General features: G+C 41.6%; 11 protein-coding genes and 1 pseudogene across 23 annotated transcripts in view; 7 read left to right on the top strand and 5 right to left on the bottom strand.

The window, feature by feature from the left end:
* LOC110509981 (adenylosuccinate synthetase isozyme 2) overlaps window positions 1-4,017 on the top strand; it is an 11,447-nt gene extending 7,430 nt beyond the window's left edge. The window contains exons 9-14 of the mRNA XM_036967799.1: window positions 1,192-1,318; window positions 1,419-1,573; window positions 1,738-1,862; window positions 2,038-2,135; window positions 2,262-2,411; window positions 2,518-4,017. Of these exons, the coding sequence (XP_036823694.1) occupies window positions 1,192-1,318; window positions 1,419-1,573; window positions 1,738-1,862; window positions 2,038-2,135; window positions 2,262-2,411; window positions 2,518-2,570 (708 nt within the window). The 3' untranslated portion in view covers window positions 2,571-4,017. The remainder of the gene's footprint in view (window positions 1-1,191; window positions 1,319-1,418; window positions 1,574-1,737; window positions 1,863-2,037; window positions 2,136-2,261; window positions 2,412-2,517) is intronic.
* A 658-nt stretch (window positions 4,018-4,675) lies between these two features.
* On the top strand, window positions 4,676-12,821 carry LOC110509980 (syntaxin-5). 2 transcript variants are annotated; one of them, XM_021591235.2, is made up of 11 exons: window positions 4,676-4,818; window positions 7,375-7,609; window positions 9,438-9,508; window positions 9,649-9,704; window positions 9,784-9,854; window positions 10,009-10,125; window positions 10,239-10,295; window positions 10,436-10,517; window positions 10,649-10,749; window positions 10,975-11,096; window positions 11,295-12,821. In XM_021591235.2, the coding sequence occupies exons 2-11, from the start codon at window positions 7,394-7,396 to the stop codon at window positions 11,452-11,454; spliced, it is 1,053 nt and encodes a 350-aa protein (XP_021446910.2). In that variant the 5' UTR covers window positions 4,676-4,818; window positions 7,375-7,393; the 3' UTR covers window positions 11,455-12,821. The 2 variants fall into 2 exon arrangements, with proteins under 2 accessions (XP_021446910.2, XP_021446909.2); XM_021591234.2 differs by having other exon boundaries at window positions 7,372-7,609; window positions 11,295-12,817.
* Window positions 12,822-19,969: 7,148 nt separating this feature from the next.
* Window positions 19,970-34,413, top strand: LOC110509976 (potassium channel subfamily K member 4). 2 transcript variants are annotated; one of them, XM_021591229.2, is made up of 9 exons: window positions 19,973-20,195; window positions 21,957-22,083; window positions 25,764-26,028; window positions 29,928-30,045; window positions 30,142-30,302; window positions 30,419-30,605; window positions 32,445-32,587; window positions 32,788-33,420; window positions 33,528-34,413. In XM_021591229.2, exons 3-8 carry the CDS (start codon window positions 25,840-25,842, stop codon window positions 33,403-33,405), a joined length of 1,416 nt encoding a protein of 471 aa, XP_021446904.1. In that variant the 5' UTR covers window positions 19,973-20,195; window positions 21,957-22,083; window positions 25,764-25,839; the 3' UTR covers window positions 33,406-33,420; window positions 33,528-34,413. The 2 variants fall into 2 exon arrangements, with proteins under 2 accessions (XP_036823929.1, XP_021446904.1); XM_036968034.1 differs by having other exon boundaries at window positions 19,970-20,195; window positions 32,788-34,413.
* Window positions 34,414-37,632: 3,219 nt separating this feature from the next.
* LOC110509406 lies at window positions 37,633-38,525 on the bottom strand (annotated as a pseudogene).
* Window positions 38,526-44,961: 6,436 nt separating this feature from the next.
* Window positions 44,962-57,336, top strand: LOC110509977 (steroid hormone receptor ERR1). Of its 4 annotated transcripts, XM_036968314.1 has the most exons (9): window positions 44,964-45,459; window positions 45,568-45,626; window positions 47,760-47,883; window positions 51,407-51,790; window positions 51,986-52,102; window positions 52,314-52,427; window positions 52,665-52,832; window positions 53,063-53,332; window positions 53,911-57,336. In XM_036968314.1, the coding sequence occupies exons 4-9, from the start codon at window positions 51,412-51,414 to the stop codon at window positions 54,162-54,164; spliced, it is 1,302 nt and encodes a 433-aa protein (XP_036824209.1). In that variant the 5' UTR covers window positions 44,964-45,459; window positions 45,568-45,626; window positions 47,760-47,883; window positions 51,407-51,411; the 3' UTR covers window positions 54,165-57,336. The 4 variants fall into 4 exon arrangements, with proteins under 4 accessions (XP_021446906.1, XP_036824209.1, XP_021446905.1 ...); XM_021591231.2 differs by lacking the exon at window positions 45,568-45,626 and having other exon boundaries at window positions 44,962-45,459; window positions 47,842-47,883; XM_021591230.2 differs by lacking the exon at window positions 45,568-45,626.
* A 722-nt stretch (window positions 57,337-58,058) lies between these two features.
* Window positions 58,059-63,157, top strand: LOC110509978 (mannose-P-dolichol utilization defect 1 protein). 2 transcript variants are annotated; one of them, XM_036968315.1, is made up of 8 exons: window positions 58,059-58,272; window positions 58,593-58,658; window positions 58,847-58,979; window positions 59,131-59,216; window positions 59,480-59,598; window positions 61,960-62,070; window positions 62,262-62,339; window positions 62,674-63,157. In XM_036968315.1, exons 1-8 carry the CDS (start codon window positions 58,158-58,160, stop codon window positions 62,812-62,814), a joined length of 849 nt encoding a protein of 282 aa, XP_036824210.1. In that variant the 5' UTR covers window positions 58,059-58,157; the 3' UTR covers window positions 62,815-63,157. The 2 variants fall into 2 exon arrangements, with proteins under 2 accessions (XP_036824210.1, XP_021446908.2); XM_021591233.2 differs by having other exon boundaries at window positions 58,135-58,272; window positions 62,262-63,157.
* Window positions 63,158-66,954: 3,797 nt separating this feature from the next.
* Window positions 66,955-79,958, top strand: LOC110509975 (peroxiredoxin-5, mitochondrial). Its single transcript, XM_021591228.2, has 6 exons — window positions 66,955-67,285; window positions 72,187-72,321; window positions 72,807-72,938; window positions 78,750-78,788; window positions 79,245-79,309; window positions 79,423-79,958. Exons 1-6 carry the CDS (start codon window positions 67,193-67,195, stop codon window positions 79,529-79,531), a joined length of 573 nt encoding a protein of 190 aa, XP_021446903.2. The 5' UTR covers window positions 66,955-67,192; the 3' UTR covers window positions 79,532-79,958.
* Window positions 79,959-80,362: 404 nt separating this feature from the next.
* Window positions 80,363-100,518, bottom strand: LOC110509974 (nuclear RNA export factor 1). Its single transcript, XM_021591227.2, has 21 exons — window positions 100,287-100,518; window positions 94,075-94,300; window positions 93,832-93,976; window positions 93,649-93,732; window positions 93,290-93,394; window positions 92,892-92,972; window positions 92,587-92,656; window positions 92,383-92,471; window positions 92,187-92,294; window positions 91,868-91,977; window positions 86,238-86,274; window positions 86,018-86,089; window positions 85,856-85,911; window positions 84,642-84,749; window positions 81,810-81,868; window positions 81,532-81,647; window positions 81,404-81,446; window positions 81,213-81,285; window positions 80,915-81,097; window positions 80,713-80,773; window positions 80,363-80,538 (listed from the first exon to the last, which is right to left on the bottom strand). The coding sequence occupies exons 1-21, from the start codon at window positions 100,315-100,317 to the stop codon at window positions 80,500-80,502; spliced, it is 1,896 nt and encodes a 631-aa protein (XP_021446902.1). The 5' UTR covers window positions 100,318-100,518; the 3' UTR covers window positions 80,363-80,499.
* A 2,697-nt stretch (window positions 100,519-103,215) lies between these two features.
* On the bottom strand, window positions 103,216-111,632 carry LOC110509973 (seipin). 7 transcript variants are annotated; one of them, XM_021591223.2, is made up of 11 exons: window positions 111,361-111,628; window positions 110,201-110,768; window positions 109,852-109,933; window positions 109,556-109,699; window positions 108,895-109,029; window positions 108,355-108,452; window positions 108,053-108,182; window positions 107,837-107,909; window positions 107,675-107,755; window positions 104,555-104,623; window positions 103,216-104,415 (listed from the first exon to the last, which is right to left on the bottom strand). In XM_021591223.2, exons 2-11 carry the CDS (start codon window positions 110,407-110,409, stop codon window positions 104,231-104,233), a joined length of 1,206 nt encoding a protein of 401 aa, XP_021446898.2. In that variant the 5' UTR covers window positions 110,410-110,768; window positions 111,361-111,628; the 3' UTR covers window positions 103,216-104,230. The 7 variants fall into 7 exon arrangements, with proteins under 7 accessions (XP_021446898.2, XP_021446896.2, XP_036823600.1 ...); XM_021591221.2 differs by having other exon boundaries at window positions 108,047-108,182; window positions 111,361-111,570; XM_036967705.1 differs by having other exon boundaries at window positions 108,047-108,182; window positions 110,201-110,370; window positions 111,361-111,568.
* A 755-nt stretch (window positions 111,633-112,387) lies between these two features.
* On the top strand, window positions 112,388-115,575 carry LOC110509971 (guanine nucleotide-binding protein G(I)/G(S)/G(O) subunit gamma-3). The gene is made up of 3 exons (XM_021591220.2): window positions 112,388-112,635; window positions 114,285-114,384; window positions 114,501-115,575. The coding sequence occupies exons 2-3, from the start codon at window positions 114,286-114,288 to the stop codon at window positions 114,627-114,629; spliced, it is 228 nt and encodes a 75-aa protein (XP_021446895.1). The 5' UTR covers window positions 112,388-112,635; window position 114,285; the 3' UTR covers window positions 114,630-115,575.
* A 490-nt stretch (window positions 115,576-116,065) lies between these two features.
* LOC110509970 (barrier-to-autointegration factor) lies at window positions 116,066-125,784 on the bottom strand. The gene is made up of 3 exons (XM_021591219.2): window positions 125,647-125,784; window positions 117,416-117,587; window positions 116,066-117,205 (listed from the first exon to the last, which is right to left on the bottom strand). Exons 2-3 carry the CDS (start codon window positions 117,539-117,541, stop codon window positions 117,059-117,061), a joined length of 273 nt encoding a protein of 90 aa, XP_021446894.1. The 5' UTR covers window positions 117,542-117,587; window positions 125,647-125,784; the 3' UTR covers window positions 116,066-117,058.
* Window positions 125,785-132,830: 7,046 nt separating this feature from the next.
* On the bottom strand, window positions 132,831-139,734 carry LOC110509969 (U4/U6.U5 tri-snRNP-associated protein 1). The gene is made up of 20 exons (XM_021591218.2): window positions 139,070-139,734; window positions 138,585-138,639; window positions 138,444-138,499; window positions 138,189-138,315; window positions 137,981-138,083; window positions 137,771-137,848; window positions 137,439-137,538; window positions 137,164-137,309; window positions 136,786-136,992; window positions 136,454-136,563; window positions 136,236-136,372; window positions 135,999-136,123; window positions 135,642-135,806; window positions 135,329-135,439; window positions 135,038-135,125; window positions 134,808-134,898; window positions 134,464-134,599; window positions 134,235-134,324; window positions 133,853-133,974; window positions 132,831-133,071 (listed from the first exon to the last, which is right to left on the bottom strand). Exons 1-20 carry the CDS (start codon window positions 139,341-139,343, stop codon window positions 133,053-133,055), a joined length of 2,340 nt encoding a protein of 779 aa, XP_021446893.1. The 5' UTR covers window positions 139,344-139,734; the 3' UTR covers window positions 132,831-133,052.
* Between the last annotated feature and the right edge of the window lie 527 nt (window positions 139,735-140,261).

The raw sequence follows: 140,261 nt of genomic DNA, 5'->3' as shown, positions 1-140,261 counted from the left end.
AGATTGCGTCGTCTGTGGATTGGTTTAGGCGGTATGCAAATTGGTGTGGGTCTAGGGTTTCTGGGATGATGGTGTTGATGTGAGCCATGACCAGCCTTTCAGAGCACTTCATGGTGACCGACGTGAGTTCTACGGGGCGGTAGTCATTTCGGCAGGTTACCTTTGCATTCTTGGTGACATGGACTATGGTGGTCTGCTTGAAACATGTAGGTTTTTAGCTTTGGTCAGGGAGATAGTTGCTGTGAGTACACACCCTGGTAATGCATAAAATGAATATAGCTTGTGTGGTTGGCTCGCGTCACTGGGAAGCTTGCGGCTAGGTTTCCCTTTGTATGCCATAATAGTTTGCAAGCCCTGCCACATCTGGCGAGCGTCAGCCGGTGTAGTAGGATTCAATCTTAGTCCTCTATTGACGGTTTGCCTGTTTGATGGTTTGTATGAGGGCATAGCAGGATTTATTTTAAGTGTCTGGATAAGTGTCCCGCTCCTTGAAAGCGGCAACTTTAGCTCGGTACGGATGTTGCCTGTAAATCCATTACTTCTGGTTGGGATATGTCGTCCCCACAGTGACAGTAAGTACATCGTCGATGCACTTATTGATGAAGCCAGTGACTGTGGTATACTCCTCAATGCCATTGGATGAATCCCGGAACATATTCCAGTCTGCTAGTAAAACAGTCCTGTAGCGTCCGTGTCATCTGACCACTTTCGTATTGAGTTAGTCGCTGGTACTTCCTACCTTTGCTTGTTAGCAGGAATCAGGAGGATATAATTATGGTCAGATTTGCCAAATGGAGGGAGAGCTTTATGCATCTGTGTGTGGAGTAAACGTGGTCTAGAGTTATTATTTGTTTAATGTTTGTGACACGTGATATGCTGGTAGAAGTTAGGTCAAACAGATTTAAGTTTGCCTGCGGATGAAGTCCCTGACCATTTGGAGCGCCGCTTCTGGATGAGTATTTTCTTGTCTGCTTCTGGTTAGGGATGCTAGTCCACTTATCTCTTGTTTGTGCCCAATGAATGTGATCCTGTTCTCTCTACAGGCAATTTCTGTCTCAATTGAGCTGATTCCATGCAGAACAGCTCTTGTTAGTCTTTCAAGGGGAGCTAGAAAACGTAAGATACTGAGATGTTTCTCTATGTAGGTAGGTGGTTACTGATTTTTTATTTTTTTTTCTCCCTCTTTTCCAGGTGTATGCTGAGAGGTTGCGGCCCCTTGTCACCGATGGGGTGTACTTCATGCACAAGGCCCTCACTGGTCCCAGTAAGAAGATTCTGGTGGAGGGAGCCAATGCAGCCCTCTTGGATATTGACTTTGGTGAGAACAGAAGGGTTTGAGGGGGGGTAAATTATTATGCTATTTAGTGATGGCCATTGGAATATAATTTGAAGGAAATCAAACAATTTGTATTTTTCAGGCACCTACCCATTTGTGACATCCTCTAACTGCACTGCTGGGGGGGTGTGCACTGGCCTGGGTGTGCCCCCGTCCTATGTGGGGAGAGTGTATGGTGTGGTCAAGGCCTACACCACCCGGGTGGGTGTTGGAGCTTTCCCCACTGAGCAGGACAATGTGAGTGGATAGTGTTTGTGTTTTGCAGAATTGTCTTAAGTCATACAGTATGAATTTCTAGGGGTGTAAACTTACTGTCTAGGAACCGTCTCTTCTAGTACTTAATATTTACATTCAGTTTATAGTGAATCCCAGATCTGACTGCTGTGTTGATTGTGGTCCAGGAGATTGGCAACTTGTTGCAGTCCAGAGGGAGGGAGTTTGGTGTGACGACGGGCCGGCGGCGCCGCTGTGGCTGGCTTGACTTGATCCTTGTCAGATATGCCCACATGGTCAACGGCTTCACTGCGTAAGGCTCGGTCTCGCCTCCTGCTTGTCCTTCTTTCTGGATGTGTTCCATACTGTATGCATTGTAATTATTAGATCACCGTGTTCAGTCTGTTGTACTTGTGCATGCCTCCGCTATGTTCAGTTGCTGTCTATTTATTGCATAACTGTTTGACACCACTGTTTCTCTCCGACAGCATTGCTCTGACCAAGCTTGACGTCCTCGACACGCTGCCAGAGATCAAAGTGGGTGTGTCCTACACTGTAGATGACGAATCCCTTCCCAGTTTTCCTGGTAAGTTTCTCCCTGTCTAGGGGTACTTATTTTATACAGTTGCTCTGTTCACTTTACCCTTACACATTTGATTTGGCTTGCCCTGCATGCTGACTCCCATCTTATTCCCTGTCTTTCCCTCTGTAGCCAATATGGACATGCTGATGCGGGTGTCAGTGAAGTACGAGACGCTACCTGGATGGTGCTGCAGCACTGAGGATGTGCGGTGCTTTGAGGAGCTGCCCCCTCAGGCACAGAGCTACATCCGCTTCATCGAGGACTTCTTGCAAGTGCCAGGTTAGTCAAGAAACAAGTATTTATGGTGATTATGCAGCCTTACTGAAAACCAACCTTGTTTTGATAATTGATGATATATTCACCATGAATTTGATTTTATTTGCAGTGAAATGGGTTGGAGTTGGGAAATCCAGAGAAAGCATGATCAAGCTGTTCTGATCAGTTTGGGAACTGATATCTTTTGGTTTTCTTGCCATTACATCAGCTGATTGGGAGAAGAATGATGTTGATGAATACTTGGATGACCATAAACCTTGGGCTAAATTCCCAAAGTCTGTTCTGCAGAAAAGCAAAAACTTCACCAGCAACGTTATTAGTGAAATGTATAACCTGCATTCTATAGCTTTCTTTTCTTCTGATGTGACAAGACAATATATTGACCATTATGTTCATCCTCTGTGTGTAATGGACAGACAGGTATTAAATCTTAAACAACTGTGGTAACCATACCAGGCTTTCATCAACCATTTCATTGAAGTAGTAATGTTTTTACAACTGTTTGGGTTGTTTTGTTTGCTTTCTTTTAAAACAAGATTTTAAAATTACTTCACCTTGCAGTTATTTTTTACATTATCTTTGCTTAAGGGTTGCGATACTAGGCTAATGTTTTTAAGGAGGCCTCATAATTAGGTCTTTGGATGAGCTGGCCTGTTGTACGAAGGAATTATTGTCAGGATTTTAGATTCTAAAGGGATGCTGTCTGAATGCCTTGATTTTCTATTGACCATTAAAACTTCTTCAGGATTGGTGGGTCCCCTGCGGGACGGTTGAGCTAACGTAGGCTAATGCGATTAGCATGAGGTTGTAAGTAACAAACATTTCCCAGGACATAGACATATCTGATATTGGCAGAAAGCTTAAATTCTTGTTAATCTAACTGCACTGTCCAATTTACAGTAGCTATTTCAGTGAAAGAATACCATGCTATTGTCTGAGGCGATTGCACAGTTTTGAACATAGTTATTAATAAACATATTAGGCACATTTGGGCAGTCTTGATATAAAATTTTGAACAGAAATGCAATGGTTCATTGAATCAGACTAAAACTTTGCACATACACTGCCATCTAGTGGCCAATATCCAGATTACACCTGGGCTGGTTAAATTATGGCCTTTCTCTTGCATCTTCAAAGATGATGGTACAGAAAAATACAGTATATAAAATATATTGTATTTTACCAGCTCTAATGTGTTTTTCTCCTACATTCCTTTCACATTTCCACAAACTTCTATGTTTCCTTTCAAATGGTACCAAGAAAATGCATATCCTTGCTACAGGCAGTTAGATTTGGGTATGTCATTTTAGGCGAAAATAGAAAAAAAGGGGGCTGATCCTTAACCTCTTTTAAGATCAAGAACTTGTGATTGCACACAAACACACCTGCTGATGTTTAGAACCTGGGTGGAACTCAACTTTTAATGTATATACAAACTACAAATGTTTTCCATTTCTTTCGGTGTAATGAAGTAAACAATATGCTTCTACTCCCCTACAATTATCAATAAAATTCTAAGTGTCATTGCTGTTTTGTTGATTATTATCATGTGCATATTCTTCTCTGGAGTATTTGGTCTGCTGTCCAATAAAAGCGGTAATTTCCCTTCCCTCTTTGTCAATGGCCCTGTTCAAGAGGATCATAAGCGTAATGTTGTTCATAAATTGACTGACTTATTGATCAAATTATGAGCAGCTATTTATGATTCAAGGTTCTTTGTAGGTCAGTCGGCAGTTGTCTGCAATGTGGAACAAGTCCATTTTCAAGACTAGCCGTGTTCTTGACCATCAAATCCATGATGCATTGTGGGTAAATGGTGACTGACTGAGCGACAAATCTGTTGTAGCTTGAAACACAAGCATTTCGCGACACCCGCAATAACATCTGTTAAATGTGTATGTGATCAATAAAATGTGAATACAATAAGTAGTTATTTATGATGCAATGTGATTTGTAGACCAGTCAATTGGCTGTTGCCTGCAATGTCGAACAAGCCTTATTTCGGCCCCTTTTTCTCTGGTGTTAATCACCTCTTCGACCTGTGACCAGTCTATACACAGACAACATCACACTGACATTTCACACAAATGAGCCGAGCCATTCAAGCTGCAAAGGTCCTGGTTACATCCATTTGATAATGTGAAAAAAATATCCAAACTAGTACAGAATTATTTGATCACATGTATGATTTTAGGTTGAATTCTCATAAGGGCTATAATCTGTTCTCTATTTGGGATCTACAGCAAAGACATGCATGATGAATGGACTGGTCTGAATTTGTCCAACTGGGCACCCTTACAACGTAATGCGCTAAACTAGACGTATACGTGGCGCTGACGTCAGCGTTTAGCGGAAGGACCAGTTCCTTCGTAGGCAGTGGAGTGATCAAATAAAGATTATTTATTTACCGGTAAGAGATTGTTGGTATTTGAAACTTGATTATGTCTCGAAAAGATATCCTGATAACACTTGCTTAGTCATGTATCTACTCTGTTTTTGTCGTGCCAATATTTTATAGCTAACGTTAAGCTTATTCAGCTTTGGAAGACAGAACGCTAGCTACTAATAGCAGCAGGCTTGTTATGACTATTGGGCGTATTCGTTTTGCATGGCCCGATTGCCTCGGGTGTGCGGGTTGGAACATTTTAAACCATTCCATTGGTCCTTAAGTGAAATCTACACCCATCCTGGGCACCGGGTCATGTGAAATGAACTAGCCCATTTGCCGTTCACTCATCATCCACAAAACCTTTCAATTTTCTGTTAGTGCTAGCGTGTTACCTATATTCTCCTACATATGTATAACACTATTTATCAATATTGATGCCGTTTGTCCGATATAATATACTGTAACGACCCTGGGTTTATAAGCGCGGATATCGACTCTACCAGTTGAGCATACTTTTGGTGCACATTCGATAGCGCGCTGGACTTCGGGCTAGAAGGTCGAGGGTTCGCGCTCCCTGCTTGTTTCATTACAATACTTTACTGGATTCTGAGAGTAGCCTGGGCTATTTTGGACTGTTTGGCCAATCACTGAAGCTGGAGACTCATATCTCCCTCACTAGATTTAAGCACCAGCTGTCAGAGCAGCTCACAGATCACTGCACCTGTGCATAGCCCATCTGCTCATTCCCATACAGTTATTTATTATTACACATTAGCACCCGTCCCGCATCATTACTCTGGACGGTTCCGACTTAGAATATGTGGACAACTACAAATACCTAGGTGTCTGATTAGACTGAGAACTCTCCTTCCAGACTCACATGAAGCATCTCCAATCCAAAATTAAATCTAGAATCGGCTTCCTATTTCGTAACAAAGCCTCCTTCACTCATGCTGCCAAACATACCCTCGTAAAACTGACTATCCTACTGATCCTTGACTTCGGTGATGTCATTTACAAAATAGCCTCCAACACTCTACTCAGCAAATTGGATGCAGAAGAAGATGTGCATCTGTTTTGTCACCAAAGCCCCATATACCACCCATCACTGTGACCTGTATGCTCTAGTCGGCTGGCCCTCGCTACATATTCGTCGCCAGACCCACTGGCTCCAGGTCATCTAGAAGTCTTTGCTAGGTAAAGCCACGCCTTTTCTCAGCTCACTGGTCACAATAGCAGCACCCACCCATAGCACGCGCTCCAGCAGGTATCCCCAAAACCAATTCCTCCTGGTTAGGGATGCTAGTCCACTTATCTCTTGTTTGTGCCCAATGAATGTGATCCTGTTCTCTCTACAGTTCTCTGCTGCCAATGACTGGAACGAATTGCAAAAATCACTGAAGCTGGAGACTCATATCTCCCTCACTAACTTTAAGCACCAGCTGTCAGAGCAGCTCACAGGTCACTGCACCTGTGCATAGCCTATCTGTAAATAGCCCATCCAACTACCTCATCCCCATACTGTTATTTATTATTATTATTTTTTAGCTCCTTTGCACCCCAGTATCTCTACTTGCACATTCTTCTTCTGCACATCTATCACTCCAGTGTTTAATTGCTCAATTGTAATTATTTTGCCACTTTGGCCTATTTTTTTGCCTTATCTTACCTAATTTGCACACACTGTATATAGACTTTTTCTATTGTGTTATTGACTGTATGTTTGTTTATTCCATGTGTAACTTTGTTGTTGTTTGTGTCGCACTGCTTTGCTTTATCTTGGCCAGGTTGCAGTTGTAGATGAGAACTTGTTCTCAACTATCCTACCTGGTTAAATAAAGGTTAAATAACATTTTTACTAACAATCAAACACGTGCAAGGCATTCAGTGGATAAACAGCTAGTACCTCAACCAGTATAGGTTTGTTGGATTGTTCATTTTGCAATCCTGGGTTTTGTATATTTTTTAAGCAAGCACACTTTTCTTGACCAGAAGATTCTTGGTTGAGTTGTGAGTAAACCCCTTGATTGTAGTGATTGAATTTAGCTATGGGTCATTCAAGCTATTAGCATGTTTACAATCGGGCACATTATGTAACAGTACATTATGCTTTTTCTGGGAATCAGGATTTGGTGGTAGCTAAGAAAAAACGGTTTTACCTAACAGTTATTTACCCCAAACATTGGTTATCACATTTTTCATCGACTACTTATCTTTTAGTAAAAAAGAGAACACAAAGAAAAGTCTAGAAGTTGAGAAAAGTCTAGTAGACTAGTCTATCAGTGTATTGATTGCTACTCTCAAACCCAGAAAGTTCTTGAAGAGGATGTGTCTCTTTTGCTTTCTTTGCAGAGTGTCTGTATACATTCACACCAGTTGGTCTGTGGGCTTATTCTATCCTCAAGAACTCAAGTGAAACAATCTCCTTGTTGTCTGCCTAGTAGCTACTGTCTCATTTCAGACCCAGGGCTTTCCGGGACAGTTTTTGAGGAGCTTGTCATGTTGAGTACACAAGTGTTTTTGATGGATCTTTAAGATTATTCGTATTGAAATCTGACTCAGTTTTTCCTCCAGCAGGTGATGTGCCTGAGCATCCATGAACACGCGTCGTCGCCACGGTCCTAGGAACAGCCAGGAAGGGGTGTACCTAGGGCCTGCCCAGACCCAGTCACCGCTGATCCAGTTGCAGGACCCACAACTCACAGCCCCCAGTCCACTCCCACCTGCTCCACTGGTGGACATAAGCAACATGTCGGGCAGGGACCGCACCAATGAGTTCCAGTCAGTCTGCAGGTCACTACAGGGGAGACAGGTGAGCAACATGGAGAGACCGTATGTCTTTTAATAATAACATGTATGTTCTCAATTAGTATTAACTAGCTTTACCAAAATAGATGTGACAGATTAGCACCATAGAGAGATGTTTATTTATTATTGTTATGTACAGTTCCACTCAAAAGTTTGGACATAACTACTCTTTCCAGGGTTTTTCTTTATTTTTACAATTTTCTGCTTTGTAGAATAATAGTGAAGACATCAAAACTATGAAATAACACACATGGAATTTTGTAGTAACCAAAAAAGTGTTAAACAAATCAAAATATATTTGAGATTTGTCAAAGTAGCCAGCCTTTGCCTTGATGACAGCATTGTACACTCTTGGCATTCTCTCAACCAGCTTCATGAGGTATAGTCACCTGGAATGCATTTCAATTAACAGGTGTGCCTTGTTAAAAGTTAATTTGTAGAATTTCTTTCCTTCTTAATGTGTTTGAGCCAATCAGTTGTGTTGTGACAGGGTAGGGGGGTATACAGAAGATAGCCCTATTTGGTAAAATACCAAGTCCATATTATGACAAGAACAGGTCAAATAAGCAAAGAGAAATGACAGTCCATCATTACTTTAAGACATGAAGGTCAGTTAATCTGGAAAATGTCAAGTATTTTGAAAGTTTCTTAAAGTGCAGTCGCAAAAACTATCAAGTGCTATGATGAAACTGGCTCTCATGAGGACCGCCACAGGAAAGGAAGACCCAGAGTTACCTTTGCTGCAGAGAATAAGTTCATTAGAGTTACCAGCCTCAGAAATTGCAGCCCAAATATATGCTTCACAGAGTTCAAGTAACAGACACGTCTCAACATCAACTGTTCAGAGGAGACTGCATAAATCAGGCCTTCATGGTCCAATTGTGGCAAAGAAATCACTAGTAAAGGACACCAATAATAAGAATAGTCTTGCTTGGGCCAAGAAACTTGAGCAATGGATGTTAGACCGGTGGAAATCTGTCCTTTGGTCCGATGAGTCCAAATTTGAGTTTTTTAGTTCCAACCGCCTCGTCTTTGTGAGACGCAGATTAGGTGAACGGATGCTCTCCGCATGTGTGGTTCCTACCGTGAAGCATGGAGGAGGCGGTGTGATGGTGTGCTTTGCTGGTGACACTGTCTGTGATCTATTTAGAATTCAAGGCACACTTAACCAGCATGGCTACTGCAGCATTCTGCAGCGATATGCCATCCCGTCTGGTTTGTGCTTAGTGGGACTATCATTTGTTTTTCAACAGGACAATGATCCAACACACCTCCAGGCTGTGTAAGGGCTATTTTACCAAGAAGGAGAGTGATGGAGTGTTGCATCAGATGACCTGGCCTCCAAAATCATCCATCCTCAAACAAATTGAGATGGTTTGTGATGAGTTTTACTTCACAGCAGAGTGAAGGAATAGCAGCCAACAAGTGTTCAGCATATGTGGGAACTCCTTCAAGACTGTTGGAAAACTATTCCAGGTGAAGCTGGTTGAGAGAATGCCAAGAGTGTGCAAAGCTATCATCCAGGCTAAGGGTGGCTACTTTGAAGAATTTAAAATATTTGTTTTAACACTTTTTTTGTGAACAACATGATTCCATATGTGTTATTTCATAGTTTTGATGTCTTCACTATTATTCTACAGTGTATAAAATAGTACAAATAAAGAAATCCCCTTGATAGATAGGTGTGTCCAAACTTTTGACTGGTACTGTATGTTTTGAACGAGCACCAACTGTCGAATCATAACATTCAGGCACACCAAAATAGTTGTGCTTGACATTTGCACACTGATCAATGTTGGTTGATTGTTCCTTATTCTTCCTGTTTTCTTCAGAATGCGGTCCAGTCCAGCAAGCCAGCCCTCAGTGCAGTCAGACAGCGCAGTGACTTTACACTCATGGCAAAGTTAGGAGCATTACACTGTGTTATTAACATGTTATTGAATGAGAATAGGAGATGATTTTGAGAACAGATACATTTTATGTATAGCCTTCTATTGGTATCCCTATACTCAGCTGTTCGTTATGTTTCTTTGTATTTAACAGGAGGATTGGGAAGGACTTGAGTAACACTTTCGCCAAACTGGAAAAACTCACAATACGTAAGGAAGCAACTCTTTTAGTTTTTGCGTCCACAATGTGGCTGTGCATCTGGAACTCACTGACTCTTATCTTGTCTAGTTGCCAAAAGGAAATCTCTTTTTGATGACAAAGCTGTGGAGATTGAGGAGTTAACCTACATTGTTAAACAGGTGAGGAGATATGTATAGTAGATTTAGCTGCTATACTTTGTTGTTACTCTACAGAGTTTATACGTACAGGATGCTGTTCAGGAACACTTTATTAGATGCCCGTTGGGATGTGAAAGTAAAAGCAAGTTGTCTGTTTTTTCTTTTCTTTGTCCAGGACATAAACAGTCTGAATAAACAGATAGCACAGCTGCAGGGTCTTGTGCGCTCCAGACAGAGTCAGAATGGCAAACACCTACAGACACATTCCAACACCATCGTTGTCTCCCTCCAGGTAACTTCCAGGCTCTGACATTCTGATATGTCCATTGGTTTTATCCAATGAAGAATAGTGCATGTCACTTTTCCATGTAGCGTTCATTTTATAACAGCCCTTTTCTGTTCTAGTCCAAACTGGCATCAATGTCAAACGACTTCAAGTCGGTGCTGGAGGTCAGGACAGAGGTAAGACAGACACACATCTTTCACAGTAAATATTTTGACCAGACTAGTTTTGATTGGATGTTCCATGTATATTTGTTGATTTATAAACCGTTTTATACAGATTTTCTTCTCAACTCCCCCACACTCTTTTCCCTCTGCAGAACCTCAAAGAGCAGAAGAGTAGAAGAGATCAATTTTCTCAAGCCCCAGCATCCTCCTCCCATCTACATGCCAGCAACTTCGGTGAGAAACTATTATCAGCTCCACAGTACAAAACAAGCACTAAACAGTACAATCTGACCTCTCTCTCTCTCTCTCTCTCTCTCTCTCTCTCTCTCTCTCTCTCTCTCTCTCTCTCTCTCTCTCTCTCTCAGGTAACTCATTGTTAATGCAGGACGACTCTAAAAGGACAGCTGAAGTCTCTATAGACATGGACTGCCGTGCCAGCCAACAGCTGCAGCTTGTCAATGAACAGGTATTACCTCCAATCCTCTTGATGATGAGAAGCATTATAATGATTGTGACAATAACAGTGAAATAACAATTAAAACACACTTTGACGCAGTGTCCTCTTTCGATACAAATGCTTTTATTGACTGAGACTTGTTTCTGGAGTCATGTGTCAATCAATAATACTGTTTGTTGCTTAATAATTTGCATTCATTCTAAGTGGTGTCACTCTTATGGTGTGTTTGTATAGGACTCGTACATCCAGAGCCGTTCAGACACCATGCAGAACATAGAGACCACCATCGTAGAGCTGGGCTCCATCTTCCAGCAGCTGGCCCACATGGTGAAGGAGCAGGAGGAGACAGTGCAGAGGTGAGGGAGAGATGAAGAGAGAGCCAGAGATGATCAAGCCACTAGTTAAGATGCTTTTCCCCTGATATAACATTGTTGTTCTGATGTTTTGTTGAGCTTGCATATCCAGCAATGATCAGACAGGGCATGCAGTGGTAAGCCGGTTAATGAAACCTCTGACACTCATTGACCTCCCATTTCCCATCCTCTTTCCTGCAGAATTGATGCCAATGTGGAGGACACCCAGCTCAACGTGGACATGGCACACTCCGAGATCCTCAAGTACTTTCAGTCTGTTTCATCCAACCGCTGGCTCATGGTCAAAATCTTCCTCGTCCTCATAGTCTTCTTCATCGTCTTTGTGGTCTTCTTTGCTTGAGGAGCAGGGGGGCACTTGGCTAAGGATGAGAGATGGAGGGATTGTGCTGGAGGAGAGCAGTTTCTCCTTTATGTTTCATACTTTCTCTCCTTGTGGTTTAAAGAAAATACCACTACTAACACACAATTCTGCATATGCTAAGATGTGGTTATGTTGATAATGAATAGCTGTATGGTAGAAAGAAGTTGAAAAATATGATTATTCTTATTACCATCCATTAAATGGAGTAAATAGATGAAATCTATGATGCACGATAGAAGACTATTGCAGTTGGATTGAAACTATCTTCTGTTGTCTTCATGCGTTCTTTCTGTAATTTGTAGAAAACATTCCTACTTCTTGAAGGACAGGGTCAATCCAAAGAGAAATTGAGTCGGAATAGGAAACTGGTAGATTCATTTGGCCTTAAAAGACCTGTATGCTGAATCTCTGAGGGTCGTTACTCCTCACAATGCACCTCACTGCCAGCAGTAATACCTCCGTTAGGATGTTAGGGCTGATTGACAAGGCCATGTGAATGACCTCTGACCTTCAATCTCTTCTTTGATGGTTAGGAAAGCTGATAGGAAATGTTTGGCCACTCTTAACCTAAACTGTACATGCATTGTGTTCCACAATGATATCATGCACATGAAAGGACATCCATCATGACAGTCAACTTGCCGTGGTTGACCTGAGATAGATGAATGTACTGTGTAAGTGAAGCATTGCCAGTACTTCTGGTGCTTTTATTTTCTCTAGTCAGATACTGAACTGTATGTGCACAACTGCTTTGCCTTTTACAGCTACCATAGAATATCTTTGAATTAAGATACATTATTTTCAATAAACTGGTATTTAAATGATGTTCAATCAGAGTCTGCACATAACACCAAATGAGTGGTGTTTTACAGACAGATGTTCTACATTTTCACCCCCTGCCTCCCCCTAATACCCCCCCCCACACACACACACACACACACACATACACACACTTCATAAATGTTCAATGTTCACACATTTTTTGGGGACTAAATCTCTGTTTTATCTATGTCTCGGAGGTATCTGTAAAGGTAAATTTAATTGTAATTCAAATTTGTTATGTCTCTCCTTTTTGTTCAAGAGAATGACTTGGAGACACCAAAAATATATTCAAATATACAAACTCATCTGCTAAGCTAATATTCTGGAACCCAGAAATATTGGAATGGGCTTTTTTTTAAAACTGTTTCACACATTTGCTCTTCTCTGTCTCTGGATATCTTGGAGGAAGTATTGTAGGTCACTGCTAATTTTATTGATACCCCTAATTTCTGTATTTTATCATAAGCTTTTGTTGTAGAAACTGCAAATGTGTAAGCAAAAATTAAAAATAATTTTAAAAGTTTTGTTTTTCATTGTCAACAGGAATGTGTTTGTTTTAGTGTAGTCACCACCATAACACTGACACATAGGTTTATTGTTATCAAGTTTAGGGTTCATTCTAAATTAGTCAAACAGTTTGTTTGCATTCTTTGGAAGCTGAACAGTTTATTTACATAGCCTTGTTTTTCAGAATAATGAAATCTTCCATTAAGAAACAGAACATATACAGTGTCTTCAGGAAGTATTCATACCCCTTGACTTATTCCACATTTTGATATGTTACAACCTAAATACAACAGTTTTTTCCCCTCAGCCATCCACACACACACAATACCTCATAATGACAAATTGAAAACATGTTTTCAGACATTTTACCAAATGTTGTTGAGAATGAAATACAGAAATATCTCATTTATATAAGTATTCACACCCCTGAGTCAATACTTTGTAGAAGCACCTTTGGCGGCGATTACAGCTTTGAGTCGTCTTGGGCATGTCTGTATCGGCTTTGCACATCTGGATTTGGGGATTTTCTCCATTCTTCCTTACAGATTTTCTCAAGCTCTCTTAAGTTAGTTGGGGAGCGGCGTTCAACAGCAATGTTCAAGTCTTTCCACAGATTTTCAATGGAATTGAAGTCTGGGCTCTGGCTGGGCCACTCAAGGACTTCACATTCTTGTTCTGTTGCCATTCCAGCGTTGCATTGGCTGTATGCTTAGGGTCATTGTCCTGTTGGAATGTAAATCTTCGCCCCAGTCCAAGGTTGTTTGCACTCTGAAGCAGGTTCTCATCAAGGATTTACCTCTTATTTGGTTCCATTCCTCGTTCCCTCTATCCTTACCAGTCTCCCAGTCCCTGCTGCTGAAAAGCATCCCCATAGCATGATGCTGCCACAAAGCTTCACGGTAGAGATGGTGTTATATGGGTGATGAGCTGTGCATGGTTTCCTGCAGACATAGCGCTTTGCATTCTGCATTAATTTCTGTTTATAACTGCATTACAGACAAAGGTCCTGGAGCTCCATTAGTTTCCCGGGGGTAACAGTGTATGTCTCCCTCGGGTGTGGTCCTAGTCAGCTGTAGTAAATGTCTGCATATTTCTGTCAACCTCTCTTGGTGGAGACGGTCAGTGTGTTTCAGCAGGGCTCCAAACTCCAGCACCAGGGTGTGGGCGACCAGCTCCTCTGGGGAGTGCTGGGCTGGGACTGTGGTGGGCTCTGTGGAGGAGAACACAGATGTCCAGCAGAACATCTGAGGAGAAAGGGAAAGGTTGCAAACTAGAGGAGAGTGTTAAGTGAACACAGTGTGCTGATAGTTCAGAGTAGATAGAGTATGTTTGCCAGGAGAACAAAACAGGTAAAATGTCCAACCAGTTTTACCCAAATGACATGTATTTTACCAACAAGGCCACAGATCAAAATATGGTTCTATCTTGAAATACATTCACAAACAAATAAGTTGAATCATAATTATGTTGATGGAACAAGTCATTATATTTTGTTGATCCAATTAAAGTGAGTGTTCTTACCATAAAAATGTCAAATTAATATAAATAATCAGGAGTAACTAAGAATAAGTGACTGATCCAATGGGAGACAATGTATGACAGTATACTTTATCCTGTGATAGCCTCTATTAAGTGAGTACAGAAGCGTGTGTCTAAATTCTAATCCGAACTCTGTGTGAGCCCCTTATTGATGTGATCAGCATTTCCCCTGTCACTGGCAGCTTAACGTGCCTTGATTCAGTTTGGAAATAACTGCCACCGTCTGAGCAGAAGCACAGTCGCCATCTCCAGTTTATTTATTAGGGGGATTTTAGAATAGAAATAAATAACATTTTAGTAGCCAAACCACCACATGTACAGGGTTAAGGCCAAATCATGACTACATTAAAAACAACAGAACACACAAAGTCTCGGAAGCGAACCAGAGGTCTCATTTGTCTGTGCAGGAGTGATGGGGGCAGAGTGTCCACTCGTGGGCACAGGGGGCTCAGTCTGTGGTATGGGGCTGTCCCTCTGATGCACGAGATGAAGGCAGAGAAATGGAGGGAAACGATGTGGGCACGGGGGATACAGTCTGTGGCTCTAGGGAACCATGCAGTGGCACAGGAGAGACTGGGTGAGTGGGCCACCTCGAGCCCTGTCTGCGGGGCCTGGACGTGTATGTGGAGGGAGGGGTTGTGGGGCTTCCTGGGGTTAGAGGCCCGTCTGTATGGGGCTAACCTGTCCAGGTGCAGTGCCAATTTTCTCCCCCCGGGAGACAGCTGGACCCAGTACACCACCTCTCCCATCCTCGCCAGGAACCTGCAGGGCCCCACCAGTGACTGTCCAGCTTGGGGCATTGTCCTTTCTTTCTTAGGGGGCTGAAGACCCAGATCAGCTCCCCAGCCTCAAAGTGCCTTCCCCGGGTGTGCACATCATGGGTCATTTTCTGCTTCACACGTGCGTTCAACAGCTGTTCTCTCTGCTGATGATGTGGGCTGTCTCCTGGCGTACCCCGTCCCCGGGGGGACGGCAGGGCTGTCTCCTGGCGTACCCTGGCCCCGGGGGGGCGGCAGGGCTGTCTCCTGGCGTACCCCGGCCCCGGGGGGACGGCAGGGCTGTCTCCTGGCGTACCCCGGCCCCAGGGGGACGGCAGGGCTGTCACGGGGCCGACCAAGTAGCATGAGTAGGGCATGAGTAGGACAGGCTTGCGAAGGTGGAATCCTGGACAGCGGAGAAGCACGCCATGAGAACCATGGGCAGATGTTTTTCCTAGTCACGCTGTGTTTGGCAGAGATTATTAAAACCCTCCACGAAACCATTGCTTTGTGGGTGAAGTGGCGTCATACCGATCTTGTGCATACCCAGCCTCTCACACATGGTGGCAAACAGATGGTTTCTGCCTTGGCCGCTGTAAATTGATTCAACAGCGGCTCGTTTGCTCTCTCTCTCTCTCACTCTCTCTCCCTCTCTCTCTCTCTCTCTCTCTCTCTCTCTCTCTCTCTCTCTCTCTCTCTCTCTCTCTCTCTCTCTCTCTCTCTCTCTCTCTCTCTCTCTCTCTCTCTCTCCCTCTTACCCTTGTTTAAAAGCCTTTCTGGACAAGATGCGATTAGATTAAAGTGTAAAGTTCCTAGGCATATCGATTACAGTATAAGAGTGTGCTGGTGGTTTGCAGGTGGTGTGTTGGACCTATGGGGAAACGTCTTTCAGCCTCAGTCAGCTACCATACATGGCCACAATTCTGTAATGTCATGCACTGAACACTGTATAGACTGGAGGAATATGAGAAAACCATAGTAAAATGTATTTATTGGATACTGACTGTAATGTTTTTAAATCAATTGTCACTGGCAAGCTTCAATTTTATAGAAATGGTGAAATGAAGTCTCTGAGTGTGAGAACATGTGTGAGAACATTATCACAAGTTATATGAGACGACCAACCCACACGGCAGTTACTACGTTGTGGTACTTTTTTGCTAAGCCGCCTTGTAACAATATTTTACTTCTTGTTATCAGTGCACTGTGGCAAGCCCGTCTTCCACTAAATGGGACAAAATTGCAGACGCTTGCAAACAAATCCATTTCCAGACCCAGAAGTCCATGCATCATCAAAAATGGCAGAAAGGGGGCTTAGATGTAAAAAGGCCCTAATTGAAAAAAGTGCTCATGATGGAAGTCAAGTCATCATCCACCTCTTCTTTACTTCTCATATCCCTCCCTTTCCTCGTTTCTCCCCTCACCACCACCCACTCTCTCCTTTTCACATGTAATTGCCGGTCAATTTGCCATCAGTTAAATCAATGTAGACATTTCATCCCAATGAAGCTTGTTTTTCACTCCATTGCCCATCCCTTGTAAATCTGCCCCTTATCTCTCTGATCAACTCTCTCTTCATCTCTCTCTCTGTATTCTTTCTGCTTTGTCTCACTTGTCTTTGTTTAGGTAAACATCTTGTCAAGACAGAGAATACTAAGAAACCAAGGAGGAGAAGAACAAATGAGAATCTGAATCCTGCAGTCATCTCTGAGGGAACATAAGTAAGGACTTTTACATTTTATTATCTTTTCCTCGTAGAAATTACAAGGTAAGTTGCAATGGTGTTGATGACAACAAAAATGGTGTTTGACAGTATTGACATTTTGAGAATCATTTTTTATTAATTGAAAAAAAAAAGATCTTCCAATTCAGTTATTATTTCCATGCTGATGTCTTGAAATGAATCAGGGTCTGTGACAAATCTGTCAGCAATACATCACTATTTCTACACCATTGAATCTCTAGAGTTTATTGAAGGGTGTCTATATTGGTTGATGATCTTCTGGCTACCGGTTGGCTCAAGGCAATTCTAACAATTCTAACACTTTAGTTTCACCCCTTCCCTCTTCTGTACTTTCATCGTCAAATGTCCAGTTTCCACTCAGACCAGATATTCTGATTCTTGTCAGCACTTTATTAATTATTGTATATTCCTGTCTGTTTCCTTGTCTGAGTAATCAGTTCCTCTTTTATGTTTACTTCAAGATTCTCAGTATATGCAGTATATCTCCTGTATGCCTCTGTCTGTGCTTGGCCCTGATTTACCGACTCCCAGCCCTCTGAGTAATAAGACTCCTGTTTCACAGCAGTTGGACTCAGTTCAGTTTTTTTGTGAGCAAAGGGGATCTGTAGGCTCTCTCACAGATTGAATTGACGAAGCTGAATGTGTCTCAAAGTTCCTTTGGTGGGTGTATATAGCTAATCAAATGATCATTGTCTGCCAGTGCACCAGTAGTACAGTATAGAAGAAAGATTGGTATAACTTCCAATAATTTTCTTGATAGACCGTCTTATCATTTGCATGCAAGTATTATATTTATGCTTATTTTGCCTTAAAACTGTTGAATTGAACATAGTGTACATTGATTAAATGACTACAGTATATGCAGTGACAAAGGAAGAGACTGCCCCGGGAAGCTGATCTGGCCAGTGAGAGAGGGAGAAAGTTTATGTTTTCCTGTCAAAGCCTTGTTTAACTGAGTAGGGGACTAATATATTTCATACTCACTGACAATGATGGCAATAGGCCCAGAATTAACAGCGTATAGGTACATCAGTTAATTGCAAACTGGGCTTTTTGATCTTAGAGACTCTGACAAACAGGGCCACTCTGAGGAACACAGTCTCTGAAGGTGTCTCATGCTTCATGCAGATTTCCTCAGAGGGGTCTTTTTGGTTAGTGAGACCAAGCTAAGAGTCCATTAGGGAATTTAGGATTTGAATCATACACTCTTAGAAAAGGGCTCCAAAAGAGTTATCCAGCTGTCCCCATAGGAGAACCCTTTTCGGTTCCAGGTAGAACAATTTTCGGTTCCGTGTAGAACCCTCTGTGAAAAGGGTTCTACATGGAACCCAAAGGGGTTCTACCTGGAACAAAAAAGTGTTTTTCAAAGGGTTCTCCTATGGGGACAGCCGAATAACCTATTTAGGTTCTAGATAACACCTTTTTTTTGAAGAGTGTACGAGAACACAGTACTGAATTTTCATTCCCTCAAAATATAGTAACATTTATTCCAATTCAATGTTTAAACACATCATTAGTCAAATACATTTTGTTTATTCAATCGTCAGTTAATTGACATTGATTTGACCCAACAGTGAGAGAGAGACAGAAAGAGAGAGAGTGCTAATGCTGATTAAAGTGCATGTCAATGGTGATCTTGTTGTTGCTGTCACGCCAAAACAGTCTGGTATTGTCATGAATAATAAAACAGCATTGGTCATGCGTAGAAGTCCATATTTGAAGTGTATAAAGTTGATGAAGCCACTGTAGGTTTGGTAAATTGTGTCAGTCCCATTCCTGATGCCCTCTCCTTGTGGTTGTGAAATTCCAACCAATTTCACCCATTCTGTTTGGTGCTGCGATAGCAATAACATCTATTTGATACAGCATAGTTCTGAAAAATAGTTAAAGGTATTCTAGATACCTAATATGCTACCTGGAAGCTGTATGTGTAGAAAGTCCAACTGTAGTACAAAATACATACCTCATACATTTCAAATGTTTCATTAGCTTTGTGGATGCAGAAATAAACTGGCACTTCTCAAGTTGGTTTGGAGAGGAAGAGAGGAAGGAAATCAGTAGTATGGAAGAAGATATATACACAGGAAAGATAGGAGGGTGGTAAGCATTAAGATCACTTTATTAGCCAATTGCACATAAGGTCCAACCAAAATATAACTTCCACTTTTAACCCAAAAACACATCAAGGTTTTGGGAGAGGTGCAGGGGGCTGCCACATTGGGAGCTGTTGTGTGGGGTTAAGTGCCCTGCAATTGCCAGCTCACTTCTCAACAGATTTTTTTCATCAGACCTGGGATTTGAACTGGCAATCCTCCTGTTACTGGCCCACCTCTCTAACCACTAGGCTACCTGCCCCCCATCACATCTTTGATTGGGATATTCTGGGAGCTCACTCCCATCAACTGCATAGCCCTGGGAAGCATAACCACAACCTTACTGCTGCACACACACAAATGCCCACACACCACACACAGCAGCAGCAGTTCCAGGGTGCGGCTGGGTTCTTTGACGGGCTCTGCTGAGGGTAGCAGAGGGAGGGGGAGCCTGTTGCCCATTGCGGAGTCGGCAGTGTAACGCCAGCAGACCTCGTAAACTCCACTAGAGGAATTGATCCTGGCACTGTCAGACTGAGACACTGATACTCTGCTACTCACACCCATAGAGAGAGCTACACAACTACAGTATATTGTAGGTGTATGAAAAAGTGTTACACTGTATGTCTGAATAGTGGAATTGCTCACTATCACACATACATGATATAGCCTACACCACAATGTCGATACCAGTGGAGGCTGCTGAGGGGAGGACAGCTCATAATAATGTCTGGAATGGAGCAAATGGAACGGCATCAAACACATGGAAACCATGTGGTTTATGTTGTTGATACCTTTCCACCTATTCCAGGTGCCCTTCCTCCCCAAATAAGGTGCCACCAAAAGCCTGTGTCCGATTTCCACAAGAGACACTGTTAGTCCCTACCCTCCTCTCCACTTATTGCCTTAGAGAAACTGAGTGATCCAAATCAGGGTAGAGGAAACAAAAAAAAAGCAATAAGCTAATTCTAGCTCAGTGTATCTGCATTGACCCCTCCCTCCATCTCTCCCACTCCCTTTCTCTCACTCATTCCACCTCTCCCTCTGATTCCACCTCTCTCCCTAGCTCTCTCTCTTCAAAGTCAATTTGATGGAGTAGCTTTTCATTTCTTGGACACTCAGCAACAGCCTCTCCCACGCGCTCATGCACATGCACGCTCGTGCACGTTTACTCTCCTAGCGTCTAGAGTGAGTGTGTGAAAGAGACCCTTCCTATAGCTGCTGATATCCTGGATTTTTAAGATCGTTCATTTTGAGGTAAGAGATGTCCACAGGCTTCACCCCCTGTGTGTTAGAGAGACCACAAATCCTGCTTCCATTGGATGAGATAATGAACATTGCAATTGTTTCATTGTTACAGATAAAGTACCCCATATTAACTTCATTCTGTGTAATCGAAGGATGTATTCTCAGGCATTTTGACTGTGTTGTGTGAAGTATCTGTACCTTAGAAGGGCCATGACTTGAGCGTGATCGGTATCTCAAGGATGACATCTTTATATGACAGTTTAAATTAAATCTGTTCATGGTTTTCTATAACTGTGCAGTGGAGAGATTGTAATTAAGAACAATTCAAATTAAACCTTGTTAAAGTTTCTAATTATTGTTTGGTGGCACTGAAAAGGCCTTTTTGACAGCTTTTGTAATTTTATAAAAACATAACTTGACTGTCACTAGTGATTGATGTCAGCTAATGCACATGACTAAAAGGGAGGTTGAAGGGCAGTTATTTTGATCTGAGAGCATGTGCAAAATAGCTGCACGTTAGGATGAAAGGCTTGTCTGTCTATGCATTTTTTTGTGTATCCCGAGCAGCTGCTGAAGTTGTTTGGCTGGGTAGTGTAAATTTCACTGTGTGGGTGACAGGTTATTGGTCTCAGGTTAAATCAGGCCCAGAGGAGTTGCTGACTGCAAAAGCAATGTTATATCTTAGATGAGTGAGAAAAAGCACAGATGTAACCTGTCACACACTCACAGTACATACAGTGTAGGCCTACTGCACAACATCAATACAGAAAATCAGACAGAAGACAATATTACACCTACATGTAAATATACAGCATTAGTGTGTCCCTGGGGTCTTGAACCTGGTCTGACTAAAAATCTAAAGCTGTGTCAAGGACTAAATTACCCAATCACTCAGCAGCTTGGAAAGGACATTACACTGAATGTGTAATTCAGCTCAGTCACATCACATCTGGGACCTGAGAATCATGGGGTATTAATTCTTCACACAGCCGAGCCTGCTAGTGTGGTATATCTGGTATAGAATAATGTTTCTCCCCTGTGTTAATGGACAGACATGGCCGGATGCACGTGCAGACACATACACACACACACCTTTTTCGGGCTCTAACCCACTCTGCTGGCTGAAGCACACCTCTATTTGTCTATTGCCGTGTTCAAGACGACTCGGAACTTGGAAGTTCATTGTAGAAAGATAAGGTCATAATTTCCCACTTGGAAAGTAACTGAGTCAACCAATAGGAAGCTCTACGCCACAAAAACGTATCTAACTTTAACCTGAGATTCAGAGTTTGCGAGTTGTCTTGAACACAGCCTTTTTTATGTTTATTGACTCTGCATTCTGTATGTTTGTGTATCTTGCTCCATCCACCATTATATCACCTTGATGATTTTTTTCTGTCCCCAATGTGATCCATTAGAGATGTGCATCTGTTGTATGTTCTCTCTCTCACACAGGGTTTTGGTTGACAGCTCATTTTCTGTCGTTTTGGTGACGTTACGTTTACAATCAAAAGCGTCATGTAGCAGTGCTGAACCACATGTTTCATTGTCACACAGGGAAACTCTCATCAATGGAAAACAAACAACAAATAATTCTGAACAACAGGGAATTGTCGTGTTCAAAGTTGATTGATCTCATACATAATAACTAACCTTTAATATGATATTTGTAATGTTGTCAAACATTAATGAGTAATCTCTCCAGTAACTAGTGGTCCAATAACAATGGTTATTTTGTTCAACACCAACGTCTTGGTAAAACCCACCCAGTGTCCCCACCTTCGGGCTGTGAGGAGGACGGCCATCCCCGCAGCTACGGATCCAGAATCTCCATCCTCAGCCGCAGAGGGAAGAGCAGCTGGAAGAGGAGGAAGAGGGAGGAAGAGGAGAGAGAGAGGTAACCAAGTGATGAAGAGTAGTGTGGTAGATAGTAATGATCCTTTACTTAGACACATCTCTGGTAGAATTCAAGTCCATTCCTGGTTTCAACTCATACCACATCCATGATGCCACCGAAAAACAACACTAGGCTTGTCTGCTCCAGTGAGACATGATTGCTTCATGCTTATTAGACTGTATACAGTACACTCTTAGAAAAAAAGATGCTGTCTAGAACCTTACATGGTTCTTCGGCTGTCCCCATAGGAGAACCCTTTGAAAAGCCCTTTTTGGTTACAGGTAGCAAAAAGGGTTCTCCTATGGGGACAGCCGAATAACCCCTTTGGAACCATTTTTTTTAAAGAGTGCAGCCTACACATATAGTGTAACCATCAGCAACATGTTTTCTGTTTCCGGTCAGTAATATGGTGGGGGCTACAGTCTGTATTACGTTTAGTTTCCAGTCAGTAATATGGTGGGGGCTACAGTCTGTATTACGTTTAGTTTCCAGTCAGTAATATGGTGGGGGCTACAGTCTGTATTACGTTTAGTTTCCAGTCAGTAATATGGTGGGGGCTACAGTCTGTATTACGTTTAGTTTCCAGTCAGTAATATGGTGGGGGCTACAGTCTGTATTACGTTTAGTTTCCAGTCAGTAATATGGTGGGGGCTACAGTCTGTATTACGTTTAGTTTCCAGTCAGTAATATGGTGGGGGCTACAGTCTGTATTACGTTTAGTTTCCGGTCAGTAATATGGTGGGGGCTACAGTCTGTATTACGTTTAGTTTCCGGTCAGTAATATGGTGGGGGCTACAGTCTGTATTACGTTTAGTTTCCGGTCAGTAATATGGTGGGGGCTACAGTCTGTATTACGTTTAGTTTCCGGTCAGTAATATGGTGGGGGCTACAGTCTGTATTACGTTTAGTTTCCGGTCAGTAATATGGTGGGGGCTACAGTCTGTATTACGTTTAGTTTCCGGTCAGTAATATGGTGGGGGCTACAGTCTGTATTACGTTTAGTTTCCAGTCAGTAATATGGTGGGGGCTACAGTCTGTATTACGTTTAGTTTCCGGTCAGTAATATGGTGGGGGCTACAGTCTGTATTACGTTTAGTTTCCAGTCAGTAATATGGTGGGGGCTACAGTCTGTATTACGTTTAGTTTCCAGTCAGTAATATGGTGGGGGCTACAGTCTGTATTACGTTTAGTTTCCAGTCAGTAATATGGTGGGGGCTACAGTCTGTATTACGTTTAGTTTCCAGTCAGTAATATGGTGGGGGCTACAGTCTGTATTACGTTTAGTTTCCAGTCAGTAATATGGTGGGGGCTACAGTCTGTATTACGTTTAGTTTCCAGTCAGTAATATGGTGGGGGCTACAGTCTGTATTACGTTTAGTTTCCAGTCAGTAATATGGTGGGGGCTACAGTCTGTATTACGTTTAGTTTCCAGTCAGTAATATGGTGGGGGCTACAGTCTGTATTACGTTTAGTTTCCAGTCAGTAATATGGTGGGGGCTACAGTCTGTATTACGTTTAGTTTCCAGTCAGTAATATGGTGGGGGCTACAGTCTGTATTACGTTTAGTTTCCAGTCAGTAATATGGTGGGGGCTACAGTCTGTATTACGTTTAGTTTCCGGTCAGTAATATGGTGGGGGCTACAGTCTGTATTACGTTTAGTTTCCAGTCAGTAATATGGTGGGGGCTACAGTCTGTATTACGTTTAGTTTCCGGTCAGTAATATGGTGGGGGCTACAGTCTGTATTACGTTTAGTTTCCAGTCAGTAATATGGTGGGGGCTACAGTCTGTATTACATTTAGTTTCCGGTCAGTAATATGGTGGGGGCTACAGTCTGTATTACGTTTAGTTTCCAGTCAGTAATATGGTGGGGGCTACAGTCTGTATTACGTTTAGTTTCCGGTCAGTAATATGGTGGGGGCTACAGTCTGTATTACGTTTAGTTTCCAGTCAGTAATATGGTGGGGGCTACAGTCTGTATTACGTTTAGTTTCCAGTCAGTAATATGGTGGGGGCTACAGTCTGTATTACGTTTAGTTTCCAGTCAGTAATATGGTGGGGGCTACAGTCTGTATTACGTTTAGTTTCCGGTCAGTAATATGGTGGGGGCTACAGTCTGTATTACGTTTAGTTTCCAGTCAGTAATATGGTGGGGGCTACAGTCTGTATTACGTTTAGTTTCCAGTCAGTAATATGGTGGGGGCTACAGTCTGTATTACGTTTAGTTTCCAGTCAGTAATATGGTGGGGGCTACAGTCTGTATTACGTTTAGTTTCCAGTCAGTAATATGGTGGGGGCTACAGTCTGTATTACGTTTAGTTTCCGGTCAGTAATATGGTGGGGGCTACAGTCTGTATTACGTTTAGTTTCCAGTCAGTAATATGGTGGGGGCTACAGTCTGTATTACGTTTAGTTTCCGGTCAGTAATATGGTGGGGGCTACAGTCTGTATTACGTTTAGTTTCCAGTCAGTAATATGGTGGGGGCTACAGTCTGTATTACGTTTAGTTTCCAGTCAGTAATATGGTGGGGGCTACAGTCTGTATTACGTTTAGTTTCCAGTCAGTAATATGGTGGGGGCTACAGTCTGTATTACGTTTAGTTTCCAGTCAGTAATATGGTGGGGGCTACAGTCTGTATTACGTTTAGTTTCCAGTCAGTAATATGGTGGGGGCTACAGTCTGTATTACGTTTAGTTTCCGGTCAGTAATATGGTGGGGGCTACAGTCTGTATTACGTTTAGTTTCCAGTCAGTAATATGGTGGGGGCTACAGTCTGTATTACGTTTAGTTTCCGGTCAGTAATATGGTGGGGGCTACAGTCTGTATTACGTTTAGTTTCCAGTCAGTAATATGGTGGGGGCTACAGTCTGTATTACGTTTAGTTTCCAGTCAGTAATATGGTGGGGGCTACAGTCTGTATTACGTTTAGTTTCCAGTCAGTAATATGGTGGGGGCTACAGTCTGTATTACGTTTAGTTTCCGGTCAGTAATATGGTGGGGGCTACAGTCTGTATTACGTTTAGTTTCCAGTCAGTAATATGGTGGGGGCTACAGTCTGTATTACGTTTAGTTTCCAGTCAGTAATATGGTGGGGGCTACAGTCTGTATTACATTTAGTTTCCAGTCAGTAATATGGTGGGGGCTACAGTCTGTATTACGTTTAGTTTCCAGTCAGTAATATGGTGGGGGCTACAGTCTGTATTACGTTTAGTTTCCGGTCAGTAATATGGTGGGGGCTACAGTCTGTATTACGTTTAGTTTCCAGTCAGTAATATGGTGGGGGCTACAGTCTGTATTACGTTTAGTTTCCGGTCAGTAATATGGTGGGGGCTACAGTCTGTATTACGTTTAGTTTCCAGTCAGTAATATGGTGGGGGCTACAGTCTGTATTACGTTTAGTTTCCAGTCAGTAATATGGTGGGGGCTACAGTCTGTATTACGTTTAGTTTCCAGTCAGTAATATGGTGGGGGCTACAGTCTGTATTACGTTTAGTTTCCAGTCAGTAATATGGTGGGGGCTACAGTCTGTATTACGTTTAGTTTCCAGTCAGTAATATGGTGGGGGCTACAGTCTGTATTACGTTTAGTTTCCGGTTAATGATTACCTTGCAGTTTAGCTAATGTGGGTGACATCTGTTTTCATGGGCTTTCTGTCTGTGTTTGGTGTGTTTGTTCTGCAGCTGGGCCCCAGAGCGCTCCAGCACTGGCAGCGGGGGGAAGAAGCGTGCTTCTTTGGGGCTTAACGAAGGTGCAAGCATGCGCTGCTCCACCCTCCTGTGTATCCTGACGGGGGTGCTTCTCTACCTAGTGCTGGGGGCCGTGGTGTTCCAGGCCCTGGAGGCTCCCCATGAGGAGGGCCAGCACATACAGCTGCAGGACACACGCAGAGCCTTCCTGGAGAACTACACCTGCGTCAGCCCAGACATCCTGCAGGCCCTCATAGAGGTACCCTACATAGGCTAAACACACACCTACAGAACAAACAGGTTAAAATGACTGAATGACTGGGATATTAGACTTTCGGGTTGTCCAAGGCAACGGTCATGAAATCCAATGAGACCTCTATAGTTGGGTTGCAGTACAATCAATCAATCAATCAAATGTATTTAAATTCAGCTGATGTCACAAAGTGCTGTACGGAATCCCAGCCTAAAACCCCAAACAGCAAGCAATGCAGGTGTAGAAGCACGGTGGCTAGGAAAAACTCCCTAGAAAGGCCAGAACCTAGGATGAAACCTAGAGAGGAACCAGGCTATGAGGGGTGGCCAGTACTCTTCTGGATGTGCCAGGTGGAGATTATAACAGAACATGGCCAAGATGTTCAAATGTTCATAGATGACCAGCAGGGTCAAATAATAATAATCACAGTGGTTGTCGAGGGTGCAACAGGTCAGCACCTCAGGAGTAAATATCAGTTGGCTTTTCACAGCCGATCATTCAGAGTCTCTCTACCGCTCCTGCTGTCTCTAGGTAGCACGTCCGGTGAACAGGTCAGGGTTCCATAGCCCCAAGCAGAACAGTTGAAACTGGAGCAGCAGCACGGCCAGGTGGACTGGAGACAGCAAGGAGTCATCAGGCCAGGTAGTCCTGAGGCATGGTCCTAGGGCTCAGGTCCTCTGAGAGAGAGAAAGAAAGAAAGGCGAGAAAGAGAGAAAGAAAGAGAGAGAATTAGAGAGCATACTTAAATTCACACAGGACACCGGGTAAGACAGGATAAATACTCCAGATATAACAGACTGACCCTAGCCCCCCGACACATAAACTACTGCAGCATAAACACTGGAGGCTAAGTCAGGAGGGGTCGGGAGACACTGTGGCCCCGTCCAGATAGGGCCAAACAGGCAGGATATAACCCCACCCACTTTGCCAAAACACAGCCCCCACACCACTAGAGAGATATCTTCAACCACCAACTTACCATCCTGAGACAAGGCAGAGAATAGCCCACGAAGATCTCCAGCACGGCACAACCCAAGGGTGGGCGCCAACCCAGACAGGAAGATCACGTCAGTGACTCAACCCATTCAAGTGACGCACCTCTCCTAGGGACAGCATGGAAGAGTACCAGTAAGCCAGTGACTCAGCTCCTGTAATAGGGTTTGAGGCAGAGAATCCCAGTGGAGAGAGGGGAACCGGCCAGGCAGAGACAGCAAGGGCGGTTCGTTACTCCAGTGCCTTTCCGTTCACCTTCACACTCCTGGGCCAGACTACACTCAATCATAGGACCTACTGAAGAGATGAGTCTTCAATAAAAGACTTAAAGTTTGAGACCGAGTCCGCGTCTCTCACATGGATAGACAGACCATTCCATAAAAATGGAGCTCTATAGAAGAAAGCCCTGCCTCCAGCTCCCTTAAGGAGGCCTGCGTCTTGGGACCGTAGCGTAAGTGTAGGTATGTACGGCAGGACCAAATCGGAAAGATAGGTAGGAGCAAGCCCATGTAATGTTAGCAGTAAAAACTTGAAATTCCTTAACAGGAAGCCAGTGTAGAGAGGCTAGCACTGGAGTAATATGATCGTTTTTTTTGGGGTTCTAGTCAAGATTCTAGCAGCCGTGTTAAGCATTAACTGAAATTTATTTAGTGCCGTATCTGGGTAGCCAGAAAGTAGAGCATTGCAGTAGTCTAACCTAGAAGTGACAAAAGCATGAATTAATTTTTCTGCATCGTTTTTGGACAGAAAGTTTCTGATTTTTGCAATGTTACGTAGATGGAAAAAAGCTGTCCTTGAAACAGTCTTGATATATTCGTCAAAAGAGAGATCAAGATCCAGAGTAACCCCGAGGTCCTTCACAGTTTTATTTGAGACGACTGTACAACCATCAAGAATAATTGTCAGATTCAACATAAGATCTCTTTGTTTCTTGGGACCTAGAACAAGCATCTCTGTTTTGCCCGAGTTTAAAAGTAGAACATTTGCCAACATCTACTTCCTGATGTTTGAAACACAGTCTTCCAGGGAGGGCAATTTTGGGGCTTAACCATGTTTCATCGAAATGTACAGCTTGTGTGTCATCCGCATAGCAGTGAAAGTTAACATTGTTTTCGAATGACATCACCAAGAGGTAAAATATATAGTGAAAACAATAGTGGTCCTAAAACGGAGCCTTGAGGAACACCAAAATTTACAGTTGATTTGTCAGAGGACAAATTATCCACAGAGAGAAACTGATATCTTTCTGACAGAAAGATACCAGGCCAGAACTTGTCCCTATAGACCAATTTGGGTTTCCAATCTCTCCAAAAGAATGTGGTGATCGATGGTATCAAAAGCAGCACGAAGGTCTAGGAGCATGAAGACAGATGCAGTGCCTTGGTCTGACGCCATTAAAAGGTAATTTATCACCTTCACAAGTGCAGTTAGTGCTAAAACCAGACTGAAGCGTTTTGTATACATTGTTTGTCTTCAGGAAGGCAGTGAGTTGCTGCGCTACAGCTTTTTCTAACATATTTGAGAGGAATGGGAGATTCGATATATAGGCTGATAGTTTTTTATATTTTTTGGGTCAAGGTTTGGCTTTTTCAAGAGAGGTTTTACTACTGCCACTTTTAGTGAGTTTGGTTCACATCCGGTGGATAGAGAGCCATTTATTATGTTCAACATAAGAGGGCCAAGCACAGGAAGTAGCTCTTTCAGTAGTTTAGTTGGAATAGGGTCCAGTATGCAGCTTGAAGGTTTAGAGGTCATGATTATTTTCATCATTGTGTCAAGAGATATAGTACTAAAAACTTGAGTGTCTCCCTTGATCCTATTTCCTAGCAGAGTTGTGCAGACTCAGGATAACTGAGCTGTGGAGGAATGTGCAGATTTAAAGAGGAGTCCGTAATTTGCTTTCTAATTATCTTTTTTTTTCCTCAAAAAAGTTCATGAATTTATCACTGCTGAAGATAAATCTATCCTCTCTTGGGGAATGCTGCTTTTTAGTTAGCTTTGTGACAGTATCAAAAATACATTTTGGATTGTTCTTATTTTCCTCAATTAAGTTGGAAAAATAGGACGATCGAGGAGCAGTGAGGGCTCTTCGATACTGCACGGTACTGTCTTTCCAAACTAGTCGGAAGACTTCCAGTTTGGTGTAGCGCCATTTCCGTTCCAATTTTTGGAAGCTTGCTTCAGAGCTCTGATATTTTCTGTATACCAGGGAGCTAGTTACTTATGACAAATGTTTTTTGGGGTGCGACTGCATCTAGGGTATTGCGCAAGGTTAAATTAAGTTCCTCAGTTAGGTGGTTAACCGATGTTTGTATTCTGACGTCCTTGGGTAGGTGGAGGGAGTCTGGAAGGGCATCTAGGAATCTTTGGGTTGTCCGAGAATTTATAGCATGACTTTTGATGATCCTTGGTTGGGGTCTGAGCAGATTATTTGTTGCAATTGCAAATGTAATAAAATGGTGGTTCGATAGTCCAGGATTATGAGGAAAAACATTAAGATCCACAACATTTATTCCACGGGACAAAACTAGGTACAGTGTTTGACTGTGGCAGTGAGTAGGTCCGGAGACATGTTGTCCAAAACCCACTGAGTCGATGATGGCTCCGAAAACCTTTTGGAGTGGGTCTGTGGACTTTTCCATGTGAATATTAAAGTCACCAAAAATTAGAATATTATCTGCAATGACTACAAGGTCCGATAGGAATTCAGGGAACTAAATGGTAATACAAAATAAAGAAACGTAAAGTTGGCAGGTAGCAAGTAAGGTAAGCAACCAACCGCACAGCAGCACGTAAACAAGTCTACAAGTTGTACAATGCAAATACAGAAATATTCAGGTCCAAACACTACAATCACTGTTTCTCTTGTCTCTCTCTCTTATCACTTTAACTTTCTGACTGTCCCATCCCAGGAGGTGGCAGATGCTGTGGGTGCGGGTGTGGATCCTAGCAGCAATTCCTCCACCTTCACCAGCCAATGGGACCTGGCCAGCGCCTTTTTCTTCTCTGGGACCATCGTCACCACCATCGGTAAATCAGCAGGCTGATCTCCCCAATGTTTAATCCATTGTTACACACTGACACTACCTATCCCAATCCTAAAGCTAAACAAACCATCATCCTCAGGTTTTGGGAACATCTCCCCAAAGACAGAAGGGGGGCAGCTGTTCTGTATCTTTTATGCCCTGGTGGGGATCCCTCTGTTTGGTATCCTGCTGGCTGGAGTTGGAGACCATCTGGGGACCGGGCTGAGGAAGGCCATCCTCAAAATTGAATTTCTCTTAGCGGTGAGACACTAAATATTTGGTTTAATGTGTTTCCTCTGTCTTTCTCGGCCAGTCAGTATTTCAGACCCTCCCTTTCCTTCTTTCCTCTTTTTAATGTTTTGCTGTCTCCCTCTCAGAAATGGAAGGTGAGTCCTACTATTGTTCGAGTCATCTCAGCCATACTCTCCATCCTGTTGGGGGTAGCACTCTTCGTTGCAGTGCCAACGCTGGTGTTTCAGGAGGTGGAGAAGTGGACTCTCCTGGAGGCGTCCTACTTTGTTGTCATCACCCTGACTACAGTGGGTTTTGGAGACTATGTTGCAGGTACTTCCGCCACTGCATTTAGGATTGGGTCAAGGAATCTGTCTCAAAAGGTCAAAACACACATTTCATTGTTGAAACTCTCTTTACATTGTTGAAACTCTCTTTACATTGTTGAAACTCTCTTTACATTGTTGAAACTCTCTTTACATAGTTGAAACTCTCTTTTCCTAGTTGAAATTCTCTTTTCCTAGTTGAAACTCTCTTTTCATTGTTGAAACTCTCTTTTCCTGGTTGAAACTCTCTTTTCCTAGTTGAAACTCTCTTTACATTGTTGAAACTCTCTTTACATTGTTGAAACTCTCTTTACATTGTTGAAACTCTCTTTACATAGTTGAAACTCTCTTTTCCTAGTTGAAATTCTCTTTTCCTAGTTGAAACTCTTTACATAGTTGAAACTCTCTTTACATAGTTGAAACTCTCTTTACATAGTTGAAACGATCTTTTCCTAGTTGAAACTCTCTTTACACAGTTGAAACTCTCTTTACATAGTTGAAACTCTCTTTACATAGTTGAAACGATCTTTTCCTAGTTGAAACTCTCTTTTCCTAGTTGAAACTCTCTTTTCATTGTTGAAACTCTCTTTTCCTAGTTGAAACTCTCTTTTCCTAGTTGAAACTCTTTTTTCCTAGTTGAAACTCTCTTTTCATTGTTGAAACTCTCTCCCTGTTGAAACTCTTTTCAGTTTTGAAACTCTCTCTTTCAGTGTTGAGACACATTAACAGACACAAACACCTGCTACTCCAGATTGATGTAGTTTAGGAGGCCTGAGTGATAAAATACAGTCACTCATTAAACTGGACATTTATTTTACTCTTTGTGAATAATTTAATCATTGAATGAAAGTTTAATTATTAACCCCATAGAGTTTTCCGGCAGCTCAGTCTGTAATGTTCACTAATGTGAGATTAATTTAATAAACCCCTAGAGTCGATGTCTGCGCCCCGCTGAAATCGAATTAGCATAATAAAACATATAAAATATGTTTTTAAAATGATATTTAACCAGGTAAGTCAATTAATAACACATTCAAACCCTACCCAGCCAAACCCTACCCCGGACAACGCTGGGCCATGTGTGCGCCGCCCTAATCACGGCTGGTTGTGGCACAGCCTGGGAACGAACCAGGGTCTGCAGTGACACCTCTAACACTGCAATGCCTTAGACCACTCTGCCACTCGGGAGAACTGTTTAATCTAGAGATATCTCTCTGCATGGGCTGCGTCTTAATTCACCTCATCCACCGATGTCGGCCTTCCGCATCTGTAGTGAAAGGTGGCAGAGCAGACCATGAGACATCCCGAAAATCGGTCTTCTCTCGAAAACGTCTTTAGCGGTTTTGGCCTACAAACAATTGACCCCGCTATGGAAAGATTAGACTGTTTTTCCATGTATAAATCTGTTATTCAATGTGTTTCTATGGGCTAATCACAGATTGGCCAAATTCAATGTTTCATCAAATATGTTTTTTTATACCTAAAGGGGTCCTAAAATTCTAAATCAAATAGCTAAATTATCCTTGGTATGATCATTTTAAAACATGATGCCACCAAAAAACAACAATAGGCTCGTCTGCTCCAGTGAGATGTGATTGGTTCATGCTAATTAGACTGTACACTCTTAGAAAAAAAGATGCTATCTAGAACCTTAAATGGTTATTTGGCTGTCCCCATAGAAGAACCCTTTGAAAACCCCTATTTGGTTCCCACCCAGGCTTAGATTCTAGGGGGTTTTAACAGCAGATCTGTCATGTGTAAACCAACCTTTAGACCTGTAAGGTTGCTGATTCTCCATTGTCTACACCTGTAAATCTATACCTATCCTATTGCTTATCTCTGTCAGGTGATAGTGGAGATGGTGGTAAAGACCACTGGTACAAGCCCCTGGTGTGGTTCTGGATCCTGCTGGGCCTGGCCTACTTTGCTTCCATCCTGTCCATGGTTGCAAACTGGCTTCGGGTCCTGTCCAAGAAGACCAGGGCTGAGGTGTGTAAAAACTGATCGGGCCCAAAATGGGAGAATACAACCTACAAGCAAATGGGCTGCACTCTACACTTTGTCACCTATAGCCACCTGTTCTATTTCTCAATGATCCTCCCTTCCTCTCTTATCAACTCTCAAGTGTGTTGTGACTTCATTAGATTCTCTTTAAATAGTGATTTGATCTCTTTCCGCTCTCTTCCCAGATGGAGGAGCTCAGAGCCCGTACCACTGACTGGGGTCAGAACATTCAGAACATGTCCGTGGACTTCCGCATGCCAGACGACCCCTTCAAACGACGACGACGAAAGCGTCGACATGGCCCTCGCAGCCGAGGCAATGGGGCAGGCCATGTGTCTGGGGCCCCTGGGAAGGGGGGCAGAGTGATGGAGAATGGCCAGCTGAACAGCCAATCAGAGACTGGATCGTCCTCATACTCTTACTCATCCAACGAGTCAGAGTCTGGATCTGCGTCAGGGTCAGAGGTCTCGCAGCATGAGCGAGTAGTAGAGGAAAAAGAGAAGGATGTCGATAAGGAGAATGCCTTCCCAGAATCCCTTTATTCCCAGCCTCTGGACTACTTTGGAGAGAACCTGGCATACATTGATGAGTCCTCAGATGCAGTTAGTGGAAAATTACATTTGGATCCCCTGTTGGATCCAACACAGCCCGTCTCTACACGCTCACGAAAGCCCAAGAGGAGACGGCCCAGAAGGCCACCCCCAGAGAAGAGCCCTAAAATTAGCCCTACCAAGCCTGAGAAGAAAGAGCCCAATGGAGACATAAAACCCCCTGAAAATCCACCGCCACCGAAGGATAGATGAACCAAATGCTCAAAGGTGAGTTTGTATGTTTTCAGAGCATGTTGAAAATGGATAAACATATGGAAAAAAAGACAAATTATGAAACTGTCAAACTAGAAAACCCCTGACTCTGCTCTTTTTAGGGGTGAAGGGAAGAAGAAGTTATGTGGGAAGAACTGAACCTGATTGATTATGTTTTATTCACTACACTGTTCATGTTTCATAAACATAGTTTGAGTGTGTGTATGCCTGATTCAAATAGGGAGTGAGCCTTGATGTAATAGCAGATTGACTTATTCAAATAATCCTAACAAAACTTAACCATGTCACTTCTTTAACCTGATGTTGCCTTCGTAGTGTTTTAATAAGGAACACAATCTTATGTGCCCCATTTATCCATGTTTGCTTATGGAGTGAGCGCTCCCTACTGGGCAATCATGAAACTGCAAAGCCCTGTTTTCTCTGGATATAATAAGCAGTGAAGCACACCAACATGCATTGTATTTTTTTTAATACTCTGAATCAATTTAGATTTTTTTGCCATTAGGGGAAAAAAGCCTTATGACAATAACTCTCCCATAATGAATTTGTCCCTGAATGTCTAGAGCCCAAACTTTAGAGAACAAAGCTTTGGTGTATATAATAGGAAAGTTCTAATTCAAGGCATGAGTAAATCCAGTCTCTGCCAATAACCATATCTGGTCTTGCATGACCTTAGCCTAAGTATTACACTAGTGACGTTATTACTGTGTGCACTGTGTACAGCATTACTGTGTGCACTGTGTACAGCATTACTGTGTGCACTGTGTACAGCATTACTGTGTGCACTGTGTACAGCATTACTGTGTGCACTGTGTACAGCATTACTGTGTGCACTGTGTACAGCATTACTGTGTGCACTGTGTACAGCATTACTGTGTGCACTGTGTACAGCATATGCCATTGTATATATTTTTGAGTATTATTCTTTGAATGTATTACACACAACTGTCCTGTAAAATAAACAACACATTTTTAAAATAATCAGAATATTTTGTGTGTGCATGCGTGTGAGAGATTTTCCAGCATTTGCATTGTTTTCCTGAGGAACGGAAAGATGACTGTCAGTAAATTAAGGACAATGAAGATACAGTGGCACACTGAGAATGAATAACACAGTCATTTAGAATTATATTGCATACAACCATCTTTTCTCAGTTTTTCAATTAACAAACTACATACCTGAAATGAGAAAAACAACATGTAATATGTCTTATCAACACATTTTGCAACCTTTTGCACTTAAGGAAATTAAAATTGGGAAATAAATTGTAAAAAAAGTTCATACTCACTGCACTGACACAGGTTGTTGATCATTTGGCAAATCTGACCATAACTCTATACTCATGATTCTTGCTTACAAGCAAATGCTCAAACAGGAAGTACCAGTGACACGCTCATTATGGAAGTAGTCAGACTGTTTCACCAGCACAGACTGGACTATGTTCCAGGATTCATCCGATTGCATAGAGTTTACCACATCAGTCATGATTTCATTTATCCATTATTTTACCAGGTAAGTTGACTGAGAACACATTCTCATTTACAGCAACAACCTGGGGAATAGTTACAGAGGAGAGGAGGGGGATGAAAGAGCCAATTTTAAACAGGGGTTTATTAGGTGGTTGTGATGGTTTGAGGGCCAGATTGGGAATTTAGCCAGGACACCAGGGTTAACACCCCTACTCTTACAATAAGTGCCATGGGATCTTTAATGACCTCAGAAAGTCAGGACACCCGTTTAACATCCCATCGGAAAGACGGCACCCTACACAGGGCAGTGTCCCCAACCACTACCCTGGGGCATTGGGATACTTTTTAGACCAGAGGAAAGAGTGCCTCCTACTGGCCCTCCAACACCACTTCCAGTAGCATCTGGTCTCCCATCCAGGGACTGACCAGGACCAACCCTGCTTAGCTTTAGAAGCAAGCCAGCAGTGGTATGCAGGGTGGTATTAATAAGTGCATCGATGGCATCATCCCCACAGTGACCGTACTTACATATCACAACCAGAAGCCAGGCAACATCCTCACTGAGCTAAAGGCTGCCGCTTTCAAGGAGTGGGACACTAATGCGGACGTTTATAAGAAATCCCACTATGCTCTCCGAACAGATAAAGAGTCAATAGAGTCAGTTAAGAACAAATTATTATTTACAATGACGACACCGGCCAAAACCAGACGACGTTGGGCCAATCGTGCACCTCCCTATGGGACTTCCAATCATGGCTGGTTGTAATACAGCCTGGATTCGAACCAGGGTGTTTGTAGTAACGCCTCTAGCACTGAGACGCAGTGCCTTAGACTGCTGCGCCATTCGGGGGCCTCTTGAAACATGTAGGTTGTGGCAGGACTTCCAAACTATCACAGATTACAAAGGGAAACCCAGCCGCAAGCTGCCCAGTTACACAAGACTATCAAACGAGCTAAATGCCTTCTCGCTTCGAGGCAAGCAACACTGAACCACGAGATCACCAGCTTTTCCAGATGGCTGTGAGATCACGCTATCTGTAGCCGAAGTGCGTAAGACCTTTAAGCAGTTTAACATTCACAAGGCGCAGGGCCAGACAGATTACCAGGATGCGTACTCAGAGCATGCGTCTGTGAAGTGTCTTCACTGACATTTTCAACCTCTCCCTGACCCAGTCTGTAAAACCTACATGTTTCAAGCAGACCACCATAGTCCCTGGCCCAAGAACGCCAAAGTAACCTGTCTAAATGACTATTGCCCCATATCACTCATATACAGTATGTAGCCATGAAATGCTTTTGAAAGGCTCACATCAACACCATCATCTCAAACACCCTGGACCCACTCCAATTTGCATACCACTCCAACAGATCCACAGACGACACAATCTCTATTGCACTCCACAATGTCCTTACCCACCTGGACAAAAGGAACACCAATGTGAAAATGCTGTTCATTGACTACAGCATCATAGTGCCCTCAAAACTCATCACTAAGCTATGGACCCTGGGACTGAACACCTCCCTCTGCAACTGAATCCTGGACTTCCTGACGGGCCTCCCCCAGGTGTTGAGGGTAGGCAACAACACATCCGCCACTGCTGACCCTCAACACGGTGGGCCCTCAGGGATGCTTAGTGCTTAGTCCCCTACTGTACTCCCTGTTCACCTACGACTGCCTGGCCATGCACGACTCCAACACCATCATTAAGTTTGCTGACAACACGACAGTGGTAGGCCTGATCACCGACGACGATGAGACAGCCTATAGGGAGGAGGTAAGAGACCTGGCAGTGTGGTTTCAGAACAACAACTTCTCCTTCAACATCAGCAAGACAAAGGAACTGATTGTGGGCTACAGGAAATGAAGGGCTGAGCACGCCCCCATTCACATCGGCAGGGCTATAGTGGAGTGGGTCGAAAGCTTCAAGTTCCTCGGTGTCCACATCACTAAGGATCTATCTTGGTCCACACACACCAACACAGTCATGAAGAGAGCACTACAATGCCTCTTCCCCCTCAGGATGCTGAAAGGATTTGGCATGGGCCCTCAGATCCTCAAAAAGTTCTACAGCTGCACCACTGACAGCATCTTGACTGGCTGCATCACCGCTTTGTATGACAACTGCTCGGCATAAGACCGCTTGGCGCTACAGAGGGTAGTGCGTACAGCCCAGTACATCACAGCTCCCTGCCATCCAGGACCTTTATTCCAGTCGGTGTCAGAGAAAAGCCCTAAACATTTTCAAAGACTCCAGCCACTCAAGTCATAGACTATTCTCTCTGCTAGCTCACGGCAAGCGGCACCGATGCACCAAGTCTATAACCAACAGGACCCCGAACAGCTTCTACCCCCAAGCCATAAGACTGCTAAATAGTTAAACAAATAGCTATGTAGACTATCTGCATTGACCCTTTTTGCACAAACTGTTTTGACTCATCACATACGCTGCCGCTACTGTTTATTATCTGTCCCTTTATTCCTAGTTATATGTACATATCTACCTCAATCACCTCGTTTCCCTGCACATCCACTCGTGACTGATACCACGTGTATATAGCTAAGTTATCATTACTCATTGTGTATTTATTATTACGTGTTTTACTTTTCTATTATTTCTCTCATTTCTTTCTCTCTGCATTGTTGGGAAGGGCCTGCAAGCAAGCATTTTACTGTTAGTCTACACTTGTTGTATATGAAGCATGTGATGAATTAAATGTGATTTGATCCTCTGAACATCAACATCCTATTTTCACAGACAGGTTAGGAATAGGAGTGATGGTGTCCTTCCCATTCTCAATTGAGAAGGCAGGTCCTAAAATGGAAGAGGGACACATTTTATGAGAAAATAACAGTATCAAAACAGTAGGCAGTTGACTCTTAAAAAGTGTGCCATCATGTCTTACAAAGCTTGAAATCCAAATTGGGTAATGCATAACAGATGAATTGTCATATGGCGTATTTGGATTGTTGGTGTCCTGTTTCTGGAAGTATAGATGGATATGAGTATATATAAAAGTGCTTCTGATACTTGTTGATTTTGTTGAGGTAAGATAGCACAAATTCTTAAAAGGTGTCAATGAATTTGATTTGATTTGATATATGGGCACTTGACCATGAGTGAGAGGATAGTTTTCCCCAATTGACCAATAGATCTTGACATACTGGTCTCCGTCACTCCTGTTGTGCTCATGGTAGATGCCCAGTGTGTGGACATGTGAGTAAAACTCATCCAGTTTTACTCTGAATGTCAATGTAGTCTGACTGGCCACTCCAGGGACCAAATCGAATGCAGGTTCTTGTGTGAAACGATTTCATGGACGTCTCAATCATAGCCTTTTCGGAGTCATCTGTGATGAAGACCAATAAGACTTCTGTCTCACTTGCGTTATCGCATCATAACATCAGATTATATGTGTTCATGGCTTAAGAATAAATAATGAATGTGCTATGTCAATTTATAAATAAAATAATTATTTTCACTTACAGAAGTAATTGTCTTATGATACAACACCTCCACCAGTCCAGAGGAGGATTTGGTCCATCTGCAGTAGTTACTGTTGCCCCAACACTTCATGGCGTTTCTGGTCCTGAGTACAGCTACATCTCCCTCCATCAGCATCTGGCTCATCCCTTAGTGCAGAGTCAAGTGGATGGCTCATCCCTTAGGGCAGAGTCAAGTGGATGGCTCATCCCTTAGTGCAGAGTCAAGTGGATGGCTTATCCCTAAGTGCAAAGAGTCAAGTGGATGGCTCATTCCTTAGTGCAGTCAAGTGGATGGCTCATCCCTTAGGGCAGAGTCAAGTGGATGGCTCATCCCTTAGTGCAGAGTCAAGTGGATGGCTCATCCCTTAGTGCAGAGTCAAGTGGATGGCTCATATCTAAGTGCAAAGAGTCAAGTGGATGGCTCATCCTTTAGTGCAAAGAGTCAAGTGGATGGCTCATCCCTTAGTGCAAAGAGTCAAGTGGATGGCTCATCCCTTAGTGCAAAGAGTCAAGTGGATGGCTCATTCCTTAGTGCAAAGAGTCAAGTGGATGGCTCATCCCTAAGTGCAAAGAGTCAAGTGGATGGCTCATTCCTTAGTGCAGTCAAGTGGATGGCTCATCCCTTAGTGCAGAGTCAAGTGGATCACATAACGAAGATATGGATTATAGATGTTATGTTAATCAGATACTGACTTGTGAGTTTATAAATCTATCTTATGTACCTTTGTTTCTTGCTAGTTCAGCATTGTGTTTCTAGCTAGTGTTGTAAATTGCACAAATAATATGTACCTTTTCAATATACAGTAGACTTGATTATTATATAGCACTGCACAGTATTGTGCATTTAAAGTGAAAACTTACCATCCTCAACAGGCCATTCTTGCAGAGGAGACAATCACTGCGTGAGTGATTCTGAACACTACAGTGAGTTGAGAGTTTAGATAGGAGCTCAGCCGTGCCGAGGGCTCCAGCTTTTACAAGCGGAGAGTGGGCCTGGGAGAGACCAAGCAGGAGCAAGGCGAATATGGCAAAGTTGAGGCTCTGGCTCGTGCTCCTTTAGCGGGTGGAGATGCTCAAGGTGGAAGCAGGTGTGTGAGTGAGTCAGAGCATAGTTTTTATACAGCCACACAGGGAGGGACCACCAGGCCATATGTCAACACGAGGAGCCTAAAACAAGTATTTAGAAGAGGGATTAGTACAGTAACCTCGCCCATCCATTCAGTCACTGACTCATGATACATCTACAAGGGCAGGTAGAGTTGTGATAGCTATGTTTTTCATGAATAATCTTAGCTCTAATTAATCTTCATCTGATTACAGATAGTAGGCCTAGGCATCTACAATGTATAAGTCAAGCTGGACATATGGGAGTATGGAGTTGGCAAAGCTCCCATACTAAGACATTAAAATATCACTCAAAGAGTAAATTTATAGAATCCATTAGAAAATTCATTAAGTGCTGTATATATTACAAAGATTCTTTGAATTTAACATATTAACATAAATCTGTATTGTAACGCAGACTGATTAAGGGCTCTATTCATTCCATACTGCTAAAATTCAGCATTACAACATGATTGAAATTTAAAGGCAATGTGCCTGTGTTAGCAGAGACTGCATTCATGGTAAATGCTGCAGATGTCGGCTTAATAGGAAATGACCTTTACATTTCTAGCGTGCTCTCTGTAACACTTCAGCGATACAGATTGAATAGAGCCCTTATGGTCCAAATGCTTCAGTTTTCAGCGAGGGAGTCCATTGTGGATGTTCTGTCACTAAATAAACCCCTACTTTTAACAGTAGGCTAACACTTTACATTAAGGTACCATTTAGGGCCTCCTGAGTGGCGCAGCGGTCTAAGGCATCACTACAGACCCAGATTCGATCCCAAGCTGTGTGACACCCAGCCATGACTGGGAGACCCTTGAGGCAGCGCACAGCGTTGTTTGGGGCCAGGGGAGGGTTTGACCGGTCGGGATGTCCTTGTCCCATCATGCTCTAGCCACTCCTTGAGGTGGGCGGGATGCCTGCAAGCTGACTTTGATTGCCAATTGTATTGTATTGGTGCCGCTGGCTTCCGGGTTAAGCGAGCAGTGTGGCAAGAAGCAGTGCGGCTTGGCAGGGTTGTGTTTCGGTGGAGGCATGGCTCTCGATCTTTGCCTCTCCCGAGTCCATACGGGAGTTGCAGCAATGGGACAAGGCTATAACACCAAATTGGGGAGAAAAAAGGGGTAAAAGTACAAAAAATATATACAGTACCTGTCAAAAATTTGGACACACCTACTCATTCAAGGGTTTTCTTTATTTTCTACATTGTAGATTAATAGTGAAGACATCAAAACTATGAAATAACACATATGGAATCATGTAGTGACCAAAAAAGTTTTAAACAAATCAAAATATATTTTAGATTCTTCAAAGTAGATTCCTCAAAGGTACCATTTATAAAGAGTCTACAGTTGTTTATAAATAGTAAATAATAAACTACAGATAATAGTTAGTTTACTATAGTTAAATTATAGTTTATTGTATTACATTGTTTAACATATATAGAAAATAGTTTTGATCCCATAACCATGTAATCTGACACACTGGGTGAGGTTGCTGCAGTAATCCCTCTGCTAAAAGGCATGTTGACCCAAAGTGATGATAAAAAGCAGAAGCCTGACTGGTAGCACCTCCCTATGTGGGTCTCTGACAGTCTCACACACCTGTTCCTATGCACCGGATGACGGTATCATAGGTCAGCCATTTAGATAAGGTAGAGAGGTTAATCAAACTCGACCAAAACAACGGAATTGCCATGGAATCGCATGGGAGAAAGGGCCGTGGGGGAATGTTCCTGAGTCTCCTCATTGCCCTCCAGAAAAATGTGCCTACATTTAGGCTATTGTTCATATGTGTATTTCACATGTTGCGGTAAAAAGCTGAGTATAATGCTTGTATAGATGTCAACCCCAACACATGTTCATCGTCCTCTGGGGTGGCAGGTAGCCTAGTGGTTAAGAGCGTTGGGCCAGTAACCAAAAGGTTGCTTGTTTGAATCCCTGAGCCGGCTAGGTGGAAAAATTGGCCATTGTGCCCTTGAGCAAGGCAGTTAACAACAACTGTGCCAATGATGTTGATTAAGGCCGCCCCCCACACCTCTCTGACTCAGAGCTTAAATGCGGAAGAAGCATTTAGGTTGAATGCATTCAGTTGTCCAACTGACTATCACCTTTCTCAATCAACTGCATTACAGTAAAAGGCGACTGACTACCACCACCGAGTTCTGTATACTAACCACTTTACATAAACAGGACTTTGCATTTAGCAGTCACTTCTAAACCTGAAAAGGGACAACTTGTACAGCCAAATATATCCAAATCAGACTTTAGTAACCGCATTGTGGGCCTGTTACAATACATCAATCATGACGGATTTGATGAATATCCAATATTTTTACATCAGATGTGTGGAATGTGCTCCAATCTGGTCAATGGAACAGTCTACACTCCTTTACCGCATCTATGGTTGCTATGTTCATACCATTCTGGAACTTTGAGGGGTCATGACATAGCCTCTCTAGTAATTCAATAGGATCTCAATGAGCTTATTCTACATTGCAGTGCAGGCGAGTTTGAGAGCATCAAACTGTGATATATCCAGTGCTTGACTTGGGCAGGAGCTCACCAGAGCTGAGTACCAGCACCTCAAATGTTCTTCTGCTTGAGCTCCTGTTCCTCTTATAGAATATTAGCTCAAAAGAATTGTGGTGTTCCTGCACCTAAATATAAACAGTAGGCATACCGGCACCCAAAATGAGTACTGGCAGCTATTCCAGTCCAAGTCAAGCACTGTATTGATAAATTGTGACTGACTGACTCATCTACAAATAATAATGAGTATTTATTTATGATGTAAGGTGATTTGTAGATCAGTCAATCGGCTGTCGCCTACACCTATGGCTCTGATAAACCATCAAGCCTGCATGCGCAGTTGACTCTGTGACCTTGTGCTCGAGGAGACGAAAGCAGACGTCACCACAGACAGGCAGGCACATACTGTAATTGGCAATGTAATAAAAACACCACTAGAGAGCGCTACAATACAACAACTAATGAAATGCGACAATTCAGATTCCCAACATTGAAAAGCTAAAAAAGAAATGTATATTGATCAAATATGTCTGTCCTCTTTCTAAATCTATACCATTTATGTATGCTAAAATATTGCCACTCAAAACCAGTGCTAACAGGTGACAGGTGTCCTATTCCACAATGACCCAGTAATAACTAACACAATAACTAACACGTCATGTGACATGCCATGCGGCCTAACAGTTATGTGTGTTTGGCTATTGGATGAGTAAAATTAAGATCCCACTATGCTTTCACCATTCAGACAGAATAGGGTTGTCTACTATATAGAGGGTGTTGGTTTTCAGAGATGCAATGCCACGGAAGAATGGCAGTACTAGAATGTAATGTTCGGCTGGCTGGTGGAACATTTCCTGATATGACAAGGCTTACTTTTTACTTCACTGAGGGTCTCTCTTTCACCCCTTCTCTCATTTCGACCATGTCCCGTTTCCCTATTTGTTCAGTTCACTCTTGGTTACTTAACCTTAGATGGACAAGAACAGGCTGAGGACACCCTAAATAATTAACTCCCTTTATATCCGTCTCTGCAACCATTTGGCAGCAGACCCCCAACGCCAGGATGAAAAAGCAGAATTCAATAAAAAGCCATCTCATTAAAAGTACGCAAAACAATTAGATGAGTGGGCTACAGTAGTAAGATATGCACAACAACTGGATCACAAAGAGAGTAGCCTAGCTTTGTGGAAGCTATAGTCGGCATACACTTTTCACTATACAAAGCATTATCTGTGTGGTTGCTTGTTTTAGTGCCTGTGTGTCTGTTGTTCACACCTGTCTCTGGTCATATGACCTGTCAGCATGCCACCATCCCAGGCCATGGCCTCCTTTGACATACAGCACATTCGTTCATACCTATTCTAAAGTCGTACAATGTTTCACGTGACTCCTAAAAAGAGGAGTGTTTAAAGGACTAGGCAAGGCATCTTATGCTCTAACAACTTAATTAACAATAATAAATAAAAACATTCACCTCAAGCTCCTAAACCTACCAATCACCCAGAATATAGTGTATGTGAAACGCCGTTTTTGCAATAGGGGATAATGCGTGTGGAGCTGGTGTGGAGGCTGACTGCAGCAACATGCAAACCGTTTGAAATGCAGCGCATGCGGAATCCGTGTATGACCTTCAATTCAAGGTCGATGTTTTTCTCAATGACACCGGGAACACTGCCATCAGTCTCCAATCTCTCTGCAGTGTCTCTGAAAATATTCTCAGACGTCATAGGTCTAACACATGAACATACAATACATTATTATAAGCTAATTATTTTATGATTGATAGGTTTGATTAAAGAATATTTCCTGTTATATATTTGTATTATAGGAGACTACCGCATGTGGTCTTCCTCATGCTAAGCTATTTTAACAAACACACTACTTAGATAATTCCAGTTGCCAACTGTTCTGTGTTTTAAAATGAATTTTCCGCGGACAGGGGAAATGGGTTGTCGGCTCTTTCCATGACTGCGATAGCACTGCATGCGCACCCCTCTCCCTTCCTCTATCGATGCCAGCTGTTATAGTCAAGTTAACAAGCGGATTCTATACTTCGGTTTTTTCTCTTCTCATCTCGTTGCAGTCGTCCACTGACCCCCACTTCCTTGGCATCGATCCAAAACTCCGCGTACCAGCTGACGAGTGTTGCCTACGTAGCGCAGTGAGCCGGGTCAGAGTCACAAGACCGAGTCGACTGAGCTCGGTTGCAAACATTTTCCATGCCATCTAAAGCTATGTTTACTATGGTGTCGTTTGATCCATTGGGGGACATGAATTCCGCTGCATTACAGACATGTACGAATAAAATGTATTTTGCAAATTGGCCCATAATTAACTGGTTATTGTTCATTAGAAACTCAGGTATGACAGGACTAGGAAATAGTGCAGCATTTATATTGTGAAGCTATTTGGGTTGCATAATCAAATGTGGATTGCATAATCATATAGCTGTTTCTGAAATGAAGTAGGCTAGGCCTAGACCAACAAATTATCAAACTGCAGAAGCAATCCAAAATGCAGCCTTTATGGAAGTTAGTAGGCCTAACTTAATTGGCCTTCCTGGTAAAATAAAACATTTAATAAAGATCACCTATTATTGGTCCAACTATTTATAATAGGCTGGGCCTACTGTAAATTATTGAAATCCATTAACCTGTAAAAGGAATTATGGCATATTACTGGTTGGCATTGGAGTTTAGAGGCAGCACATAGCCTATTCGATGCAATAATAAACCAGGCACTCTTACTGCGCTTTCTGTATGTTGGTAGTGAGCACGATCTAAATACCATAGGTAATGATCACGACAGGTTTTTTTTCTATATGCGATGTATAAACCCTAAAATAGTGAGGCTACAGGCTGACGCTAGACTACAGTAGGTCATTTTTTCATTGTTGCAACGCAGATGACGCTGATGGAAGGAGGCTGGATTGGAGGGCGCGCACGGACGTAACGGAGACACCGCAGACGCAAATTGAGAGAGGGAGGAGAATGGACAAGGGATAGGCTATACGTAACTAAAACCTCAGTTGTAGCAGCGAGGATAATCTACAACCTCCAGTAACATCAATATGCAGGACCAGGCCTGATAAGAGAATAGCCTATGGATTAAATACCACATTTGGTTGACCATTTTTTATCAGCTGCAATCAGTCTTTCGACGCTGTGTCCCTTGATACATTGTCGCAGCAGTTTCTATTTTCAAGCAATCATTTTAGAAACATTTTGCGCTACGACGACTGATCGCAGCTCAGATCCTACAATTTAAACATAAATAAACGTTATAGGCTATTATTTTGGCCACGAGCTGCATCCACTCTTGTGGCAATGTCGAAACCCCGGTGAGTATAACCGTGGCTTGTAGTGGAGTTCTCTGTGGCTTCCGTAGCGACAGTACTGCCTGGTCTGAGACCTCTTTCCTGCGATGTTCACACAAATACAAGTAAGTGCTTGATAATGGTCAACATTGTAAATCTGTCAAAATATAGGCCTACTGTAGTCTGTATTCCGTCTGAATCATTTGCACGCGCGGTTCCTCTCTACTCTGCAGCTGATTAACTTTGCATGACCACGTTATTGAAGTGGGACGCGCTAACGATAATTGTAACGGTGAGTTGCTGTAATAATAAGATACCGAATGCTTTGGCATGTGTGTTGTGTCACTGGGACATCATGACTGACCCAAAGAGTTCGGTCAATTCCTTCTAACCTACATCAAGCTATAGCTTTACCCTCACTCATCAGCGCAATGTAGTTACCTACACATTTTCATGTAGGCTTTTATTAATCCAAACAGATTGGTATGAAATAGATCCAAATAAATTATCCTTACTGTAGCATTTGGTCTGCAGTGGACTAGTTCTTGTTTCTGGACTTTGGCTACCACAGTTAAGTCATACATTGTACATATATAATATATATTTACCATTTAGCAGACAGACACTTATCCAGAGTGATTTACAGGAGCAATTAGGGTTAAATGTATTGCTCAAGGGCACATCAACAGATTTTTGACTAGTCGGCTCAGAGATTCAAACCAGCAACCACGAATAACTGGCCAGAAGTGTTTAACCGCTAGGCTACCTGCCACCCTTATCTCTCCAGGTAAAGGCCTGACCAATAGTCTTTGATGGCATACTGAGTGACAACCATAATTTAAAGATACTTTTATGCTTTATGAACTCAGTTTAAACACTCACACAGTCCAGTTTCTCAACTGCTGTTCGGTTAGTACATTTCATCATCAGAATGCAGGTGAATAGTCTCCCAAGGGAATAACCTGTGCAAACTATGACCCTCCAGGACCAGGATTGAGATTCCTGATCTTAAGAAGCCATAATCCAGTTTTGCAATTAACCTTTCACCGGTCTGAGATCAGTTGGCAAGGTCACCTCTGCTGCTCTCACTGTCTCTCCACAGTGCTGCATGCAAAGCTTTCAAATTGAACTTTAGATATCCTCAGTCCTTTACACAGAAACACCAATTGTGTTCTAACAGTTCTTAATCTGAGATAAGGAACATTTACAGAGATAGTTAACTAAAAACAAATACTGGTATCAGACAAAGGAAGGAGACAGAATTGGGTCTTTTGTTGATGCTGTTACTGTTGAGTTTAAAGTGTCAATTGTCAAGATAGATTTTCTTGGCTCAGAGCTCATCATGATGGTCATTCAAAGCCTTTTTTTATAATGTGCTAGTTGTTGTAGAAGATGGTGCCTATCATTGTGCAGAACTTGTGTTAGTAAAAAGATGACGCTATCTAGAAACAGTTTTAGACAAATTTGTCTGTCAGTTTTTGAGCTTCACTTCAGGTTAAACTATTTGTGATGCATGTGAACAATAGTTGTGGTGGTGTATTTTCAACTTAAAATAGGAAAATGTATATGAATAATTATGCACTATTTTATACATACATCTTTTCACTTTTCCCCTATAACATACCAATTTAGTCATCTTATCCCCTAACATTTCTTCCAATATTGTTTTGTCCCCCGGTCTTAAAACATTCATCCAACTTAAACATGTTCTGTGTGCTTGTGTCTGAGGGAGGCCGAATTGCAGTTACTCTATCTGTCCTTCAAGCTTTCCTGTGACTTTGACCTTTGGAATGTGTCACAGAGGGAGAGAGTTGGGGGAGGGGTGGTTGGGTGTAGTGTGCAGAAACGTGTATATGTGTGCTTGTGTGGGAATGGGAAAATTGACTGCAATGATCCAAATTGTGTCTGTGAGAAAGACAAAAATGGTTTCCCCCTTTGTCAGCAATTTCTACCAAATGGTGTTGATGAAGATAACAGGACACAGTGTATGATAGACAGTCACTCAGTCATTTGATGCAATTTGGTTTAGAGATAGGGAGTAGTTTAGTAGTTTTACAAAGCTTTGACAAATCTCTCTCTCATACACAAACACACACAGGTTTTGTTGGCTATACATTTCAATACCCTAATAAGCTTGAAAATCCTAGACAGAGTGCTTAAAATATGATTGAGCCTTATAACAAGAAAATATATCAACATCTTCGGGCTTATGTTGGTTAAAGCAACCATTATGTTTGGTGTACAGTACATACTGTATGTACACGTGTGTGTGTGTGTGTGGGGAGGGGTTAAGATTTAGATAAAGTAACAATTGGGAGACCAAGATGAAATGTGTTTTGTCCCTGTCCTATGACATAATCTTGAACATGCACATAAAAATACATGACCTGAGAAGAAATCAGAAATGTTTTGTCTTCCCTCTTAGGTTTCCTGATAATCAGACTGTTCTACCCAGACCATAGCCCCAATTCTAAACCAATAAATTAATAAGTGAGTGTGTTTACCAGGAGAAGAGACGAATACGGCTTTACAGCAGCACAGCAACACAGGTAATTGCTTTGTCTTCTATATCTTTCAATCAAATCTGAACCAACAGTAATTATGGATGTTCAATAGTGATCTGATCTATTAATGCGGTTGTGAAGTTTGCTGAAACTATTTTAAGATATGGTCAAACTGGTTGACTTTAAGCACTGACAAAGTGTAGGACTACATACACTCAGCCTGTGGAGGATATGCTTGATAAAAGTTTGAAGGGTTTAATGATTTCACAGATCAAAAAGTTGCCATTATTTGTCAAATTAAAGTTGTTATTTATGTTGTGTTTGCTTTTTATAAAGACTTTTAGCTATGCTACTAAGGCATACTGTAGTAGGCTGGGGTAGACAGTCACCCTCGTCTCAGTCTTTCATTGAATGACTTACATTGACTACTTCCTATTATGCATCAGACTTCCCATCTCCTCCTGTCTGAAAACCAACATTCGATTTCGACACGTTTGAGGATCATGACACGTTTTAGACGCGTTATAACATGTTAGCTACGTTGTGTAGCCTCTCAACAACACAAACCTGCGCGATAATATCGCCGAGGGAAAGCAAATACTTGGGGAACTCAAGCTACATTGAAGGAGAGCTTGCTGGCTAGAGGTAAGTTGATGTCACCTGATGAGGAAAGCCAACAATACACAGATTGCTAGCTAACGTTAGCTAGCTATAGTAACGTTACTAGTATATTTTCTTTAGACTTCAGTTTGGGATTACCTAGCTAGTTATCTAAATATACGTTTTCCATTCTGCTAGGTAACTGAACATCCAACATATATCTAGATAGGGAATATTAGCTGGAAGGCTAGCTCTTTATGTCTGAGAATGTGCAAACCCCACACATGGAACTTCACTTGCTATAACGGCTAACTGTGATACTGTTTAACGTTAGCTAGCTAGCTAAATTCCTCATAAAGCCAGGAAAAATAATAGGGACGTGGCATTCATGTTATTATTATCTACACTTTTTTCTTTACCTGACCAACCTGCCTCTCACCGTCCCACGAATGGCTTTGCCCGAATTAAAGTACACGAAAAAATAGTGTACTAGCTGTTAGCTAGCTAGCTAACTCACATGCACTGCACATTTTATTGAATCTTGCGGGGGCTTCTTCCGGTTGTCTCTCGAGTTTGAGTTCAGCGAGGGTGGCGGATTATATTGTTAAGGCTCATTCTGACAAATAGGCGTGAAGACCTCAGCATTTGTCAGATCATTGTCAGATCATTGAAATCTCTGTTTTACCACTTCATTTTATCACTCTTGAATATGTTAATTTCATAAAAATCAGGAGATTATTATTTACCTGTTGGGATCATCATTATCAGAACATTGTAATTATTGAATAGCTTCACAAATAATAAATGGTCACCTATGCCAAGGATGGGAGCTAGAACAGCGTGGGAAATTCTTGGCATGGATATATTTTACTAGAAAGCATCTGTGCCTGTGTCTCTCTCCCTCCTTTGCAGTTGGACTGTAACTCCTGTTACAAATAGAGAGGTGGGGTTGGGGTCAGGGTAGTAATGTCATAGTTGACGTGTTACGTAAAGGCGTAAAGATTACAGGCCATAGTGAATGGCGTGTGAGAAGCATTTGGCCACTGGACCAACCAAAGTACATTGGCCCACATTGCAACACCTCCTGCTGATCTGTGGAAAGGAGGAGAAGGGTAGGACCAGTGGCCTACAGTGTAGAGTTCAGAGACAGGATCCCCTTTTTACACAATCCCTGTCTGTGTGCTGTGTGCTGTCATGATCCCAGAATCTCTTTAAGTAACATTTTTGCATTGAATTTTGAAAGTGTTCTCTTTCTACAGTTGTTCAGATGATTAAGTGATAATCGGCCATGCACAACTGTCTCTAATGCTGTTTGTAGGTTCAGTGCGTCACAATGGAGAGTGTTGGGAGTGTCGTCCATCTCCTTACTGGGATTCCTTATGGGGTTAAGGGATTGCTGCTACTCTGCTCTGGATTAATGACCCTAATCTGGAGAGGTCAGAGTAGGTTGGAGCTGGGATTATGGTCTCTCTCACATCCCTTAGCATTTTAGCGCTCAAATACGGTACATACGGTACTCTCACACACATGCATGGTTGAACACGCTCTCCCTTCCCCTTCTCTGTCTCCATCTCGCTCGCCTATTTTTCTCTCTCTCTCTCGTAATTCAAAATATCCCATTATTATTATGTCAAATTATTCTCTGCTGGTGTGCAGCCATTTGTCTTATAGGCTACTGGTTGTTGCATATCTATGAGGCAATAGGTACCCACACTGCAGTAGGGCTGGGAAGCGCCAGGGAACCCACGATACAATATTATCACGATACTTAGGTGCCGATACGATATGTATTGCAATTTCCACGATTCTATATTTATTGCTGTTCAATATTGTGATTTCATGTTCCAAATATGTCTACTGCTGAGAGATGAGAGCATCAGAACATTAGTTTGATCAGTCATTTGAAATTAAAGTGCTGAAAACATGTTGGCTCACTATTTAAAAAGAGGATGGAGAACAAGCTAAATTAGGAAAAATACCAGAGTTTTGGTGCAGATGCAGCAGACAAGCTCTAGCTAACGTACTTTGACTCCAATGTAATATTGTCCAAAATAATATTACGATATGTAACTGTCGTTGTTTTTCCTCCCATCACCTAGCAAGAATGATTCAATATTTAGCGATAAGGAGGAGACTCCACCCAAAGTGGGGTATGAATACCACCACGGGGAAGCCATGCCTTTGTCTGAATTACAGCTGAATCAGCCCTTTGGGAAGAATTCAACTTGGTTAAGCTTTTCTAGTGTCCGTGAGTTATTTACTCTGAAAATTAGAACCTAATAGTTGGCGTTGTCGGCAGGATTCACCATGATTTTTTTTATCAAACCAAAGAGTCCAGATCAGTTGTAATTCAGACTCAGACATGGCTTCCCCCGTGGTGGTATTCATGCCCCACTTTGGGTGGAGTCTCCTCCTTATCGCTAAACATTGCATAATTATTGCTAAGCAGGGAACTAAGTGATATGAGCCTTTAACTGTTTCTCCCCTTATCAGTACTGTCACGTGCGATTGTTTTCCCTGCGCTCAGCCCCTCCCAAGCTTCGTTATGGCACCCCTCATGTCTCTTTTGTAACTAATGTTCCTATACTTCTGAGTATAAGTGTTCCAAGTTTAACCTCGAATCCAACACTGTGAAAGCCTACAGTTTTTTTGTTGCTTTTAATAAGGGAAAAGGAGGCATATTACAGTGTGTAATATGTTCAGTCTTTGCAGCTCTCTGTTGGTGCTTGACAGTCAAGCCAAAGGTGTCTTCGCCGTGACTTGTCAGATGTCAAGCGAGTGATATAATTCAGCATTGAGGCAACAGCTTTGATTATTTTAATGTTGTCTCCTTAGGATTGATGTTGGTCCTGGTTGTCTGGAGGGGTGTATTGATACTAACATGTAATGAAAAGGTGACTCAGAAATGGATGTGTAACAGTCTGATACCTCTGTCTCACCCCCCTATCTTTCTCCTCTCTGTCTGCAGTGATCATGTCTTCCAGGGAGCGTCGGTCAGACCTGTACATCAAGGCAGAGCCCAGCAGTCCAGAGGGAGGTGGTGGGGGCCGGGCCAGCCCAGGGGGAGCCTCCTCAGACTCCTCCCAGAGTGGTGGAGGTGGGACAAGAGGAGACGGGGTTGGGCGCTACTCACCCCCTCTGTACACACCGGCCCTGCGGTGCCACTTCAAGGAGGAGGGTGGTGATGGGGCGGAGGAGGGATCCACAGGTAGCGGAGGAGGGCGGTGCAAGTATGCCCTGAGCACACTACCCAAGAGACTGTGTTTAGTGTGTGGAGATGTAGGATCTGGCTACCACTACGGTGTAGCCTCGTGTGAAGCCTGCAAGGCCTTCTTCAAGAGAACCATCCAGGGTAAGGATGTGTGTGTGTGTGTGTGTGTGTGTGTGTGTGTGGAAGAAGTTGAGTGTGTGTCTTGTGCGTTTCTGCAATCCAGTATAGTGAATGAAATGGGATAGACCTTGATTGCTTTGACAGAAGTCTCATATCGCTATTGTTTGTTTATTCTCCTTCTCTCCGCCTTCTTTCCACCTCCTTGCCTTACCTAAGGTAACATCGAATATAGCTGTCCTGCGTCAAACGAATGTGAGATCACCAAGAGGCGCAGAAAGGCTTGCCAGGCGTGCCGCTTCACCAAGTGCCTTAAAGTAGGCATGCTGAAAGAGGGTGAGCGTATGACCCATAGCCCTTAACTAGTGGTCTGGTCTGGTCTGGAGACACTGTTTGATGCCGTGTGGAAAGTAGTTATTTGATTAAGATCTGCCTTTTTTTATCTCCATACTTCTCCAAACAAAGGGAATTTGTTTCTCTTTTTCTCTCTCACTCTCCTACTCTCCTTATCCCTTTCTATTCATTGTCGTGGTGTTGTGTGTTGCAGGAGTCCGTCTGGACCGGGTCAGAGGAGGGAGACAGAAGTATAAAAGGCGTCCAGAGGTGGAGAATGCGACCTACCAGAGTGCCCCTCTACCGCTTAGGAAGGAAGGGGAGAAAGGTAGGAGATTGTTCAGGAGACATTTTCAGAGTTTGTCAGTTAAGAAACACTCTTAACTGTGCAGTCTGTTTTTCCAGAGAGCCTTCATTTCTGAACAGAAGCATCAAGTAACATCATGGAACTATTTCCACATAAGGATGAGTTCAGACTAACATAGTGCCTTTGTCCTTTGTTTTATGGTAAATGTAACATGAGTTGTGCCATGACCTTTGCTTTCTGTTTGTGTGCGTGACTCAGGCTCCTCCAACATCATCGTGTCCCACCTCCTGGTGGCAGAGCCAGAGAAACTGTTTGCCATGCCTGACCCCCTGCAGCCTGATACGGCTCAGCGCACACTCACCACCCTCTGTGACCTCGCCGACCGTGAACTGGTCGTCATCATCGGTTGGGCCAAACACATCCCCGGTAAGGGGGACAGGGAAGAGGGATTGGTGGGGAGGGAGATCGGCATGAGAAGAGAATGGCGGAAAGTATGGAAAGTAAGGTGAAATAAGTTAGTGGGAACTAGCCCTCAACGCTTATCAGTAGCCCTGCAGTGGTTCATTATGCCTTGATCAGGAACTAGAATGCTGTCTAGTTGTATCAGCTTTTAGCCTAGTGATTGATCAGTCAGTCTACCCTGTCCCCCACTGTAGGCTTCCTGTCGCTGTCTCTGGCAGACCAGATGTCGGTGCTGCAGTCTGTGTGGTTGGAGGTGCTGGTGCTGGGTGTGGCCTTCCGCTCCCTGGGCTGTGAGGATGAGGTAGTGTTCGCTGAGGACTTTGTCCTTGACGAGGAGATGTCCCGCGTGGCTGGACTGACAGAGCTCAACGCAGCCATCAGCCAGCTGGCCCGACGCTTCCGCTCCCTGCAGCTGGACCGGGAGGAGTTTGTCATGCTCAAAGCCATCGCACTCACCAACTCCGGTAAACTAGCTATACAAAAGTATAATCCTAGAATACCTTTACAATCAGCATTATGTGGAGTGTCACAACATGAAAATGTGATGAAAGCAGTAGGTGAGACTGAAATACCGAACCCTCCATATGTACAATTAGTTGCTAATATGATGACATGCTTTATTTGAAGCACTATTCCACTTTCAGTTCCATTAAGCAACAGTTTATGTCCAACCGTTTCTTTAAAAGAAAATACAACTCAAGAAATCAGCGAAGACAGATTAGTAAAGATCGGTGTAGTCTCCATTTTTGAAGAGATTGTTGATGAAAATAACTCCAGCCCTGAGGGACTGACAGACAATTACTGTAAACAGAAGATTCACCCCCACGGTCTGCTTAACCCACAAAGGCACTATGTGTTATGCAAATACAAAGATGGTCATTAGTCTGGACTGGTGTGTCCTGTTCCTTAATCATCCACATTTTCTGCCAAACACAATCTTACAAAACCATCTCTCCAAAAGATAAAATAAATCATTTAGAAAAAATCACCCTCTTCCCCCACTGATATACAGTCTGACCATGCTCCCCCTCTCCTCTGCCAGACTCTGTGTACATAGAGGACATGGAGGCAGTGCAGAAGCTGAGGGACCTCCTCCACCAGACCCTGTTGGAGATGGAGTGCCAGCGACATCCCGAGGACCCCCAGCGGGTGGGGCGCCTCCTCCTCACCCTCCCCCTCCTCCGCCAGACAGCCGGTCGCGCCCTCACCACCTTCTACAGCATCAAGACCCGAGGTGGCGTGCCCATGCACAAACTCTTCCTAGAGATGCTGGAAGCCATGATGGACTCGCCCTAGAGAGAAGGGAGGGTGAGGAGAAGCCAAGGAGAGCGGATGCAAGGGCACGATGAGAGACGGGCAATCTGCAGAGTGAATGGCTGGCTGCTGTGAACAGAGAGGTTTGTCTTAGATTTTGACCATGAAGAATGTGGAGATAATCTCTGGCCTCTTCAGAGATTCAAAATGGTGTTAAAAAAATGGAGAAAACATGTATACATGTTGTAGATGCCCTCAGTGGAGGTTGATGGTGGAGTTTAACACCTTAATACTTGACTGCCAAACTTCATTGAAAGAGTCCAAGACATAGTCAGTTTGAATGTCAGAATCATATTAGATTTCCAGTATCACTAAGGTTTTTCATTTGTAGCACTGGGCTCAGACATCAATTCAATGACTATTCCATGTTGGTTCAACGTAATTTCAACCAGTGTGTGTGCCCAGTGGGTAAGCTTCACATCAGAAACTACTGAAGGACTGCAGTTAGATATCTAAGACCAGACTGTAACCTTGTGGCTGAGTCTTGATTGTGAAAAATGCAATATCTCCCTCCACACAAAAGCCATACTAAAATACCAGGCAAAGAAACAACCATTTACAAAGACTGCAGTATAGGGTCAGACCAACCATGCACCCATAAGAGTAGTAGGTTAGTCTACATACACAGACGCACAGTCTTACAATTTACTCATAGGAATTACTTGCAATATTTTTAAAGCAATACAATACTTTACATACAAAATAAAATAATAGTGGTAACTGGTTAGGCAATGACTGGCTATACGTATAGGCCTATGTGGCAGGGTGGGTGTGGAAAAACAGCTTATAAAAGGCTGTGCAAATGGTTATTAGTCCAAGAAAAGGGAATATGATGATTGTCAACAAAGTGTTGAAGTGTCGCTGTACTTGGAAGTTGTTTGATTTTATTTATACTGTAAGTAGTCTCAATAGGCATACAAAAAAAATGAAATATGCGCAAGCCTTTGTGTGAGTGTATGTGAGCGAGAGAAGGTGCGCTGTCATTTTGCAGTGTTGGCACCACAATGAAGCGGCAAGATCCGGGGAAAAAGTAACTGTTCTACTTTCTTGGTCAGCCTGGCCATAACAGAGTGAATAAAGAAGATTGGGTCAGAGGGGAACTACAATGGCTCCTGAGCATGTTTTCATTGGATTCTTGATTCTCCAGATCTCTTCACTGGTCCTCTCCAACCCCTCTGATTCAGATGGAATGTGCTGTTCAAAACCATTAGTTTGATTAACTGACTGCCATTATTAGTGATCAAATCGATTTGGGGCTAAAATTAGGAATTTAAACTGTTTTTATATATATATATATATATATATATATATATATATATATATATATATATGAGGTGTTGTTTCAGCGGAACAGTTTGCTTCTCCTCTTGCAGCCGCTGAAAGACTGAAGAAAGGGACTTCTGTTGTTTTGACCTGGAGGTCTTCGTACTGTGTATGACCTTTGAACTGCAAGCCTAATAGTGCCCAAATGGGGTTTAGAGCAACATGAAATGCAACACATTCAGCCTCATATGGGAATCTACAGCCACTCTGACTGAGACCCTCCTTTTAATCCTTCTCATAGTTTCTATTTGTCTGTTTACTCTGTTTTATGGGCTTGATTTGTGATCTACATTTATCTATTCAGAGCTCTTACAGTTTCTGTAAGCTACAGTGTCTGTAAGCTACCAGAAATTGCAAAATGTAAAGGGCCTGGACTGTTGGTCCTTTGGCCACTTGCTGAGGAAGAATGTGATTGTAAATCAATCAGAGCAGCAAAATGCTAATTCAGTCTACAATGTCATAACATTTCTAGTAATACAGCACCCAACATGTATGATGTAGACTCTAAATCATACTTGTTGGGTGCTGTATTACTATAAATACGTTATGACTGTGTATTTTCATTGTTGAGAACTTTAAAGCATGGTAAAAAATGTGGTAGTCCCTGACATGAATGATGGGATAGATTCAACTAATTGCCACTGTTAATTGAAATTCATACTTGAGTATCTGTTTTTTCTACAGGATTTTAATCTTGAGTTTAGATTGTTAAACTTGGAAAGTTTGGTACTGAAATAAGACGGTTAAACTCTGAAAGTTTGGTACTGAAATACCTGAATAAGGCAATCCATTGTGAATGTTGTGAATGTTATGTTTCAAATTTATTACTGAAATAGATTTTTTTTTCTGATAATGCATTGAAGAAAACCCATGTTCTTTAGTATATTAATTCAACCATGTTGAATTAATATACTCTCCTCTCAATTACCCCACCTAGTTGTGAGAGGAGATTTTGCAGTCTGGAAACTCCCAAACAAATGTTCGAGATTTAGTTCTGTTCTTCGTGGCTGTGGATGTTTGCGTTTGATGACCATTTGTGGCTCCATTATTGTAATTCAGGTTTTTAAATTAAAAAGTAACACCAGGCGACAATTGTTTCAACTCTGTACTATATGTTGCTGTCTGATTTGTTATGTGTTCTATCATAATTTTTGTATTTTGTTTCTCAGACTGAATTTAAAAAAAAAAAGTGTACAGTTTAATAAAGTTAATGTTTGTGTCAATATTAACTCTAATATAATAATACAAAGGTAGTGTTTTCATAGGGATACGCAATATGTAATGCCACTTTGTCTGTCATATATAGGTACGGTTGGTGGGGGGGATTTAGACTATCACAATGTAGAGGATGTAAAGTCATTGCTAGTTGTTAGTATGTTTGTGTACATTGACGTAAATGAGCAATACAAGAAATTACCAAAACTCAGTTTCACATTTCCTTGTATAGTCACATAATGTAAATTAAACATCAACAGTAATAAAAATAATTAATAGTAGTACTAAAGCTTATAATGTGGAAAAATTCTAATCAATATTTGTATTTAAAAAAATACTGTATTTAAAATATTAAATTCTATTTTTCACTCAATTTGCTGATGTTTGTTAATACTCGTTTAATTTTTTGTGTGGGTTTAAGTCTAATGGCTGTGAATGTCTGTGTTTGTACTGTTTTTCAGTAAGCTACAATGGTTAATTTGATGTGACTGTCTAAACAAAATGTTCATAATTAAATCACTGTGAAGACAAATGCTACACTGCAGGAAACAAGGGGTCGATTTAAATATTGTAGGTGCTTTGTGTTTTGTAATAAATTAGCAGACACCATCACATATCATTGGTCTCGTACGTCTTCTGTCATGATCTGTTTGTTAGAATGTTTGTCTGTCTGCTGCTGTCCTGTTTCCCAATCATGTTAAACAATATTTCCTGTCCTGCTCACGAAAGGTTAATCAGTCAGATATAACCAAATATATCCTATTACATTAGTTATAATATGTAAGTCTATGGACATAACTGCATAATGCAGATTCTCAGCAAACATGTACCCCTCTGCAGAGGTACAGTATCATATCCGATTTCATTAAGAACCCCAATTTGAAAGACAGTCAGTTTGTGAACTTTTTGTATTTAGAACTATCTCCCATACCAACAGTTTTCCATCAACACATTAGACATGTATCCTGCACAGCCTCATGCACAGTGATCTCTATGACCTAGGGCTGGCTATAGCTCAGTCCATCACCATTTACAGCAGGAGGCACATTATCTATCTATATGGTCAATGGGCTTGAACCTGAGTCATCTGTGGAAGATTATATTAGCCCTCTTCAGCTAAAAACCTAGGCATTTTTTTAATTAAATAAAAACAGCACATTATCTGCCAAACGCTTCCTCTGTCACTGACACCAATGGAACCTAACGATGTGCTCTGGTCTCTCGGTTTTGATTGGTTGGATCAGAGAGGATCTTGCTAAGACTGTCTTCTCATTGGACACTGGAAAAAGTGCAACAGCTTTTGCTTCCCTTTTGCTGCGCTTTAATGACATTAGTTCCGCATTATACTTGGCAAGGCTGTTTGGGAAGGCTTTTTGTTTGCCGCTGTTTCCCTAAAATCAGTGGGAAAACTTTCCAAGGGCACACAGTTGTAGAACGATGGACACGTCGGAGGTGGAGGAATTGCTGTCTCCAACTAAAGAGTTTCTACTCACATACTTTTTGCCAGAGAAATGTTACAACTACTTTTTTGTCAACTTAAACTTTCTCCACGGTGAGGTTCGCTGTCCTGTTGGTCCGGAAAAGATGTGCTGCTGGCGTGATATTCATTTCAGATGTGTTATTTAGAGATGCTTACGTAGAGCAAAGCTGAGGAAATCGTTGCATGCGTGATTGTTAAAGTGTTACAATGTTTCAGCACCTTTTGTATACAGTGTTTTTATAAGCCTTGCCGAAGGTCTTGTAAAGCCTACAGTAGATATTTTCTAGTATTTTAACAAGTCCTCCACCCCAGATGTTCATCTGGAAATTTGGGTCACAGCTTCATACTGGTTTAGGTGGTCTGACGATACTTTTTTGTTGTTGTAATAATAGTGCCATGCTGGAAGATAGTTCTGAGCAAAACTGTGGGAGTGTGGATCATTCTTGGGACTGTGATGGGTGAGAAAAACCTCTCTCTGTCTTTTCGACTGCTCTCACACATTATGCAAGGATTAATAATCGGGAAACCTCTGTTACGCAGAGGTTCTATATCTACATATCGCTTTCTGTCTGTTGCTATGCCTTTTTGCTTTTCCCCCTCTCTCATATGCCCTTCCCTCTCCTCCACCTGTCGGTCTGCCAAACAGCGCAGCTCCCTCAGCTGTGGAAGGTACTGAGGGCCAGGAGTGCATCAGGGATTAGCTGGTGGTCTGTCCTACTGCAGGTCTATGCCATCACAGGTCCTGTGGTCTACTGCATCACCAACAACTTCCCCCTTGAGTATGATCAATTTGTTTTTTTATTACACACTCCTTTTTAACAAAAGTGGTTTACACTAATCCAGCCAACCGTGTGACGCTGATGAGCGAAAACCAGTGAATTGGACAAAGCCTGTTATTGACAACATTTGTGTGTCTGTCTGTCTGCACAGAGCTTGGTCAGAGAGGCTGTTCATGTTTATGCAGGGTTTGGCCATGGGCTTCCTAATTCAACACTACAGTGGTAACACCCTCAAAGGTTTGACCACTCCTCTCTGTGTATACTTGTGCTTCCAATGTGCCTGAGTCCCTGCCTATAGATTCATTTTACATCAATACTCACAATAGTGGCGAGATTAAATGTTTTAAACACGTTGATTAGCTACTGTTTGGTAAGTCACCACCCCCTTGGTAAAAGGAGCAAATTAGGCAATGTTATGACAAAGTAGTTCAACAGTTCACAGGAAAATGAGTGTATGGTCTGTACCAGGGCTTTGTCATAACTGTCCTTGTTTCCTGCAGGTATAGTATTCCTCTTGGTCTACGGTGGCGTTATGTTGCTCCTGACCTCTCCTCTGGTCCCTGAACACGTCATCCCTGCGATGCAGGCCTCCAGCATGCTGGCTGTTGTTGCTAGCCGGGTATGATACAATACTTTTATTTTCTATTTGCATGGAAATGTAATCAACTGCAAGGCTTATAGCAGTTAAGGTACAGATGGTGTAGAAGTGTTGTTTGTTTAGCAACAAAACCAACGCTTGTGAAACTATGGAGCAAAACAGACTGGGTTGGTTAATTAAACTTTTGACAGCATGTAAACTATCACTTGTCTCAATGTTTATTGAAAACAAATACATTTGCACAATGAGCACAGGTCTCAAATACATAGTTACAGTTGTTGGTTAGCTAGCCATATTAGCATAGACATGACATCAGTCAAAACACCTCAAAACAAGACATGGTCTCAATAACAAGATACAAAGAGGCTGAAAAAAGCTACCGAAGATTATTTTTACATTTCATCTTTAGGGGTGTCGGGGGCGCCGTGATAGTTATGTAAGATACTTTTCAAAGAGGTAGGGTTTAAGATGTTTTGGAAAGATGGGCAGGGAATCCATAGTCCTGACTTTAGGAGGAAGCTTGTCCTGACTTTAGGAGGAAGCTTGTTCCACCTTTGGGGTGCCAGGACAGAGAAGAGCTTTGAGTGGGAGCTGCCCTCCTGAACGGGTGGGAGGGCCAAGAGACCAGAGGTTGCGGAACGGAGTCCTCGGATGGGATGTAGGTTTTTGCATAGCTTGAAGGTAATGCTGTTCCCCTTGCTGCTCTGTAGGCAAGCACCAGGGTCTTGAAGATAATGTTTGCTTCGTCTGGAATCCGGTGGAATGTGCAGAAGAGCGGGGAGTACTTAGGAAGGTTGAACACCAGGCACGCTGCGGCATCCAGGATAAATTACAGGGGTTTGATGGCACAAGTGGGAAGCCCAGCCAACAGATTCCAGGAGTCTAGACGGGAGATGACAAGTGCCTGGATTAGGACCTGCACCTCTTCCTGTGTGAGGAAAGGTCATACTCTACAGATGTTGTAGAGCATGAACCTGCAGGAGCGAGTCACTGGTTTGATGTGTGCAGAGGACAGGGTGTTGTCACGCCAAAGTTCTTTGCACTCTGGGAGGGGACACCGTGGAGTTGTCAACCGTGATGGAGAGGTCTTTGAGTGGACAGGCCTTCCCCGGGAGGAAGAGCATCTCAGTTTTTCGAGCTTGAGGTGGTGAGCCGACATCCAAGCTGAGATGTAAGCCGGGTACACAGAGATATGTGTCGCCACCTGGGTGTCAGAAGGGGGGAAGGAGAAGAGTAGTTGAGTGTCATCCGCATAGCAGTTATTTATAGGAGAGACCATATGAGAATATGACTGAGCTGAGTGACTTGGTGTAAAAGGAAACGTAAAGGAGGGCCTAGAACCAAGCCCTGGGGGACACCAGTAGTGAGAGCAGACACAGATCCTCTCCAAGACAGCTGGTAGGAGCGACCTGTCAGGTAGGAATGCAATCCAGGAGTGTGCAGAGCCTGAGATGCCTAACCCTGAGAGGGTGGAGAGGAGGATCTGATGGTTCACGGTGTCGAAGGCAGCGGATAGATCTAGGAGGATGAGAACAAAGGAGAGAGAGTCAGCTTTGGCAGAGCCTCTGTGACACAGAGAAGAGCAGACTCGGTTAAGTGACTTGTCTTGAAGCCTGACTGGTTAGAGTCAAGAAGATTGTTCTGAGAGAGATAACGAGAGAATTGGTCAGAGACTGCACAAAGGTGTTTTAGAAAGAGAATAAAGAAGGAATACAGGTCTGTAGTTTGACGTCAGATGTGTCAAGTATTGGTTTCTTAGGGAGAGGAGCGACTCTGGCCATCTTGAAGTCAGTTGGAACGCGGTCAGTGATGAGGGAAGTGAGGAATGGGAGAAGGTCTCCAGAGATGGAGGAGGGGATGGGGTCAAGTGGGCAGCTTGTTGGGCGGCCAGAGATCACTAGGCAGCTTCTTGTCATTGTTGCCGTTCATTTCCGTGCCGCTGTCAGTCAACCCGTCTATAGGAGCAGAGGGGTATACTACAAAGCAGGATTAATGAGTTAGCCAGCTAACTTTGATAAACAAAGGTTGATTTTTCTGGTCCATTTTAAGAAAGCAACGCTTAGATATGCGTTTTTGGTTGTTGAGTCAATTAGACCGTGTCCATTTTATGCTCCTCTTTTAGAAAAAAAACATTATTTCAGAATAGTTCGCTGGCTCAGTCATTGATCTGGCTTTTTGTGTACGCCTCTGGCCGATGAGATAAGCATGCTTATCTCAAACTTCAGCAGGAGAAGTACAACATTGGATTTGTCTGCTGCTATCATTTAGGTCTTTGTCAATCGAGAGAAAAGAGAACTGCTTATGTTAGGTCATAATAAACATTTGCCTACATTGACTTGTACAGACTGACTGTTGATTGTTTTATGTTGGATGTTTATCCAGGTGATCCAGGCAGGGACTAACTACTACCATGGCAACACGGGCCAGCTGTCAGCTCTGTCTGTGTTCCTGGTCTTCACTGGCTCCCTGGCTCTTATCTTCACCTCTCTACAGGTATAAAAAAAATCTGTACCTTTTACATTCCCTTTCAATGCCTCTGCATTCTACCCTGCCTTCTCATTTGACTTCTACCATCTATTTTCCCTTGTCACTCCTCTGTTCCTCATCCTTCTCCTACATTATCCCCCTCTCATCCCTCCTCCCTTATCCCCCTCCCATCCCTCCTCCCTTATCCCTCTCTGTAGGAAACTGGAGACTGGAGCTCTGTCTCTACTGTGACCCATGTAGTGGCTGCCTGTCTCAGCTGCCTGCTCCTGACCCAGGTGGTTTGTTACAGGAATAGCCGTACTAAAGACAAGACAGAGTAGTGGTCAACCACAATTCAATCCAAGGACCCGCTGTTATAGTAAATGGGATACATTTTCTAGGTTATTTCAATCATTCTGTTGTGTGTGTGTGTAGTATGGCAAAGTTTGTTCAATTTCAGGTCACATAATAAAATATAATGCTCTATAAACTATATTACTATATAAATGGTATATATATTTGTACTTTCAGTAATTGCGTTGTTGCTCGGAGACCAAAGTGTACTGTGATTCTCATGCCTATCTTGAGGAAAGCTGCTGCAGAAGTGTAATATCTTCCCTTCTTTTACAGATACATTCTTGCGTCTCCATTGGCTCATATATGGGGATTGGGTTATTGAATTTGTTCAATTTTGTTATTAATAAAACTTTTGAATATATTGTCGTACAGCAGGGTCGTTCCACGAATAGAATGCCTTTTGAGTCCCTTTGATATTTTAAGTATAAATTGTGCACCAATATTACATTTGAATATGCCTGTTTTTATTAAATGAAGTGCCTAATATGAACCACAGAAAATTCAAGAAATCAGTTTAAAGAATAAAGACTTGTTAAAGTGCATGTTTTTCTGACTTCAAGGAGGATTTTATCCTACTCAACCCCTAAATGTATCTTAAGATCATTGCAAAGCAGTAGTTATTTTGTTGCTTTGACTATAATGTCTGAAGATTATTATTCATTTAATGTGATTCATTTACGTCTGTTCCTCATTTTAAGGTTAACCCTGTTAACATGAACTGAAATCTTGTTTTAATAATAAAATTGTTTCAAAAGGAGCATTGGACATATAGGGAAATCTGTGTAAATATAGGTGAACTGGTTCTACTCTTTGGCCATTTTTATGTGTTTTCATGGTATAAAAAAAACAAATTACAACACAACACATCAACCCTGTTACTCATAGATGGGCATGAAATGTTTGAACAATTAACACATTTTTGTGAAACTTGCATTCTATTGCCCCTCCCCTGTTGTACACAACAAGCTTTCATTCCTCCTGTCACAAGGGGGATTTATCGCTTAAGATGAAAATATCAACCCTGTTGCAGTCAACTCTGTTACTTTATCTGGTAGTTCATTGGCACTTTACAATAGTATTTTTTTTTATTAACCTCTTGAGATGGGAAAACCATGTTTTTAAATGCAGTTAAACCATGTTAAAATTAGGTAAACAATATTTTACCAAATTACACTGCCCAAAAGGCACAATTGGTGCATCCTTCATGAGAAAGGTAGTCTCACTGTGGGTGCAGCATGTAATGATCTTGTTTGTGTGGAAGGCTGTGGAGTTAAGCTTCATATCTGGACTGGCTCATATCTGCTTGAGGCCCAATGTGTTCTGTTCTTATCTACCTGTACAAGCTTATGCATCTCCAAATTCCCTGACGCATCGATACGTGTGGCAGGGTTCCTATGCCTTTGTCCTGCTTTTGGATGTTCTGTGGCACGGCCCAACCCTTCACAGCTCTGATCTAAGGATCTGCGTGTCCAATACTTGTCCACGTTTTGTTCAGTTAGGGCAGGGGTGGGGTGGGCAAATCTAAACTCATCATGAGGGGCTACAGTGGATGTGCGTCTGCTACCCACATCCATACACGCACGCGCAGTCAGAGCCAGCCCTAGCCTTATGTGGGCCCTAAGTTAAATGTTGTCCCTCCCTTGCAAGCAAAACATTACCTACAATTCTTCATTATTTGCCATGGGGCGTAAAGAAAATGTTGCCGTTTTAAAGCAAGTTTGCTGCAATTCTCCACATTTTGCCATGGATGCGGAGAGAAATATTTGCAGTTTTATTATGACATCTAGTGCTGAGTGTATCATGCTTTTTGAAGTCGTTTTTTTATCACGGTTTTTGATTTCGGTTTTGCACATTTTTCTTTACATTAAATGCTCTATGCATTACGAGGGTGTCGGAGACCATAGGCCCACCCACTTAGGAGCCAGGTCCACACACTGGGGAACCAGGCCCAGCCAATCAGGAGTTTTTCCCCACAGTAGGGCTTTATCACAGACAGAAATACTCAGCACCCGCCCTCCCCCCTCTGACAATCCAGCAGGTGAAGAAGCCAGATGTGGAGGTTATGGCCTGATGTGGTCTGCAGTTGTGTGGCCGGTTGGATGTACTGCCAAATTCTCTAAAACAACAGAGGCAGCTTATGGTAGAGAAATTAACATTGAATGACCTGGAAATCGCTCTGGTGCACATTCCTGCAGTCAGCATGCCAATTGCATGCTCCCTCAACTTGAGACATCTGTGGCATTATGTTGCGTGACAGAACTGCACATTTTAGAGTGGCCTTTTATTGTCCCCAGCACAAGGTGCACCTGTGTAATAATCAGTGTCAACCTGTCATTCAGAGCCTCACCTGTTTTGAGCCCCACCTGTTTAGCAAATAATAATAATACAAATTGCCTCAGTGTTCTGTCACTCATGGAGACACTACGTCACCGCAAAATATACGGGGAGAGCTCGGAAATTCAAGCCCCTTCGGTGCTGCCATAGAGTTACAGTCCATATTTTATGTTACAGCCTTATTCTAAAATGTATTAAATATTTTTCCCTCATCAATCCACACACAATACCCCATAATGCCAAAGCGAAAACAGGTTTTTAGAAAGTTTAGCAAAAAAAAAAGATACCTTAAGTATTCAGACCCTTTGCTATGAGACTCGAAATTGAGCTCAGGTGTATCCTGTTTCCATTGATCATCCTTGAGATGTTTCTAAAACTTGATTGGAGTCCACCTATGGTAAATTCTATTGATTGGACATGATTTGGAAAGACACACACCTGTCTATATAAGGTCCCACTGTTGACAGTGCATTTCAGAGCAAAAACCAAGCCTTGAGGTCGAAGGAGTTGTCCGTAGAGCTCCGAGACAGGATTGTGTCGAGGCACAGATCTGAGGAAAGGTACCAAAAAATGTATGCAGCATTGAAGGTCCCCAAGATCACGGTGGCCTCCATCATTCTTAAATGGAAGAAGTTTGTAACCACCAAGACTCTTCCTTAGAGCTGGCCGCCCGGCTAAACTGAGAAATCGGTGAGGGAGGTGACCAAGAACCCAATGGTCACTCTGACAGAGCTCCAGAGTTCCTCTGGGGAGATGGGAGAACCTTCCAGAAGGACAACCATCTCTGTAGCACTCCACCAATCAGGCCGTTATGGTAGAGTGGCCAAATGAAAGCCACTCCTCAGTAATGCACATGACAGCCCACTTGGAGTTTGCCAGAATGTACTTCAAGGACTCAGGTCTGATGAAACCAAGATTGAACTCTTTGGCCTGAATGCCAAGCGTCACATCTGGAGGAAACCTGGCACCATCCCTATGGTGAAGCATGATGGTGGCAGCATCATGCTGTGGGGATGCTTTTTAGCAGCAGGGACTGGGAGACTAGTCAGGATTGAGGGAAAGATATATGAAGCAAAGTACAGAGAGATCCTTGATGAAAACCTGCTCCAGAGCGCTCAGGACCTCAGACTGGGGCGAAGGTTCACCTTCCAACAGGACAACGACCCTAAGCACACAGCCAAGACAATGCAGGAGTAGCTTCGGGGCAAGTCTCAGTATGTCCTTGAGTGGCCCAGCTTGAGCCCAGACTTTAACCAGATCGAACATCTATGGAGACCTGAAAATAGCTGTGCAGTGACGCTCCCCATCCAACCTGACAGAGCTTGAGAGGATCTGCAGAGAAGAATGGAAGAAACTCCACAAATTCAGCAAGCTCTAGGAAGACTTCGTGGTTCCAAACTCCTTCCATTTAAGAATGATGGAGGCCACCGTGTTCTTGGAGACCTTCAATGCTGCAGACATTTTTTGGTACCCTTCCCCAGATCTGTACCTCGGAACAATCCTGTCTCTGAGCTCTACAGACAATTCCTTCGACCTCATGGCTTGGTTTTTGCTCTGACATTCACTGTCAACTGTGGAACCTTTATATAGACAGGTGTTTGCCTTTCCAAATCATGTCCAATCTATAGAATTTACCACAGGTAGACCAATCAAGATTTAGAAACATCTCAAGGATGATAAATGGAAACAGGATACACCTAATCCTCATAGCAAAGGTTCTGAATACTAAATAAGGTATTTCTGTTTTTATTTTTAAAACATTTTCAAAAATATCTAAACCTGTTTTGGCTTTGTCATTATGGAGTATTGTGTGTAGATTGATGAAGGGACAAAAATTATTGAATCTATTTTAGAATAAGGCTGTAACATAACAAAATGTGGAAAATGTCATGGGTTCTGACTACTTTCCGAATGCACTGTATAACAACCTATGTGTTGTGATAATTGCGTTAATTGCTCTATAACCTGTAAATTCATATGCCTTGCGACCGTGATATACACTACAGGTCAAACGTTTTAGAATACCTTCTCATTCAAGGATTTTCTACATTGTATAATAATAGTGAAGACATCTAACCTATGAAATAACACATATGGAATCATGTAGTAACCAAAAGTTTTAAACAAATCAAAATATATTTTGAGATTCTTCAAATAGCCACACTTTTTTGTGAAAATAAATTCTCACGGGAGGCCCAAAAATGTTTGCGGCCTACAAAAGGGGGGACGCAGTCCACCCACTACCACCAGTTACTCCTAAGGTGGTTACTGTGTTAGAGTTTACAAAATAAGTATTGCAGTAAACTAGTATTTTCTGGATTGTAAAATTCCGTTGCAAACGGACGCTTGGGGCGGGGGTGGGGTAACAGTTGTGTAAACATTTTTTTTGTGACATCCGCACTGAACGTCGTCTGCTACCAATGAACGGCGTCAAAGGGGCTCGCCTCAACATAGGCCAATGATTTCCAGCTCAGCGATTCTCAAAGGGACCGGTTTTGTCCAGTGCATCAGACCACTACACACCACGATCATTGTCAACATGCCTATCAAGGTAAGAAATGCTGTCAACAAAAATGTTTAAATCTAAAAATAACGATCCTTGTTGACCTTGACTGTAGACAATTCTGAGGTTTGTAAAAAGTGATTATTATACTTATTCTCGAGTCCATGACTCATACAGCCGCCATTCTCGAGTCCATGATGCAACTAGGCATTTGTCCTGATTGGGGTAAAAATGTGAATATGGTCGGCGGTTGCATTCAAGCGAAGTCTGTTTTTTATAGTCGGCAAGATTAGATAACCGGATTGGGAAGGTTTGTCCACTTCATTTGTAGGGAATCAGATCTGACGCATGAAGGAAGTATACATAAAGGATTTACAACATGAAATCCGTTTTCTATCAAATACATATTACTATACAGTTACCACCGTAGACCCCTATCCATAGATTTTCCTACATCCACTTATTTATTTATTATTTGTGGCTGTAGGTGGATAGCCTCGGAAGAAATATCCTCATCTCGCGAATTGACATTATTTTTCGCTATCCATGTAGCAAAATGTAATGTATGCTCGCGAGATCAGGATGGGTTTTTGAAAAACCTGTATTGCACGAAACACCAGTAAGCATAAAAGAAAAACAAACACTGAGTATACAAAACATTAGGAACGCCTGCGCTTTCCATTACATAGACTCGTGAATCCAGTAGAAAGCTATGATGCCTTATTGATGTCACCTGTTAAATCCACTTCAATCCGTGAAGATCAGTGGTTTCCAAACTTTTTATAGTCCCGTACCCCTTCAAACATTCAACCTCCAGCTGCGTAAACCCTCTAGCACCAGGGTCAGCGCACTCTAAAATGTTGTTTTTTGCCGTCATTGTAAGCCTGCCACACACACACTATACATTTGATTAAACATAAGAATTACTTTTTGTAACAACCCGGCTCATGGGAAGTGACAAAGAGCTTGTATAGGACCAGGGAACATATAATGATTAAAAATGTTGCTCTTTAATTAAACATTTTAAAACTGTATTTATTCATTGAAAATTGTGACTAACTCACCACAGGTTAATGAGAAGGGTGCATGTGCTTGAAAGGATGCACATAACTCTGCAATGTTGGGTTGTATTGGAGAGTCTCTGTCTTAAATCATCTTCCACACACAGTCTGTGCCTGTATTTCGTTTTCATGCTAGTGAGGGCCGCGAATCCACTCTCACATAGATATGTGGTTGCAAAGGGCATCAGTGTCTAACAGCGTGATTTGCAAAGGCAAGAAACTCTGAGCGCAGCCCTCTCTAGAAATCTGGCAGTGGCTTCTGATTTAAATTCAATTTTCACAGAACCGCTTGTTGCAATTTCGATGAGACTCTTTACGTCCGTCCCCTCGCCCCGACCTGGGCGCGAACCAGGGACGCTCTGCACACATCAACAGTCACCCTCGAAGCATCGTTACCCATCGCTCCACAAAAGCCGCGGCCTTTGCAGAGCAAGGGGAACCACTACTTCAAGGTCTCAGAGCAAGTGATGTCACCAATTGAAACGCCACTAGCGCGCACCACCGCTAACTAGCTAGCCATTTCACATTGGCTACACCTGCATAATTGCACACCCAACTCCCACAGGTGCTTCACTATTTGACATTGTCCGTAAGCTTGTTCATTTGCACACCAAAAATCATACAATGATGGAAAGACCGGTGTGTTGTCCCTGTTAATGCAGACAGAGAAGAGCTCCAACGTCTTAATCATAGCCTCAATTTTGTCCCGCACATTGAATATAGTTGAGGAGAGTCCCTGTAATCCTAGATTCAGTTCATTGAGGTGAGGAAAAAACATCACCCAGATAGGCCAGTCATGTGAGAAACTCGTCATCGTGCAAGCAGCCAGACAAGTGAAAATTATGGTGGGGAAAGAAAGCTTGTCTATCAGTTTTTTAAAAACGTGTCAATACTTTGCCCCTTGATAACAAGTGCACTTCTGTAAGTTGTAAAAGCGTTACATGGTCGCTGCCCATATCATTGCATAGTGCAGAAGATACATGAGCATTCAGGGGCCTTGCTTTAACAAAGTTAACCATTTTCACTGTAGTGTCCAAAACGTCTTTAAAGCTGTCAGGCATTCCCTTTGCCGCAAGAGTCTCTCAGCGGATGCTGCAGTGTACCCAAGTGGCATTGGGAGAAACTGCTTGCACGCGCATTACCACTCCACTATGTCTGCCTGTCATGGCTTTTGCGCCATCAGAACAGATAACAACACATCTTTACCACCAAAGTCCATTTGATGTCACAAAGTTGTCCAGTGCTTTAAAAATATCTTCTCATGCTGTCCTGGTTTGCAGAAGAGGATGTCTTCCTTAATTGACCCTCACCATAACTATAATGGACATATACCAGGAGCTGTGCCAGGTCCGCCACGTCTGTTGACTCCTCCAGCTGTAATGCATACAATTCACTGGCTTGTATGCGAAGCAGTAATTGTTTCAAAACATCTCCTGCCATGTCACTGATGCGTTGTGAAACAGTGTTGTTTGATGAAGCAATTGTCTGTATAGTTTTTTGGGCCTTTTCCCCCAGCATTGTTCCAGCCATATCCACATCAGCAGGAAGAATGAAGTCCTCCGCAATAGTATGGGGCTTGACTGTCTTAGCCACCCGGTAGCTCACTATATAAGACACTTCAAGACCCTTCTTATTAATGGTATCTGTTGCTTTTATACATGTCTTACTACTTGAAGGTCATCTTAATTCTTGCAAAAAAAACCTCCAGTGGCTTATTTTTCAAATTGGCATGTTTTGTTTCTAAATGTCTGTGCAAGAGTGAAGGTTTCATCGAGTTGTGAGATAGTACTTATGCACATAACACGCTGTGGAAAGGTACTACTCCCAATATAAGTGAGCCCCAAATCAATGTAGTTATCATATTTGCGCCTCTTCGATGGTCCAACATCCCTGTCTGTTCGGTGCTTTCCCGGGTAAGGGGGCAGTAGCTCTTCGGCTGCATCAGGTTTCAGGTTCACAACTGTCAGTGTCCATGCTAGCTGGGCTAACAACAATTACTGACGCTAGCATTGGATGTGCTCGTGGAAGCAGAACAACTTGTGTCGCCGATAGGTGCAGGTGTAGGTACTGCTGGTAGTAGCAGTACTACCAGTAGAGCTGGTATGTGTCTCTATGGACGCGGGCCTTACTTTTTTTTGCCATTTTATCCATTTTCGAGCAAACGGAATGAGTGGCAGCTACGTTTGGCTACATACGGACCGTTAGTGGAATTCCTGCGAGAGAGTAACGGTTAATTATTTGACTAGGCTACCTGTATTTGACATTGTGTTGTTATTTCGCTGAACACTAGATGGTTTAATTTGATTTTTGCCAATGAAAGGAGGCTACTCAGGCGAGAAAAAAACCTCACCCAAATGTATAGCCCCGTTGGAAAATATAAATGGACTGTTTGAAAATGTGAGGGAAAATAAATAAATAAATGGAAATCACATTTTTATTTGGCATACCCCCGACGGCATTGCGGGGTACGCGTAACCCTGTTTGGGAATACCCGGTGTAGATGAAGGGGAGGAGACTGGTTAAAGAATGATTTTTGAGCCTTGAGACAGTTGAATGGGCAAGACAAAATATTTAAGTGCCTTTGAACGGTAGTAGGTGCCATGCTCACCGGTTTGAGTTTGTCAAGAACTGCAATGCTGCAGGGTTTTTCACGCTCAACGGTTTCCCATGTGTATCAACAATGGTCCACCACCCAAAGGACATCCAGCCAACTTGATACAACTGTGGGAAGCACTGGAGTCAACATGGGCCAGCATCCCTGTGGAACGCCCCTGACGAATTGAGGCTGCCCTGAGGGCAAAAGGGGGTGCAACTCAATATTAGGAAGGTGTTCCTAACATTTTGTACATTCATTGTATACGCTATATGCTAGGGTTATAACAAATTAGAGATTATACAAAGACCTTAAAAGACACACAAATTGACTGCTTTTACAGCTTTCTTATTTCTAGAATGATCCTAATGTACTGCTCAAACTCCTTATTGAAATAAAGTTAGTGTTTTTACATTTTTTATTAGTGAATTGACATTTATGAACAGGAGGTTTTTCCATTGGCACAATTAATTTTCCGTAAAAGTTTTTCTTTATCCATATTGTAGTTAAGGAAACCGAGCCACACTTTTTCTCCCATAATAAACAAAAGTCATCAAGAATATTATCATTATCTACAAATATCTTGCCATAATCTCTTTACATGTAGACCATGACATAATACATCCACAACCGTTCATTGAGGCTCAACATAAAAAGTACAGTTCATGTTCATTTTTTTGTGTTTCTTCATGTAATTATTCACTGGGTAATAGTTATGGATAATTCTGAAAAAGACCTCTACTTTAACACACAGGTATTTGTGTGGTAATAATCAAACATTTTTCCAACTGATTTTATTGACAAATGTATTCCAGTAGTTATGAGAATGAATAGATAAAATCCCTTTGAAATAAAGCACACAATCGGAGAAACGCATGTTTCCTACTGGAGCGTGAACTGGACTAAGCGAGTATATCTCAAGAAGGTGAGGTCTGGTTACACCTCTGCGATCAAGATTGCTTGTACGAGGCTAGTCGGTAGATGCACCAACACTGCGCATGGCTAAACAAGGACTCTGCTCTAACATTAAGCAAAGTTTTCATGCTCCAGTAGTAACTTCAAGGCTGTTGTGGTGGCAGACTGTCCCTAACCACTGCCTGGGTCCAATACATTCTTCACCAAATTCTGCTGTACATGAGTACAGAATTAGTCAAGTGCATAATTATGTACCTCTAACTAAATAGGGGTTGCAATTTATGTTCAACAAAACCATGGTTTACTTTCAAATGATTTTCAGCTTTCATGTGATTCCATAGCATTTGATTGAACTATTGTCTCCCCTCTACACACACTAGGTTGGGGATAAGCTTCCTGCGGTGGAGGTTCAGGAGAATGAGCCAGGCAATAAGGTGTCTATGGACCAACTCTTCAAGGGGAAGAAGGGAGTTCTCTTTGCTGTGCCAGGGGCCTTTACTCCTGGGTGTTCCAAGGTAATGTCCCTTTAATCAAAGCTTGATGATGAGTTGGTTATTTGAATCAGCTGTGTAGTGGGCCTCAGGACAGAGTTTGGGAAACCATGATTTTGAATGGGATTTTGTCCCAACTAGGCACCACACTGAGCTAATTAATCAGGTCAGTGATTGCCTAAATTCAACACACCTGGCACTCCAGGACCAGGGTTGTCTACCCCTGATTTAGATCATCCTAGTTTTAATGAATGGACCTGGATGTGTGTTTCTCTTTAGCACTCTTTTTTTCACCATGGCTGCGTTTAGACAGGCAGCCCAATTATTATTTTCACTAATTGGTCTTTTGACCAATCAAATCGCCACTTGATGTGTAAAGATCTGATGTGATTTGGTCAAAAGATCAGAATTGGACTGCCTGTCTAAACGCAGCCCATGTACGTCCCTTATGCACCATCTGAAATCACTGTTTCACATCCCGCGTCCTTTCTTGCTCCTGTATCCCTCAGACTCACCTTCCAGGCTTTGTGGCGCAGGCAGCAGAGCTGAAGAGCAAGGGTGTACAGGAGGTCGCCTGCGTCTCCGTTAATGACGCATTCGTTATGGCTGCCTGGGGAAAGGAACAGGGAGCAGAAGGCAAGGTGCAGAATGCTGTTTGAAAATGACAAGCTGATACCTTGGCCTTCAGCCTTCTGAATAGTAATTGAAATGTAGTCTACACAGTGTATTCCTCAGGCTATGGCTGAAAAATTCTGTTCTGTTATGATGATTTCCAGCATTTTACTTGGTACAGGAAAACATTTTCATCTGGTTGCAGGTATCTGTCCTGAGAAATCAATATGAAGTTGCTACATACATTTTTAGACTTTTAAATGAATGATATCTATTGATTCTTGAACAATATAATTTACAAATGCCTCATGAGCTTAGGCTACGACAGTTGAACTATCAGAACCCCAAATGTAAGCATGTTTTTTTGTGAACAAACAGTGTACAGGTGGGAAACTTTAACTATACTTTTGATCTCATAGATGGTCAGGCCTTGCATCCATAGCTTTGTCTATGAGATTGAGTGGTTACATTTCCCAAGCCCAATTCCTCAGCTGTTTGCCAAAAAACAGTGGCAACCGGTGTCTGCTTTGTTGTTTGAACTGCAGATTGCACCGTTAAGTCATTGGACAGATCTTATCTCCCAAACAGAAACATGTACTACATCAAGACCATAACTCGTTGAATTATATTGAGAGATCCTTCAGACAGTGTGGCTCTTCAGTCTAGACCGGTCTGACCCAATGATTTATATATCTCTATATCATTGGTCGGACCCAGGGCTGTTGCTGTGTTCAAATTCCACTTGACCGTTTAGTCACGGTAATTAGGCTTCTCCAAGCTCTGATGCTGCTGATGGTCATTAGTAGCCTACCAAACTTTCTAACTGCCTGGTACTCCGCACTCTAATTACTCTGACATCAATGCAAATGTGATTGAAAATCTAATCAAAGACTTCATGGGAGCCCATGAGCTCATGTTGTCAACATTTCTTTAGGCTATGCAATTGCGCATGAAAACAGAGTGATGGCCTCTATTAAAAAGAGGATCCCATTAGCTTTCTATAGACTAGGCCTACTATATTTATTTCTCAACTTCCCTAATATTAAGAACATTGCTTCTCTTTACAACAGGAGTATAGCCTACCTGGCTGGCATGAAAACGAACCAAGGGAAAAGTGTCCTCCATTCTCTATTTAAATGCATAGATGAGATGTATTTTTTTCCTGCTGCCCCTGTTCCGAGACCGGTGCATGATAATGGTCCATTCTAAATCAAAACAAATTTCACACATATTATATAGTATATGTGAAGATAAAATTAAATCAAGAATCGTCTGATGGTTGACACTATTAGCCTATGACTTGTGAATGATGCCCAGCATAAGGCACGAGACAATGCCTTTCTTTGCGACTTTTTCTAATTATAGTCGCACACCTCATGTAGCCTAGCCCATGGGCCTATATGTTTTGATAAGGTATATATCACTATAGTGGCCAAATAACTTTTTAAAATGAAGCACATTAATCTGCTTTATAAGGGGTGTAGAGCCTGACTGTCATACAAAAGCAGTGCTTGGGTTTCAAGTTTGGGGAAGATAATTTTCACATAAAAATGCACCTTTTATAATAAAATTGCATTTGCGGTTACTTTTGATAATGGTGTTTTCCCGCTAATGGAGTGCACATTTCTGGCGCTTACAATGTGAAGAAATAGCCTAATGGTTTATCAACATTTAAAGCTAAATGTTCTGATCTGTTGCATCAGCCACATTGCTTAAAAAACATGTTTTGATGCTAGTGGTTGTATTAATTGGGGATCTATTCTATCTACTCTATCATCTGTCCCAGACTGTTTGGAATATTTATTTATCTCACAGAATAGGTCAACTTTGTACTATGGGGGATAGTAGATTGACATAGTATAGTGCTTTTGCTGTTTGTTAGGCCTACTCATCTTGTTGGCTGACGAAAAGTAAATGTGGGCAGATCTTCAATATGCACCTCAGAATTGGATAGGACCCTTGCAGTTGTGTCCCGGACTGTCTGTCTTCACTTGTATCCTGTGAGAAAGACCTGATCAAGTGATGGAGAGCCATGCGAGTGAATGGTGCTTCAGAGCACGCAGCACTCTGGGAGAAGGGCACAACGTCCTCTGGCCGCAAAAGGCAATCATTTTTTAGGGCACATTATAGCCCTAAAAAAATGCAGCCGTGAAATTCGAGGCATAATCAAGTGCTTGTCAAATTGTGAATGAGATGGTGTGTTCAGCCTGCGCAAAAAAACAAAGCAGAGCTCATGTTTTTTAAGCGACTTTTATCAAATCATCATTAGTCGCATCATGCAGCCTTGCAATGTATTAAAAATCAAAACATATAGTCCAACATTTGTAGAACAACTGAAGTTACATAACTCTAAATTAAGGATATAAAGGTACATATTTATTTGTTAACCGCTCAACACAGAATAGCTGCATGTGCTCACTTCCTCAAATCGTTTGGAGAAAATGTACCTTCTATTTTATTCAGCTTTGTTCAATTGTATTCTTCATACCATAACACGAACTAGTGTAGCCCACAGCCATTTGGCATAGCCAGTTCAGGATATAACACAAGGAACTCCGTATGCTATTCGGTTCTTCTGAAATGGACTACCTTTTCTTCCTATCATGCTTATTTAGACCTGTCTAAAATAATGAATTTGAAGGTGTAGGCTATATTACATGGATTTATTAGACTTTTTAAAATGTAGATGTTCCAAAGGTCTGCATCAGTGGCTAGTAAGCTGTATGGTAGCCAGGAGATGTTAATTACTGTGAGACCGACAGTTATTTGCCTGACAATCACAGGCTGACAATTTCGTGACTTCCACAGCCCTAGTCTGACCTGACATATGGTTGTGGCTTTGAGTGTTATCCCCGTCACTTACAGGACCTGTTCTTGAACATGTTGCATCTTAAGAGTGTTATGCCGGGATTCATCCAGTTGCGCTTCTAGACAATGCGTCTTTTAATGGCAGGTTTATCACATTCACGGCGATCGCATTCAAGGTAAACGCTGCAGATGTCAGCTCAAATGGAAATTACCTTTAAATGTCAAGCTTGCGGTTTCGGATTGAATGTATTCGCGGTACTCCTGTGCAGGAGGTAAAAACAGTTTCAGGTTGGATATTCGACAGATATTCGCCTGTAGTTTTCCTTACATTCACCAACAGCAGTTAGGGACCGTCAACATAGTGACAAATCAGCATTTTCTCTTTTCAATAGCTCTTTAACCATTACTCCTAAAACTTTCAAAACTGGTTGTAGCTAACCCGATGGCATAGACACACATTGCACACTTTTTTGTTGTTGTCGATTTTACATATCACATTTTAAATTATATATTTACATATTTGAATTTCAATAGCTCCATGGTCATATGACCTACTGACTTCAAACAAGGTTCAGAATGTCCACTGACTACCCTTCTATATTGCACATCCTTTAGTTTGTCCATTTTCATCTCAAGATTTTACATGAATTTTTACACATTTAAAATTTAAATAGCTCCTTGGTCATGTGACCTATTGACTTCAAACAAGGTGCAGAATGTCCATTCAGTGGGCCTACCCACTGCACATCCTTTAGTTTGTCCATTTTCATCTCACAAGAAAGTCCTATCACAAAGATCACAGATGGCCGTGCCCACCATATCTATGACAATGGAGAATGAATTGTAAGCACCAAAGTGTTTGTCAAAATAATATCTGAAAATGTCAGTTGAACATAATACTTCTATTTGCAAAATATGCAGTTGAGGAATATTCCATGTACCAACACTACATGTAGGACGGACATAAGACATTCCCACATACAGTACACACATGCAAAGAGGTGTTTTTCAGCTATGATTTTACCACTCAGAATCCAGAATGGATACGACAATGGGGCCAGCACAGGACGTAATACACCCTTACAACAATCTACTTTTTGATCTTGACTTATCTGGTAAACTGCTACTGTGTGTCAAGAAAAGAGGCCAAATTAAGGGTTAGTGTACTCCAGTTAAAAAAGGATGGTTTAGATTAAAAACTATTGCCCTGTGTCCCCATTCATAGGGGCATGAGAGACTAGTCCGTGGTAGAATTGAGTTGGCACTTTATTTTCCCAAACACCCACAAGGTTGAGGTTACTCATGGATAGTAATTTTTTTTGTTTGTTGCATCGATGCATTGTCTTCTAACTGTCCAAGAATAGGATCCAAAGTGTTTGGAAATATTTGTTCCCATAAATACAACGGAGGATGTCTCTCCTCATACCTCTGGCACTTTAGTCAGACTGCCAGACTGTGCACCACAGAGCCAATCAGGAGAATACATACAGGTCAAGAGTGCCAATTTAAAGTCAAGGGGTGTGTCTGTGCCTTTTTTGATTACTCTCTCTTTACAGAGAACCCCTGTGGTTCAAGTCAGGAGCTACCCTTTCAGTCTGCTCTGCGCATGTCTGAAAGTGACAGAGCCAGTAGCCAAGAGTTTTTCACAGTATGTCATAAATTCTTACGTGTATGTAAAATGCTAATATGTATTAGATCCAGTGCAATAGACTAAGACCTGAATTTGAAAGCAGCGTGTTCCGATTCCTCCTTTTTCTGTCCAGCAGGGTCAACCAAAAACACTTGTCCTGATGGTTCTTGCAGATACTGGGGAAGCAATATTGAAATGTATTATTTAATATTTAAATGATTTCACTATTAAATGACCCATATCACAACCCTCATACCTCTTCACAAAAATGTACCTAAATCGATTTTGGAAAAAGGATTTTACAAAAGACGTAGGAATTAATTTTCCAGTTAGAAATAGGCCGTGCATCAAAACTATTTATCAGAAAAACAAACCTTTCAAATGCACTATTGCATTTTGTAAGTTGTCTGCAGGTGCCTTGTTGTGAATGCACTCATATCCAGTCATTATCAGGTTATGTAAACTGGGTTCTAATACTCAACATAGGATTTGTCTTAATGTAAAGTATATGAAAGTGATGCTATGAAAAAGATTCACATTATCAAGTTGACTCTTACTGACAAATCACTGCGATTAAAAAAAGAGCACATGAAACATTGTTTTTCATGAGGCCTACAAGCACCTCTGTTCGAACACCTCTCCTGTCCTTGATCCATACCGCATACAGCCATTTGCGGATCTTTTCAGTGTCCAGGTGAAAGATAAGTTAAGTTCTCTCTCCCCTCCCCCTCTCTCTCTCCCCCTTCTCTCTCCCCCTCCCCCTTCTCCCCAGTCTCTCTCTCCCCCTCTCCTTCTCTCTCCATTTTCCAGCCTTATTGCAAATGGACAAACTAAAGGGTGTGGATTGTGGATGCAATGTGTATACATTCTGAACCTAGTTTGACGTCACTAGGTCACATGACCAAGGAGCTATTGAAATAATCATGTAAAATTTTGAGCTAAATGGACAAACTAAAGGGTGTGCAATATAGAAGGGTAGTCGGTGGACATTGAACCTTTTTTGAAGTCAGCAGGTCACATGACCAAGGAGCTATTGAAATTCGAATGTAAAAAAAAGAATTGTACTTTGTTTAGGCTCCCTAACTAATTCAACTAGGAATACAAAATGCTGCTCACATTTCCACATCTTTATTAGCTTTGGAAACTGAATTCATGTCCAAATCATGAAAATAAGACCTGTGCAATTTTTCCAACATGACACTTATTTGGAGTCTGTGGCTCAAGTGGTTTGAAAGCGCAATGATCCGTCAAATATCCGACTTGAAACGGTCTTTACCTCGGTTGCAGGAGTTTAAGAAATCTTGTGTGTATGAAAGTAATACCTTTTTAGTTTAATCAAATGTGTGCAACAGCATACAGATTTTATACTTGCATGTTAATGACTATTGCATGTGTTTTGCAGGTGCGAATGCTAGCTGATTCTACTGGAGAATTCACTAAGGTCGGATATGTCTTCAAAGCTTTGATTTTTATTTAAAGGCCCAGTGCAGTCAAACATGATATGCCTGTGTTTTATATTTCCACACAGAGGTTGGAATAATACTATGAAATTCTGAAAATTAGAATGCTCTTTTAGTTGCATTTCTCCCAGTAATGATTCGCAGGGTAAAAGACTGCCTGAAACTTCAGCTTGTTTTGGTGGGATGGAATTTTGCCCTGATGGGTGACACCACCAGGCTGTAAATTAGTTAACTAGCCATTATTGGTCTGTTTTCCCCTACCCACTCATACCACTGAGTCCTAGCAAAATTCTTGGTTGAGAAATTGTTATTTGAATTTACTATAAAATCACAGTAAGGTACTTAATAGTTACCCAGAAATGATTTGCTGAAAACTGCTGCGTTGGATCTTTAAGAGTTCTCGTGTGAATGTGACACCAATTTTATTTTCTTTGCAGGCAGTGGACCTATTGCTAGACAACGATCAGATTGTGGCTGCGCTTGGAAACAAGCGCTCCCAGAGGTGAGGTCTTCTCTATTAGTGTTGCTGCAACACACTGTAGAGTGGGTAACTCACTTCTCTCAACATTTGGATTTTACTTTGCAAAAAGCATCGTCACATTTCTTCTCTCTCAGGTACGCTATGGTGGTGGAGGATGGAGTTGTGAAGAAGATCAACGTGGAGCCTGACGGCACCGGCCTCAGCTGCAGCCTGGCTTCCAACATGCTCTCTGAGCTGGTGTAGGCCTGTTGGGCCCAGAGCACTCCAACCACAGAAGTCTAACTTTATTTACTACACACTATCATTCTAGTTTACCTGATCCTTCTTTTCACGTCTGTGCAACCATGATCTTAGGCAGCGGCAGGAAATAGATGTGGTTTTAATGTACAGCCATTGTATGCTTCGTAAACTGGAGTACAAAACCGATTTTAAAAAAATAGATGTGCTCAAGACTGCAAAGAGGTGTGCTGTTTTTTTACACCGGGCTTTATGGATGATGGCAGGGCAGTCCTACTTGACGTCATTACTGGCTGCTCAGGGAGATCATTTTTAGACAGAGGCAAGAGAGAAGCCGAATTTAAACGCACAATTAAGCTGAATGGCACTTAAATCCTTTCTGTATACTTTCAAATCTGTTACCTAATAAAATTTCCTGCAAGAGCAATAACCATGTCTGAATCGTTTACATTATTTGATCCTGATATGCTGTTAAGTAAAAGGCATGGCAGTTCTTTTGAATCCTTGTAAATTCATAAAAATGTTTGCAATCAACGTAACGCAAAACTACTTGCATTCAAAACATTAGGAACACCCGCTCTTCTGAGGTTGATCATAGCTTTCACTTGTTAAATCCACTTCAGTGTAGACCAGTTCAAACATTTGTAAGCCTTGAGACAGCTGTGTGTGCCATTCTGAGTAAATGGGCAGGACAAAAGTGCCTTCACACTCCGTTTCCCACCACCCAAAGGAAATCCAGCCAACATGGGCTAGCATAGCCCATGCTGTTCTGAGAGCAAAATGGGGGCTGCCACTCAATATTAGGAAGATGTTCGGTGTGATGAAATAACAAGCCTATTTGAACACGTTAAATCATGTTTAATTATACAAATAATGAAGTATATGTTATCTTGTAATCCAGGAGGATAACTGCATAAGAATCAACAGAAATAAGACCAATGACAATAATTAAAAAGCTTCACAGCCATTCCTGTTCACTTTATGAAAGCGACATCTGGGATCTTTCCATGAGCCTGAGGAGAAACAGTAGAAGTTGTTTTTACTATCTGAAGCCTAAAAGGGTCCATAACATTCGAGGTAAAACAAAATTCTGTCAACTAAAGCAACACACATTGCTCCCTTAGATAATTTACTAGGATAAAGATTTGAATCTAGGAATGTTTAGAGTAAAATAAGGAGTTATTTACCTTGAGGTCTGTGAAGACCTGCCCTGCTCGGTTGAAATCCCACTCATTGTCCTGTAGGCACCTGATATACATTGATAAAGTAGGTTAGAACCAATATGAATGCAACATTACACCCACAAAACCCTGTACATAAAAAAACAAAGCAACGCGACAATAGGGGACAGTGTTAAAATCGAATGCAAAGTAAGTGTTTCCCACTTACTTCTGGGACCATTCAAGATTCATGCCGGACTTGAGTGAGAAGGCAGAGAGCATCTCTTGCTGGGGGGCTGAGAGGGTGGGGACAGGACTGCTGGATGGGGTGGGGGCAGGTGCCACAAAGGCCCGGCGGATCTCCTCAGTCGTAGCATTGCGCACAAACAGCTCGTCATTCACTATGCAAAGACTTTTGAAACGAGAGGAATACATGAGGTATTTTTTTCCCCATTAGTATCAACATTTTTATCGAGATCAAGACAAAGTACATATCTGGCTGAGTTTTGGCTAGCTGTAGGGCCTACCTTGTCCCTCCAGCTGGCACTGTGACAAACACCCGACAGAAAGCTCTCACAGAGTCGCGGGATTTACCTTCAACTGGCGTGACAGAAGGAGAACGCAACATACATGGTTCATGACTTTTTGGGGAATGAAAATGTGGGAAACAAAACAAACTACATACGTTAACCAAGTTAGAAAAGTTGAACAAACATACCTTCCTTGAACACTCCAGTGACCGTGAACGACAGTAATGTGTTCTACAGGAGTAGGAGAGGGACAGGAGATCAAGGATGGTCATGGGCTTTGAATGTGAATTGATGGTTATAAAAGTATTCCACTCACGGTGAAGGTGTTGACGTCCACAATTAGAGATGCAGTGTCATGCTGCGTTTTGGGCAGTTCGCTCAGGAAAGCCACCACATTCAGACGAGTGTGCTTCAGTAAGCGGAATCGTGTGGCTGAAAGAACAAAGGTTTTCAAATAATTTAGTTTGTGTATATAAGCGAACACAATCATGGTGACTTTCACTACCAACAGGTTTACTACATTTGCAAGAGATGACATCATGACAACCATCACTTCTGAAAACTGAAGTAGCGATTCAGAAGCACGAGACTCACTGGGATCCTTGAGCTTTTTCAGGTTGCGACTGTCTTTATGGTAATCGCCAAGACTGCACCTAGACACAAAGGGAGACAGTGACCAACTGACTACCTTAGAAACAGGTGACAAATCGGTGATACTGAGTGACTCAAATCAAATGTTATTTGTCACATGCGCCGAATTCAACAGGTGAAACCTTAGTGAAATGCTTACTTACCTTAACCAACAATGCAGTTAACACTTATTTAATAGTATTTACTAAAATAAACCAAAATAAATAAATAGAAAAATAAATCATTAAGGAGCAACAATAAAACAGTAGCGTGGCGAAATACAGGGCCTACCGGTACAGTCAATGTGCGGGGGGCACCGGTTTGTGAAGGTAATATCTACATGTAGGTAGAGGTCAAGTGACTGCATGGATAATAAACAGAGTAGCAGCAGTGTAAAAATGGGGGTGGGGTTGGGACAAAGAAAAATGCCTGGGTAGTCATTTGACTTGCTGTTCAGGAGTCTTATGGCTTGGGGGTAGAAGCTGTTAAGAAGCCTTTTGGACCAAGAATTGGTACCGCTTGCCGTGCGGTAGCAGAGAGAACCGTATGACTAGGGAGGCTGCAGTCTTCTGCAATTTTTTGTGGCCTTCCTCTGACACCACCTGGTATAGAGGTCCTGGATGGCAGCAAGCTTGGCCCCAGTGATGTATTGGGCCGTACACACTACCCTCTGTAGTGCCTTGCAGTCAGAGGCCGAGCAGTTGCCATACCAGGCAGTGATGCAACCAGTCAGGATGCTCTCGATGGTGCAGCTGTAGAACTTTTTGAGAATCTGAGGACCCATGCCAAATCTTTTCAGTCTCCTGAAGGGGAATAGGCGTTGTCGTGCCCTCTTTACGACTGTCTTGGTGTGTTTGGACCATGATAGTTTGTTGGTGATGTGGACACAGAGGAACTTGAAGCTATCAATCTGCTCCACTGCAGCCCCATTGATGAGAATGGGGACGTGCGCGGTTCCCCTTTTTCTGTAGTTCACAATCATCCCCTTTGTCTTGATCCCGGTGAAGGAGTTTGTTATCCTGGCACTGACCTCCCTATAGGCTGTTTCATCGTTGTCGGTGATCAGGCCTACCTTGTGTCGTCAGCAAACTTAATGGTGTTGGAGTCGTGCTTGGCCATGCAGTCATGGGTGAACAGGGAGTACAGGAGGGGACTGAGCACACACCCCTGAGGGGCCCCTGTGTTGAGGATCAGCGTGGCAGATGTGTTGTTACCTACCCTTACCACCTGGGGGCAGCCCATCAGGAAGTCCAGGATACAGTTGCAGAGGGAGTGGTTTAGTCCCATAGTTCTTAGCTAATTGATGAGCTTTGAGGGCACTATGGTGTTGAACCCTGAGCTGCAGTCAATGAGCATTCTCACATAGGTGTTCCTTTTGTTCAGGTGAGAAAGGGCAGTGTGAAGTGCAAGAGAGATTGCATAATCTGTGGATCTGTTGGGGCGGTATACAAATTGGGGTGGGTCTAGGGTTTCTGGGATAATGGTGTTTATGTGAGCCATGACCAGCCTTTCCAAGCACTTCATGGCTACATACGTGAATGCTACGGGTCGGTAGTCATTTAAGCAGGTTACCTTGGTGTTCTTGGGCACAGGGACAATGGTGGTCTTCTTGAAACATGTTGGTATTACAGACTCGGTCAGGGACAGGTTGAAAATGTCAGTGAAGACACTTGCCAGTTGGTCAGCGCCTGCTCTGAGTACACGTCCTGGTAATCCGTCTGGCCCTGCGGCCTCGTGAATGTTTAAAGGTCTTACTCACATCGGCTACGAAGAGCGTGATCACACAGTCGTCCTGAACAGCTAATGCTCTCATGCATGCTTCAGTGTTGCTTGCATCAAAGTTCTTTAGCTCACCTGGTAGGCTCGTGTCATTGGGCAGCTCATGGCTGTGCTTCCCTTGGTAGTCCGTAATAGTTTGCAAGCCCTGCCACATCCAACAAGCATCTGAGCCAGTGTAGTACAATTCAATCTTAGTTCTGTATTGATGCTTTAACCGTTTGATGGTTCGTCGGAGGGCATAGTGGGATACGAAAAAGCTACGAAAAATATAGATGGAAACACTTTCGGTAAATAGTGTGGTTTACAGCTTATCATGAGATACTTTTCATCAGGCGTGCAAAACCTTGACATTTTCTTAAAATTAGATTTTGTGCACCAGCTGTTATTTATAAATAGACACAGACTGCCACACTTGGTCTTAATGGAGGCAGCTGTTCTATCTTGCCGATGGACCGAAAACCCCGCCAGCTGTATGTTATCCATGTCGTCTTTCATGCATGACTCTGTGAAACATAAGATATTACAGTTTTTAATGTCCCGTTGGTAGGATAGTTTAGATCGGAGCTCATCCATTTTGTTACCCGATGATTGCACGTTGGCTAATAGGACTGATGGTAGAGGGGGATTACTCACTCACCCCGACCTACATCCCCGATATCTCTGTCTCTTCTTCATGTGAATGATGTGGATTTGGGCCTTGTCGGGGTGTCTTGAAGTAAACCCTTCTCGTCCAACTCGTTAAAGAAAAAAATCATGGTCCAGTACAAGGTGAGTAATCACTGTCCTGATATCCAGATGCTCTTTTCAGTCATAAGTGACGGTGGCAGAAACATTATGTACAAAATAAGTTCAAATTAACGCAAAAACCCCCCACACAATAGCACATTGGTTAGGAGCCAGTAAAACGCTAGCCATCTCCCCCGGCGCCATCTTTAATTTTTTTTGTTGACACTTTATTTTAAACCGTTTATGCATGCGGCTGGAGACAGGGAACATTAATAACTAGCCAAGGGGTACCTGGAGGGGTTCTGCATGGTGAAGGGCATGCTCAAGGAGAAGGTTGCTCCATCGTGGTAGGCATCTAACAAAGGCTGTCTGTCTCCGGAGTCATACACACTGTAGTATCTGGGGGAAAAAGTTGTTCTTTAAAAACTTACATCATAAGAAACACACAACAACTTACATTTCCAATCAGTACAGATATTGATCTGCTTTGATAGATACTGTGTCTTATTTTAAAAAAAAGAAGAAGTTTTTTAAAATCATGCTGCATTTTTGTTTTAAACAAAAACAAAGGTGTGTTGTAGTGCATCAGAGCATTTTGGGTTCCGGCTTAGTTGAGATTTGCAAAGGATACATGCGGTAAAGAGGTTAATGGAACGCCGGATTGGCTCACATTTAACAAATCTGATCTAACAAAGTGGATATTTGTCAAATCTGTCATGATTGATGTATTGTAACAGGCCCACAATGTGGTTACTACAGTCTGATTTGGATATATTTGGCTGTTTTCACTGCATAACATTTAGAAGTTGTCCCTTTTCAGGGTTTAGAAATTACTGCTAAAATGTTAACTTCCATTTGTATAAGCTGGTAGCATAGCTAGTGTAAGAATATTTTGAAGATAAATACACAACGCAGAGGACGATAGGTCAATAGAGGACTAAAAGTCAATATAGTACTAACGATCAATGGAAATAACGTTTTTTTCTGTAATAGGGGATTAATGATCAATGGGTTAGAGACATGGGAGGGATTTCAGTCCGGGACTCATAGCTACATGCAAGTTCTCATTGGTCCAACTTGTTTATACATTGAGCCTGAAATAGGATGCTTTGGGGTCTGTGCTATTGAATAGTAACATCAACTGCTAACACTAGCATACATAAATCAGTGGTGATGTTCAAAGTAGTCTTTAACTGTAATGCAGTTGATTGGTGACGATGACATGAACATGTATAGGGGTTGGCATCCATACAAGCATTATATGATGATTTCTATATCAACATTGTGTGAAATACACATAAACAATAGCCTAAATGTAGGATAATTTTGCTGGGGGGCAATGAGGTCATTCGTAATCTTTACACCAAGAGTCTCCTTGGCATTTCCATTGTTTTGGTTGAGTTCCATTGACCTCTTTACCGCATCTATAACAGTGTGTAGTGTTTGTATGTATTTGTTCAGTAATGTGTATGCATTTGTGTCCGTGGATTCAACATAAAACTCACTGTTGTAGGAAGCCAACGATGGGAGTCTTGATCTCTTCAGAGCAGAAGTAGCTGGGCTGTGACAGCAGTCGAAGGGTGAGAATTTAAAAGAAAACACTCCTGTTTTGACACACGGTTACATGCAAAGCCCCTAAATGAGAACCAATGGTGTGCATGTATTACCTTGCAAGGTGGAAGGGCGGCAGGAGTCACCTCCACATCAAAGACTATGGGCGGGGGGAGATCCTGACCGTCCTAGTGAGAGTTAGAGAGGTCAGGAAGAGAAGACAAAGATGACCAATTGAAGAGATGTAAATTCTTCACAAATACAATAATAATAATATCCAAAACGAGTTGAATAAACAATTGTTGAAATCCTAAAAGCGTTTGATTGAATCCTTACCAGTTTGAGAAGCCTGGGGAACCTCTCTCTCACCTCGCTGTCCGACATTCACAAAAACACAGAAGATAAGAGACAGAAGTTAGTGCTGATTATAAATAGACAGAGTCATCCCCCTAAACACTATTTCAACCACAAACACATATACAGTGGCGAGAACAAGTATTTGATAACCTGCAAAATTGGCAGTGTTTCCTACTTACAAAGCATATAGAGGTCTGTAATTTTTATCATAGGTACACTTCAACTGTGAGAGACGGAATCTAAAACAAAACCCAGAAAATCACATTGTATGATTTTTAAGTAATTAATTTGCATTTTATCACATGACATAAGTATTTGATACATCAGAAAAGCAGAACTTAATATTTGGTACAGAAACATTTGTTTGCAATTAGAGATCATACGTTTCCTGTAGTTCTTGACCAGGTTTGCACACACTGCAGCAGGGATTTTGGCCCACTCCTCCATACAGACCTTCTACAGATCCTTCAGGTTTCGGGGCTGTCGCTGGGCAATACGGACTTTCAGCTCCCTCCAAAGATTTTCGATTGGGTTCAGGTCTGGAGACTGGCTAGGCCACTCCAGGACCTTGAGATGCTTCTTACGGAGCCACTCCTTAGTTTCCCTGGCTGTGTGTTTCGGGTCGTTGTCATGCTGGAAGACCCAGCCATGACCCATCTTCAATGCTCTTACTGAGGGAAGGAGGTTGTTGGCCAAGATCTCGCGATACATGGCCCCATCCATCCTCCCCTCAATACGGTGCAGTCGTCCTGTCCCCTTTGCAGAAAAGCATCCCCAAAGAATTATGTTTCCACCTCCATGCTTCACGGTTGGGATGGTGTTCTTGGGGTTGTACTCATGCTCATCTTCTTCCTCCTAACACGGCGAGTGGAGTTTAGACCAACAAGCTCTATTTTTGTCTCATCAGACCACATGACCTTCTCCCATTTCTCCACTGGATCATCCAGATGGTCATTGGCAAACTTCAGACGGGCCTGGACATGCGCTGGCTTGAGCAGGGGGACCTTGCGTGTGCTGCAGGATTTTAATCCATGACGGCGTAGTGTATTACCAATGGTTTTCTTTGAGACTGTGGTCCCAGCTCTCTTCAGGTCATTGACCAGGTCCTGCCGTGTAGTTCTGGGCTGATCCCTCACCTTCCTCATGATCACTGATGCCCCACGAGGTGAGATCTTGCATGGAGTCCCAGACCGAGGGTGATTGACCGCCATCTTGAACTTCTTCCATTTTCTAATAATTGCACCAACAGTTGTTGCCTTCTCACCAAGCTGCTTGCCTATTGTCCTGTAGCCCATCCCAGCCTTGTGCAGGTCTACAATTTTATCCCTGATGTCCTTACACAGCTCCCTAGTCTTGGCCATTGTGGAGAGGTTGGAGTCTGTTTGATTGAGTGTGTGGACAGGTGTATTTTATACAGGTTCAGAGTTCAAACAGGTGCAGTTAATACAGGTAATGAGTGGAGAACAGGATAGCTTCTTAAAGAAAAACTAACAGGTCTGTGAGAGACGGAATTCTTACTGGTTGGTAGGTGATCAAATACTTATGTCATGCAATAAAATGCAAATTAATTACTTAAAAATCATACAATGTGATTTTCTGGATTTTTGTTTTAGATTCCATCTCTCACAGTTGAAGTGTACTTATGATAAAAATCACAGACCTCTACATGCTTTGTAAGTAGGAAAACCTGCAAAAATCGGCAGTGTATCAAATACTTGTTCTCTCCACTGGGCGGCAGGGTAGCCTAGTGGTTAGAGCGTTGGACTAGTAACTGGAAGGTTGCAAGTTCAAATCCCCGAGCTGACAAGGTACAAATCTGTCGTTCTGCCCCTGAACAGGCAGTTAACCCACTGTTCCTAGGCCGTCATTGAAAATAAGAATTTGTTCTTAACTGACTTGCCTAGTTAAATAAAGGTAAAAATATATATTTTTAAAAGTATATGCTCATGCACTCACAGCCTCACCCATGGATAAGGATCTCTCATAGCCACCCAAATGTTTATATAATCCCTGTCCATACAGTTAACTGAAATGAGGGGCGGAACTAGGCAGTAAACACCAACATGGACTTGATTCATCATTATAACCGCATATATTGGTTTGAACTGATTGTTCAGAATAGAACACACCCATTCCTGAACATGACATTGTCAGCTCTGCATATCAGTGGAGAGGTTCTCAATGTTACAACGACACATCCTCTTGAACTAATATGAACGGTACAATACAGATAAACCAATACCAAATCAATCTATGACGACAGCCCCTTTATTTATGTATTTTTTTGTGTACTTTTTACCCCAATTTCGTGATATCCAATTGGTAGTTACAGTCTTGTCCCATCACTTCAACTCCCATGCGGACTCGGGAGAGGCGAAGGTCGAGAGCCATGAGTCCTCCGAAACACAACCCTGCCAAGCCACACTGCTTCTTGACACACTGCTCGCTTAACCCGGAAGCCAGCCGCACCAATGTGTTGGAGGAAACACTGTACACCTGGCGACCGTGTCAGCATGCATGCGCCCAGAAGCCACAAGGAGTCGCTAGAGCGCGATGGGACAAGGACATCCCAGCCGGCCAAACCCTCCCCTAACCCGGACGATGCTTGGCCAATTGTGTGCCGCCTCATGGGTCTCCCGGTCGCGGCCGGCAGCGACACAGCCCGGGATCGAACCTGGATCTGTAGTGACGCATCTAGCACTGATCAGTGCCTTAAACCGCTGTGCCACTCGGTGGGCCTCGGCCCCCTTTCCTGTGGCAATGTACTCACCCCTTTGTGATGATACTCACCGTCCCCCCCTACACGCCGAAACACACGTTGTCTTGGAAGGGGTGTGAACGTTGGTTGTGAGCGCCCCATACCAACAAGAGACAAATCAGTGCTTTTCACACGTATAGGGGAGTGGCCTGGTGATTGGGAGGGGCCCGTGGTGTGACCAATGTACTTGGTAGAGACCACAAGAGTGAGATTATGGTCAAACCACTCAAATGTTGCATGTTTGAGGTGTCTGACACACACATGTCACAGGACCAAGAGACAGTGAAATGGAATCTAAAGACTGTAGAGGAGGTGATGGAGACTGTTGGAGATGAAAGATTGACATGAATCATGGGTATACACGAGGGGGTTAATCCATTACATTAAGGCTAGTTAAAGTTACACCATGTCGTTTCAGGTAGAAAGGGAAGAGGGAAAACTTATGGTAACATAGAAAAGACAGGCATGCTCGATCAAACCAAAACAGCAAAGAGGAGTTCACAAAAAGCTTTGATAGAAGATGCAATTCCACTAGGGTGATTGAGTGGTATGTTAGCCAGCCTTAAGGAATAGAAAATGTGTTATTTGAAGAGACCATGCAAAGCATCCCCTTCAGATGAAGAAAAGACAAATAGAAAAGAAAAGAAACAGAAAGAGCTGGGCCCTGAGCGCCACTACAGATCACTACAGGAGGAACCTCTGTTGCTAGCATTGATTAATGCAAGAATGATACTGCATATATCTTACACAACATTTTTGGTGCCACAAATAAATACAATTTTGGACCCCACTTCAACTTTAACATTTTGGGGGTGGTTAAACAAATAGGGCATCCAAGCCCTATTAAACAAACATTTTTCTTTTTAGGGAAACATGTTGAGAGGGATATCTGAGGAAGGACCAAACGAGTCATAAACTTTATCAGTGACCATTCTGAGGTGACTGCATGTGTTTATGACCACAGAATAAACATTAAGTGTTGTATCCTTAACCGGAAATCAACTTAATATTAGAAATCCCACTAATTGAGGGTCTCTTGATACATCTTTGTGTCCCTCGTTCTCAAAGCCTCTCCTTCACTCCAGCTGTTACATTCTGAGATGTGTCTACCAACTTGTGGCACAAACAAGCCTTGAAGGCATGTTAGATTTAAGGGAATTATGAGAAAGCTTGTATTTGGGGACTCTGCATGGCTTTTTGGAAACCTCTCTCCCGCACCAACCCCAGGCCTGTAGCGCAAATCTTTGTTCTTTACTTCAATGTCTTCTTCGTTCAGCATATACTGTACGTATCAAAGTGCATACGTACGTAGGTATGATGTGGCCAGATGCACGACTGTGCCTGTCTTAGGTTGTCCCGGTATCAAAGGTGGGATCTTACCCGTCATTGGCTAACCAGCCCTCTTCACTGGCCACATTTCATGACCCATATAGGGGAGGATGAGAGGATGTACCAACACCATGTTCCCATATGAATCTTAAATATATAAACACACACACTATATGCCATTTGGTAGATGCTTTGATCCAAAGCGACTTACAGGCTTGCATTCATACATTTTACGTATGGGTGGTCCCGGGAATCAAACTCACTACCCTGGAGTTACAAGCGTCATGCTCTATCACCTGAGCTACAAAAGGATTCCTTTCCAAAATGCCATTTTAGTGATCCAAGTTCTTCCCAAAGTATGAGTCTCATTCACAATGCTGTGGTCAGTATTATCCATGCCAAGTTATGTATGCTAGAGGTAGTGGCTCTTGAAATTTAAATTGTCAGGATTTTGTTAAAAACATTAATACAGGGGTGCCTGTAGGGGGCACAGGTCCATCTTCACGGTAGAAAACAAATGGAGGAAAGATCAGCTGCTGAGTTTCAGAGAGGGAAAGCGTGAGATCAGTTGAGACAGACAACAAAAAGAGAGTACCCAGACAGACAGTTAAACCTGCATCTAGAAGGGGGCAGGGGTGTAGAAATAATTGAAATGATAGCCATTTTCCTCAACTAAAACCATCAAATCAAAATGTATTTGTCACATACACATGGTTAGCAGATGTTAATGCGAGTGTAGTGAAATGCTTGTGCATGCGTTTGTTGGCTGGTTAATATTGAGCTATATAGTATGAAGAGGTTCATGGTTTGATCATGTCAACATGGCATGCACCTAAAATAAAAAGAATCATAAACGTGGCTTTACATTTGAACTGAGGTGCAGCCCCACAAGCATCGAGTAGGCTATTTGTGCGATTTCAACACTTGCCCAAGAACAGATAATGTCAAGTCTTAACAACTTAATCACCACCTATGTTATTGTAGTAATGTGAGAGGGCTCAGTGAGACTCTCTGATAGCATGGTGATCAACTAGTCACTCCGGTTCCTTCGAAGTTGAGCGTTGTGCTGCTATTCAGTAGTACCAGACCAAACATGTCCTTCCTGGCTCATATAATCCATAAACAACATGTGATATCCCACAGAGTAGGGCTTTCCTGAATACAGTCAAGTTACCCCCTGAAATACAGGGAATAGAATGAACTATCCCCCCTCCCAGCCATCTCACAATACACTGTCAACAGCCTACCATTACCCACCCAGCCAACGATCTCACAACACACTGTCAACAGCCTACCATTACCCACCCAGTCATCCTGAGCACATCACACCGTCAACAGCCTACCATTACCCACCCAGTCATCCTGAGCACATCACACCGTCAACAGCCTACCATTACCCACCCAGCCATCCTGAGCACATCACACCGTCAACAGCCTACCATTACCCACCCAGCCATCCTGAGCACATCACACCGTCAACAGCCTACCATTACCCACCCAGCAGTCCTGAGCACAGACTGACCTGATGTATGAAGCCTGGTCCTTGAAATAGTCACAAAGGGGGTTCCTCTCCAGCCATAACTCCACCAGCTTAAGACCCTTGATCCTGTCCAGCTCGCGCTCTGTCTTTAACTGGAATGATGGCAGGAAAAGAACATCCAATAAAACACCCAGGTGTTACTCACAAGAACAGACACCGAGAGAAAACTCCTAGTCCCAGTCAATTGACTAAATGAATTATGTGGATAACTGAAAAGTAAGAGGAGACTTTGTGCAGTCCCAGTAAAGGTCAGTGCTGGGGTTAGGTCCCGTTGAGCCACAACCAGACCCAGTCTCCTCACCTCGTTATGAGAAAGGTTGAGTGTCTTCAGGTTGGGAACCTTGTTGACCAGCTCTGACAGGTCATCCAGCCTAAATAGCTTGTTGTTGCTAAGGTTCAGACAAACAAGCTGTGGAAGGAAAGGAGAAGGGATAAGTGGAGAGGAAGGCATCCATATTCTTTCATTATTCAGCTACAAGGACTGACCACATCCATACCTCTGGAATATTCTCCTCAATTATCTTAATAACAGCACGCATGGAGTTCTTTCTGTTCAAAGTCACATCAATGTTCTGGGACACCAGGTCTGTGGAAATCAGGGAAGTATAGGAGTGTTGGATGGCACTACCAGAATACAGGTCGTATAACGCAAATACAACATTGAAAAACGTTTGATGTGACTAATTGCTCTTGCCGTGTACCTGGGTCTATCCGGATGTTGTTCAAGTCCAGCGCTTGTTGAGAGCCATCAAAACGTTTAGCCATGCATTGCTAATGATGGAAAGACAGTTTTACGCATTCAGCCCTTACACCTCTCTATACATGAAACTAAATAATGAATGTTGCACTATTATCATTAGCGGGTACTTGAAAGAATAGGAGGCATTACTACGTAGAGTTGAAGGAAAGAAAAAAGTAATAACCTTGCTGATGGCTCTAATATCAATACAATAATGTTATTTAAACAATCACTCCTCCTATTCAAGAGCTGGTCTCCTCATCTTACCTTCAGGTGCTCCAGATCAGCTGGCTTTAGTTCAGACTGAAGAAAGGAGGGTGGAGGACAGGGATTCATCAGTACAGTCACCTGGACAAGATGGAGGATGGAGGAGTGAATGACATGTTTTTTAATGACTATCCCCAGGGGGAAATGGTTATGTCCTAGAATTTCTATTGAAAGCCCTTTACGAGGCCCTAATCATTAACCACAGCCTTACCGTGACCCCTTCTCAAGGTCCTATTTATTGATGGTCCTATCCTTATTGATTGCCATCAAACTTAACTACTTCTGCTGGCGTTATTAATGTGTTCATGTCTGGTGTCCAGTCTGCCAGAAATATCCCGCCTAACACCATTTGATAAAACCACCAGAGGTCGGTTTTGTGGAGAAAAAAAAAATAGTACCTTGTAGCCCTCTTTGTCTGTGATCTTCCGTGATACCTTAAACAAGGCATTCGCAGTCGTGGAATCATCAATAAAGAACTCTGCTCGGTTTCCCTCTACGTGGTACTTTAGAAAACAGAGGTGAAAAAAGAGAATGCCAATAAAATGAAGCTATTTCAGGGGAATGAAACTAAGCCCAGTGTTTCCCCTATAATTTATTTCAGCAGTGGTGGCAGAGGTAAATAAAACATTTATTTTGTATATATTTTTTTAGTTGCAGTGGAGTCACAGCTGCTAAATGTATAAAGGGGAAACACTGCTCAGTCTATTTCTGGATTAGATTGACTAACAAAAAGAGCCCCTAGACAGCAGTCACTTACATGTACTGGGGTGAAGGGCATGGAGCAGATATTCTGCAGTGCTGTTATCAGCCAGTCTTTGTCGTATTTCTTTCCATAGGGGACCTGCAAGAGACACAATTTAGCATTGACTAAGTACAATCCAATCAATGACAGTTTAGTGAATCTGTAAAGCTACCCTATTATTTTACAATGTGGACTCACAGACATCTTGAACCAGTTCTTGCGGCCACCTCCACCTCCATCCCCTCCTTTGTTATTCCCACGACCCCTGTGACCTCCACCACCACCTCTGCGGCCCCGGTCAAATCGGTCGTCCCCACGCCGATTTGGTCTTCCATAAGGGTTACTAGCAGGGGAAAAAACACGAGGGTGGATAAAGGATAACTTCTAAGATCAAACCTAAAAACATGTTCAGTGAAATAGTCTGTCTTCAGCCTGACTCACAATCTGTGTTGGGAGGATCCATCTTGGGAGTTGCTGTCCGCCATTGCCACATCTCCATCCTCATCGTCGAATCGCGCTCTGGGTCCCGGGCCGCCGCCGCCTCTTTGGCTACCACGATGTCTTGGTCTTGGCCCTACTGGCCCCTGGTCACTATACATAGGGGCCCTGAAAGGCCCTCTGCCTTTACGGTTGCGAACCTTTTGTCCTCCAACTCGGTCATCGTGATCTGATGGACAAAGAGTCACTATAGTAAGCTATAGTAAAATAACATCAAATGCATTTAAAAATGTAAGCTGTGAATTCCTGAAATATATTATCTTGTTGTAGTTCACCAAGTTATGTTGCTACTGTGTGACTGACATGCAGGCACACACACACGATTGATAGCATGAGAAACCCATATTTTCAATTGGCATTAGACGGTAATTCATGTCCATGAAATAAGCCATCATGTGCATATATCAGCAAATTAATTCCTTCATTTTACCTAAAGTATGATCACTTATCTGAGAAGCTACAAAAAATATCTGAAAATCTGTTCGAGGGTCTCCTCCACACCAAAGTTTTTTGTTGCTTTGAAAATTGACCACCAGTGGGAATTTACATAAAACTATCAATATCATAAAACAATAACATAAAACATTGATTAGCTTAGAATAAAAACATATGGCCATAACAACCAGATTAATTGGTTAAAACATTAAACAGTAGAACATAAAGTTTTTTATTGTAATTCAAAGATGGAAGGGGGCGTAATGGGTATGTGGGCTTAAAGGGTACACTACCCTAATCTGCACAGCCGGTAATACACGTCACCTAGCAACCGTTTTTTATACATAAAATAATTCCCTTGCGCAACAAGAAGTTGCCCCCATTCCTCCTTCTAATTGGGTAAGTATTGCAACATTTTGGTTGTCTGAGCGAGGGAAATGCTGTAAATTAAGAGGACTATGTATTTAGAAAGATGAGATGTTGAGGATTATAATAAATACTGCTTTGATCTCATACAAGCAAGCCAAACACCTGCGAGTCCAAATGTGCACTTCACATTTCCATATCATAAATAGTGACAACATTTATAATTACTATGTTTGATGTACAGTTACAAGATGACATGGTGTCATACCCTGGGTTGATCTGAACAAAATGAGCCTGTGTGTTTGTCTATTGTGAAGACAATTTGCCATGGCACACGCAACTGAATGCACTCAAGACCACTTTCTATGTGCACCAAAATCATGATCCGTTTCCCTGAATTGTATTGTGAAAACCTAACACTGTAATATAGTATTTTATAACTTACAGTTGAAGTCGGAAGTTTACATAAACTTAGGTTGGAGTCATTAAAACTTGTTTTTCAACCACTCCACAAATTTCTTGTTAACAAACTATAGTTTTGGCAAGTCGGTTAGGACTAGAGGTTATGATTATGATTTTTCAACGCCGATACCGATTATTGGAGGACCAAAAAAAGCCGATACCGATTAAATCGTACAATTTATTTATTTATTTGTAATATTTATTTGTTATTTGTAATGACAATTACAACAATACTGAATTAACACTTATTTTAACATAATATAATAATACATCAATAAAATCAATTTAGCCTCAAATAAATAATGAATCATGTTCAATTTGGTTTAAATAATGCAAAACAAAGTGTCGGAGAAGAAAGTAAGATGTGCCATGTAAAAAAACTAACGTTTCAGTTCCTTGCTCAGAACATGAGAACATATGAAAGCTGGTGGTTCCTTTTAACATGAGTCTTCAATATTCCCAGGTAAGAAGTTTTAGGTTGTAGTTATTATAGGACTATTTCTCTCTATACCATTTGTATTTCATATACCTTTGACTATTGGATGTTCTTATAGGCACTATAGTACTGCCAGTGTAACAGTATAGCTTCCGTCCTTTTCCTCGCCCCTACCTGTGCTCGAACCAGGGACACATCGACAACAGCCACCCTCGAAGCACCGTTACCCATAGCTCCACAAAAGCAGAGCAAGGGGAACTACTTCAAGGTCTCAGAGCGAGTGACGTCACCGATTGAAACGTTATTAGCGCGCACCCCGCTAACTAGCTAGCCATTTCACATCAGTTACACCAGCCTAATCTCGGGTGTTGATAGGCTTGAAGTCATAAACAGCTCAATGTTTGAAGCACAGCGAAGAGCTGCTGGCAAATGCACAAAAGTGCTATTTGAATGAATGCTTAGGAGCCTGCTGCTGCATACCACCGCACAGTCTGACTGCTCTATTAAATATCAAATCAGACTTAATTATAACATAATAACACAAAGAAATACGAGCCTTAGGTGATTAATATGGTCAAATCCAGAAACTATCATTTCAAAAACAAAATGTTGATACTTTCAGTGAAATACGGAACCGTTCTGTATTTTATCTAACTGGTGGCATCCCTAAGTCTAAATATTGCTGTTACATTGCACAACCGTCAATGTTATGTCATAATTATGTACAATTCTGGCAAATTAATTACGGTCTTTGTTCGGAAGAAATGGTCTTCACATAGTTCGCAACGAGCCAGGCAGCCCAAACTGCCTCATATACCCTGACTTTGCTTGCACGGAACGCTAGAGAAGTGACACAGTTTCCCTAGTTAAAAGAAATTAATGTCAGCAGGCAAAATTAACTAAATATGCAGGTTTAAAAATACATACTTGTGTATTGATTTTAAAGAAAGGCGATGTTTATGGTTAGGTACACATTGGTGCAACGACAGTGCTTTTTCGCAAATGCGCTTGTTAAATCATCAAGTAGGCTGTGATTTGATGAGAAATTAACTGGCACCGTACCAATTATATGCAACGCAGGACAAGCTAGATAAACTAGTAATATCATCCACCATGTGTAGTTAACTAGTGATTATGTAAGATTAATTGTTTTTTATAAGATAAGTTTAATGGTAGCTAGCAACTTATTTTGGCTTATTGCTGCACTCGCGTAACAGGTAGTCAGCCTGCCACGCAGGCTCCTCGTGCGATGTAATCGGCCACAATCGGTGTCCAAAAATGCAGATTACCAATTGTTATGAAAACTTGAAATCGGCCCTAATTAATCGGCCATTCGGATTAATCGGTCGACCTCTAGTTAGGACATCTACATGACAATTAATTTTTCCAACTGTTTACAGACAGATATCACTTATAATTCACTGTATCACAATTCAAGTGGGTCAGAAGTTTACATATACTAAGTTGACTGTGCCTTTAAAACAGCTTGGAAAATTTCAGAAAATTATGTCATGGCTTTAGAAGCTTCCGATAGGCTAATTGACATCATTTGAGTCAATTGGAGGTGTACCTGTGGATGTAGTTCAAGGCCTACCTTCAAACTCAGTGCTTGACATGGGAAAATCAAAAGAAATCAGCCAAGACTTCAGAAAAACAATTGTAGACCTCCACAAGTCTGGTTCATCATTGGGATCAATTTCCAAACGCCTGAAGGTACCACGTTCATCTGTACAAACAATAGTACGCAAGTATAAACACCATGGGATCACGCAGCCGTCATACCGCTCAGGAAGGAGACGCGTTCTGTCTCCTAGAGATGAATGTACTTTTGTGTGAAAAGTGCAAATCAATCTCAGAACAACAGCAACAGGGTCTTGTGAAGATACTTGAGGAAACACATATAAAAGTATCTATATCCACAGTAAAACGAGTCCTATATCGACATAACCTGAAAGGCCACTCAGCAAGGAAGAAGCCACTGCTCCAAAACCACCATAAAAAAGCCAGACTACGGTTTGCAACTGCACGTGGGGACAAATATCATACTTTTTGGAGAAATGTCCTCTGGTCTGATGAAACAAAAATATAACGGTTTGGCTATAATGATCATCGTTATGTTTGGAGTAAAAATGGGGAGGCTTGCAAGCCGAAGAACACCATTCCAACCGTGAAGCACGGGGGTGGCAGCATCATGCAGGAGGGACTGGTGCACTACACAAAATAAATGGCTCATGAGGAAGCAAAATTATGTGGATTTATTGACGCAACGTCTCAAGACATCAGTCAGGAAGTTAAAGCTTGGTCGCAAATGGGTCTTCCAAATGGACAATGACCCCAAGCATACTTCCAAAGTTGTGGCAAAATGGCTTAAGGACAACAAAGTCAAGGTATTGGAGTGGCCATCACAAAGCCCTGACCTCAATCCTGTAGAAAATTTGTGGGCATAACTGAAAAAGTGTGTGCGAGCAAGGACGCCAAGAAACATGACTCAGTAACACCAGCTCTGTCAGGAGGAATGGGCCAAAATTCACCCAACTTACTGTGGGAAGCTTGTGGAAAGCTACCCGAAATGTTTGACCCAAGTTCAACAATTTAAAGCCAATGCTACAAAATACTAATTTAGTGTATGTACACTTCTGACCCACTGGGAATGTGATGAAAGAAATAAGCTCAAATAAATCACTCTTTACTATTATTCTGACATTTCACATTCTTAAAATAAAGTTGTGATCCTAACTGACCTAAGACAGGGAATTTTAACTAGGATTAAATGTCAGGAATTGTGAAAAACTGACTTTAAATGTATTTGGCTAAGGTGTATGTAAACTTCCGACTTCAACTGTAGCTAATCATGGTGCCAATAGAACAAGCTTTCAAATGAAGAAGCTTTCATAACACCGAGATTGCGATTTATAACAGACCGTTTTTGGATTGCGCAAACAGTAATTGTGGGGGGGGGGGGGGGGGGGGGGAGTACATACTTGAAGACATGAGCCAGTTAGTGCTCTCACTCAAACCCTTGTCACTTTGTTGTCTTTTGTTGCAACTACCCCACATTTTCCAGGAATATTCTAATGTTACTGAATGTATCCAGAATATTTTCAGATTTATCGATCAACAAATGTGGCAAAAAGTACAGTAACTGTGAAACACAAATGCAACAGTGTAATGTCTGGATTCAGTCATGTCAGGTGAACTGTTGTGTCCTCCCTCACCTTTAGTCTAATAATTTTCTAATAATCTCCAAACGGTTCCCTTTCAATTGCTACCATGGTCATTCATTTCATATTTCTTCTGTAAGAAACATTTCAATTTAGCCTTATCCATATATGCCAATTCCCATGTGCGTAAAGGGTTAATAAAACACAATTTTCCACCACCACTTTCAGACAATTCCTGGATGTTGCGCACTGCGTTAAGCCAATCAGGTTGCAGCAGTCTGTTATTTACCCCTGGCTGAACATAGTATGCAATATCAGGAAGTACTATATCATTAGTCCCTCTTTCATGGTGGTGGGAAAATTGTGTTTTATTAAAGGGGCAATCTGCAGTTGTTTCTGAATTAATTAAATGTACCCATTAAATCTTGAAAAATATGACATACATGCCCCATTGGCCTAGTGGTTAGAGCGTTGGACTAGTAACCAAAAGGTTTTAAGATCGAATCCCCGAGCTGACGAGGTATAAATCTGTCGTTCTGCCCCTACAAGGCAGTTAACCCACCGTTCCTAGGCCGTCAATGAAAATAAGAATCTGTTCTTCACCGACTTGTCTAGTTAAATAAAAGGGTAAATCAATTTTTAAAACTGTCGTACCCCATCACAATAAGCTTTTTTCACTCCAATGTAAACAAACACTATATAGCCTCAAAACGTGGTTAAAACCATCAACTTGACGCTTGATCATTCCTTGTCTATGAATTTAAGAGTAGTTACATTTCTCCAGCCCTATCCCTCAGGTGTTTATTAATTTATTTATGGGCCTTCGTGGTGTGGAATCGCCCAATTCTCGCTGTACTACGCAGACACGTTTTCGGCCAAATTTCAATGTTGTGATGTAGCTAGAGCGCTAGTTGTGAAATTACTCAACATTGATGTTGGCTACAGTAACTAGTTACCTACGTCTATAACACAGGTGATGTTAGCCAACTAGGTGTGTTGTCATATAAAAATGTATCTGCACACGCACCATGGTCCTGAGTAAAACAATGCGCTAACGTTACATATAAAGGTTCTAGCTAACTAGCTTCTAAAGTTTAACCACAGCTAGCTAATTACTTTATATTGCTAGCTACCTACCAAGCTAAATCATTTATAGGTAGTGTCAACTCCTAGTTATCCAATTCAGAACACATGTCGTATTACGAAAGAAAAATAGCTGGCAAAGAATAAAATTGTTGTTTACAGGTAGCTAGTTAGCTACGTTCGTTAACGATAGCTAGCTAACATCAACGTACCGTTATAACGTGAATCGTCGGCTGTTGACATAGTCAGGAACCGAACACCCACGTAACTCCAATAATAGTGGGTATTGTTAGTTCTATATGTACAGCAAATGTGCGTTTATCGTCCGTGAATAGTTAGCAAAGACATTCGCTTTGTTCGTAACATGCAATGTAGCTTTACGGCCCCGCCGTCTGAGCATGTGCAATGGTTTCGAACTCGCTTTGCTCACGACCCTCTGGTAATGACCTCATGGACACTTATTTCTCAAACGTGAAAAAACAGTTCTCACACATTATGATATATTTCTTAAATGTACGTATTATTTGTTTGTGTGTGGTCCTCTGATGTTGGATCTCAACATCTCAAAAAAAAGTGTTTTGTTCCATAGTAGGCCAACAAATCAACGTGTAATAAAGCGTCCCAGAGTATGAATGCTGACCTAGGATCAGTTTGGCATTTTAGATGATAGTGAATTGACAATGGGTACCTGGTCCTAGATCAGCACCCCTACTCTGAGACGCTTTATAAGTGCGGACCCTGGTCCCAGATCTGTTTGTGCTCTTGACAACTCCATCGTTCATCGTAAAGCCAACATTTTTTTGAAAAGAGTAGTCAACAGTTTACATTATGACCAATCGATAAGTTACATCAAATCAAATGTTATTGGTCACATACACATGGTTAGCAGATGTTAATGTGAGTGTAGCGAAATGCTTGTGCTTCTAGTTCAGACAGTGCAGTAATATCTAACAAGTAATCTAACAATTCCACAACAACTACCTAATACACACAAATCTAAATAAGAATATATACATATAAATATATGGATGAGCAATGACCGAGTGGCATAGGGAAGATGCAATAGATGGTATAAAATACAGTATATACATACAAGATGAGTAATGCAAGATATGTAAACATTATTAAAATGGAATTATTTAAAGTTACTAGTGATCCATTTATTAAAGTGGCCAATGATTTGAGTCTGTATGTAGGCAGCAGCCTCTCTGAGTTAGTGATGGCTGTATAACAGTCTGATGGCCTTGAGATAGAAGCTGTTTTTCAGTCTTTCGGGTTCCAGCTTTGATGCACCTGTACTGACCTCACCTTCTGGATGGTAGAGGGGGGAACAGGCAGTGGCTCAGGTGGCTGTTGTCCTTGATGATCTCTTTGGCCTTCCTATGACATTGGGTGCTGTAGGTGTCCTGGAGGGCAGGTAGTTTGCCCCTGGTGATGTGTTGTGCAGACCGCACCACCCTCTGGAGAGCCTTGTGGTTGAGGGTGGTGATACAGCCCGACAGGATGCTCTCAATTGTGCATCTGTAAAAGTTTGTGAGGGTTTTAGGTGACAAGCCAAATTTATTCAGCCTCCTGAGGTTGAAGAGGCGCTGTTGCGCTTGGTGGACCATTTCAGTTTGTCCATGATGTGTATGCCGAGAAACAAAACTTTCCACATGAAATATAGTTAACAAAAATATAAACGCAACATGCAACAATTTCAAACATTTTACTGAGTTACAGTTCATATGAGGATATCAGTCAATTGAAATAAATTCATTAGGCCCACATGACGGAATAGATATGCATCTGTTGGTCAAAGATACCTTACCAAAAATGGGCCTCAGGATCTGGTCATGTTATTTCTGTGCATTCAAATTGCCATCAATAAAATGCAATTGTTTTTGTTGTCCGTAGCATATGCCTGCCCATACCATAACCCCATCACTACCATGGAGCACTCTGTTCACAACGTTGACATCAGCAAAACGCTCCCCCACACAACGCAATACATGTGGTCTGCGGTTGTGAGGCCGGTTAGACATACTGCCAAATTCTCTAAAACGACATTGGAGGCGGCTCAGGGTTGAGAAATGAACATTAAAATATCTGGCAATATCTCTGGTGGACATTCCTGCAGTCAGCATGCCAATTGCTTCCTCCCTAAAAACTTGAGACATCTGTGGCATTGTGTTGTGTGACAAAACTGCACATTTTATGGTGGCCTTTTATTGATCCCCAGCACAAGGTTCACCTGTGTAATGATCCTGCTGTTTAATCAGCTTCTTGATATGCCACACCTCTCAGGTGGATGCATTATCTTGGCAACAGAGAAATAACTCCATAGCTCAATAACACGGATGTAAACAAATTTCTATACATTTTAGAGAAATAAGCTTTTCGTGCATATGAAACATTTCTGGGATATTTTATTTCAGAAACATTGGACCAACACGTTGCGTCTATATTTTTGTTCAGTGTAGAATAGGGCTGTTGTGATACTGTAAGTCAGAGGCTGCTTATTCCAACATTGGTGTGAACTGGGCACAAAGAAAACCCTGTCATAAACACATTTCACATCAAAAGCCAGGACGTTACAGTGCACGGTCACTGCATTGTTATATTTCAGTGTGAAAAACTGTCTACCTACTGCTAGGACACTACTAACTCTTAAAGAACCACTTCACCGGAAAATAACCTCAGATGTTATCATCAGCATACAACCATTTACCTGATTACCAACAAAATATTGAATGTATTCATATTTTGTGCACAGCATTTTTTTAAACTCAGGCAGTAAAGCTTAAATATTATAAAAACAATCATTGCTTGACAGTCATTGCATGTACACAATTGCAGGTAAAGAAAAACAATGCACATGCACTGTAATGAGTCAAACAAAACTATGACTGATTTGATATCAAAGTCAATAAAACTAAAAGTTGTAAAGAACCAGAGCATTCATCAGTTGCGTCAAACATCTTTTTAGTTTGAAATTTGTATGAATTGACTTAACTATTTCTGATCATTCATATACTGATACAATTCTCATGATCTTGAATAGTTCTCAAATAACATTTTAATGATACTTAAGTCAAATCACCTTCCATTCATTACCCTCATTCACATTTGAATGAACCTCACAAATGACATTTGACTATATCACAGACCATATCTTATTTATTTTCTACAACACTTTTTTCATATGAGTACATTTCAACAAAACTTCCAATTGTAACTTAACATATCCTTCATTGCTCCTTGAAACATTTAGTTATCTAAAACAGAAAAAATACATATTAATTTAAAAACAAAGTAACATTAAGGACCACTTTGGAAACAAGTGCTTTAATAAATACTTTTAAGTGCTATCCTTTGGGAATAGAATGTACACCTTGCTGTATATGTTTCAGCCCAATTAAATTAAATTCAACATGTGATGGTCCCTGTAATAGCTCTAAAAGGCATATTTCCTCAAGGAAAATTATACAATAACCTTCTACAGAGGCGTAAACATAATGCATGTTCCTTGCATTTAAGATGAATAACTTTAAATGTGTAACAGTGTAATCTGCAGGGTCATCATTCTGCTGCTCAGGGCACTCTGATTCTTATGGTAACCGTAGGCTTCAATCACAGGCACAAAAGGCATTCTCAACTATGCTTGTGTACCTGCTCAATCACATTCCTTAAAGACTCATTCGTAAAACAAAAAGGCTGAACAACCGTCTCTGCTACAATGATGCAGGCTAGGGAATTAAATAAGTGCTTAAAGACCGGAGTGATTATTTTCATTGCTCTGAAGGACATGCAAGAGTCAGGATTGAGCTTAATCCTACAAATATTTGCCTAACTAAAGAAGGCTTATAACCTTGACACTGGTTGATCTTTGAAAAATCAAAGAGCATAGCTATTATGCCACAGTCCAAAGTCATTTTTTAGATAAAAGCCTCTACTAAATGGCATATATTATTATATTATATGATTATTATTAAATTACGGTACATGCTAAGTAAAGTGATAGGCTATAGGGAATATTTGTGCAGGGTGTTTGTGGGAGTCAGTCTGTCAATCTATCTGCTTCAATCCATACATCAATCTCTCTCTCTTTGCCTGTCGGTGAAAGGCACATTGAGGGACCTGTGAGCGTTTGAATGTCTGAGCGATGATCCATGGTTCAGAGACTCATCCAGGGTCCCTGTCTCTGACGCAGCGTAGATTCCCCTGGCTGAGGTACCTGGGGTCCCTCCAACAGGACTGCTCCTGCACCTCTATCCTCCGGATCAGCAGGCTCCTCCTGACTTGCATCGGTCTTGTTAATCTGAGGAGCCTCCAGGGGCACATCTGATGATGACTCTAGAGCTAACACAGAGAGGCAGATAGAGAGACAGGTTGAGTTACACTAAGGAAATTATTATAACAGTGAAAGGTTATTACAAATGACTCAAGTAGTTCAGGAAAAAGACAGAGCGTCAACAATCTTCGTCTGAAATGGTCTTACCTGTTTGATTCTCTGGCAAACCAGAGGGCTTGTTCAGGGAACCAATCACATCTGGTGTTTCCAGCTCCACTACAAAAACAAACAGCCGTTACAACTGTAGTAGAGACAGAATGCAAGAATATAATGTAAACAGCAAATATGCTGAACAAAAAACTGTACGTAGCATGATGTTACACAAAACATAAAAATAACCTGTCCTCATAATCCACAACTACTCAAGTAGGCCAACAAATCCACAATGTGTTTTTTTTTTTATCATACCTTTATTTAACTAGTTAGTTAAGAACAAATTCTTATTTTCAATGACGACCTATGAAAAATGGATTAACTGCCTTGTTCAGGGGCAGAACGACAGATTTTTTTTTTACCTTGTCAGCTCGGGGATTCGATCTTGCAACCTTTCGGTTACTAGTCCAACGCTCTAACCACTAGGCTACCTGCAGCCCCAAAGTAGGAGTCCGTATAAATTCAATCAAGATCAGTTGATTTAATATATTGTTGTGTATATCTTGTGTATACACCAATTCACACATTCTCATGGATCTTTCTATAAACTAGGGTACCAGTTTCCTACACTGGACAACTTTTTACAGCTGTTGATAAGTCATTGATAATAGTCTGACATTTTTTTTCTTCATGTTATTACGTTAAGATATAAGGGGGGATCCTAACTATATTCAATAAAAATCACAAATTGATTTAAAACTTAACATTAAACACACATTATCATTGTTGGTGTCTTGACGGACTTGTCCAAAATCGTGTGACATAAAATATAACTTTTCTGTCCTTGCATTTATGCCAGTGTAAGTTGTCATTATATCATATATTAAGCATTAATCAGTTAAATTAGACATTGAACTTGAACCCTGTAAGAATCCTGGATCTAGCTGTTTTTTGTATAGAGATATCAGAAATGCAGTGTAACTACGTAACATCTTGTCTCTTTATGTTACGGGGTGAAAACAGTTTTCATGAACACACAAATCCAAAATGATCTACGCGATTGCAAAATCGATTGCTTCTAAATAGATACGGTCATTAACGTGGTTCTTCAATAATTATGCACAATACTTGTTGGATGCATGTTTGGTGTCCAGCTGATTAGTTAAACCATTACATTTTCACACATCATCATCTGATCCAGGAAGGAATTTTTCAAATGACAGTCAAGTGATGAACGGCTGTCGTGATAGAGCATGTGACACAACAACAGCTCAAGTGCTGGAAAAAAAGGTGTTGCAAGGCATGTACAGAATATTTTGGTGTCTCATGCATTACGCTGGTGAAGACAGTTGCCTGGATCCACTTTGGATTTAATATCCCTAGCGAATTGATGTTGATCATCTGTTGTGGTCTGCTTGATTTACAGCAGGGTCTCATTAGATTTAACAGAAAAAGCATCAAGATAATGAGTTAATGTTTTCATACAGAATGTATTGGACACCGAGTCTACTGCGGTCAACTGTATAGAATAGACTATTGAGCAACACCCAATGCTATTCCTATTAATTATTCTGGATATAATGAAAACAAATTACATCGCCTAGTGGACTTATTCACAACATGATCTGGTAATAAAATAACATGAAAAGTACATTTTGTTTTCCATGTTACACCTGCAATGTTAAACAATAAAAGGGGCTTGAAGTAGCTTACTAGAATTTAGAGCTCAGAGAATCAAGTACTGGTAAAGGCCTACCTTGAGCATCAGACATTTCCTCAATTTGGTGCTTGACAAGTCCTTGTAATTACTGTAGCCAATTTATAATTTCTCCTGCTCCCTTATAATTTTCCGCAATTTAATTTTTGATCCGTTTTTGTGAGAGATGTGCCCACTTTCATTTGTTTCCCGCCATTTCAATTGAAGGGAGCTGCGCTACTCTTTTTCCGGTAAAACCACTTGCGGGTATTATGAGGACGACAACATCTAATGTTGGCTTTCCAAAGGGAACCTTGTTTTTGTTCACTTGTTCATTATAAAACAACGATGGTGAGATTCAAATTGTTAAATTAATGCTACCCTTATTCATGGATTTATAATGTGTACCTGTGTAACAGAGTTATATTGGTGATTCCCCTTGCCACTTTATTGTTAAGCACGGCTTTGCACGGCTTGCTTACGAAGGAGGATGTTTCAGTTAGAATCGTCCCAGTAAACTAGCGTTAAGTTGTTGGTTGCAAAGCTTTTTAAATGTACAATTTATATCAATTTGTTTGTAAATGTTATTCGAACATTACATAAGATGCAGTGTTTTTTGGTGAATATTTGTTGTACATTTTGTTGTAGAGAATTCCCTCTAATACTAGCTAGCAACTTACTGTGTGGTGGGGGAGGTTCATATATTTTGTACAGTGTGTGAGTGCAGAGTTGGATGGTGAGCAGTGCATTGCATGACGTGCAATTTTGTGCCGTTCCTATCAGGTACATTGTTAAAGATATTATATATTGTAATATTTTGGTAACTACAGTCCCAGTGAACAAGCACCAAACCAGCGTGCGTGAGTGCAGAGTTGGATGGTGAGCCGTGCATTGCATGACGTGCAATTTTGTGCTGTTCCTATCAGAATAAATGTTCATGACTGGTGCTACAAGTTGGATTTCTTGTCGATGATTGATTGTACACAATGCAAGAAGAGTACTGTTACACCTGCGCATAGCCGCAGAAAGTAGCACCCCCTGAGAAAATCGGAAAAGTAAATATCTATATATTTTAGAAAACATTTTTTTCCCACAAAAGTAGTGCACTGGGCCTTTAATAGTCCTGATTTAGCGGACCAATAGCAGCGTGGGGAATCCCCCCCCCTCACCCCCAAACTACTTCCCGTGGCTGCGTTAGCCACATAAACTACAAAGAAATCGCCATGCATTCAATCTATTTAGTCAGGCAATTTCCACATAATTCTCACATATTTTAGAATGTAATAATAAATTAAATATCTACGTTGTTGTATAGGTGGAGTTATGGGCCAATTTCCATATATTCACTTTTATTCCTCTAAGCACATGTGGAACTGCATGAAAATCCTTTTTATTTTTAGTTTCAAACCAATTTAAAATTTCGATCCCAATGTCATACATTGGCCCCATTATTTATAGAAAGACCCTAATACCCTCACCTTTCTTTATTTCTGATGCTTGTTGTCTAGGTTCTTCCAACTGCTCAGCCACACGATCATTATCTTTCTGAGGCATTTGAGCTAAAACACATTCAGATTAACCATGTTATGTCTGTTTTACACAATGGGTTTGATGCGTGTTGTAGAGTAGAACTAACTCACTCTGTGAGAAGGACATGCGCTTCCGAGCCTCTTCTCTTCTACGCTGCAGGCGAGTCGTGTCTCCCATCATAACCTACAGACATATTAAACAAAACAAAACACAGCTTAAGTTGAGGATCAGTTCCAAACAGATATTTTAATGTAAGATTAGATGTACTGTATGGATGGGGAACATCATATTACAGTGGAGAAAATGAGACAGCATCTTACCCTGACCTGCTCAGGAGGCCAAAGTCCCCCCCATATAAACTGTAGGTATCCGAAGAGCACAACGACACTGAGGAAGGCAAAGTTGCTGGCCACGCCAATCACTGCAGACGTCAATGGGAAATTGTACAGGAGGTATCTATTAAGACAAAGGGTTCAGCGAAAGAGACGGATGGATGGACAATAGGATGAAAACAAAAGAACAATAGACAACAGTCAAAAAACGAATGGCATTCTATGTATTCGGCTTATTGGCATCAAATAATCTGGATTTGAAACCGAAATAATTGATACGATCGGGAGGTCTATACCTGATACCAGTGAAGAAAGCATGGATCCTGAGCTGAGCTGAATAGATTTGCACACGCCGAGACTGGATCTCAATGACCGCACCAACAGTGGGTTGATACTGCAGTGAGAAAAATATTTGGACCTTATTACCTAAAAAAGATTAGTCTGACTTGGCCAGTCTTGCAGAACTGAACAAATGCGAGACTAGGTGGTCTGGCTTGCAAGATTATTAAAACTCATTCTCACTTTGAAAGAGGACATTTTACTCAGGTTGTATTTGTTTGGACTGCTTCTAAATAAATTAGTTCTGTCCAAGTACTTTTAATTGAAAGCACATGAACATCAAATGCTGCTGAAAGGGAAGTGTGCTTGGTAAATCGAATTACATCAGATAAAAATTAAATGATTCAGATAACATGCTAATAATGATGATCACAAGATCACGACAATCTGACTCATTGAGCAGGCCCAGTGCAGAGAGCGTGACAGGAACTAAGTGCACGCTCTGTGGGAGAGGAAAATGGATTTGATAAGTACAGGCAACCACAAATAGCACTTACAGAATTGGCCTTGTAGTCTGAGAAGAGCTCAACCTCAACAAGCTGCTTCTGCTCCGTCATCCCAGTCAGCAGGAGAGGAGAGAACAGTAGAGTATTCAATGTCTGGAGGAGACCAGATCGGTAGTGCAGCATAGCCTGTTAGAGAAAATAAAACAGTCACCGTCAGAGGGCCACACAATCATCAAATAACAAAAATATCCTTGTTTATTTCTAACATTGTGAAGTAATAGAGGTAATATTATGTTGGAGGAAACTCAAGGAATCAAATCAAAGTGTATTCGTCGCGTACACAGTTTAGCAGACGTAATAGCGGGTGCAGGGAAATACTTGTGTTACTAGCTCCTAACAGTGCAGTCAAAATGTCAAACACGTACACAAATAATAATCAAAAACTAGAAACAAGAAATATGAAACGTCAGAACAAATCCAATTAACAACCCAAATAACACTCAGTAATCCAAATGCAATCTATGCGTATATATACCAAAACGATATACTAAGAATGGTATGCACAGCAGTAGATGTATTACAGTGAGCTATGTCGAGAATCCAGTTATGTGCCACATGGCACAAACTGGCACTGAAATGTTTGGAGAGGCTCAGAAGAGAAATTGGTGTAGTAGGAGGCCAAACAGAATCAACATAGCACTGTATCACTCACAGAGCGCGCCACAGCTGCAACTGTCTGGCCGTCCTTGGTGTAGCAAGACATCTTAATCATGAACATGCCAAGATGTTTGTTGACTGGCGACTCAGGCATTTCCAACTCTAAAGAGATTCGATATGGCTGACCATAAATCATAACCTAGGAAAGACAATGAGGGGTAGAATACTGTAAGAGAGACAGTGAGCATACCTGCCTACAGCGATAATGTCTTTGCATATTAAAATTATATTAGCATCTAGCTCAGGATAGAGGGGGTGAGAAAAATAATGGTTAATATGTGAAGAGCATACCTGGTCTTTGCCATTCTTTAGCAGCGAGATGTTAGCCATGGGGAAAGAGCAGAGGACTGAATTGGAAGCATCACAATCGGTACTAGAACAAATAGTGGTCAGGAAAAAAAGTGTGACATGTTATAGGCCTCCACTTTTTACCATGTCATGGTACTAATAGCTCAAAACAAAAATCAGGTGCAACAGCATATGAGTATTTTGTTAAGTGTAGCTAAATGCTCATGCAAAAGCAATTATATATTTTTTAAATAAACCATTCAAAAGGTGAGTGAAAGGAGAGTAAAGAGTGGATTTAACTTCAGTTTGAAGACAAAAAGGCACAAAACAAACTTTCAATGTCTCTTGGTACCTGTAGTGGTAGTGCACTGGTGTAGAAAAGCTGACGGTGGGCATATAGGAGTAGTAGAAGCTGCCATGGAGGAAGATGGCCACCCAGACCAGCAGCACTAGAACGCAGGAGAGGATGGCAGCCTGCAGTAGAGTCCTGCGGGCTCTGAGGAGAGTTACCCCTAACACATCCTGTAGCCACAGGAAAACTGGTCCCGTTACACCACCCATGGTGACTGACCTAGCACTGACTCTTCCTGACTCTGGTCCTGACGTTCCACACCACTCCCTGAAATTTCACTGCCCTATTCCTGTGGCTCCTGCCAAATGCCCCTCTCTCTGCTTCCTTGGAAAAAAATATATTTTCTTTTGAGGGTTATGGCTCCCTGTTAATTGGAGGAAGCCCACTTAACAAATCCCACATTGGCCTGCTCATCCTGAAGAAAACCCCTTGTGACAAATATATATATATTATTCCACATGCCCTTAATATGACATTAATTACTTAGCTAATTAACGTTTTCTTTGTCTACTGCGGGTCCTATCTGATAATGAGCTGTTGACTGGGCCTTTAATATTTCTGTAGCAAGCTGTAAAATAGAAGAGAAAAGCATTGAGACTTTAATGCAGATGAATACTGAATTCAAAGGCACCATTCAAATCTACATAATTCACAATAAACTATTTCTAGTGTCTCAAACAATGTGTTTTACGAGTTTTTTTCTTTACTGCCAACGGAAACGTAAGATAACAATTAGAGATACGTATGTCAGAGTAATCTGTAAAAGCTTCAAGGACTTAATATATCAATGACACAAATAAATAGTACAGCCAGCCTCCTCACGTTAGTTAGCTATGCTGCTGGCCTGAGCCATTTTACCTTTTTAATAACATTAATAGAAGGCTCATCTGCTGCTAGCTAGCTAAGAGGATGACAACGACATTTCAAAATGACGATGAATGCCATTGCTAGTTACCCATATATTTCAACAGAATGTCATTTGAGCTGAGATTCAGTTGACATATAACTAACTACCTTTATAGTAAAACACCTGCAAAGGTAGTAAGCTAACGTTAGCTGACTAGCTAGCTACATGCTAACAACTGGCTAACTTGCCCAAGACAAGCGGTGCAAGTGCTTGGCTAGAATGCACCCAAAATTGCAACACTCCTCATACTCACATTTTCGTCTATAGTAAAGCTGCAGCACTATATATTAACAATTAACATGCACGTAATTGTGATCATTAAAATTAAAAAGTCTTACAATAGTTATGGACATACACAATTATATTTACTCTCTCTAGCTAGCTACTTCCTAAAGGAAAAAAACTACAGGAAACCTGTAACTACGATACGGACGACAGGACAAACTTCAAGAGCAAAGCAACCCGTTCATAAGTAAATGGTGCACATAGAGGTTGACATTGAGAAGAACATGATGTCAAACCTCCATCTGTAACCATGAAAGGTTTTATACATGGAGATTGGTGTAGACATTTCAAACAAGATAGATAGCATAGATTAGAACAGGGGAAATTATGTGGTCAAAACCATAGTCTATGCTACAATCTCATTGCTTCATATTGTAGAAATAAATTATTATTAATTTGTTCATAATTACTCAAAATGATTCAACTGAATTTCCCATTATGATAAGAAATTTTATCCATGTTATTATCATGTCATTGTCTTTTTTCACTTATTCTATTCTCTCCAGTTTAAATCAAGATGTCTGGAGAGAGAGAAGAGCGAGAGAGACTGTAACATTAGAGGGCATGATGGGGGAAGGGAGAGAGAGTGGAGACGAGAGGGGGCAAGTGATGGGCAGTAATGGTTTGCGGGACTACAAAGATACTGTATCTTGCCAAGGTGGGAGAAACCATTGAGGGCAGTATGACAGAATGTAAAAGACAAGGAGCTAGAGACTGCAGCAGTTCCCATGGCAACAGAGGAGAGGGGGGGGGGGGGGGGGGGGGGGGGGGGGGGGTAACTGATGTAAATAACAAACATAATTTAAATTCCAACAGTGCATATCAAAGATAGTGAACATTGTATCTTCCCTTTGGACACACAACATAAAACTGCATGCTCATATTTTCTTATGACATGGAATTATTTTGTGAGATTCCATATCTGCCTAATTACCCTCTATTTTCATGTAAAGATGGTATGATCCAGCTCTCAGAAGAAAAACGATTCCAATGGAGCCTTCCTCCCTTTGCCTGGAAGGTTCCACTCACTGCAGAGGGGGTTCTTATGCATGTACCAGGAGTCTGATGTTCATTGTAGCAGAATTGCAGTGCACTGGACTGTACAGAACAGTGTAGCATACACTGTCTATGAGGGGTGGGGTTCAGCTACACTAAAATCACAAACACAGGCAGATAGAGGGTGAGAGAGCGAGAGGGAGAGAAGAGGAGGGAGAGAAAGCACCTGAAGAGGAATACAACAAGGGTAAGGGAGAAGATGAGAAGGAGCTGATGAAGGAAAGGAATATTAAGAGGGGAGAGAGAGGACCAGAATGGTAGAAATAGACTCCTATATGGACTGGTCTTGTTGCTTCTCTCTCTTTCTCCGGTTATCCATTTCTCCTCACACTTCTTGTCCATTCATTATTTATTTTCTGTTGAACCTTCTCTGTATGCTGTCAGTTCAACTGAATTTGTATTAAGCAGGCAGTGGTTTGCTTTATATCCCTTGCATATTTGATGTGATTTGATGATATTCACTCACATTGGGTGTATCTGTGTGTGCTGAGGCAAGTGTATATATCTGTGCATTTCTCCCAGTTTTTTGGTTGCTTCAGCCATTCAAATAGTGTGCTCCCATCAAACGAGGTCCCATAAAAAGCTGACCATATCCAATAGATTTACAAAATGTGTCTTTATCATACTATTAGCCTGACCTAAAACTATTCGTTTTCAGCAAGTTTTTTTCCCCTGTACCTTCTACAAGCGCTAGAGATTTATGTCTGTCATTGAAGATCATAATGCGGTCTGCTTGAACACGTAGGAGACATACTGATGATGGAATTTATTAGAATGTAACCACTTTTATGTTATTCATAGATTACAGTTAGAGTGGCATGGTATGGTAAAGAAAATCATACCTGGCCTCTGGACATAAGTGTATTGTACTTCTCTTCTAGCCAGTGCATAAAAATTGTCCATATAATCAAATTGTCCATATAATCAATGTATACAGTATAAATGGTTCTATAGCTTAAATATGTTTTTATATCAAGGCGAGATATAGTTTTTCTTGGGCAGAGAGCTTTTAACAAGTAAGTAGTAAATTACACCATTGGTCCCTAGAGATAGACAGACAGAGGAGAGGAAGGAGGAGAGCAGAGGAAGATTGAAGTGAATGAGCTGAAAAAAAATAAGTGTGTCAAATTTAGGAGGGGGTGAAATTGGATGAAGTCAGTGATTCATAAAAATGTACACTGAGTATACCAAACATTAGGAACACCTTCCTAATATTGAGTTGTTGGCCCCATGTTGACGCCAATGCTTTCCAGAGTTGTGCCAAGTTGGCTCGATTAGCTTTGAGTGGTGGACCATTCTTGATACACACAGGAAACTGTTGAGCATGAAAAACTCAGCAGCGTTGCAGTTCTTGTCACAAACTGGTGCACCTGGCACTCACTACCATACCTCATTGAAATGCACTTAGATTTTGTCTCGTGCCCATTCATCCTCTGAATGGCACACATACAGTCTATGTTGCAATTGTCTCAAGGCTTAAAAATCCTTCTTTAACATGTCTTTTCCCGTTCATCTACACTGATTGAAGTGGATTCAACAAGTGACATCAATAACAGATCATATACTGTAGCTTTCACTTGGATTCACCTGGTCAGTTTGTTATGGAAAGAGCAGGTGTTCTTAATGTTTATATACTCAGTGTATATTTTCATTAATAAGAATCCATACAAATGTAAGTTACCTAGAACGAATACAGTGAAATTGTTTAATGTCATGCAATACAGCATGCTGTACATCTGCCTTTCCAGCTGTCAGTGGTGTCTTTTTTCTAAAATAAAATGATTGAATGTGTTAGTGTGACTCATGCGCCATATGTTTCATTGGCTCTCTTGACAGGATGAAAGGAGACACCCCAGTGAACAGCACCATGAGTGTCGGCCAAGCCAGGAAGCTGGTGGAGCAATTGAAGATTGAAGCCAGTTTCTGCAGGATCAAGGTAAGCATTGCCAGAGGCATCACGTCCATTGAAACATTGTACGCGCCTTGGTAAGTCTCCGCTAAATATCCACACCCTCATTTCCAGTCTTGATTCCCACTACTTGCCATCCTCAGGTATCAAAGGCAGCTGCAGACCTGATGGCATACTGTGATGCCCACGCTATTGAGGACCCCCTCATCACCCCTGTGCCCACCTCAGAGAACCCATTCAGGGAGAAGAAGTTCTTCTGTGCACTCCTTTGAGACAAACCACAGGATGGTTGGGAAAAATACTGTCCAGATAGAACATAACGTGCACTGAGTATACCAAACATTAGGAACATCTTCCTAATATTGAGTTGCACGCACCCACCCCCTGCACTCAGAACAGCCTTAATTCGTCAGGGCATGGACTCTACAAGGTGTCAAAAGCATTCTCCCCAGATGCTGGCCCATGTTGACTACAATGCTTTCCAGAGTTGTGTCAAGTTGGTTTGATGTCCTTCGGATAGTGGACCACTCTTAATACACACGCGAAACTGTTGAGCGTGAAAAACCCAACAGCGTTGCAGTTCTTGACACAAACTGGTGTGCATTGCACCTACTACCATATCCAGTTCAAAGGCACTTTTTGTCTTGCCCTTTGACCTTCTAAATGGCATACATACACAATCTGTGTCTCAATTATCTCTTTAACCAGTCTCGCCCCCTTCATCTACACACGGATTTAACAAGTGACATCAACATGGGATCATAGCTTTCACCTGGTCAGTCTGTCATGGAAAGAGCAGGTGTTCTTAATGTTTTGTATACTCAGTGTATGTACATGCATTCACCACATACACAAAGCTAAATATAACTTATTCATGTAGCCTGCTTTATCTTATGAAAGGCTGCAGATGTACATATCCTCCTAAGTAAAATCAAGACTAATTCAACCAAAATTTACATTTAGATCTACATAAACCATTAAAACATATTTGGAGTTATGCGTATACATACCTAAAACACATCGAAGCTTATAGAATCATGAACTGTAGCACAACATAAAAGTGGATATACATACAATATGTAAAACATCTCATAGTCCTAGCTCATTTTTCAAATCGATGGAGGGGTGACAACTACACATGCATTGTAATTATTTTAATACACACTAGTCATTGCCTAATCTGAGTTTGTTAAAAAATAAAATAATTGTGTGTGATGTCTTGAAAGTCCTGTATGTCACTTTAAGATGTTGCAGAAATGTGCATGAGGTGTAGGCGCCACTGTGGACCAGTATGAGGACAAGTCAATACACACTAATCCAAATAATTCCACTGGTGCTGTATGTACAAGAAGTTGTCAGCCACCTTAAGATCAGCGGTCTATAATGGCGGGTTTCCAAATACAATGATCAATGTTGTTTTGATAAATAAGTGGTTTAAATTTGTCAAGTGGATGTCTAAGGCTATATGACATTAACAAAAATAAGCAGTACATTTAATAAATACATAACAGCAATTTGTATGGTATTCTTTTCGAGACCAGTTTTTTTGGTTGCTTATCTGATCAAGTTCAGAAATGTTATTACTATTTTTAGATCAGTGTTACTGAAACTTTTACTGTCAATATTTCTTACCAAAACAAATTAAGAGCTTTGAATAAAAGGGGACTTGGGAATCAAAGACAACATTAAACACTCCTATCACCAAAAATATTTGTGCATGTAATTTAATTTATTTTTTCTTCAAAAAACAAAACAAAGTCAGAATTGTCCAGATCTTGCCGTTGCTTATTTCAAAAGAAAAGAAAAAAACTAACATGCTTTCACTGTCAATATGCAAAAACATGAACCAGTGTTTCAGTCAAACCATCCTTCAACGATTAAACAGAGAGCAACACAAGTATGCTCATAAATGAATTCCTGAAAAAGTGCTACTTACTGTGGTTTTACTTCAGGCTTTCATTTGTGTGAAGTTTGAAAATGAGGTGATTTGTAGTAGCTAGCTTCTTAATCCGCATGCACTGCTCCACAACTCAAGGTACATTGCAGATAAATGTTGCTTTAGCATTACAACGTTAAGGCATCGCTTCAACAACTCTTAAAACAAACACAAGATAACATGGGGCAATCACAAATGTAAATCTTAAAACCGTTTCCTGTAAACTCAGATGTAAAAATAACAGTGCAACATCTTATAGATGTCAAAGCCATGTGGTGTCAAATGGTTTAAAATGGTATTCATTAATTTAGCGACAAGTTCATTTAACTAAATGCAGGGGCAAACTGTCAGAGAGTTGGAGATAAGTACAAGCATTAGTTATACATTTATGAAGGGATAGTAATTATAAAAAGTGGTTATTTGACAGAGCAAAATTGAAATATAAAGTGCAGGAAAACAAAGTAACTCATCCCCAAGGCTTCTGTACAGCCAAAGATATTAATCATAGGAAAGGTCAGGATTACGGATCTACACAGTTGGGTGAAACAACCCCATGGATGACTGCAGCAAAGTATGTCTTACTAATTGTTAAGCATCCATAGGTCTCTGAATTGTGACTCGTATAAAATAACCAGGTGTTTCAATGTATGACTTTGCTTAACTGCCTCATGTGCAGTGTTCCCATATGAAGTGAAATTTAATGTGAGACCAGAAGTAAATAGATGTTTGGGAAAACGTTATAAAATGGAAAAAACAAAACCTTATCTACAGGAAAGAATCGCACCATTCACGCAGACAGCCATAGCAATCACCCTGCTGTTTGACATTGGCCCCGCATGAGTCTTTCAGCCAGTCCCGGAATAGTTCCTCATCCTTCTTCAGCACCAGGAACTGACCCAGGACCACGTAAGCCTGTAGATGTATACAAATGAGAACGGAGTAGGAAAAGTGAAAAAGAACATGAATGACAATACACCAACTTAAAACACTAGGTAAAAGTTGCACAACTGCATTGTCCTCTTCACTTTGCTGTAGTTACTATGACATGACTAAAATGTAGAAATTCACAAAACAAAGTTCCATTATGAAAGTTCTAACAAAGTTAAGTAAACTCTGCATCACCTTGTCGAAGCCCTTCTCCTCCAGTCTCTTGCCAAGCACCTCTCCAATGCCAGCAAGTGCATTGACTGGCTTCTCTCCCATGGGTTCTGCCACAAACTCTTTGTGTTTCTGGGATGTTGACGACATGGCTGCTTTCAGTCAGTGAACACCTTAAGTACCTTCACACAGGACACTGAATAGAAAATGAAGCAATTTACTAAAATGTTTGGTTATTATTTCACGTTTTTTTATTTGAAAACGTTGGAGGCAGAGGCACACAATTTATCTACACCAATATGGTGTAACCATAGAAAGAGGAAACAATCATATTTGGTGTAGCTGTATCCAACAGGATACATCAGGTAAACATGATTCACAGTAGTGTCACAATTTGTTTAGAACACACAGTATTTGGGACTGGAGTGCCCTATGACCAAAGTGACATTATCAACTAAAAAAAACTGAAACCAAAATATTTAGATATAGATAAGATGTTTTATTTACTTTCATAATATGCGTATGTGAGATACTTGTCATTAGGATGTCTTTTTTTGGACTATACTGTGAGCAGTTTTCCTTTCTTCTCTAGGGAAAAGTCACTTGGGGCCCAGAGAGGGGAGAGGTCAGGCTTGTCTTTTACATGTCTGTTAATATGCAGATTATCAGAAAAGGAGAAGTCAGAATTGAACTTTTTCTTCATATGTGAATATATCTGTAAACCATGTGATGGGGAGATGTCGTGGAAAATTGCAAGATTATGTTATAGTGCTTGTAAGATTATTTTATAATCTTTGTATTGCATTAGAATGGTTGTTTTAGTCGACAGAATATAATCGGTTGACTATTGTGTGTTCAGTGTTCCACTGAGGATGGGTCTCTATGAGATAGCACTGATAGAGGAGATTTAAGATGTCTTCGGCCAATAAAGCCTAAAGAGCATTCCAGATAGTGAGGTAATGTTTTGGTACTATGAAGTACTATGAGACCAAACTGAACGATAATTTATAGCTAATGCTATCTGGCTATGGGATACTCCTTTCTTAAGTAAAAGGCCCTTTGTGAAGAGTTCCTGAGATCTGTGGTTTGTCATGTAAGTTGAGAGGGGTGGATCTTTGCTATAAAAGATCAGTTGCCATTATGTTGGGACTCTCAAAATTAATTTAGACACACTGAATTGATCTGAGAGTCAAAAGGGCTATGGTGTAGCTCATTTGATTAAAGATTAAGTTTAAAATATAACTCTTGACTTGTGTGGTTTGTAAACTCTCCTCATTTAGTAATACAGGAAATTACCACGACACACCACCCAGAGAGAACGATCTCTACGTGTTTTGTTGGAGCATGTGTCGTTAATGATAGGATCGAAAGAAAGGGAGTGCTGCTCTTGGATCAACCTTCTCCATTCAAATCTTACCTTAACATTATTTCATAATACTGATGACAGATCAGCTCCTAGAGGGTTATCTACCACCTACCGTTGTAAATATTGAAGCGGCTTATTTAAATGCTTACCCAATGCACCGAATCGGCACATCTTTTTATACGCCGCTTGTTTGTATCAATTGCAAAGACATTGGCAACTTAGTGTTTGTGGTCAACTTTGTTTAAGTTATCTATCGCTGTCAGAGATACAAATAAACCATGTAATTATATGTTCAGTTCCACCACCACATCAAAACATTTGTTTGAGTTTATTTTTGTGCAGTATTAAAGCTAATTTCCTGCAATTTTATACATTTTACCATGACATATTAATATGATAGTGAGAATGACTAACATCAAGATGGGTGGGGGGGGCCTGGAGGTCCGGACCCCTGGGCATGTGCCCGGTCAGTACTTGGCAATGATTACTACAAGTTTAGATAGCTGGCTAGACTAACTGCTAATCCAACAATTGTTAGCTGACATGGATAATTGAGTGACTGTCAGTGACTGACATGAGAGAAACTGGTGATGCACAACCAAATTTTGAGACCCAGACAGAGTTCCTAGCAGGATCTCATAGCGGCCGGGGGCCCTAAATGCATCAGCATGCTTCAGTTCGACTGGCGGCTAGGCAAACTGAAAGAGTAAACTCACATGCTACCTAAAAAGATATTTGCTTGAAAAATAAAAACAATTGTCAATATTACTCCAGGACAGTAGAGGGCGAAGAGCTGGTAATAGCCATATATGGCCAAACAAGAAAGACGTGTGGGAGAATTTTTAAAAAAGTGTACAGAGACGCTTGACTGGTGACAAAATTAAACATGTGTGAATTGCCCGGGATCTACTAGATTTATGTACCTAGCAATACATATGAATAGGTGAGATACGGAGACAGAAGATGCCTGCTACAGGTTCACAGTGGTGGATGTAGGGGCATAAGGCCTAGAGAGCTATGGTGGAGTGTTTCAAGAGTTCTTTTTGGGTACAAATTGCCACCGAAGACCCTCAATTTACCACCAGCTGTCTTGTCAGGTACCACAATGCCAAGTCCTTGTTTTCCTTTGTAGACGCAGCTTTCCCCCTACATGAGAACCTCATGCACCCTTAAAATGTTGGAATCCATTTAACTTAGTTTATGGTTCCTGGAAATGTGTATTTTTTTTCTATACTGAACAAAAATGAACGCAACAATTAACAATTTTACTGACTTTACTGTTAAAAAAAAAATCAGTTAATTGAAAAACTACAGGCGGAAATACTCCTGTTCCATCAGCTGTCCAGGTGGCTGGCCTCAGACGATGTGTCAAGGGGCTGCAGCTCTTTTCTCCCTTCTCACACCCCTGCTGCTGCTCTGAGGCATCAGTGAGGAGCAAGCCAGTGGAATAGGTATTGGAGGTGAGCCCAGGATAGAGCTTCCCGGGTCCTGCATGGAGATGGCTTCTAATTTTACACTGCAGCTTAGTGCAGGGGCCAATGAAAAGTCTGTCCCCAGTACTGAGGTAGTGCTTGGGCGCAGAGAACAAAACCAGGTGCTGTCTCCATTCACTGATGTTTGAGCCTTGTCAAAGAAAGAAAAAATTCAGTACATAAACCAAACCAAAATTAACAATGAACCTAATATCATTAACAGAGACTACAATTGATCATATGTTGCAAAGGTTTGAGCTAAGTAGGCCTGGCCTAGCTACTCAACTCTGCTCAAACATAAGAAACATGGACTTGCTGGACCTTGCTAACTTTAACTTGTGTTACCAATGTGGGAAGCGTATGATTTTTTTTAATGACAAATTGTTTGATCAAAAGTAGTAAATATCTTTAGTTTAGTTGGTTGGCTTGCTTTCTCTGCACACGTACAGTATGCAGCTAAGCTAGCTAGCCACTAGCCAGCCAAGTAGCTAGCTATTGTTAGCTACTTTTTCATCGACTACAATATAAAATACAACATACCTCATTCTTTGGTGAAGACGGCATGTTGCTTTCAGTCTTCTCATGCTCCACGTGCCAAACAAGCCAACAGCAACATTTCTGGAGTAGCCTTTCTTCTGGAATCTCCACTGCAGCCCTTTCTTTTCTTTGTCTTGACGAATTTGTCGCGGACCCTACCCCACTTTTTCAAACTAGTGGTTGGGTCGGACTCCAGCGTCTCCGCAATCTCCCAACACGAATAGGCATTTATATAATGCGTGGCTAGAATCGCAATGTGAGGTACAGAAGTACCTTCCTCGGTCGAATCGATGCTCGAAGTTGTCATTCACCATGTTGAATTCACAGAGTTTCATCTACACACAATACCCATAATGGCAAAACTTTTTTCTTGCTTTAGGAATGCTTGCAAATTTATAAAAATAAAAACAGAAATACCTTAAGTATTTACACCCTTTGCTATGACACTCAAAGTGAGCTCAGGTGCACCCTGTTTCCATTGATCATCCTTGATCGTTTCTACAACTTGAGGCACCTGTTGTTTGGACATGATTTGCAAAGGCACACACGTCTATATAAGGTCCCACAGTTGACAGTGTACATCAGAGCAAAAACCAAGCCATGAAGTCGAAGGAATTGTCTGTAGAGCTCCGAGACAGGATTGTGCAGAGGCACAGATCTGGAGAAGGGTATCAAAAACAATTCTGCAGCATTGAAGGTCCCCAAGAACACAGTGGCCTCCTTTCTTACATGGAAGAAATCTAGAACCGCCAAGACTCTTCCTAGAGCTGGCCACCCAGCCAAACTGATCAATCGGGGAACGTCACCTACCTGACCAAGGCCAAAGAACCCGATGGTCACTGGCAGAGCTCCAGAGTTCCTCTGTGGAGATGGAACCTTCCAGAAGGACAACATCTGCAGCACCCCACCAATCAGGCCTTTATGGTAGAGTGGCCAGACGGAAGCCACTCCTCAGGGAAACGCACATGACAGCCCACGTAGAGTTTGCCAAAAGGCACTTAAAGGACTCTCAGACCATGAAGAATAAGGTTCTCTGGTCTGACGAAACCAAGATTGAATTATTTGGCCTGAATGCTAACTGTCACATCTGGAGGAAACCTGGCACCATCCCTACGTTGTAGCTTTCGTGACAGCATCATGCTGTGGGAATGTTTTTCAGCGGCAGGGACTGGGAGACTAGTCAGGATCAGGTAAAAGATGAACGGAGCAAAGTACAGAGAGAACCTTGATGAAAACCTGCCCCAGAGTGCTCAGGACCTCAGACTGTAGCAAAGGTTCACCTTCCAACAGGACAATGACCCTAAGCACACAGCCAAGACAATGCAGGAGTAGCTCCGGGACAAGTGTCAATGTCCTCAAGTGGCCTAGCCAGAGCCCGGACTTGAACATCTCTGGAGACACTTGAAAATAGCTGTGCAGCGACATTCCCCATCCAACCTGACAGAGCTTGAGAGGCTCTGCAGAGAAGAATGGGAGAAACTCACCAAATACATACCCAATGCGGCTCAAGGCTGTAATTGCTGCCAAATGTGCTTCAAAGTGCTGAGTAAAGGGTCTGAATACTTATGTAAACGTTGTTTTATTTAACTTCTTTGGAAGTTTGGATGAATGAGGTGCCGAAAGTAAACTGCCTGTTACTCAGGCCCAGAAGCTAGGATATGCATATAATTGGTAGTATTGGATAGAAAACACTAAGAGTTTCCAAAACTGTTAAAATAATGTCTGAGTATAACAGAACTGATATGGCTGGCGAAAAGCAAGGACAATCCATCCAGAAAAAATAAAAATTCAGTCTTGAATGCTATGGCTATCAATGGGAATATAAAAAGGAAGACCTCCAAGATTGCAGTTCCTAGGGCTTCCACTAGATGTCAAGTCTTTAGAAAGAGTTTCAGGCATTTTTTTTTTTAAATGAAGAATTTAGAATTTGTAGTTTTAGTAAGTGGCTCCCATTTTGGCTGTAGTGTTTGTTGCGTGTTCCGGTGAGTGCGAGTACTTCGTTATTTATCTCCGGTATTATCCGTCTTAAATTTGATTGTTTATTTACATATTAGGGTACCTGAGGATTGATTAGGAAAGTTGTTTGATATGTTTGGAAGAAGTTTATTGGTAACTTACGGGATTCATTTGTTTGCATTTTGAACGAGGGAAACTGGTGGAGTACTGAGTCTAGCGCACCAATGAAACTGACTTTTTTGGGATATAAAGGACTTGATCGAACAAAATGACCATTTGTTATGTAGCTGGGACCCTTGTGATTGCAAACAGATTTAGATCTTCAAAGGTAAGTGATTTATTTTATCACTATTTCTGACTTTCGAGGCACCTCTGCTTGGTTGAAAAATGTATAATGCTTGTGTGTGCGGGGATCGCTGTCCTCAGATAATCGCATGGTGTGCTTTTGCCGTAAAACCATTTTGAAATCTGACAAGGTGGCTGGATTAACAAGAAGTTAAACTTTTAAATGATGTATGACACTTGTATTTTCATGAATGTTTAATATTATGATTTCTGTCATTTGAATTTCTCGCTCTGCAATTTCACAGGATGTTGTCGAGGTGAGACGCTAGCGTCCCAATGATCCGTAAATTAAGAAATTAGCACACAAAAAATAACCTGTTTTTGCTGTGCCATTATGGGATATTGTGTGGAGGTTGAGGCGTCAGCATGTTTCAGCTGAACTGAACGAGTGTGCTCGCATACTCCCATAAAACCTTCAATTGAAAAACTAGGGGGAAAAGCAGCAATAGTACCGTTTATTCATTGAAATCCTGTAGCCAGTATACACTAACTCAAAAGTTACAATTAATCTAAGATACTTCAAAATTAATGACATGAGTTTTTTTTTGCAGAGGATCTTTTTCATGCAATTTTACATCTAAGATGGAGTATTTCTCCCAAAAAAGTCATGAAGAGTCAACTCTCATTGAATGACTGACTTAAGAATCCCTACTGTTGACTAATCCCTGATGAAGAGGTGTAGGCTTAAGCTTACCCCAAGAAAAGTGCCCGAACACAATATATGCACAAACTCCTCCGAACTGTTTTGGCTAGAAGACGTTGATCGTGGAGAAGATAGGAACTGATTTAGTTTGAAACGGCAAGTGAGTCGGGTGTAGCTAATAGTACCGAAAGTGAGAATGAATGGCGAACAAAAAAGGAACACAAGAAGTAAATCTGTGGTGGAAAATTGGAAACCATTCGACTAGTTTAGTCTGAGTAATGGTTTTGGATCAATGCTACTTGGGAAATCTGGAATGTGTTGGAGGAAAGTGTAGTCGGTGAGAGTCACAAGTGGTATTTTTTTTATGTGTGTCCGCAGAGCAGAAGTGTTAAGACTCAAAGATATCGGAGTGGAATGTTTCCTGTATGGATCTTTCGTAGCTGGGCACCTATCAAGGGGGCTATTTGGGGTGGCACAAGGAAACAAGGCAGAGGATATTGCTAAAGACATTGATGGAGTGGTTGGTGCACGTCAACTGACCTGTATGGTGGATGGAGAAAAGACATTCACCTCTTCCATGCTAATGGACTTTGATGAAGAGTCTCTCCCTTCTCATATAATGTTAGGATTCATGAGATACGCTGTAAGAGCTTTTGTGCACAAGCCCCTTCAGCAACATAATTGTAGAATATTTGGTCATGTGTTGAGTGTGTGCAGAAGGGAAGAGTATTGTATGCCAGATGAAGTGAAACGCTGCAACTGTGAAGGTGAACATGCACCTAAATTCCTGGAGTGCCCTATTAGGGTGAAGGAGAACGAGGTGGCAAGGGTAAGGAGTATCCAACATGTTTCTTATCTGGAGACAGTGAAAAGATTGGAAGGAACAAGTGACAGGGAAGAAACAATGATAGTAGAGCCACCACAACCAGTGAAGGGATCTCACCAACGGAGGGATAGTGAAATACTACGTTAAAAATGTTAAGTTCATTATTTATCGCAATGGTCATAAACTGTACAGCCCAAGCGGAGAATAAGACATTTGGAATCATTGAATGATGCATGAGGTTTTTGGGGCCTTCGTGATTTCACAGCCGAGGCTGTGCAAAAGATCCTGTTGGTGAATGTGCTGCCGTAGGGATGTATTTGGGAGTGGACTGTGATTGAATAAGTGGGATGGGGTTTTGTATGATGTCGTTGTCCCCCTTTCCCGCAATGTTTTTTTGAGTTGGTGGCGGTAATGCACTATTAACATTGAATGCCAACCGCCTTTAAACCCGACTGTTCTGACTCGGAAACATGAGGACGCTTTTAAGCAACAGCTTATGCCTGGAACCGGCCCTGCTCCTTCAATCCAATATTGTGCTGTTTAGCGGAGATCTGTACATAATGTGGCGCAGGAAGGCAACAAAAAATCTAATGACAGCTGTTCTACGAGTGGTCTGAAACAAGCGTTAGATTCCGAGCGTTTAAGTGCAACGTTAAAAACACCGGGCCCAGGATCAATATCTAATTAAACGCATGCACAGCTATATTGCTAGTTTGCTAAATAGTCAGCATGGGCACATTTTTTAAAGTCTGAAACTGCGCGCCAAACAAAAAGAGTTAGCTAGCTAACATTAGCTAAATAGCAAGAACAACACAGGCAGCTAGCACAGCTAGCTAACAAATGGGTGTGATAAAAACAGTCCGAAATAACTAGCTTCGCAAATGTTTGGATCACAATTTAGATCGAAACTCGCATGGCTATTACATGTTTACTCACGTAAAACGGATTGTGTGCCAACTAGCTACCTAACGTTAACCTGCACCGCGGTCTCCTCCTGTGCCACCAATTTGAGATTTAGATCAAGCGTAGACGTTTACAACATTAAAACAATAGCATACTTGTTTTTTATCGTTTCTCTTGAACAAAGCAAGATCAAGGTTGATGTATTACCTTGTTTCTGAAGGTATACGGGTTGTGCCCGTTTCCAACCACGAAGACGGTGGCTACCTCACTGGTTGTGTATGAGATCAATGTACGTTTTCACAAATTCCAATATCACTTCCTTATCCGTCCGTTGTGCTATTTCCGCTTCCGTTACTTCTTGTTATAGTTCATGAAGTTTAATTTAAAAAATATTTCATAAATGTTCATTTTCCACTTTCCCATATTGTATAATGTAAATATACTTATAATAATCATTTAGAAAATAAATCTCAACCTTTTGCCTTTTGGGGAGCATACTTGGTAATTCACAAACGTCCTCCAGCGGGCTATTTTTCGAGGTTTTCTCCATTTTCACGGATGTTCCTACTTTTTTTTTTTTTCCTCTTTCTTTTAATTAAAAAAAAAAAAACATGTTTTTTTTTTATTAACAACAAATCAATACATAAATCACATGAGGGAACACAAGCATACATAGATTACAAACAATAGACAATCGAGCTAGGGGGTACAATATCACATTACAATTACACAAGGACTTTAAGGGACATGCATATACTTACAATTCTAACAGCTTTTTTGTCAGTAGAGCATTTAACCGTCTTAAAATACAGTTCAATTTCTTTTTGTAGGGTACGAAAATGTGGTTTTCTGTTTGTGAATTTACATTTGTGTATATGAAATTTGGCCAAAAGAATAATGAAATTAATTACATAAAAAAAATTCCGCTTATTTCTCTTGTATGTAAAGAATCCAAACAGTATATCTCTCCACAATAGTGTAAAATCTTCATAAATGTGTTCAATTATAAACCTACTGATGTCTTGCCACAGTTTTCTTACATGCATACAATGCCAAAAAAGATGCAAAACTGTTTCTGGGTGGTCATTACAAAAGGAGCAATTTGAGTTGATGTTTTCCTTAAACTTCTTCATATAGTGGTTGGCAGGATAATATTTATGAATAATTTTAAAGGAAACTTCCTTAATTTTGTTAACAAGTAGGTATGTGTGTGGCAACATCCAAACTTTTTTCCAACAGATATTATCAATAAATCCATTCCAATAAGGCATGACATACAACATCCTGCTGAAACAAGGATCGTATCGCTCTGTTGTTGAATGGACCAAAAGAGAAACAAATCTTTCCTACTGATGAGTCAACAGGGTCAACAGAAGGTAGGCTCTGAGGGTCAGGTCTTGACACGTTCCTGAATAACAGAGCAACACCTGAGGGAATGGCATCTAAAACAATTGCAAAATCTTTAGGTGTTACAGGGACCTTGTAAAGTGATAAGAATTCTTTATAACTGAGTAAAAGACCCTCTGCATTTACCAGTTGGCTCACCAATAGGATATTATTTCGGAACCAATATTCTAAAAACAGAGAGGTATTTTTATACAATATATCCCGATTATTCCATATATAATATCTGTGTGGAGAAAAATTGTGTTTATAAATTAAGGACCATGACAAGAAAACCTGCCGATGAAAAGCAGAAAGTTTCACTGGAACTTTGTCAATATTATAATTGCAAAACAACATGAAGTTAAGGCCACCAAAAGTAGAGAAGACATGATGAGGAATAAAATTCCAGATAGAAGTGGGTCTTCTTAGGAATTGTTTTATACAATTGATCTTGAAAGTATTATTTAAAGTAGTAAAGTCCAGAAAATTCAGTCCACCATTCTCATAAGTGTTCATTACAACAGTTTTCCTAATGTAATGTGTACGGTTTCTCCAAGAAAGTCGAAAAGCATCTGGTCTATCTCCTTGCTTATTTTACTGTCAAGATATAAAGATAGAGCACCATATGTTAGTCTAGAGATACCTTCAGCCTTGGTTATTAGGACTCTACCTTTTAAAGATAAGTCCCTCTGTAGCCATTTAATTAGTTTCTTCTGTGTTTTTTTAATAAGAGGGTTAAAATGTAGTAAGCCTCTAGACTTCTGATCCTTTGTAATGGTTATGCCTAAATATGTAAGTTCTTCTTTTACTGGAATATCATAATATGAAGGTGTCACACAATCTTTGACAGCTATGAGTTCACATTTCTTAATGTTAAGATATAGACCAGACGCTTTGGAAAAGGATTGTATCACATTGATCGATATGGGAATTTGGTTAGCGTCTTTCAGAAAAAGTGTAGTATCGTCAGCCAGCTGGCTTATAATCATTTCTTTACCAGCTATGGAAATACCTTGTACAGGACTATTATTTAAAGAATTTGCAAGAAGTTGGGTGATTAATAAAAACAGGTACGGAGAGATAGGACAACCTTGTCTAATTCCTCTCTTTAACTCAAATCTAGGTGAGGTGCCATATTTCAATTTGATAGAGCTGTTACCATTTGCATAGAGAGTCTTAATAGCCTTACAGAAAAAATCCCCAAAGCCAAGTCTCTCAAGGGAGTGGAAGAGAAACTGATGCTCTACTGTGTCAAATGCTTTATAAAAATCTAAAAATAATATGAAGCTATCCTCAGTTATTAGGTCTGAGTAGTCAAGTACGTCTAATACTAGTCTGACATTGTTAGAAATACGTCTGTTCCTCATGAAGCCAGACTGTGTTTCATCAATGATTGCATCCAGGACTTCTTTAATTATTTTTGCAAGTAGTAAGGCTAATATCTTATAGTCATTATTAAGAAGACAAATTGGACGCCAGTTATCGATGAGCAGCACTTCTTTTTTAGGCTTAGGTATCAGTGTTATTAACCCCTGACTCATTGTAGGAGGGAGAACATTGTTTTTAATACTCTCTAAAAAGACTTCAAATAGGAAGGGAGCTACTTGTTCAGAAAATAATTTGTAAAATTCTGACGTAAATTCCATCAACACCTGGTGATTTATTGTTCTTTAGATGTTTGATAGACTCTATAATCTCTTCAACTTTGATGGGTTCATCACACTGTTTAGATTCTATATCACTGATAGAGTGAACATTATTCAGTGAGTTAAAAAACACATCTGTGGATTCCTGACAATACGTTGAGCTATACAATTTTCTGTAAAAATTGCTACAGTATTTAGCGATTAATTTTTGGTCATCTGTAATAACACCATCAATGTTTAACTTATGGATAGTGTTATTTTTAGAGTGAAATTTCTCAAGTCTAAATAAATAGGATGAATTCTGTTCTCCCTCCTCAATCCTTTTTTTTCCTAGATCTAATAAAGGCTCCTTCTGCTTTTAATTTATATATATTATCCAGTTTATTTTGTAACTCAATTAGTTCCATCTTCTCCTCCCCCAAGAGGTCAGCTGGGGACCTCTGAGAAAGGGAAGTTATCTTAATGATCACCTTTTCCTCCTCAGCTCTTCTGGTCTTAGCAAGATTACTACCACATTTTCTAAGATATTTAGACACCTCAAATTTAAAGAGCTCCCAGTTCTTGCAATAAGATTTTTCTTCACAAGCCCTTTCCCAAAAGTGTGAGAGCAGATCTTTAACCTCAAATTTAACTATATCATTATTTAATAATGAGCTATTTAGCTTCCAGTAGGATGCTCTACCAAGGTTCGTATCAGGGGTAAATATTTTGATATCAATGTAAATAGTCCTATAGTCTGTGAGGGGAGTAGTACAAATATTTGTAGTAACACACTCACTATCAATACATTTGGATATAAGCCAAAAATCTATTCTGGATTGTCTGGAGCCTGTTTTGTTAGTCCAAGTGAATGATCTTTCGGCCGGAAACCTCTCTCTCCATATATCAAGATCAAACTTTTCCATAAAAAGTATTAAACCCAAATTCTGATTGGTTGGCCTACCTGGGGGCCATCTATCAGTTGAATTATCTATTGTAATGTTAAAGTCCCCTCCTATCAATAATAACGAATTGGGAAATTTAGATAACCAATGAAGTATGTGTTTCTCTATAGATTCAAGCAACTCATCATTCTCATGTTTGGTGTTGTGCCCGTAGAAGTTTACAGTAATGAGCGTAATGTCATTGTAACTGATCACAAGACAAATAAAGTGACCAAAGGGGTCACATTCCGAGTGTAGAACATTACCACCAAAGGTATTTTTCATTGTAGTGACACCGGCGGAGCGTTCAGATCCATGAGAGAGCCAAATATCGTTGCCCCACTGGAGGTCACAGTGGGGCAACGATATTTGGCTCTCCCATGGATCTGAACGCTCCGCCGGATGTTCCTACTTCTTCAGATTATATATATTTTTTGACGAAAATGAAAACGTGTCAGTTTGTCACTACCACGAGGTTGGAGTAATAACATGTTCAACTGGTTAAGATATTGGCTCGAATCTAGGTTGTGCCTTTAGATTTCGAGAAAATTAACAACTAAAGAATAATGTTTCAGTTCTCCAACCCCAAACGCCACCCGGTCTGTTTCACGATGCTGCGCTTCTGGGTTTAGACTGTGGATACACTTTTACCCCTCCGACACTACATAGTAATTGCGTCTTTTAGTAGGTAGAAACTCCGCCATGGTTCATTGGACAAAGTCTATGAGGAAAATTAATGGCGGTTTTGGATAAACACCGAAAATAAGGTCTGTGGTAAACACAGGTTTAGGAGATCTTAGACGTTTTGTTATTTGAGATAATCTTCATCAGCAAATGGTCACTTTGTGAATTTTGAACAATTTAAGTAATAATAAAAACAAATCACAAAGGCTTCATAATTCATAAAGGTCATGTTACCTGGTATCTCATAGAACAAAAAGCATAATATCTCCTAACCTCAGACCATATTTTAGGCGTTTATTCCAAAACCGTATTATGTCCCCACTCATTTTGCGCATAGGGATGGCTGAACAAACCGGAGACAATTTATTTTCGGGTTTTAGGACTATAAACTGGCGAGCTCTATCGCCATCAGCTGCCAGCGTTGCGTGATGTTCAACCGCAGTATCCAAGCTCAATAATCACTGAGGTTCAGTAGAGGCCCTCAGTGGTGGTGTCATAATACCCATAAAACCTAGCGGTCAAACAGGGAAATGGTTCCAATTGTTTTTCAACCATTACTTTTGCCCAAAAGTGGACACCCCTTCAAATCAGGGGATTCAGATATTTCAGCCACACTCGTTGCTGACAGATGTATAAAATTGAGTGCACCGCCATGCAATCTCCATAGACAAACATTGTCAGTATAACAGCTCGTACTGAAGAGCTCAGGGACTTTCAACATGGCACCGTTGTTGGAAAGGTATGTCACCTTTCCAACAAGTCAGTTCATCAAATGTATGCCCTGCTAGAGCTGCCCCGGTCAACTGTAGGTGTTGTTAATGTGAAGTGGAAATGTCTAGGAGCAACAACAGCTCAGCCGCGAAGTGGTAGGCCACACAAGCTCACAGAACGGAACCATCGAGTCCTGAAGCGTGTAGCGTGTAAAAGTTGTCTGTCCTTGGTTGCAACACTCAGAGTTCAGAACTGCCTCACAAAGCAACGTCAGCAAAATAACTGTTTTTTGGGAGCTTAATGAAATGTGTTTCCATGGCAGAGCAGCCGCACACAAGCCTAAGATCACCATGCGCAATGCCAAGCGACGGCTGTGTAAAGCTCGCCCCCATTGGACTCTAGAGCATTGGAAATGTGTTCTCTGGAATGATGAATCTCACTTCAACATCTGGCAGTACAACACTACCTGCCTGAATGCATACTGTAAAGTTAGGTGGAGGAGGAATAATGGTCTGGGACTGTTTTTCATGGTTCAGGCAGAACCAGTGTCGGGAAATCTTACCGCTACAGCATACAATGACATTCTGAACAATTCTGTGCTTCCAACTTTGTGGCAACAGTTTGGGGAAGGCCCTTTCCTGTTTCAGCATGACAATGCCCCATGCACAAAGCGAGGTCCACACAAAAATGGTTTGTCGAGATCCGTGTGGAAGAACTTGACTGGCCCTCACAAAACCTCCATAAAAAAGCCAGACTATGGTTTGCAACTGCACATGGGGACAAAGATCATACTTTTTGGAGAAATGTCCTCTAGTCTGATGAAACAAAAATAGAACTGTTTGGCCATAATGACCATTATATTAGGAGGAAAAAGGAGGAGGCTTGCAAGCCGTACCGTGAAGCACAGGAGTGGCAGCATCATGTTGTGGGGGTGCTTTGCTGCAGGAAGGACTGGTGCACATCACAAAATACAGTTTAAGTCAGAAGTTTACCTATACCGTAGCCAAATAAAGCATTGAGTTGACTTTATAATAGTTTATTCCTTAAAGGGTGCGTTCGTAAATCCGCTCTGGCGATCTACTCCGACTCCAGAGCACTCGTCTGTGTGCCAGAGCGCAGAAATACTGATGAATTTACAAACGCTCTACACACGTTGAATATGGCCGGTGTCAGTAAACGTCGGTAAAAGTGTATAATTAAATTGTTTCCAGCAGCAGTTACAGTCACCAATGCTCTGGATAACTTAAACAGCCTAATCATCTCTGCTAGGGCGAGTAAAATGGCACCGCTTGGTTTGCTTAATATAAGGAATTTTAAGTGATTTTTACTTTTGATACTTAAGTATATATTTTGCAATTACATGTACTCTTGATACTTAATTAAGTATATTTAAAACCAAATACTTTGACTTATTCAAGTAGTATTTTACCGGGTGACTTTCACTTCAGTAATTTTCTATTCAGGGATCTACTTTTACTCAAGTATGATAATTGGGTACTTTTTCCACCACTGGGTTCTCTCATGTGTCTGGAAGTAGCTAGGAAGCTAGCCAACGTTAACTGGCTAACTTGGGCGCTTGACTGCCGTTGTGAGGTCAGAACGCTATCAACCCTACTCCCCAGGCAGAGCGTCCAGTGTGCGCTCCGAACGCTCCGAGAGCCGAACGCTCTGAATTTACGTAAACCCAGAGCACGCTCCAGATTGAGTTTACAAACACAACCAATGTCATTAAATAAAACTAAGTAATATACACAACTGAAATAATTGTATTTTATAGTAATTTCCTATTTGGACCTGTCAGAGACAATGCAATACATTGGCAATTGAATGTTCACTATTTGGGGATTTTGAAGCTCAAAACATGTCATTTCATAATGCATGTGTACAAAAATAAAAATAACTGAAAAACGTGATTTTTTTAAAAGAATCTAACCAAATGCAAACTCAAAAAGCACTAATCGCTCAGCACTACTAGTCAGGTATGTACCTTCAACTGCAAGCATTCACATGCTGCAAACATCTGTAAAGAAACCAGACAAAGTCATGTCAAATCTTTAATGTATGTAAATAACAAATTATAATCATTGTAGACATAAATCCTGGGTCAAAAGCAACAACGACTTTCTTTACACACACAACAGTAATAGGCCGCTACTTGATTTTATTCAATAAGGAAAATAAACTTATCAGTTTGTCTGTATGTGTGTCTGTGTAATGGTGCACGGCACACATCCTCACTGGTCAGATCCCTCCTCAACCACATTTATTTGGTGATGTTGTTTCTGGGGAAAGAGGAGGATTACAGATAAAGCATATTAAGAGTGAAACAGACAGTGTGACGAATAACTAGGTACATACTCAGTCCACATTCTCCTTAAAATTGAAAACATTGAAAGGAAATACCCTGAGCTGTTACTTGCAACCCTGCTCTGTGTAATCCACAGATGGGAAACTGATGGGGTGGGGCCACAAAAAAAAGGGGGAAAGGGGGATACATTTAGCCCAATCAGAACTCATGAGGGACCGCAGTGGCTCGTGGGTCTGCGTTCCCACACACAGTCAGCCAGCCTTTTGGGGAGCCCCAAGTGACATTTTGTTGTAAAAAGTTGTTTTAGAGTTAATTTCCTGCACGTTTACACATTTTGCCATGGGCGGAGAGAAAGGTTTGCAGTTTTTAATATAACTGAGTGGGGGTGACTAACAGAATCAACAGGGGCCCGCCGGTTGGTCATTTTACCATGAGTACTACAAAATTCAGATAACTGGCCGCTAGACTAATTTAACAATTTAAAAAATATTTTCTGACACGGGCAAATTGAGTATCAGTCAGTGACTGACAGAGAAACTGCTGATGCACAACCAAATTTCAAAATTGCACCTTGTGTATTCTACTATTCATATTTTCAACAGTAAGTTGAGACCCAGACTGAGTTCCGACAAAAAGGGGGATGCCAGTTGCCCATCCAAGGTTTAATCAATCACAAAAAGTGGCACTTTAATTAGACTAGAAATACATACAAGACAGGGTGAAAGAAAAAATAAAGAGGTTTATAAAATACTCACGCATTCATGCTCTTCCCACTCCCACTCAGCACAATGTAGGGGGTTTTCTGTGACTTCTGTTTCTCCTGAAGCAAAGCGACAGTTCCCAGAGGGGTATCACTACTGCTCATCTTCTTCAGCAGCTGATAAGAGACACGTGGGGGGAGAGGTTTTTAAATACATACTCGGTCAAACCACTGACTAGACTGGAAGCTTGCTAGGTCATATCCTCAAGGACTCAAATTGGGCAAGCCCTGCAACATTAATTTTCTAGTAAGGCCTGGAAATAAAGTGTCATTCAATTGAAAGCCATATGTGATGAAAAGTAATTAGATAAAAAAATAAAGTTCAGATTTCAGTTAAAATAAATAATAATCTTTGAGTGAGCTTAGTTAAGACATACCGCTTCCTCTTCCAGCTTTTTCATCCTCCTCTCAGTCTTCATCTTGCCAGACCCCTTCCCATGGAACCGATGTGAGAGCTGCCGGAAAGCCTAGAGAAAGAATAGGGCTAGCGTGAAATATTCTCAATGAGCACCATTTACCTAGATTAAAAACAGCAATTGACACATTTGACAAAAATCATCATTCTACATGTCAATGATTTTAAGGGAATTTTAAATAACAATGTACCTCTTTGGGAGTGAGCTTCCGTCCAGATTCATCCACATACTCAATCTTGACATCTGGCTTGTAGGCGTCCTTCTCCTTGAAGTCCTGGGTGAAGCCTCTATATTCCTCCCTCCGACTGTACTTGTCATCTATCGTCCTAGAGTTGGAGAAACAAGGACAGAGTATTCCATGGAGGCTAACGGGTTTTCATACATTACACATGAGCAACCCAGGCTTTGAGCCCCAAAAGAAAAGTAAATTACTAAATACATGCCATTTTATTTATGTTGTAACTTTTGCAATGTGTTTGAGAAAGTGGTGATTATTTAACTAGCATATAAGCACAAAAAGTAAAGGTAGCTCACATCTTGTCCTCAATGCTGTAGTTATCATTGGGCAGGGCACCGGTAGGCGCACGGACACGGGATATCTTCTGCATTTGAGTGTCCAAGAGACCTAAGGGAGAGAAGAAGAGTATATGAGAGCATGAATGAAACTATGGAGATAGGAGACGAGAGGAATAAATAAAAAAACACTACGGTCCTTTTCTAAACAAATACTGTCAAAGTGGGGACGTCTACCCCCAATCTCTTACCCTTATTCTTACAGAGCGCCAAGGCAGCAGCCAGCCCAGAGTTGACAATGGGTTCTTCATCCAGGATGGTGGTCGAGGCTGTGGCAAACTACAAGATAGAAGTAAGAGGCAAGTCAAGCACACCCAGCGGACACGTTTTCACTTCAGTAGTTCAGGGGGAAAAAGCTTTGCGTATTCTTATGGGCCATGGTATGTTATTCTCTATATTACCTACTAGAGGACTCCAAAATGAGCACTACTGGTAAATGCATGGGAATATGCATGAGACTACAAGGCAGTAGGATGACTCACATCAGGCTGCTTCTGCTCCTCATCCACGTTGACGATGCTCCAGCCAACATTCTCATCCCCGTCGGAGTCTGAACCGCCAGCGCCATCTCTCTCCGCCTCCTGCTCGAAATCCTACAACAGAAGAATACAGTTTATACAAGAGACAAACCAGTGTTCAAGTGCAAACACACAGAGCTCATGGTTATTTCAATTCTCCTTACTGAGCACATTAGAATTGCTTCCTTGTTCATGAGGTGGTCATGTGCCAATTCTAATGAGGTACATTTTTTAAAATGAACAGTTAGCTATAGCCTGTCTCTTGCACTGTACCCACCATGATGTCCTCCTGGTCCTCTCGGTTTCCCGACAGGCCGTAGGTGGGGATGTCACCCAGAGTTCTGCAGAACTCAGAGGTGGCATTGAACACAATGTTCAGGTTGTTCTTGTCTTCATCGTCACTGTCGTCCCCTCTTGCAAGCCCTCGGACCTGCTCTGCCACCTGAGGGCCAAGAGTGAGAACCATGTTTAAACATTTATTGGTGATTAAATATCACAACAGATTTGTTAGTAATCCACTCAATATTGCGGTTTTCCATTGTCAAAGGAAATATCCTATCCAGTATAATGATCTTTGGCCACAGTGATATTCTAGCATCGTAAAGAGGAACAGCTCTGAACAGAATGCTCACACCTTTTCCCCAGAGTTTTTGAGCAGCTGTTTCTGTTTGAGTTTTCGTTGTTTCTCCAGCTGCTTTTGCAGCTCCTGCTCTGCCTCGTCCTCCTCCAGCACAGCCGGATCAGGGGGGGTGAAGTTCTCTGAAGGAAAAATAAAGAGTAAGTGTTGTCATAATATTGAAGTAAACCAGGCATGAGTGAACCAGACATGTACTTAGCTCATCACTAAACCACTAACAGATGTCTCTCTCACCATCGTCACTGATGTCCATGTCCGCCATCCTGATGTCATCTGACTGTTGGGGTACATCTAGTCCCGGTATGATGACACGCTCCTTCACCCCTTCCTGGCCCTCCTCATCCAATTGCTTGCGACCCCGACCCCGAGCCCTGAAGAAGAGAGAAAGAGTCAGACAAAAAAAAAAAAAAAGGCTACTCTGTCATTCATATTGAAGCTGATGGGAGCAGAACCTGGAGCCAAAGTCGGTGTTGCGTGTGTCGTCTAATTGGAGCTCATCAGGCAATGCCTTCTCCTTCTTCCTGATCTTCCTGACGCGCTGCTTGGTCTTCTTAAAGCCCACCTATAATAACAAAATAAGTAAGAACCTGTCTGTGAATAATGACAACAATTAACGATAACTCAGTGTGTGAACAATTTTCCAAAAACACACACACAGACTTAATATTCAAAAGAAAACACATTCAAGCAGTACATCTGAGACAAGAGCATATATATATATATATATATACAAAGGACAGCTTCCAAGGCCCTCTCCAGAGCACCCCCTACCCACAGCCCTCACCATCTCCTGGGGTGTGTAGTACTCTGAGGCAATAGCGAGAACAGGCATCTCCAGGGACTGGGCCTGGTTCCTCAGGGTCTCCCTGATGGCCTGGAGCTCCCGTTCCCGTTCCCCCTCAGCACAGCCCCCTTTGCTCAGCCGGAAACTCTTCTTCTTCTCTCCATCAATCTCCTCATCATACTTGCCCAGCACAGTACGCGGCTTGAACTGCAGAGGTGAACATTGGACAGTGAGATTGAATTAAGCGGTGAGTGTGACATAGAAGTATTTCAGAAATAATGAAAAACAAAGTTGACACTTCATGCCTTACCCTAACCATGTCATCCACACTCTCTCGTCCTTACCGTAACCATGTCATCCACACTCTCTCGTCCTTACCGTAACCATGTCATCCACACTCTCGTCCTCTTCATAGGCTTTGTAATCAGGCTTTTTCTTCTTCAACTCCACATTCTTCTCAGCATTTTCTTTATCCACCAGACCCACATTTACAAGAACATCGCCCCCCTCTTCATCAAGCACACCTGAAAGACACACAAAAGGGCAATGAGTGGGTGGGCATGTACCACTATGTTTATGATGTAGGTCTGGCTTAAGCATGGTCTTCATTAATATATTTGTGTGTTATTGGTAACATTTCAACCTGCTCTCACCTTTGTCTTGCAGTGTGAGAATGACAGTCTCCCCTTCATTAAATGACTCCATCTTGTGCTGGACAGTGAGACCCTTTAGGTCCCGGGAGCTGTAAGCGACCTATAACAAAGACACGCAGAAGAACATAAGACCTAGAGGCATTCTCTCACATCAGATCACTTAACGACTCAGTCTGCACAGAATCAAGACATAAAGTGCCTCCCTTAGGGGTAGTGACTTCACAGGGGGGGACTGGCATATTGCCTGAATGCTGTTTATATCTAGCTTGCAATCACACACACACCAGTAATTTAAGCAGTTGAGATATTCATCACACGAGAGCAGATTTTACCTTCTTGGTCTGTCCAAACTCCTCCTCCACCAGATTGCTCACACCAAACTCCTCATCCATCTCCTGCAGAAGCTTGGCCTATAGGGAAAGAAAGAAAATAAAGGAACCAATTAAAAACTGAGTACAAAATAACATCATGACTAATACACACAAACAGCTCCTTTCATCTCACAGCCCTCATCCTTCCCCTATGGTTCCCACCCTACTCACTCTCTTCTCTGCCAGTTCTTTCTCTTTGGACATCTTCCGGCTCCTCTCAACCCAGGCAACAGTGTCATCCAGCCAGTCTTCTTCTGCTAAGGTCTTCACTTTCCTGAAAATCACAGCAGGAGAGGAAGAGAAAAATAAAATTAATTGGATCACTAACTACTATAGTCCAAGTTGGTGTACGTACAGCCTTCCTGCCGTTAGATCTTACCCCAGTTTCTTATTGAGGAGCCTCTTTTCCTTCAGAGCTGCCAGTTTCTCCCTCATCTCTTTCTGCTGTTTAATGTACACTGGGTTGATCGTCTCTGCAACAATTGGCTGCTCCTTCGTGCCGAGCTCTGGGGCAGCAGACAGGGAGGGGTGAGTCAGTAAAATTACAAATCAGCAAGTCTCACATGACCTTACTACTACAAACATGGTCATCTAGTTCTAGTCAGACAAGTAACATGGCTCAAGTTTGTCTCACCTTTAGTGGTGTCAGTCATTTCCAGAGGCTTCAGACCAAGCTTGGCCCTCAGCTTGCTGTTAGAAAGAAAACCGGGGAAGAGTTATTCAGAATTCACCATCATGAGTGCTCCTTCATTCAATGTCTGTGTCTTTCTCTTACTTTGTCTCTTCAATGGTAAGCGAGGCATCTCCACTTGCAGACTGTGGTGCAATTTCTAGAGGAAAATAACAATTGAAGTTAACACAGGAGAAAACCTGGCACCTTCGATGTCATATATGCAATAGGTCAGACTATATTTAAGCAATAAGGCCAGAGGGGGTGTGGTATATGGCCAATATACCACAGTTAAAGGCTGTTCTTAAGCACGACAATGTGGAGTGCCTGGATACAGCCCTTAGGCGTGGTATACTGGCCATATACCACAACCCCCCGAGGTGCATTATTGCCATTATAAAGTGGTTACCAACATAATTAGCAAAAATATGTTTTGTCATACCCATGGTATACATTCTGATATACCACGGCTGTCTGCCAATCATCATTCAGGACTCGAACCACCTAGTTTATAATTGAGTGTATTGCGCACTGATAGGACGTAGTTATGAATGTTTGTACGTGGAAATCTGCATGACTGATGTATTTACCTGTGCCCTCACATCCGGGCTCCACTTTTTCTTTCTTTACCCGAGGCTCCCCAGTACTCCTCTCCCCTTTACTGCGACCGTCTCTCTCGGAACCACGTACACTCCTTTCCTTCGATCTGGACCGTTTCCTTTTCTCCCGCTCTCGGTTGCCATCTCGTTCCTTGTCCCTCTCCCGGTCCTTATGACGGTGTTTTTTGTGTTCGCGGTGACCACGTTCTTCGGCATCCTTATCTTTATCACGGCCCTTTTCCTTGTGTTTTTTCGACGAACCCATCTTCCTTGTTATGTTCTGTAAAATTGCTTTCTAACTAGTTTTAAAAAAATACTACTAACTTTACCTGTCCGTATGCAACAGCTAACGTTTATATTCGCTAGCTAAGCTAACGTGCCAGCGATTGTTGAGTCAGTAGACGATGAAGATATATTTTTTAAGTTATCTGGCTAGAGGAAAAACGTAAAACTATAGTCGAAAACATTGCTCGTAAAACCCCATCTCAGGGCAAGCTGCAACAAATTATTTAAGCAAGTGTTTACTTACGTGTGAACAAAAACACAAATCGCACTGGAAACGAGTGGACGACTTCAGAATTACCTTTTTAGATTTATTTCCGGGGTCAAATGAAACGTCACTTCAGAACAAAGACTTTTTGTTGTTGAATGAACTATGTGAGAAAACCGACTCCTGATACTTCCATCTGAAGTACACGAAGTGATTTCGTTTCCCCTAGGTTGTGTTGATGAATAAGTCAATTTGCAGGTAATATTTTTGAGTTATATTTGTGGTTTTGATGATAGCCCACTGTTGTGAAAATACCAACTTCACACTGTGACATTTTGTTTGACACAGTGAAGTAGAGTGAACTAGGCCAATGTTTTGTTGAAAATAAAAATAGAAGAGATTTTTTATTTATTTTTTTTTTCATTTGCAAGTCTCATGATATATGATAGTGTGTCATACAAAATCTATGACTGTTATTAAAAGGTTGTATTTTTGAGAATAGCCAGCACAATGGCACAATGGTATGGTTAAATTGTAAAAAGCCTATAACAACTACTTCTCAATTTCACATGAATAAATATGTTTCTATCTACATGTAAAATACAATTATTTATTTATTTGAACATCAAGCAAAAAATTCAACTGACAGTTGAATTGATTTTATTGGAATTGGAATGAAACAGACTTAAAATG

The sequence above is a fragment of the Oncorhynchus mykiss genome, chromosome Y, assembly GCF_013265735.2.
Source record: "Oncorhynchus mykiss isolate Arlee chromosome Y, USDA_OmykA_1.1, whole genome shotgun sequence".
NCBI classification, from domain to species: domain Eukaryota; kingdom Metazoa; phylum Chordata; class Actinopteri; order Salmoniformes; family Salmonidae; genus Oncorhynchus; species Oncorhynchus mykiss.
This window is presented reverse-complemented; position numbering and strand designations above follow the sequence as displayed.

What these genes read in the sequence shown, in the direction of transcription:
- LOC110509980 (XM_021591235.2), top strand. Translation starts at nt 7,394, where the DNA reads ATGAACACGCGTCGTCGCCACGGTCCTAGGAACAGCCAGGAAGGGGTG. An exon ending in GGTCACTACAGGGGAGACAG is followed by an intron (nt 7,610 to 9,437) that starts GTGAGCAACATG and finishes TGTTTTCTTCAG; the next exon opens with AATGCGGTCCAGTCCAGCAA. An exon ending in CAGGAGGAGACAGTGCAGAG is followed by an intron (nt 11,097 to 11,294) that starts GTGAGGGAGAGA and finishes TCTTTCCTGCAG; the next exon opens with AATTGATGCCAATGTGGAGG.
- LOC110509976 (XM_036968034.1), top strand. Translation starts at nt 25,840, where the DNA reads ATGCGCTGCTCCACCCTCCTGTGTATCCTGACGGGGGTGCTTCTCTAC. An exon ending in TCCTGCAGGCCCTCATAGAG is followed by an intron (nt 26,029 to 29,927) that starts GTACCCTACATA and finishes GTCCCATCCCAG; the next exon opens with GAGGTGGCAGATGCTGTGGG. An exon ending in AAATTGAATTTCTCTTAGCG is followed by an intron (nt 30,303 to 30,418) that starts GTGAGACACTAA and finishes TCTCCCTCTCAG; the next exon opens with AAATGGAAGGTGAGTCCTAC.
- LOC110509977 (XM_021591231.2), top strand. Translation starts at nt 51,412, where the DNA reads ATGTCTTCCAGGGAGCGTCGGTCAGACCTGTACATCAAGGCAGAGCCC. An exon ending in TAGGAAGGAAGGGGAGAAAG is followed by an intron (nt 52,428 to 52,664) that starts GTAGGAGATTGT and finishes TGCGTGACTCAG; the next exon opens with GCTCCTCCAACATCATCGTG. An exon ending in CATCGCACTCACCAACTCCG is followed by an intron (nt 53,333 to 53,910) that starts GTAAACTAGCTA and finishes CTCCTCTGCCAG; the next exon opens with ACTCTGTGTACATAGAGGAC.
- LOC110509978 (XM_036968315.1), top strand. Translation starts at nt 58,158, where the DNA reads ATGGACACGTCGGAGGTGGAGGAATTGCTGTCTCCAACTAAAGAGTTT. An exon ending in CATTCTTGGGACTGTGATGG is followed by an intron (nt 58,659 to 58,846) that starts GTGAGAAAAACC and finishes TCTGCCAAACAG; the next exon opens with CGCAGCTCCCTCAGCTGTGG. An exon ending in TGGCTGTTGTTGCTAGCCGG is followed by an intron (nt 59,599 to 61,959) that starts GTATGATACAAT and finishes ATGTTTATCCAG; the next exon opens with GTGATCCAGGCAGGGACTAA.
- LOC110509975 (XM_021591228.2), top strand. Translation starts at nt 67,193, where the DNA reads ATGATTTCCAGCTCAGCGATTCTCAAAGGGACCGGTTTTGTCCAGTGC. An exon ending in AACAGGGAGCAGAAGGCAAG is followed by an intron (nt 72,939 to 78,749) that starts GTGCAGAATGCT and finishes TGTGTTTTGCAG; the next exon opens with GTGCGAATGCTAGCTGATTC. An exon ending in CTACTGGAGAATTCACTAAG is followed by an intron (nt 78,789 to 79,244) that starts GTCGGATATGTC and finishes TTTTCTTTGCAG; the next exon opens with GCAGTGGACCTATTGCTAGA.
- LOC110509974 (XM_021591227.2), bottom strand. Translation starts at nt 100,317, where the DNA reads ATGTCAACAGCCGACGATTCACGTTATAACG. An exon ending in TGGACGTCAACACCTTCACC is followed by an intron (nt 81,447 to 81,531) that starts GTGAGTGGAATA and finishes CTACTCCTGTAG; the next exon opens with AACACATTACTGTCGTTCAC. An exon ending in CACTGGAGTGTTCAAGGAAG is followed by an intron (nt 81,286 to 81,403) that starts GTATGTTTGTTC and finishes CTGTCACGCCAG; the next exon opens with TTGAAGGTAAATCCCGCGAC.
- LOC110509973 (XM_036967703.1), bottom strand. Translation starts at nt 110,409, where the DNA reads ATGGGTGGTGTAACGGGACCAGTTTTCCTGTGGCTACAGGATGTGTTA. An exon ending in TTGCAGCTGTGGCGCGCTCT is followed by an intron (nt 109,030 to 109,555) that starts GTGAGTGATACA and finishes TTTCTCTAACAG; the next exon opens with GCTATGCTGCACTACCGATC. An exon ending in CAGACTACAAGGCCAATTCT is followed by an intron (nt 108,453 to 108,894) that starts GTAAGTGCTATT and finishes TTCTCACTGCAG; the next exon opens with TATCAACCCACTGTTGGTGC.
- LOC110509971 (XM_021591220.2), top strand. Translation starts at nt 114,286, where the DNA reads ATGAAAGGAGACACCCCAGTGAACAGCACCATGAGTGTCGGCCAAGCC. An exon ending in CCAGTTTCTGCAGGATCAAG is followed by an intron (nt 114,385 to 114,500) that starts GTAAGCATTGCC and finishes TGCCATCCTCAG; the next exon opens with GTATCAAAGGCAGCTGCAGA.
- LOC110509970 (XM_021591219.2), bottom strand. Translation starts at nt 117,541, where the DNA reads ATGTCGTCAACATCCCAGAAACACAAAGAGTTTGTGGCAGAACCCATG. An exon ending in AGGAGAAGGGCTTCGACAAG is followed by an intron (nt 117,206 to 117,415) that starts GTGATGCAGAGT and finishes ATACATCTACAG; the next exon opens with GCTTACGTGGTCCTGGGTCA.
- LOC110509969 (XM_021591218.2), bottom strand. Translation starts at nt 139,343, where the DNA reads ATGGGTTCGTCGAAAAAACACAAGGAAAAGGGCCGTGATAAAGATAAG. An exon ending in GCCCGGATGTGAGGGCACAG is followed by an intron (nt 138,640 to 139,069) that starts GTAAATACATCA and finishes ATTTTCCTCTAG; the next exon opens with AAATTGCACCACAGTCTGCA. An exon ending in AGGAGCAGAAGCAGCCTGAT is followed by an intron (nt 135,126 to 135,328) that starts GTGAGTCATCCT and finishes TCTATCTTGTAG; the next exon opens with TTTGCCACAGCCTCGACCAC.